General features: G+C 47.6%; 24 protein-coding genes across 24 annotated transcripts in view; 14 read left to right on the forward strand and 10 right to left on the reverse strand.

The window, feature by feature from the left end:
* B0H65DRAFT_434780 (uncharacterized protein) overlaps positions 1–3,000 on the forward strand; it is a gene marked incomplete at both ends in the record, with an annotated part of 3,111 nt that extends 111 nt beyond the window's left edge. Inside the window, 2 exons of the mRNA XM_062825153.1 lie at positions 1–1,117; positions 1,169–3,000. The exon at positions 1–1,117 is cut by the window's left edge and continues 111 nt beyond it. Of these exons, the coding sequence (XP_062677969.1) occupies positions 1–1,117; positions 1,169–3,000 (2,949 nt within the window). The remainder of the gene's footprint in view (positions 1,118–1,168) is intronic.
* A 2,598-nt stretch (positions 3,001–5,598) lies between these two features.
* On the reverse strand, positions 5,599–8,798 carry B0H65DRAFT_434915 (trypsin-like cysteine/serine peptidase domain-containing protein; the record flags this gene model as incomplete). Its single annotated transcript, XM_062825164.1, has 2 exons — positions 5,599–5,846; positions 5,963–8,798. 2 exons carry the CDS (start codon positions 8,796–8,798, stop codon positions 5,599–5,601), a joined length of 3,084 nt encoding a protein of 1,027 aa, XP_062677970.1.
* An 826-nt stretch (positions 8,799–9,624) lies between these two features.
* Positions 9,625–13,731, reverse strand: B0H65DRAFT_592430 (uncharacterized protein). Its single transcript, XM_062831125.1, has 6 exons — positions 13,065–13,731; positions 12,670–12,982; positions 12,300–12,608; positions 10,948–11,627; positions 10,744–10,890; positions 9,625–10,686 (listed from the first exon to the last, which is right to left on the reverse strand). Exons 1-6 carry the CDS (start codon positions 13,274–13,276, stop codon positions 9,921–9,923), a joined length of 2,427 nt encoding a protein of 808 aa, XP_062677971.1. The 5' UTR covers positions 13,277–13,731; the 3' UTR covers positions 9,625–9,920.
* A 942-nt stretch (positions 13,732–14,673) lies between these two features.
* Positions 14,674–15,006, forward strand: B0H65DRAFT_386408 (uncharacterized protein; the record flags this gene model as incomplete). The annotated part of the gene is made up of 1 exon (XM_062823713.1): positions 14,674–15,006. A coding segment is annotated over one exon (333 nt), but the record flags the coding sequence as incomplete, so codon positions are not given.
* Positions 15,007–16,057: 1,051 nt separating this feature from the next.
* B0H65DRAFT_552979 (mitochondrial K+-H+ exchange-related-domain-containing protein) lies at positions 16,058–17,249 on the reverse strand (the record flags this gene model as incomplete). The annotated part of the gene is made up of 2 exons (XM_062829933.1): positions 16,058–16,589; positions 16,675–17,249. The coding sequence occupies 2 exons, from the start codon at positions 17,247–17,249 to the stop codon at positions 16,058–16,060; spliced, it is 1,107 nt and encodes a 368-aa protein (XP_062677973.1).
* A 1,660-nt stretch (positions 17,250–18,909) lies between these two features.
* On the forward strand, positions 18,910–20,618 carry B0H65DRAFT_325369 (uncharacterized protein). The gene is made up of 2 exons (XM_062823459.1): positions 18,910–19,246; positions 19,314–20,618. Exons 1-2 carry the CDS (start codon positions 19,132–19,134, stop codon positions 20,408–20,410), a joined length of 1,212 nt encoding a protein of 403 aa, XP_062677974.1. The 5' UTR covers positions 18,910–19,131; the 3' UTR covers positions 20,411–20,618.
* Positions 20,619–21,507: 889 nt separating this feature from the next.
* B0H65DRAFT_325378 (Cullin) lies at positions 21,508–24,413 on the forward strand. Its single transcript, XM_062823460.1, has 6 exons — positions 21,508–21,805; positions 21,861–21,930; positions 21,991–22,007; positions 22,069–22,160; positions 22,210–24,101; positions 24,166–24,413. The coding sequence occupies exons 1-6, from the start codon at positions 21,744–21,746 to the stop codon at positions 24,352–24,354; spliced, it is 2,322 nt and encodes a 773-aa protein (XP_062677975.1). The 5' UTR covers positions 21,508–21,743; the 3' UTR covers positions 24,355–24,413.
* Positions 24,414–29,467: 5,054 nt separating this feature from the next.
* Positions 29,468–30,620, forward strand: B0H65DRAFT_479274 (uncharacterized protein). Its single transcript, XM_062827520.1, has one exon. The coding sequence runs from the start codon at positions 29,638–29,640 to the stop codon at positions 30,181–30,183; it is 546 nt and encodes a 181-aa protein (XP_062677976.1). The 5' UTR covers positions 29,468–29,637; the 3' UTR covers positions 30,184–30,620.
* B0H65DRAFT_325503 (putative G-protein alpha subunit) lies at positions 30,530–32,372 on the forward strand. The gene is made up of 6 exons (XM_062823461.1): positions 30,530–31,008; positions 31,076–31,424; positions 31,477–31,605; positions 31,663–31,792; positions 31,844–32,082; positions 32,140–32,372. Exons 1-6 carry the CDS (start codon positions 30,876–30,878, stop codon positions 32,237–32,239), a joined length of 1,080 nt encoding a protein of 359 aa, XP_062677977.1. The 5' UTR covers positions 30,530–30,875; the 3' UTR covers positions 32,240–32,372.
* Positions 32,373–33,626: 1,254 nt separating this feature from the next.
* B0H65DRAFT_533470 (uvs-2 protein) lies at positions 33,627–36,042 on the reverse strand. Its single transcript, XM_062828981.1, has 2 exons — positions 35,085–36,042; positions 33,627–35,027 (listed from the first exon to the last, which is right to left on the reverse strand). Exons 1-2 carry the CDS (start codon positions 35,629–35,631, stop codon positions 34,078–34,080), a joined length of 1,497 nt encoding a protein of 498 aa, XP_062677978.1. The 5' UTR covers positions 35,632–36,042; the 3' UTR covers positions 33,627–34,077.
* A 263-nt stretch (positions 36,043–36,305) lies between these two features.
* On the forward strand, positions 36,306–41,720 carry B0H65DRAFT_502641 (uncharacterized protein). The gene is made up of 3 exons (XM_062827858.1): positions 36,306–36,747; positions 36,801–36,891; positions 36,955–41,720. Exons 1-3 carry the CDS (start codon positions 36,569–36,571, stop codon positions 41,383–41,385), a joined length of 4,701 nt encoding a protein of 1,566 aa, XP_062677979.1. The 5' UTR covers positions 36,306–36,568; the 3' UTR covers positions 41,386–41,720.
* Positions 41,721–41,839: 119 nt separating this feature from the next.
* Positions 41,840–44,452, reverse strand: B0H65DRAFT_325530 (glycoside hydrolase/deacetylase). The gene is made up of 3 exons (XM_062823462.1): positions 44,225–44,452; positions 43,736–44,170; positions 41,840–43,687 (listed from the first exon to the last, which is right to left on the reverse strand). Exons 1-3 carry the CDS (start codon positions 44,367–44,369, stop codon positions 41,880–41,882), a joined length of 2,388 nt encoding a protein of 795 aa, XP_062677980.1. The 5' UTR covers positions 44,370–44,452; the 3' UTR covers positions 41,840–41,879.
* A 1,786-nt stretch (positions 44,453–46,238) lies between these two features.
* On the forward strand, positions 46,239–49,504 carry B0H65DRAFT_479283 (ER-golgi trafficking TRAPP I complex 85 kDa subunit-domain-containing protein). The gene has a single exon (XM_062827521.1). The coding sequence runs from the start codon at positions 46,561–46,563 to the stop codon at positions 49,270–49,272; it is 2,712 nt and encodes a 903-aa protein (XP_062677981.1). The 5' UTR covers positions 46,239–46,560; the 3' UTR covers positions 49,273–49,504.
* A 141-nt stretch (positions 49,505–49,645) lies between these two features.
* B0H65DRAFT_561267 (ribonuclease H2, subunit C) lies at positions 49,646–50,523 on the reverse strand (the record flags this gene model as incomplete). Its single annotated transcript, XM_062830168.1, has 2 exons — positions 50,116–50,523; positions 49,646–50,019 (listed from the first exon to the last, which is right to left on the reverse strand). Exons 1-2 carry the CDS (start codon positions 50,285–50,287, stop codon positions 49,646–49,648), a joined length of 546 nt encoding a protein of 181 aa, XP_062677982.1. The 5' UTR covers positions 50,288–50,523.
* Positions 50,524–77,658: 27,135 nt separating this feature from the next.
* Positions 77,659–80,800, forward strand: B0H65DRAFT_479285 (Mycolic acid cyclopropane synthetase-domain-containing protein). Its single transcript, XM_062827522.1, has 5 exons — positions 77,659–77,842; positions 78,760–78,841; positions 78,902–80,128; positions 80,177–80,432; positions 80,483–80,800. The coding sequence occupies exons 1-5, from the start codon at positions 77,791–77,793 to the stop codon at positions 80,591–80,593; spliced, it is 1,728 nt and encodes a 575-aa protein (XP_062677983.1). The 5' UTR covers positions 77,659–77,790; the 3' UTR covers positions 80,594–80,800.
* B0H65DRAFT_325594 (ribonuclease H-like domain-containing protein) lies at positions 80,657–82,637 on the reverse strand. The gene is made up of 2 exons (XM_062823465.1): positions 80,863–82,637; positions 80,657–80,800 (listed from the first exon to the last, which is right to left on the reverse strand). Exon 1 carries the CDS (start codon positions 82,239–82,241, stop codon positions 80,991–80,993), a length of 1,251 nt encoding a protein of 416 aa, XP_062677984.1. The 5' UTR covers positions 82,242–82,637; the 3' UTR covers positions 80,657–80,800; positions 80,863–80,990.
* B0H65DRAFT_325556 (histone acetyltransferase esa-1) lies at positions 82,636–84,560 on the forward strand. The gene is made up of 2 exons (XM_062823463.1): positions 82,636–82,966; positions 83,026–84,560. The coding sequence occupies exons 1-2, from the start codon at positions 82,887–82,889 to the stop codon at positions 84,467–84,469; spliced, it is 1,524 nt and encodes a 507-aa protein (XP_062677985.1). The 5' UTR covers positions 82,636–82,886; the 3' UTR covers positions 84,470–84,560.
* Positions 84,561–85,046: 486 nt separating this feature from the next.
* Positions 85,047–87,846, forward strand: B0H65DRAFT_479302 (pyridoxal phosphate-dependent transferase). The gene is made up of 2 exons (XM_062827523.1): positions 85,047–85,907; positions 86,251–87,846. The coding sequence occupies exons 1-2, from the start codon at positions 85,137–85,139 to the stop codon at positions 87,382–87,384; spliced, it is 1,905 nt and encodes a 634-aa protein (XP_062677986.1). The 5' UTR covers positions 85,047–85,136; the 3' UTR covers positions 87,385–87,846.
* A 1,664-nt stretch (positions 87,847–89,510) lies between these two features.
* On the reverse strand, positions 89,511–93,795 carry B0H65DRAFT_325694 (uncharacterized protein). Its single transcript, XM_062823466.1, has 3 exons — positions 93,314–93,795; positions 92,776–93,253; positions 89,511–92,718 (listed from the first exon to the last, which is right to left on the reverse strand). The coding sequence occupies exons 1-3, from the start codon at positions 93,380–93,382 to the stop codon at positions 89,531–89,533; spliced, it is 3,735 nt and encodes a 1,244-aa protein (XP_062677987.1). The 5' UTR covers positions 93,383–93,795; the 3' UTR covers positions 89,511–89,530.
* Positions 93,796–95,112: 1,317 nt separating this feature from the next.
* On the reverse strand, positions 95,113–96,163 carry B0H65DRAFT_325716 (mitochondrial F1-F0 ATP synthase subunit F of fungi-domain-containing protein). The gene is made up of 5 exons (XM_062823468.1): positions 95,998–96,163; positions 95,914–95,928; positions 95,396–95,546; positions 95,227–95,292; positions 95,113–95,143 (listed from the first exon to the last, which is right to left on the reverse strand). Exons 1-5 carry the CDS (start codon positions 96,043–96,045, stop codon positions 95,118–95,120), a joined length of 306 nt encoding a protein of 101 aa, XP_062677988.1. The 5' UTR covers positions 96,046–96,163; the 3' UTR covers positions 95,113–95,117.
* B0H65DRAFT_479319 (NADH-ubiquinone oxidoreductase 21 kDa subunit, mitochondrial) lies at positions 96,158–97,648 on the forward strand. Its single transcript, XM_062827524.1, has 3 exons — positions 96,158–96,831; positions 96,985–97,092; positions 97,153–97,648. Exons 1-3 carry the CDS (start codon positions 96,587–96,589, stop codon positions 97,457–97,459), a joined length of 660 nt encoding a protein of 219 aa, XP_062677989.1. The 5' UTR covers positions 96,158–96,586; the 3' UTR covers positions 97,460–97,648.
* A 618-nt stretch (positions 97,649–98,266) lies between these two features.
* Positions 98,267–99,884, reverse strand: B0H65DRAFT_325712 (CTLH/CRA C-terminal to lish motif domain-containing protein). The gene is made up of 3 exons (XM_062823467.1): positions 99,664–99,884; positions 99,265–99,460; positions 98,267–99,019 (listed from the first exon to the last, which is right to left on the reverse strand). Exons 1-3 carry the CDS (start codon positions 99,768–99,770, stop codon positions 98,576–98,578), a joined length of 747 nt encoding a protein of 248 aa, XP_062677990.1. The 5' UTR covers positions 99,771–99,884; the 3' UTR covers positions 98,267–98,575.
* A 1,162-nt stretch (positions 99,885–101,046) lies between these two features.
* Positions 101,047–104,706, forward strand: B0H65DRAFT_435246 (uncharacterized protein; the record flags this gene model as incomplete). The annotated part of the gene is made up of 4 exons (XM_062825186.1): positions 101,047–103,124; positions 103,763–103,775; positions 103,911–104,315; positions 104,494–104,706. The coding sequence occupies 4 exons, from the start codon at positions 101,047–101,049 to the stop codon at positions 104,704–104,706; spliced, it is 2,709 nt and encodes a 902-aa protein (XP_062677991.1).
* A 56-nt stretch (positions 104,707–104,762) lies between these two features.
* Positions 104,763–106,941, forward strand: B0H65DRAFT_512350 (uncharacterized protein; the record flags this gene model as incomplete). The annotated part of the gene is made up of 4 exons (XM_062828564.1): positions 104,763–105,008; positions 105,174–105,514; positions 105,589–105,986; positions 106,037–106,941. The coding sequence occupies 4 exons, from the start codon at positions 104,763–104,765 to the stop codon at positions 106,939–106,941; spliced, it is 1,890 nt and encodes a 629-aa protein (XP_062677992.1).
* Between the last annotated feature and the right edge of the window lie 2,683 nt (positions 106,942–109,624).

Raw genomic sequence — 109,624 nt, forward strand, 5'->3', positions numbered from 1 at the left:
CACCCGGATCGCAACCCAGGAAAAGAAGAGGAGGCCAAGGATAGGTTCATCCACATCCAAGCCGCACATGAGGTCCTTACCGACCCGTCCAACAAGGCCAAGTACGATGCCTACCGGAAACGAGGAGGAGCTGCTACGAGCAGGTACTCAACAGCCTCTGGCCACCGCGGAAACCCATACTCGAACGTCTCGGCCGATATGGCAGACAGATATGGCGCTCCTCCTACGCGACGAACCCCTCATATGCCGTCCCGTGCCGACCCAGGTCCGTCGGCACACGCACGCTACTCGTCTTGGGGGACAGGGACACCATCGTCCTCCTCATCTTCACGTCCAGTCCCACCAAAGACGGCATCTGCTGCCGACAACTTGCGCGCATGGGATGCTATGCGGTCAAGCACCAAGACAGGCCAGACATCTTCGTCAACGCCCAAGTCGTCGGGTTATGCGTCAGCACGAACGGAACGGACCGAACGGACCGAAAGTGCCAGGAGGGAGCCGCCTCCAGTACCACCACGGACCGCGGGGCAGGCTCGTCGTGCCGATGCTGCCTTTGGTACCACCAGACGGGCTGGCTATTCACCGGATTCCCCAGTGGGCGACGAGCCATCTGTGTCGAGACATAACTACACTTCCAGCGCCCACTACACGGCTACGACCAACATGTTTGAGGATACCGCCGCTAACATCAGGAAATCACGGCCGCAATCGTCCCCCACCCCGGTTGACCCTTTGAGCGAGAAGTTTAGTGAGACATACCTGGACAGCAGACAACGGACCCCATATGCCTCCCATATCGGCGAAAAGTTCAACCCCTTTGAAGGAGCCAACGTCAACAGAGCAAAGTCCATGAAAGACCCCTCCCGGCCCACCGAGGAATCCGAGGAAGAGGTGCCCCCTCCGCGCCCGTCGCGACAACGCAGCGCTAGTGTCGGTGAGTCCAACAGCTTCGGGAAGGCGGCCAACGGCGGGACCACATCCTCTGGAACCTCAAAAGCTGAGCCGCGAGCCAGCGCGCGATATTATGCCCAGGAAGCTGAACCCAGGTCAGCACCCAATACAGCAGCCAACCCGACGCCGCGTGCGTCCAGCTCGTCAATGAGAAGCAACCCGAATGGTATGTCAGCTTTGTCTGTATTTTAACGTACAGTGGCTAACGCTCCCACAGCTCAACCCGGTACCTCGGAATCAGCGCAGGAGGGCCCCAAAGTGTACGCTCCATCTCCTTTCTTTAAACCCGATGAATACTTCAAATCAACCTCCTCTTTCGGTCAACCCAGCAAGATTCGACCGCCGCATGTTTTCAGTCATGCCGGCGCGGGAAGTTACCGCGGAAGAGCTCATGAAGATACGGCAAATAACCGGAAGTCTCATGGCAGGGAAACTCCGAGTGGAGATCAGTCGACCTCCGGGGACATGTCTTCCTTTGAGAAGGATATGCACGACCAGCTGCAGCTTCTCCTGGGAAGGCGTAAGATGCATTCACGGAGACAGCATATAAAGCCGACCGACAACCCCCTCTCGCCTAGGAAGACCAACGTACACAACAGGGTCCAAAAGCAGCGAGCGACTAACAGCGTATACCCCAATAGTTTCACCGTCCCCGACGACGATGGATACACCCAGAAGCAACAGGCATCAGGCGACTTCACCCGGAGTGGCGTTCATAACATCAACGCCAGCTTTGTGGACCAGGAAAAGGTTGGTGCAGGATTTCAGTTTAACGCCGGTGGATCGACCACCATTCCCGGAGCTGACGCCTTTTCGCGCGCAAAGCAACGAGCACGCTCGGTTCCCCGCGGCCGCCAATCACCCCTCAAAAAAACTTATACGTCTTCCAACGAATCGGTCAGCGGCGCCACTCGTCCGCCGAGCGAGACGAACGATGCAGGTAAGAAGCCAAGTGCCTTTGACGCCGGTCAATGGCAAGCAGAATTCGGTCCGCATACCTTTGTTCCGCCTCCGACCGCCAAGAAATCATCGACTTCGCCTACGAGAAATGTGCGACCGATCCGTAAGCCGAGGCCGGTAAAGATGACTGCGGGCACTGCTGGCCTGGTTGATGAGGAGGAGACCAGCAGCAGCGATGGGAAGAGCAGGTCGAACTCGGCAGCTGGTGTCGATGAAAGCAATATCAATGGAGCGCCTAGCCCTATGGCCATGGATATCGACGATCCTCCCCCGCCACCTACTCCGGCACACGCTGTTCCTCCTGCTGCGCCGCCCCCGACTCCCGCTCATGGCATTCCCACACACCTGAACGTGAACGGGGCCAGCGCGCGCAATGTCAACTTGGAGCCATCCAAGCCTGAATGGCGCGCCGGCAGCCTCAACAACGGCGTCAAGACATCCAACGGCACCAGCTCTCGCCGCAGCAGCAGCGCTGCCAACACCACCCACCGGCCCATCCCCGTTGCCAACGCCGGCTCCGAGGACAGCGACCTCCGCCCCATTTTCGGGAACTTCGACGTCGATAAACTCGTCAACCCCGGCACAGGTCTCAACTCGTTTTCGGCGGACCTCAAGTCCAACCTCCCCTTCGAATCCAGGGCGTCGGCTAAACTCCCGCCCTTCGAGCGCGAAAAGATCAAGCCGAAGAACATCAACTTCCCCACCCCGCCCAAGGCGCCCAGCCCACCGGCCGCGCTGGCAACCCCTAGTCAGATGACCGCCTCGCAGTGGGTGCTGTACGCCGAACAGTTCAAGTTGTACATCCACCAGTTCAACACCTTCAACGCGCGCGTGGTCGATCACTTCGCCGCCCGCAAGATTAAGAACGAGCAAAAGGGCGCTGCGTGGGTCACCCAGCTGGGCGATAAGGAATTGTTGGAGTATCTGGCATGGATGGAGGAGGACAAGACGGTGATGCAGAAGTGGGCTCAAGCCAGGGAGGCACACGAGTTGAACGTGATGGAGTTCGCGAGGTGGAAGGAGAGGGTGAGGAGCGGTGGTGGTGCTGCTTCCGTGACGGCGGGAGATGGAACGGGAGGTGGGACGTGACTGTATGGCGGTGCCCGTTACAACCGCTTTAACAAGAGAATTGGTTTGGGTACGAGTGGTCGGATGACGAGTGAGGAGTGGGCCAAGGATTTTTGGAGTCAAGGGGTGAGGAAGGGGAGTTGGAGGGAGTGGAAGATGAGAATCGAGAATGAGGGGGAGGTGTTTTGGGTGCGGTATGGGGAGGTGATGAACAAAGTCACGAGCAGGGCTGTCGTGACCGCGATGGTTTATGAGGCTCTTCTCAGACTTGGATTGTTCAGTCAGATTGGCGAGACGGTGTTGAGTCTGATTATGGGGGCGGTGGTTGTGCTGGTTTCGGGGTCTGCGGCGTGGTTTTTATCCGAGTTTGTTGTGGATGACGATGAAAACGGAATCGAACTCTTGGACGAGGAACGAGAAGAGCACGACGACCATGAACAACAACGCCAGCACGAACACCAAGACGATGACGAATCATGGCAGGGGCTGAGTGACCGAGAGGAAGAAGATGCCGACGACGAAGATCAATCCGAACCAGAACCCGAGTTACCATCCTCGTCAGGATCATCAGAATCATCAGAATCATCATCCGAAGACTACGAAGAGCAACAACCCTACTACGAAGGCTCCGACTACGTCTACGAATACGAGTCCGATTACTCCGAATATCAACCGCGCCGACGACGATCACGTAGCCGAGCGCGAGGACGGAGCCAGAGCCATCAAGATGTGGACTTTGAAGTTGAATACCTATCCAGTCTCTCACTCGGTGAAGGCGAACCTGGCGGTGGTAGTGGTGGTGGACCGAGATACGGACAAGAGGGAGGAGAGGGGTATATCTCGAGTTGGTCGGGTTTTTCGGATTAGGTGTTCGGCTTTCCTTCTTCGGCTGCTGCCTACTTTACTGTTAGGCTTGGGATACCAGGCCTGAGATGAGGAAGGGGTGAAACCGTGAAAGGTGTTGTGGTTGAGAAGAGGACTGGAGGGAGGGCCTGGACCTGGACCTGGACCTGAGGGACACAAGACAGCTCAGGCAGGCATCGAAAGCATTGTGTATTTTTTCTTGATACCCGGATTGGAGGTTACGTTACGTATAGCTACGTAGGTATGGCACCACAGAAAGTATGTGGCTGGTTGGCCTTTGTTACCACACTACTCAACTTACATTGCTCTTTTCTTTTTCGGTAATGAGTGAACGGCTGGCTGAACGAATAACGGCTATAGACGAGACGGATGATCTTATGAATAGACATGGTATGATACTTCATAATTGTGTACAAACTGAGTCTGTCTGTTTGATCGAAAATGGAGAGAGAGAGAGAGCTTGAAGTAACCAAAAGCGCCCCGGACAAGATATTGATCACAGCACACCGCACAAATCATGGCTGACAGACAGCTGGAGAGGTAGTGAGTGAGTGACTGGGGTGGGTGAGTGAGTGAGTAACCTTATATGTCAAACTACATAGCTACCAAACAATTTACAAGACGAACGAATTCAACTCGGATCTTTCATGCGTCCTCGTATTGAAGTTATCAAGTCGGACTGATCTTGAATCAGCAGGACATCTTCACTTACAAAGTAATGAGCTCTAGAGCGGCCGCGACAGGTTGAGAGAGTTTATTTTCTTGTAAAACGCGTATACTAATTGGATGGACTACGTACTTATGTACTATGTACGTACTCTATGTACGACCACCAGTTTGTCCCATATAACATTAAGAACTTACGGTAGGTAACTCACTTCCCAGGCACTCTTTCTTTATGAACAACGAATATGCTTGCTCTCTTATGCCTACCTCTTCATGTTCACAAAAAGTGAAAGCGGAACGTCATTATTGATCTAGATAGCTGTTTCCTTGTTTGTTTACAGTCCAATACTGGTTTGTTTGTTTGTTAGCTCGCGACCTCTGGTCAATTTGTCCAGGCGTTTCAACAACAAGTTGATGTGTTTTCTTCGATAAGGGGGGGCTTGAAATTAGCATGAACACGTCAAATCAGATACTGGTAATCTGTTTTTGACTATTATTTATGCATTTTAACGTACCATTGCGGCGTTCAGGATGGGTTGGCATGTGTCTTACTCGGGGTACCGAGCTAACAAACAAACCAGCATTGGACTGTAACTTGATTCGTTATCTCCAAGCAATGTTTGCTCTGACGCTGATGATGTTTGCAAACGCTGTGTCTGATGATCAGACTTGCCCATGACCTGACCATGCCAATCCATGTCCTTGACTCCGTCATGAATCTTCAGCCCTTCTAACACCTGTATGCCATAAATTCATGCAATAAATATAGTTCACGCAATATCCGCTCTATTCTAGCTCACCGTCGTTTTTCGTCACCTTGTTTTTCATTATCCGGTTTTCCCATTCCATTTCTTTCCTTCATTGTCTCATCGTGTTTATTTTCCTTTATGACCAACACCGATGACAACCACATACACTCGTACTTTGGTATATATGTAAATCCCTCCTCCTCCTCGTTCCCTTTCTTTCTTCCGTCCTCTCACCGTCCCCCTCCCCCTCCCCATCTCTTTCAAGCACCTTCACCTCCACCACCTCCACCTCCACCTCCATCCCTCTATTAACCATCGCCCAAAACTATTTAAGTCGTACCTAACAACACCCATCCCCATCGACATCCATGCCGCCCTCGCCTCCATCTTCTCCCAGCGCCGCGACACCAACACCCTCATGTCCTTCGCCCTCAATCTTCTTGCCTCCCTCGTACGTGATTCTCCTCCATCCCGTCAGCAGCTCGGAAGGGTCCTTGATCAGCTCGGTGGTGGGGAAGTAGTGCTCGTTCTTCTTCATGGTGACGACCCAGGGGACCGAGTCGAAGGTCATGCATTTTAGGCGGAAGTCTGTTTATCACCCGTCAGTAAACATTGATAAGGGGGGGGAAATCGAGCGAAGCGAGCGACTGAAAAAAAGGGGGGGTTTGGGGGGTCTCCCCCAACACAAAAAGGAGAAAACTCACAAGTATTATCAGGAATCCCCACCACCGCCTCCAAGAAGCTCTTCAAATCAGGCGTGCGCTTGCCATTAACATGCGTGACAAAATTCGTCGGCGCGAGTCCATACTGATACGCCGGGCTTCCTCTAGTCCTGGCGCTCACATAGACCTCGCTGAAGAGCTTGCTGATCTGCTGCCTGACAGCAAGATGCGGCCTGTGCAGAATAGCGCCGCAGAAGGAAATGGCGTGGTCGGTCTCGGCGTCGTCAGCCGCGACGGTGGGTAGCTTAATGTGCAGCTCCTTGGTGTTGCGGACGATGACGGCGTCGAGGTGGTCGTGCGAGTACATGATGTCCAGCTCCGAGATCTTGGTGATGAGCTGGTTGTTGAGGGTGAGGAGGATGTCGCCTTCCTTGAGCGTGTCGCCTTCGGGCTCGTTGCGCTCGTAGGTGCGCTTGGTTACCAAGAAAAGCTGGTGGTGGGCCGTGTTGGCGAGGGAGACCTTCTGGATCCACTCCTCGGATACGCCCATGATACGGGCCTGCGACATCTGGATGGCGCGGAACTCACAGCTCAACAGGCGCAGCTTGGGGGTGATACCCTGCTGGAGTTGCGAGATGACGGGAAGCAAGGTGGGCGTGGCCAGGCCGAGGTGGTATTCCTCGTCGCGGTGGCTGCTGGGGTTGCGCTCGCCGAGGTAGGTGAGCCAGAGGGCCTGGACGGTGCCGTCTTGAGCGACGAGCACGCCGCTGCCGCACTGGCCCGAGAGGTTGGTGTCGACGGTGATGGCGTCAACATTGACAGCGCGGTATCGAGGCGCTCCGGAATTGGCGGGAATGGTGACGGCGAACATCTCGGTGACGGTGGTGGCAGTGTGGACAATGCGGCCAATGCGGTTGTATCCAATAAAGTAGGTGGACGCGCCTTGGCTGATCATCTCGCTGGACAGCTTGGCGGAACGAACGGGGGCGTCGACAAGCTTGGGGTCGTACTGGATGACGGCGTAGTTCTGGAGCGGGTGCAGGAAAACCACCTTGCCCTCGACGACGATGGAATCGGCGATGGTGATGGTAATGTCGCACAGGTCGTAGGGAACAATAGCCCGGGAAATAATCACCAGGCCCTTCTCAGCGTCGATAACCAAACCCATGCCCCATTTCCTGTTCTTAGGGAAACCATCCAGTTTGACGGGCATGGTGACGCTAACGTGGACGAAACTCTTGACGAGATCGGCGACGGCCGGATGAGAAGTGTTCTCAAGTTGGATGAAGGAAGCTTTCCTGGGAACAGGAGCGACGGCAGGAAGGGCATCGCCGAGGTCGGAAAAGTCCCAGAGACCCGTCTTGTCGTTTCTTACAGCCAGCTTCATCTTCTTGGCCCAGTGGCGGTCGATGTAGATAACGGTGGTGTGTAGTGTATGCATATCCCTCAGATGCTTGTACGTGATAACGACTCTAGACTTGTCGGGAATGCCCTTCATCACCTCGATGAAAGTGTCCAGGTCGGGGGTCTCCTTCTGATCGATGGATTGGATAATCCAGCCGTTCTCGTTGTTGTCGAACCGGAAAGATCCACCGGCCTCACAGACGTAGACACCCTTGCAGGTGACACCGTAAAGGCGGGCCTGCTGGTAGGAGAGGTTATGGAAACTACCGCCAGACACAGACACGAAGCGATCGGGCGTGATCTGGTGCAGGTCGCCAACCTCGATCTCAACCTCGACCTCCTCGCCGCCACGGAGAAGCATAAGCTTGACTGTCTGGCCGACGCTAGAATCGAGAATTTCCTCGAGAGGAATAAACTGGGTAAGAAGCTTGCCGTTGACCTTGATCAAGACATCACCCTCCTCAAGCTTCTTGTGAGAGGGACCCTCGGGAAGAATGATCTCGGCGACCAGCATGTTGGTCTCCTTGGGGAAAGCCTTGCGGACCTGAGCCTCCCAATCGGGGCTAAGGCCCAATCTGCGACACTCGTCAAAGGGCTTCAGCACAAACTGGCACTGGATATCGCCACGGGTGATGGGCTTGCCTTCCTGCAGACACTTGAGGGCCCGAAGCGGCCTATCGAGAGGAAGGAAGTAGTCGGTCGAGGCGCCATCGGCTCTGCCACCCGCCTGCAGGGCCACGGCGAAACCATCCTTGTTGACAACGGGAGAGCCCGAGGAACCACCGCTGGCGGCGGCGCTGGCCTGGTAGTAGCATGTGTTGAAATCGCTATAGCCGTCTCCGTACTCGGGAGCGTTGCGATCCAATCTGCTGATCACGCCAGACAAGATACTGAGCTTTTCTCCGGCATCGTTACCCACAACGCGAATCTCTATGCCGACACGGGCGAGGTCTGGTCGTAGCTGTAGGGCGGCGACGGGCATGTACTTGATGGCCTTGGGATCGAACTTGAGGATGCCGAAGTCGTGGACGGGATCGCGGTAGACGGGGTAGGCATCGACCTCTTCGTGGTTGTCGAAGATGCAGTATCCCCAAAAGGGACCGGAACCAACAACGTGACGGTTGGTCAGGATGTACCCCCTCTCGGCATCTACAACGAAACCGGTGGCCTCGCTTGTAAGGGCCGGGTCGGTATCGAAGGAGCAAGTCTGGCAGAATCGGATAGAGACAACATTTCTGACGACGTTCTCGATGGTAGCCTGCCACTCGGCTGTGTCGGCTCCGGGAGCGAGGGGCAAGACATGGTGGGAGTCCTCCTCGTAGTGGCCGTCGAAGTCTTGGGTAGGGGTGTTGTCGTCGGCAGAAGACATGTCGACATCGGCATTGGTTCGGTGGTGCTTGGCCAGGCGACCGTCTGAGGAGTGTTGGGGAGGCTCCTTGCGCTTGGAGCGAGCGGCGGGGCTTGTGCCGTTCATATTTGCGTAGCTGGAACTGAAGCTGTTTCCGGTTGTTTGACTAAAGGCGCGTGTTGCGGTAGAGGTGAAATGTCTGGCCGTTGAGGTGTCTTTTCTCGTTCGCGTGATCGAGGGGTGGAAGGGTTGTACTTGGTGGACACTGCAGGTAAGGACCGGAAATGTTTGTTGTTGAGACGACGTGGACGTGGACGTGGACGTGGACTGGAGACGCAATTGGTGGAGTAATAGAGGTAGTGCTGTCGAAGCAGTTGTCGTCTTTGGTGTCAAAGATGGTGGTGATAAAGTCGGGATGCGCAGAAGGCGTGGTGGCACTCTGTGGCGGGCAAACAACACTGGCCGCATTCAAAAGGTGTGCAGGAAATGTCGACTGATCTTCTTGTAATCGAAGGCCAGTCTGGTAGAGCGCAAGAGCGGCTTTCTCTTGTCGTCTTTTATCGTGGGTTTGGTGTTGCCCGTTGATTACTTGTAAAGAAGGAAAGAGAAGAAGTAAAGCTTGGACTCTTCCTGGAAAGAAGTCTCAAAGCCAAGAAAGAGACCACGCTCAATTGACTTCGTTTCATGCCAAGACTCGCGCTTGGCTGAGCTAATCAGGCTCGTCCCTGACAAAATTGATGAGACCCAGTTGGCCCGCACGACCCGCAAAAAGTACAGCGTAAGGTCTCATCAATTCTGTCTTGGGCGAGTCAGGTACGTAACCGCTGCCCCTGCCTGTAGCGGAGACCCCTACTTTTGGCATACGTGTTTATGGCTCTCTTCAGCCATATCAGCCTAGTGCTTTAGGACAAGGTCGTAACCCGCTATTGGTCCACTTAACCGAACATGTTGACTTGACGACATCACCACTTTATGTACAGCTTGAACCCTCAATATCTCACAGAGTAGTTCCCGTCCGCATGCCAGCATAATATCAATTTCGATGCATCTAGCCGTTTGCCAACCCAACGCTATCAAGGACATCTTGCAGCCTCTGTTACACAATCCCTTTGGATCCCTTTTGAACAACTTGAGAATGCAGGGGTCCGGATTCCGAATAGTCATGGCTGACCATTGTCTTTGTTTACACCATCTGTTCCTGACAACCTAACAACAACCCTGAAACATGCGTGGCTTTTGACATCTTGGTCAGCTTGCCGAGACATCCCGATTTCTCCTCCCTCTTCCACCGTCCTCCTCCTCTATGTCATCAACCGGTCCCTGCTCTCTCTCAATACGCAGCGGATCTAGCTCCTCTGCATCTCTGACCTCGCCCTCTTTACCATCATCTAGTTGCGGCTGAGCTTCTTGATGGGAACTGGAGCGGGTATACCGGTCAAGTGACTCGCACAAGCGATCCAACACCCATTCCGCTTCAGTAATGTCCGCCAGCAGAGGAGAGTCTTCACTCAACCAGTCCCATGTCATCAGTCCGTCATTTTCTACCTCCTCTTCTGTTTGGGTGAACTGTACCAGCTTGGCGAAGAGCTGCCATTCTTCGTATGAGTATCGCTTGCGAGGGGAGAAGCGGAGGTCATGCGCTATGGATTTGATGGTTTCGGCGAGCAGCGAGGGGAGGTCTTCTTCTTGCTCATTGGGACCCTCGAGTGACCTGGCTAGGTCTGTTGGCTGTTCGGTATTTGCGGCGGCTTGATCTGCGGACTCTTCCGCGTCTTGCTTTTGACGGATTACTCTTTTCAACCAGGGGTGTTTCTGCATGTGTTTGTCCAACACTTCACGTTTTGAAGTAGGCATGATGGTCCAATCTGCTACCTTGAATGCACCACGGTTGACGGCACTGACGATGGTGGACGACATCTCTTGGAAGAGGACGGTGACGATTGGTACGGCAATGAGAGACCAGACGATGAAAAACGGCTTGCCGATGTTGGACTTGGGAGTTATGTCGCCGTATCTGTTCTGGCGGTTAGTCTCGATCAATCTAAGCAGAGACAGAAAAAGAGATACAAACCCAATGGTAAGCAGCCAAACCCAGCAAAAGTACAGCGAGTCAAAGTACGATAGGTTGGATATTCGCGCTTCGGTGAGCATGAAGACGACGGCACCGAACCCCCAGAGGATAGTGAAGGCTAAGAAGGCCATGGCGAGGGCCCAGTATCTGTCGCCATGTCAGTGACCAATACTATGTAAGGGGGCCGGGAAGAGGTAATCTCACTGCTTCCACCGTTTTGTCTCGTCTTGGATCTGCCTCATGGCTTCGAACCGATCCCTATCTTCTTTCAAAAGCAACAGCTTCTGTCTTCTTTCTTTTCTCTTGTCTTGTGCTAAAGTTTTCTCGCCGCTACCTTCTTGAGGATTCCCCTCGACCCCTTTTCCCTTCTCATTCCCAAAGTCAAACTTCAGCATCTTCTGCCTAGCCTCCTCTTCTTTGGTTCTGTTCTGCCTCTCATTTTCTCCCACTTTTGCGTCAGCAGCCCCCTCGACCAAATGGCCCTCACTTGCACCATCAGGCACAGCCCGAGAATGCCGCCTAAAAGTGACCAACGTGCCCGCAACCTCCAATCGACCATACTGCGCCAGCGACGACCTTCTCGCACTGAACGCCCGCCTCCCTTCACTCTCCCCTCTTGCGTCGCTCGCCCCCCTCTTTGGCGGCAACCCCAGTTTTTCTCTCAGCTCGTTCTCGTTCGTCACGGACATGCCAACCGTCGACCTTCTCGAATGTTCCTGATGCCGCTTGATGATCTTGTCGGCCGAGATATTGGCGGCGAAGCGGCTGATGCTGGAGATGACGAGACCGAGGAACAGAAGACCGAAGGTTTGGAAAGGTACGAGGAAGGCCCTGCCTGCGGTTGTAGCGGGTGCAAAGTCGCCAAAGCCGATGGTTAAGATTGTCTTTTCACTGTCAGCGTTCAGAGAAACAGAACACGGAGACCCTCGAGAACTACGGAGTCGCCGCGCCGAAGCGCATCACTTCAAGCACAGCCCTGCTCAGTTCAGGAAGAAAGCAACTACCAAAAAAAAATGAAAACAATGAAAACCGGAAAAAAAAAAAAAAATTTGCTGGTGGTCATGATACCCCAAGATCATCATCCCTGAAAGGTATCCCCTCATGTTCGGTCACAGCTCGACCTCGTATGCCCAGGTGGAAGACAAGGTTATGACCATATAGATCATAGGGGGGCCTGAGCAGAATGTTGTGTCGAAAGCTGCCGCCACGGGAATCGAACCCGTTGCCTTTTGAGCGGGTCTAGGATAGGAGGTGTGCTGTGCGCAACACCACCTGCCGCTCGACCAACCAGCCGGTTTGTGTTGGGAACTGGGACTGGACAAAGGGGTTATATGGGGCGGGATGGGACGGAGGATAATGGTGCCTTGGTGCCTTGTGTGCTTTTGGGAGGAAGGTATGGGTGAAGGCCTGGGGGCAAACGTGCTTTCATCTGATGTTCGGATGTTGGGCCTGAGGCTCCCCTCGTACCGAACTTCGAGGTGACGAAGGAAAAGTGACGAGATCAAGAACGGGATTTGGCAATTGAGGTACATGGGAGAAGGCTGGAAAGGACTTACGACATCACAATAATACAATCCATCACAAAAGCCCCCAGGCCAGTCTTCCAACCAGGCAAAGACTGCCCCTCCGCCCGCCAACCACACGAAGAAAAGCATGGTCTGCAAGATCAGCGTCCTTTGGTCGTCGTCGAGGTCGAACTGTTGCGGGTAATACCCCCTCAGATATCCCAACATATTGATAGCCAACAGAACCGCCCCCAGAGCATAGAAGAATGCTGAAAAGATGGCATGGTAATACCCCTGGGAATATATCTCGGGCCAAACCGGCGGCGAATGGATATGCATTGCCAACAGAATCGCGACCAACTGCTTCTGTTAGCCACCTCCTTACCTCGTCTCGCTCATCCAATCAAAGAAGAAGACTCACAATGCCCGAACTAACCATCCACGCTCCCACCGCCGCCGGTATAGCAACCACATATCTCACCCTCCCCGTGAAATTCAGCAACAAAAAGAAATTACCCGCAAACCCACAGATAAGTGACACAATGTTGGCGTTGATCTCCCACTTCGGATCCGGGATACCGATCCCATTGTCATCTTTGCCCTCGGGTAAGATGCCGGAGTTGGGAAGAGTCACTTTCCAGGTGGTTACGAGAGAGGCGATGGATAGCACATGCGAGAGCGGACCGATGGTGGCGACAAGGAGAGGGATGGCGGTCGAGGCGGGCCACCATTTTCTGTGAGGGGTTAGAGGGGGTGTTAGTTGGGCTGGTATGGATGGGGAATAGGGTGAAAGAGGGGAAAGGGAGAGTGGATTACTGAGGCAGATTGTCATTTCGACCGCGGAGTTTGATGTGCCCGTTGAAGAGAGTTCGGATTCCATTGTTTGGTGGTGGCTCTTGGGAGGAAGAGGTCAGATTGGGCCGTGGCCTTGATTGGACGGGGTCGGAGAAGGTGAAGATTGATGTTGGGCGGTCCGAGTTTAGACGACCTCCTCTTCCAGCACCGGGCGGGGATGATTGTTGCCCCATGTTTGACTCGCTCGTGGTTGTGCGACTTCTAGGGTCCAATGTGAGGAGGGGATGCAGGGAAGACACTCCAAACGCAAGAGTCACAGTCGAAGCAGACTGGGCTTTTGGTCTTGGGAGCGACAAGATTAGGGAGTCAGGAAGGGAAGAGAACGAGATATACCTCCAGGATTATACGTATTCCATCGGAATGCTCGACAGGTCAGCATTGACTAAGTCGATGACGGCCAGTCTCAGCAACTTGCCATGATCGTCATCACCAACAACAGCGCGATTGTGTGGAGCGCTACAAGAGGTCTCAGTCCCGGAGGGCACTCGACATTTGGGACGCCATTTATGATCGCGAAGGAAAAAGTTGTGTCGTTACCCGGGACTTTTGGCATGGTCTTGGGTTTGTGGCATGTTGCCTTCGATCTTGCCATACCTCGAGTTGAAGCTTCCATTTCGCTTTCAGGCACCATGTCTCCCCAAGTTCCTTCCTAAACTAACCATCATAACTCGGTACCAAATCTGAAACGAGCAAAAATTTCCGGAAATATGTCTCTGATAGTTCCTTCCTCACTACCTCTCATCTCGGTCAACAACACTCATCTGACCAAGTCTCCCCCATCCAACCTCGGAGGTCCGCATACCGTAGATACTCGCGAATCATTTGCCAAATGCTACCCCTCTTTGAGCGCAGGGCATCTGGCAGAAATCTGCCAGAAATACGCCCCGTAAGCACGCATATACCAGCATATGTATCTGTCCAGTTAGTGAAAACCTCGAGGATATTGCCCACCACGTTAACTTACACACATTAAAATGCACAGGGCCCGGCCTTGTCCTGCCAGATTCCTGCACAGATCTGCCCTCTGTCCGGCGCGTTGGCCAGCACCTTCCGTCTTATTTCACCACTCCAGTCCCTGTCTTCATTCATGTCCGTGTTTCGAGATGTCGTCCTACTCGCCGAGCTCGCTTACCAAAAGTATCCGGATTCACATAAAAAGTCTACCAGCTGCAAACCTCAAAGGTTCCCTCGCTGCCCTTTGCCAAAACCTCGACCGATCAGCAACCAACCTTCAGTCCTGGATGCTGAAGAGTGACAGCATGACCAATAAACCATGATTCGACGCAATCTTGAGAAAATGTGTCGGCAACATGTCGGCGCCGCTAAGGGCACCAGTTGCCAACTGTCAACACTACATCGCTGCACATGAACGCGGCCGAAACCAGCTTCAAACTACCACTTGCATGTGCCAGTTGATTAACATAATTAGAGCAGTCAACCTGGTTCATATTCTGCTTTTCGCCTCAACTTTTTGTCTCTCTCTCTCTTCTCAACCCTCCATCAAACCACCCAATCCTATATCACAGTCATTGAAACAATAGAGGTCCTCTCTCCCAAACGACAACTCACAATGTCTTCCACACCACCCAGGCCGGCGGGATTCTACTATGACCCCTGGGGTTACATCCGACCACGTCGTTATTTTGACCACGAGGGCCGTCCCCTGCCCAAAAACACCAAGGAGACATCCTATGCTCCCATCCCATCGTGGTCACCGTCCAACCCTACTTTCACCAAACCACCACACCATCATCCAGCACTGGGGAGAAAGGAGCAGCATTCTTTGCGTTGGTGGTTGCTTCGGGAAAAGGCGAAAAAGGCATGCACCCACGCCATTCAGTTGGCCCACTTGGTAGAGCAGCTACAGAAGATGGTCAATATGCATTCCGCAAGTCAGCAGTCAACCAAATCGGTGGAGCCGCCCAAGGATCAACCAAGTGGCAATCGGCAGAGGGCGACGATGATGGTGAGGGAGTGGTTGGAACATGGGAGAGTGTTGGGGCCGGAAGAGGATGCGAATGGGACTGCTTCACCTCCAGAACCGCCGCGATGCCGAGGCCGAGGCCGGAGATTGAGATCGAGATCAACCTCGCCACCGGTGTGGAACTCATCACCTCCTCCAGACCTTCCGAAAACTCGAAAAGTAGAATTCAAGGTCGAGATCCATTTCCAGAAGGTTCAACGATTTGTTGTGTGGTGACCGTGGACGACGGAAGTAGACCACGGGAGGAGAAGGGTCTTGTCTTCCTTCCTTCCGCTTTTGTGAAAGGGGCGAAGCTCCGCCAGGCCGCGAATTGCGCCCGTTCCGTTCTTGTCGGCACACCCGAGCCCGACCGACCGAAGCTCCAAACGATCCATCCGCCATTGGAAATGGTGGGGCAGGCAGTTCGCACGCTGGGTCAGCCTGAACCCCACGGGCGGTGAGCAGGGTGACGGTGATGGGAGGACCAGGGCAGCATTGTAGGGGATAGTTTTGGTCAAGCTGGAGGGATTACTTAGTCGATGAGATGAGACTATGGAAGGATATGAAGCGGCGAGTCGTCGTTATCGCAGAGCATAGCGCATACTCCCAGGGTACAAACTGTTCTTAGGACTCTGTACTCGGAGGCTAGACACTATATGTCAAGGTTGGTTGTATATTGTTGTTCATCTTGTACATTGAAGCCTCTACGTGATGAGGACAGGAAAGAATAGTTGTAGTGGTATCAAATCTTGTCTTTTCGTGATCTTCTTGTTTATATAATCATCATCTTGTCCTCTAACCTTTGACTCCCTGCTTGCTCGCTCCAGTGGTGGCTCGCTCGCTCGCTCGCTAACAATGCTGTCATCATCCATCCTTCTATAGTCATACAAATGGTATACTTTCATCTCCCATCTCGCTTCATACATAATCATAGACGTCTTTCTCCAGCTGATATCATTCCCGATCCTTCATAACCCCCCAACACACCGGCTCAGTGCGCCTTCTCCTTCTCCTTCTTGGTATCATCCACCGTCGGCGCATTCACCCTAACCTCCGCCCCAATCTCCCTATTCTTCTTCTCCACCGCCGTCTCAACCTGCCAAATCGCTCTCTCCAACTCCACCTCCAGCTCCGGCACCTCCAGCAACTTAACCATCCTCTTGCCATTCTCCTGGCTCAGCAACAAAACTTCACCATCTTCCACCTCTCCTTCCTCCAGGACATGACCCATGTTCACCCCACCAGTCTTTTCCGTGGTATTGATGTTTCCATTAACCGCCTTGATAACCTTTACCGGATCCGGGTGCCTAACCGTTTCCGCTTCGGGGCCGGTGGTCGGCTCGGGAGTGAAAGGGAGCGGGAAGCGCTGGGTGGAGTAGATCTCGTCGAGGATGGGCGAGGGATGGAAGGATAGGAGGCGCGAGGGGTGTTGGAGGAGGTAGGATAGGTGTTTGCCGCCGGAGAGGGCGCGGTGGTGGGACCAGGCGCGGTAGCAGAGGTAGAAGAAGGGGAGGTTTGGGACTCTGTTGGTAGAAGGGGTGTTAGTAACTGTTCAGAGGAGAAAAGAATGGGAAAAGAGGAAAGGGTTGGGGTGGGAAAAGAACGTACAAAGGTAGGATACCAATAGGAATAGTAACCGGCATCCCCGCCACACACCACCAGAACAACTTCTTATGATGACCCTCCCTCTCCGTCGCAAGCTTGTGCAATATCCTCGGCACTCTCTCGGCAGTGATCAGTCCAGCTGGGTACACCACCTCTACTTTGCCGATATCCAGTTTCCCCCTCTTGCCTCCCTTCTCCGCTGATTCCATCTCAAAATTTCCCTGCGCCTGCGCCTGTTCCTGTAAGAAGGCCTCAAGCTGTCGTTGCCGCGCCTTCGTCAAAGGTGGCACACTCTTCAGCGCCCATTCTTCGTACGGCAGCTTCCTAAGCAAGTGGTTGCCGTAACCGACGACGGACTTTTGCCAGCCGGATTCCTTCTTCTCCCAGGACGCCCAGGTTAGGGCCGCTTTGGTTTGGATGTAATCGCCCCATGATTGTTTCTGTTTTGTTGTAGTAGATGTAGACGGAGACGAGGAGGAGCCGGGGATAATGGCGGCCGCTGAGGCAGATGGGGGTTGGAGCTTTTGGCAGTAGAGAAGGGTGCGCCGGGTGGAGATTGGGAGGAGGTAGAGGCGCATTTTGAAGGTGGTGGTGGCGCGTTACGGCGCGCGAGGTGGTGGTGAGAGAGGTGGTGGTCGAGTAGGTAGTCGGCGCGGAGTTGGTGATGGTTGTTTCGGTTTCGAAATATGCACAAAGACGGCGGGTTTTGTAGTTTGCGACTATGACTCTGTCGCCACCGCGTCGCAAGCGTCGCAATCGTGAGGCCTCTCTTTTCGGGCGCAGCAGCTTCGAAGGCAAATTGAAGGTAGAACTGGCTGTGAAGTGGGATCCAATGGCCGGGATATCGATGGATATAAAGTGATGCCTGGTCCCAACAAAAAACCGAGGGCGCTATAATGGTGAAACTTGCGATAGCGAACGGAAACAAATTGTGAGAAGAAGTTGGCGGCCTGCAAAAGTGCTTATCGTCATGTTCCTGGATTGGGTTACACTGGATTTCGGGGCTGTGATTTTTCGTTGGATGGTTGTGAAGCTAGCGCGGGAAAGAAACAGTGACGCAATGGAGGCCCGGCAGGCAGAATTTCAGGCCGGCGGGATGGGCCTAGGCTGCCTAGAACCCGACCCACCGGCCCGACAGCGAGAGGACGGCCCGTCCGAGTGTCAGGAATGTGATTCACCCGACCAACCTTATCGAAGTGTTAGGTTTGTTTTGTTGTTTCCTATTTGGTCAGTCTAAATGGGAGTTCCATATGTATATCGCAATGTCCCTGTTCAAGCTGGATCCCAGTCTCTTGCCGAGTGTCACACGGCAACGGTAACGGTCATCTCCAGACAATCGCTGCCCTTGGCTAAAGCTTCTATAAAAAAAAGGTAGCAAAGCCAAGGTCACTCTGATATTTCATGCATGAGGGTATTCCCAGATGCCTGCTGCTGCACGACACGTCGCCTCGGGCCCTCGGCAGATAACCGGGAAATGCCCTGGGAAACGGGAAACGGGCCCCTCCACCCCGGTTTTTGTCCCCTGAACCAGTGTCGTCATTGCTGTTCCTGAGCGGCTCGCTAGTGGGGCAGCAGGGAATAGCCAGGCAGTCCAGGCCGGCCGGTGTTTGTTAAGGGCGTCAAGGCCCCGTTAAGGCACTGGGCTCGTGCTTATGGCAACATGGAACCATCGGCTTCTGGGCGTCACCCCGTCACCTCCAGCAGCCGCCGGACCAGGGACAAGGGGGGGCAGCCCCTGGGAGGCAGGGAGACAGGGAGATTGGATCAGCTAACAAACCTGTAAAGAGACGTCGTTTCCCCAGCCATTTCCACCTCACCTTTTCAACAACTTTCCATTTCTTCTTCATCCGTGCTCTTCCTGTGCCCTTTTCCCATCTCGTTGGGACGATAAGGAAGGACGGGACCGCTCACCTCTTGTGCGATCGCATTGAGGTTGACGCCGCGACAACCTTAACACCCAACCCACGAGACCTGACTTCCAGTGTCCGAATGCCGACGCGTAGCCGACGCCTCTAGAGCTTCAATCTAACATCAATCGCTAAACCACACCGCTATGCACTGTCACTGGCACTGCCGCCTTCATCCAACGCCAACACATCGTCCTCCAGCTCCTCCTCGCCTATTAGAGTCCCCGTTACTCTCCAATAGCTGATAGTCATCGATTCTCTGCTCATCCGAGAGACGAACATCTTCTCGCCAATCCTCTGATGCGCGGCTGCTACTGCTGCTGCCGCTGCCCGAGCACTCCGATTACCTGAGTGCCCTGCTGTGGTGCAGTAACTTGACCCACTCCACTTCCCGTTGCTGTGACTACCTACAAGTACCTCTACGGCCGATCTCCCGAGCTACCGATTACAACGTCAACACTACTACGACTATCCATTACAACTGGAACATCCGAGAGCCCGTTTCAAGCCGCCGGCTCGGCAAACAACAAACAAAGTGGTGTCTAGTGCCAGCATGACGGCCGCGGATCCGTCTCCTCCACGCTCGAACCAGTCCACTCCTTCTCCCGATAACAACGATGGTGACACATTGCTTCCTCCTTTGCGTCCCAAGCCAAGGACGTTGCCTCGTATGACCACCTTTCTCACAATAATGAACCAGAATATATGTTCCGAATTCTAACTCGTGTCATCTAGCATGGATCGATTCGTATGAAGAGAGATATGGACAACCGCCCACCGGCCAGGCTGGAATCTTGAACCGACCACCCCCACGCACAGTACAGCCGCAACACAACAGCACGCCAGCCGAACCAAAAAGGGTATCAAAAGATGGATTTGTGTACGAACCAGACGGGCTGGAGCGGAGGAACGGTTCCAAGATCAAGTTACGACGGATTCTAAGACTCGGGGACGGCACGGAGCGCGGCCGAAAATGGGACCACCTCCGGACTGCCGAACCCGTCATTCTCCACCGGCATGCGCACTACACGTCCAACTCGCCCTGGTCCGACTTTATCCACTCGTCACAGTGGGGCCACATGCCGAATGAGCACTCGGAAGTGGTCGACTACCAAACACTCGAGAAGCTACAACCAAACTTGAATTTACCCGTGAACCTGCCCGTAGCCGATGACGCCAACAAGTCCCGTACCGGAAGGAGGTCGGCCTTGTACAAGCGACTATGGCAGCACGTCCTCCGCCATCCCTTGGTGCCCTTACTCTTCCGGTCCCTAGTCCTCATCACCTCCATCTGTGCCCTCGCCCTTGCCATTCGCATCTTCCGGCTCGAAGGCCAGCGGCGCTTTTACCAGCAAGATCTACAGAATCAGATTCTCGCTAAATTACGAGCACTGCATGCAGCCCCCAGTTCCGAAAAATACGTCGACCAAGAGCTTAACCTGATAAGACAGATCTCGCGCGGGTCGTCAGAACGGACCCAAGCGATAGTAGCGATTGTGGTGGACACCATAGCGATTCCTTACACGGGGTACATGCTCTGGGACGAATACACGGGTCGCCCATTGGGGCTCAGGCCGGTCACGCAAAAGAGCGGGTTGGTGCTGATGGATGTCTTTTTCATCGTGTTCAAGGCGGCCAGCACGGCGTTGGCGTTCGAGGTGCTGGTCTATCATAACAGTCAAGATCGCTTAAGGGACCATTTCAGCCAGGCACTGGCCGGGTTTCAGCTGGTCGGGCTGATGGGCTGGTTGACCAACTTTACGGTGAATGTGTTTAGGTTGATAGTGAAGCTGGGAGGCGGAGATGATTTGGAGAATCAGAGGGGGAGGTGATGACGGTTATCATGGGCGGTAAGAGGAAAAAAAGCTGGGGAGGTGAATAACGACAAACATCTCAAACTCGCATGGTGGCATACACGTTTCTGCCTCTTTTCTTGGTAGGGTTTTTGAATTAGCATATTAGCATAAAGCGATAGCGAATAGTCTTTTAATAAGTTGGCAATTGTCGGGGGTTGTGAGTAGTGTTGGTAACGGAATGTTGGTAATGTTGATATTAACAAGGAATACCTACTAGGAATAATGATGATGGTAATGTTTATTGCTCGATTATGGACTACAGGTAGGTATAGGAGACATAAAAGGGGGTACGGATAGTGAAATATTTAGGGAGATATCATGTTGCCTGCCGTGAGCTGACTGCGGAAAGATACATGCACTTAATCAAATGATGACCATAGAGGTAAGTGGTGTCATGATCTAACAACAACGGTTAACTGGGTTGTAAACGGCTTATCAGCTGCTCCGTTGTCATTGTCCTTCTTTCCCGTTCTTTGAACGCGTGAAGAACCCCATTCAGTTGTACATATGTGCTATTGTTCACCTTAAGGAAGGAACATGGCATATTATCAATATACTGTACGTACTTGTGCCAAATCTGTTAGCCGCCACTGTTAGTGACGGGCCGGGATGTGGATGGTCGCCCGTTCCCGCATCGCATCGTTTGAGGTTCCCCGCCACTTTGTGGTTTCCCCACAAATTTGCGGTTCGCCGTGGTCTTTCACTGGCGGGGCCCGGGACACTTGCTCTGGAGCCTAGCGCAGCTTGAGCCTGCCTGCCTGTCTGGGTGTCCGGGTCTGCTGTCAGTGTCAATCGATGCCTGCCACGCTGCAGCCTGAAAACCGTCCACGACGGCATCGCTCTATCATCGACCACGGCAGCAGCTTCGGGGGCAACCTGGAACTGGAAACTTTCACTCTTCAATTTCAGTTTTCATTACACCACACAATATCCGATTAACCCGTCTGCTCCGTCACGGTCCCCTCCCGCCACCATCCGCAATCTTTCTCCCAGCAACACCCACCGACGGTGACCCATCCAACCTTCCAGACCTTTGCGCGCCCCATCGCTCGGGACGAGGTTCTACTCCTCTGGCTGCCCTTCGTCACCGGTCGCAGCCAACGCGCTTCCAACCATAAGAACGACCGGTCGCTAAGATCAAACTCGTTCTTGCCCCCGACAGCCTCTGGACAGACACGACCTGGTCAGCTCTAGTTCTCTGACGGATTGCGCCCCTCGACGTCAACAGTTGGACTGCCAACATCGCATTCTTTCTTCGATTCCCGGCGAACTATCGCTCTTCAAACGACACACAAACAAACACACCAACATGCCTCCGATGATGGGGATGTACGGGCAGCAGCCTTCTGGCAGTGATGGTATCGACAGCACGTATGTTTTCGCTCTCTCGCTGTCCCCAACCGCCGTACTGACCCTTTGCCATCAGTTGGCCATACTTGCAGTCCAGCATCAACAAGATCATGATGAACCTCCAAGAAGGTCTCGACATGTCTAGTGTATGTTTGTTCCCCGCCCATCCGTCTACGTTAACTTCCGCTAACACACGCCGTTTGTAGTACATGGGAATCTACACGTTAGTTCGACTGATGCCGTATCTCTATACACCCTTCAACATGGTACTAACTGCGGCATAGGGCGGTTCACAACTTCTGCACATCGCAGAAGGCTAGCGGCGGTAGCAGCAGTCCGAGTAATCACCTTCCGGGAATAGGGGCGCAAAGGGGCGGTATGTTGTCTTCCCTGATTAGAAAGAGAACAGGACTAACATGTATCAGCACATCTGCTTGGTGAGGACCTGTATAAGAAGTTGGCTAATTACCTGACCGATCATCTTAAGGACCTGGTCGCCGAAGCGGAGGCTCACAAGGACGAGGCCTTGTTGGCCTTTTACATTCGCGAATGGCAACGCTACACCAACGCGGCCAAGTACATCCACCATCTCTTCAAGTACCTAAACCGACACTGGGTCAAGCGCGAGATGGACGAAGGGAAGAAGAACATCTACGACGTGTACACTCTCCACCTTGTCCAGTGGCGTGACGTGTTGTTCCAGGCTGTCTCTAAGAAAGTCATGGACGCCGTCCTCAAACTAGTGGAAAGGCAACGCCTCGGTGAAACCATCGAGTACACCCAGATCAAACAGGTGGTCGACAGCTTCGTCTCACTCGGCATGGATGAGGGCGACAATACCAAGACCACGCTGGAAGTGTACAGATACCACTTCGAAAAGCCATTCCTGGAGGCGACCAAGGTCTTCTACCAAAACGAAAGCAAACAATTTGTGGCCGAGAACAGCGTTGTCGAGTACATGAAGAAGGCCGAGGCTCGCCTGGCTGAGGAGGAGGAGCGCGTACGCATGTATCTTCATCCGGATATTGCCCTGCCTCTGAAGAAGGCTTGCAACCAGGCCCTCATCGCCGAGCACTCTACCCTGTTGCGTGACGAGTTCCAGGTACTGCTGGATAACAACCGAGAGGATGATATGCGGCGCATGTACAGCCTGTTGTCCCGTATTCCCGATGGTCTTGAGCCTCTGCGGACTCGTTTCGAGGCTCATGTTCGCAAGGCTGGTTTGGCGGCTGTCGCCAAGGTGGCTGCAGACGCCGACAAACTGGAACCCAAGGTCTACGTCGACGCTCTGCTGGAGATTCACACTCAGTACCAGGGGCTGGTTGAGCGCGCTTTCAACAAGGAGCCCGATTTCACAAGATCCTTAGATAATGCCTGCAAGGAATTCGTGAACAGGAACGAGGTCTGTAAATCGGGCTCCAACAAGTCGCCGGAATTGCTGGCCAAGTACACCGATGTGCTTCTCCGCAAGAGCAGCACCGGCGTGGAGGAGGCGGAGCTCGAGAACACGCTGACACAGATCATGACTGTGTTCAAGTACATCCAGGACAAGGATGTGTTCCAGAAGTTCTACTCACGTATGCTGGCGCGCCGCCTCGTACACAGCAACTCCAACTCGGACGACGCCGAGACCTCCATGATCTCCAAGCTCAAGGAGGCCTGCGGCTTCGAATATACTAACAAGTTGCAACGCATGTTCCAGGACATGCAGATCTCCAAGGACCTCAACGCAGGCTTCAAGGAGCACGTCGCCTCCCTCAACGTGGACGGCAAGCCGCTCGACTCGACGTACGCCATCCTCGGCACCGGTTTCTGGCCGCTCGTCCCCCCAAACACCAGCTTTGTTGCGCCCGCCGAGATCTCGGCCGACTGCGATCGGTTCACCCGCTTTTACAAGAACAAGCACGAAGGCCGCAAGCTTACTTGGCTGTGGCAGCTGTGCAAGGGCGACATCAAGGCCAACTACATGAAGGGTGCCAAGATGCCTTATATCTTCAATGTGTCGGCGTACCAGATGGCCATTCTGCTGCTCTTCAACGAGAAGGACCAGCACACGTACGAGGAGATTGCGAGCATCACTCAACTCAACGCGGATGTGCTCGATGGTGCTTTAGGCATATTGGTCAAGGCCAAGGTTCTTACCGCTGAGGGTGGAGAGGGTGGAAAGGTTGGACCGGGAGCGACGCTTTCGCTCAACTACGACTTCAAGAACAAGAAGTATCGGATTAATTTGAATGTGGGCATGAAGAGTGAGACTAAGCAAGAGGAGGCGGAGACGAACAAGACGATTGAGGAGGATCGGAAGTTGCTGTTGCAGGTAAGTTGCTCCTTTTCCACTAATATTATGCAAGAGGGATGGTTACTGACAAAGAGATAAATAGTCCGCCATCGTCCGTATCATGAAGGCCCGCAAGAAGATGAAGCACCAACAGTTGGTCTCTGAAACCATCAACCAGATTAGGGCCCGGTTTATGCCTAAGATCGGCGACATCAAGAAGTGCATCGAAATCTTGCTCGATAAGGAGTACCTGGAACGGTTGGAGGATGATGAGCTTGGGTATCTTGCTTAAGTGTGTATCTCTGCTCTGGTGGGGTGACCAACTACGAACGATAGAGTGGGAGAGTGCAAGGTTAGGTTATCAGCATAAGAGGAAAAGTTGAGAGCAAACAAATCAAAGAAGCGAGAGATCATAAATTAGTCATGATACAATCAGCGTGCCTTGTTTGTGGTGGGTTGGTATCAATGGGATTGACACAAGCGAGGGAGGGTGTCGGTTCGGAAGTCCGGAGGGTTAAGGTGAGGAGGGAACTTGAAGAATAGAGGATAGCAGAAAGGTACCTAGCAGAGAGAGAGGAAAAGAAGAGTTGATGACGAATACCATTCATAACACAACACATCACATACTATACCCGACCCGTCCTCGGCCCCTGGATATCGGTCGGGGGTTGTTCTTGATTTGATAGAGAGAGAGGTGATTCAGTTGCATGTGATTTGATAAAGTCAAGGTAAACCGAGAATATACACACTCAACAAAACATGGGAACATTCCCTATTAACATTAACGCATACCAACCACCCTTGGAAACTTACTATAATTCGTACACTAGTATTGTTGACTTCCATTGTTACCTATGTAGTCTGCCACCAACATGTATTAGCATAGCGAACTCGATTTTCCCCCATCATATATCTACCTCAGGTAGGTAGCTGAGAGCGAAAGCAGACCTATTGATGGAATGTCATCATCATATACATATATAGAATCCTTTAGTAGTGTAGTGGAAACTACGAGTTCTCTCGGTCCCAACCATCCATGGGCTTATATATGCCCGACCGTTGAAACCGTTGGGAATCGAAAGCCCGAACAACTTAACAAGGGGCGTCGGGACTGTGACCAGATCACGACGCACGCTTGTCGTATACATAGTACAGCGAGGAGGCGATCCTACTTACTGCCTGCTATCTATCTCCTGTCTGAGTACCTTGAAGCAATAAGCGAGAGATGTGTGTCATGTGATGTGTTGATGAAGGCCATGATGATCTACGATGGTGATATTGGAGTAAAGCTTGATTAGTAGTTGCAGGCGAGTCATTGTGCGTTTGGCACAGTGTATATAGTCTTTGGTCTCCTTGACCGTGTTAGATTTGTAGACCAGCGGTTATTGTTGGTCGGGTAGATGTGAGCCAGTGTGTAGTTGGCTCGGTAGATGGTAGCTTGGTCCACTGATGGGTTTTGGAGCATGGGTTAGCGAGAGTATCGTGGAGAAAAAGTTGGATGGTTGAAGTTTTGTGATAGGTGATCGAGTAGATGGGCATGAACTGTTACGCATTTTGGAATCTGTCGAGTGTCGAGAAATAAGTTCGGTGTAGTTTACTGTGTTGGTTGTCGAACGTTATAAGACTAACGTGCTTTGGCATCCTGATTTGGCTGTTAGTGGAGGAGTGAGAGCAGGCAGACAAGGGTCATACGAACCTTAACCAAGCATTTGGGACCGGATTACTGATCACTCATCAACAACCCTTGGCTCTTCCCTATTCTGTCTTTCCCCATCCATGACCAGTAACTGATCATTCCAGTAAACATTCACCGGCCAAGTAACAATGATGATACCGGTCTGGTTAAGCGTATCCAAGCAAATGTTAGCTTCTTCTTTGACCCTTGTTGGCCTCAAGTTCAAGGGGAGAGATTCCTGCTTAATCAAGATTTACGGACGTTGAGTTTGCAGACTATACCGTGTGAGCTGTAAGGATTTTGTTCGACCGTTAGTACACTAGTTTGTGACTGGAAATTCGTAAACCCCTGATTTAAACGTTTTCTGAAAAAAAAAAAAAAAAAAAAGTCGAGTTCAGTAGCCGTGTTAACCCCCAATAGCATGTCTAACGGCAGACATATGTGTGAAGTGTGACCTTGACTCGTTTCGTACGCCGAGCAATGACCATGCGTTCCGCAAAAAGAGCGGAATCGAACCGGATGAGAAAGCGAGAGAAAGGGCCGAGTGGCGCAACCGCCAACCGTGAACCGTCCAGAACCGCCAACGGCGCGTCTGTGTGGTGTGTGTGCCGCGTGTGTGTGACCACAAGCCATCGGAAAACAATCCGAACGCACAACTGCAGGGAGAGAAACGTTCTTGTCTGCCATACGGTGCGGTGTACCTAGGTAGGTATGGCTTCTGCCGGTCTTTGCTCGGAAGGGATTCCGGTTGATACCGGTTGAAAGATGCTCTTTGAGCAGTTGAATGATTTTTGACCAATATCTGAACAGAAACGATTAAGTCCCTTAGTGACTTGAAACTGTCGAGAGTCTCCGGAAATCTGGAAGAACTCGGTTTCGCCTGGCAGGGCGCGGAAGAGCGGAAGAGCGGAAGGGTACGTAGTTAATCTCCTCGGATAGTCTGAATGCAGTTAGACAGGCCAAGCAAGCAATCAGGGTCTTGATGCCTCGTTTTCCCGGACTTGGTGAAGAGACTCAGGGGGGGATATGCAAGGAACACCAGAGATGCCAGGAACCAAAAGCCAAAAAATTGACAAGTGATCGATTTTAGCTACACTGTAGCGTGACCAGTCTCAAGCCAGTCTAGCGTGTCCAGCTGTTTTTGTACAAATAGTTGAATGGAGTGTGTGATGTACTGTGACAGATGTACGAATAACGCACGATTGTTTTATGTTTGCAAGTAGGTATGTAAACGCAGAACAGCAGATCGTAAAACAGAACCGCTAAAAAGGGTTTTCCACTTTCTTCGTGAATTTGGTGAAGCCGACAGTTGGATGGGAGTCCAGACCACTTTCCGCAAATGGCCATGTTTGGTACATATAGAGATCGCCATTCAGTACCGTAGTGCAGTAAACGCCGGGGAAAACCACCTGGACCTTAACAATGGCATTATGAATCTGGGATCGTACGATGGAATCTCGGTCTGTTCTGACTTCTGTCTAGCTTGGGAGATCCCAAAGGTCCCCGTCCCCAGTCAAGAGAAGGTATTCGCTGAAGAGTTACGTACCCATCCAAAGCCCCTGGCTCATTCATCACCAAACATAATGCCCCCCTGCTATTAATACCCAGGTTGCCCTAGCTTTTAGATACCAAATGACGGAAGTTCCCCGGAGACACGTGGTGATAGCTTGGCTGTGTCGGGGGTCCTGGGGTCGGGGATCTGGTAGAGTTGGATGATGATCTAAGGGTCCCATGAGTGATGGGTTGTGATGAGTGAGATGGATGTCAGGCTGATGGGTATGATGGGTAGTGCATGTATTTGTCTGGATGGACATTCTGTTGAAAAAAGATCGCCATCACGATCTCCGAAGTTCGATGTCCCGGTAGTGTCGTTGGTGCTATTCTTGTCTGCATAAAGAGATGGGCAGGATGAGTGTTTGAGATGCTGAGCAGCCAGTGTTTGGTCTCATAATGTGCCCCCTTTGTCTCTGTTGAACATGTCTTGACAATGGAAACACGTGGAATGGTCACGGTAATTACAGGTTGGTGCGACAGTGAGTTGAGTGGCCGAGTACTGTGTTGCTGTTAATCCAAGATGTTTCCTCTTTTGAGAAAACGTTCGAATGCGACCTTGCGCGTACTCGGGACGTCTTGACTAATTAGTACTAGTCTAATACTACTATGAGACTAGACTGATACTAATCCCAACTCTGAATAGTGAGGGTGTCGATTATCCAGACGATATCTTGGCGCCAAGTCCTGCGTCTATCCCAAAGTCACTTTGGTTCGAGGCTTTCGCGGAAAGGTACATGAGTTCTTATCGTCTGGATAATCGTTTACGCCGATGTGAGAGGGCAATCAGGGGATTCCCCGGACAGTGGAAATGAGCAAGGTGGGAATACCCGCCAAAGTGAGGAGTCGAGGATGAGGACTGGTGAGGAGTGAGGAGGAAATCCGCCGAGTACACTACGGATGAGTTCCTGGGAAGAACAAGAGGAGTTCAGTAATCTCGAATGGATCCACTTTTCCTGGCTTTCAAAATGGTCTGCCCAGCCAACCCTTCCCTCAAAGAGCGGAGTGCACGGGCCATCTGAATCAACTCATGACTGATGTAAACATGGAAATCTTGACTCGGTTGAAGAGCAAAGGGTCTGAGAAGAACAGTGTATGACTGATGTGAGTTGACGACCGACAAGGTGCGGAAATGGTGGTTCGGGCAACTGGAGGAGGAAAGGAAGGGAAGGGAACTGGGGGCTGTCCGGAGAGTGGACGTTGCCCATCAGCTCCGTGACAAGCTTGACAAGGTCTTGGTTTCGTCCAATTTTGGCTTTTGATCGTTATCAAGATTGACAACTGTCGACAATCATTGCTTCTGCCTGCAAACTGTCAGCCGCCAAGGGAGTAAAAACAGCTATGATAGACGCCCGGTTTTCTTTTGATCCTTGTATCGATCTGCCAAGTGTTTGTAGAGATTGAGTTGAGACGCGAATGTCGTTATGGTCGTGTGTTGACAATGCTAGAGGTCTGAACTATCGGACTTTGAAGGGACAAGGCCTGTCTGACTGTCTGTTCTCTGGGCGGCGGCGTAGGGGGCAGGGTAAAGTTCATGATAACCCGGCGCATTTGCGAGACATAGACAAGACGGACAAGAACCGGCGCCCCCCTTTACTTTATGCCATCTTCCATGTCGCCTCGTGGCAGAGCTGAAGGACCCCTAAACGGACCCCAACCCACAGCCCACAGCTTATGATCTGGCGGGACTAAAGTAGACACTCTTGCGTGACCCAAGAATTGGATTCGGGTATCGATCAGGAATATCGTCGGGTCGTAGCTGAATAACCGTCATTGTCGTCGTCGGGGACCACAAGTTGTCACTTGTCAGTGTCATGGTTCGCGCTAAGGATTAATGGCAGTGGAGTGAGATCGGCGTGCTGGTGAAAGTGAGGAGCAACGACGGGACTGGTGGTTTTTATAACCGGTGGAGCTGACTCCCGAAGATGTGGCCCCTGCACTGCTCTTCGGTCGCTGACGTTCACTTTAGCGGCTCCTTCCAGACATTTTGCGCCTTTCCCCTCTTCACAGAAAGGTTTCATTCACCGCATTAGGTTTAGCGTGCCTTACGCTAGCTTCGGCTACCTCCAGGTAGCTCCTTCTCCCACTGTGTCTTTGCGGCACCTCGGAATTACGTCCAATAAGAGGTCTACCTTTTTCTCTCTCTTTCCAACTGAGCTTGGATTTGGACAAAAGTCCCAAACAGTGCTGTTTCATTCTATTAATTAGCCCTCTGCAGACGGCACTTTAAATGTCGGTGCGAACGCAGGTTGGACCCGAGTGGAGAGTGGATCCGTTGAGCACCAAACATTGTTCCCCATTGGCCCAATCGCCTCTTGGCCTCTTCAAGCCTGCCGCAGTTCCAACCAAATGACGGGATCCTTCCCAATCCAGTGTCTGTCGCTTTTGCTCACTGCCACTGACTGCCTCGTCTCAGCTTCCTTTTGCAGTGTCTTGAGTCTGTGTTTTCCCCTCTCCTCCGTTTTCCACTGCATCATCTCACAATTTTCCACTCCCAGCATCCACCTGCTTCGTCTGTACCCGGGCCGCGCGGGGACTCCCACATTCAAGCACTTCACTGCACATCAACGAGAAGGCGTCAAAGGTACCTTGCACTCTGCACTCTGCGACTTGAAAATCATCCAAACCCGACAGGCAAAAGTGTCATCGATCCTTTGGCATCATCAGCGACCTAGCAATCCACTATCGTATTCACGAGTCTTTGGATCTGCGCATTTTGACCGGAACCTAGGGGCTCGTTCTCGCACATACAGTAGCACGAACCCGGACGACGGACTTTACACTGGCCGGGCAACCTGGAACACTCGGGATACAGTGACCCCAGCACCCAGAGCGTCGTCAACCCCCGTTTTTTGTCTCGACCTGGGCATCCCGGGCCCCATCTCGCAAGATTAACCAAAGGTAGTGTACTGCCTGCCTGCCTGCCTGCCTTCACCTTTACCTTACCTTTAGCTTCCCGCCCATCAATCATTCCGACACCAACCAAACAACAACCCATCTCGCCCTTCAATCACTTTCCGTGTCTGTTTTCTTTGTCGTCGACCCTTCGAAACCGTTTACCAACGACGCGCGTGTACGCCAACCGACTGTCGGATTCGGCGACTGCCAGCTAAAGAGAGAACTGCCAACCAGAGAGGCGACCGGTAACGATTCACGATTCGCACCGCATCCACTCAAGACGTCACAACCAAACCCAACCACCCGTGGTCCCTGCGGTGTCGACCTGGAGAGCTTCCCATCAAATCAAGTCGCCAAAGTCACCATCCAACACCGCCCATCAATTGCGACAGTCGACCAAGTCATCTTGAACCCGCATTATTCTCGTCGCCCATTCTCGGTGATTCCAGCTACAGGCGATTGACGGACGACGACGAAATCTGCCCCTGGTCGACAATAGTGAAGGCCTAGGAAAGGTTGTCAGAGCGACGAAGCTGAACTGCACATCACATCAATATTCGCCGGAAAAAGTCGTCTTCATGGTTTTCTAGAACAAACCCGCGACCAGACGAGCATCCACTTATCCGCCAAGTCCAAGTTCCCGGCCATCATCGACTGCCTCATCTAGCCACCGCAGTCGAAAGGGATTTATGATCAAGATGGGCGCGTGCATGAGCACGAACGACGAGGAGACGGAGCAGAAGAAGAGGAGCCAGAAGATCGATCGCGACCTAGAGGAGGACTCCAAGAAGCTACGGAAAGAATGCAAGATTCTACTTCTCGGTGCGCATCCCTATTGCCCTTCTTTCCCTTCCCTTTTTCGTTTCTACTAACATGCTTGCGCGTACAGGCTCCGGCGAGAGCGGTAAATCGACCATTGTGAAGCAGATGAAGATCATACATCTCAAGGGCTATTCAGATGAGGAGCTCACAAACTACCGACCAACAGTCTACAAGAATCTGTTGGAATGCGCAAAGGCGGTTGTCAATGCTATGCACCAGTTCGATATTCAGCCGGCAGATCCGTCGTTACGGCCCTATGTCGAGTTTCTCCAAGAGTACAACATGGAGGGGTGTCCACCAGGACAGCCCATTGATCCCAAAGTCGGCACAGCTATCCAGGCAATATGGAACGATCCAGCAAAGGACCTACTCATGGAGAGGCAAACAGAGTTCTACCTTATGGACTCTGCAGAATAGTGCGTGTCCATTCATTGCCCTGAAAAATTCACGTTTGCTGACTTGGCGAAGTTTCTTCACCGAGGTCATGAGGATTGTTGCCGAAGACTATCGACCAAATGAAATGGATGTACTTCGCGCCAGAACAAAGACGACAGGTATCTACGAAACGAGATTCAAGATGGGGCAGCTCAGTATCCAGTAAGTGCCTGATGGAAATCTGTTACACTCGTGCCCTCAGCTCACACAATGATCTAGCATGTTTGATGTGGGCGGGCAACGTAGTGAACGCAAGAAGTGGATTCACTGCTTCGAGAACGTCACATCCATCATCTTCTGTGTTGCCTTGAGCGAGTACGACCAAGTGTTGCTCGAGGAGAGCAGTCAGGTATGTCCACCACGTCACCCCTGGTACAGAGATGGTGCTAACATGTAACAGAACCGCATGATGGAAAGTCTGCTGCTCTTCGATTCCGTCGTCAATTCACGGTGGTTTATGAGAACGAGTATCATCCTGTTTCTCAACAAGGTCGACATCTTCAAGCAGAAATTGGGGCGGTCACCTCTAGGGAACTACTTTCCGGATTATTCCGGTGGAAACGACGTCAACAAGGCTGCCAAGTACCTACTATGGCGGTTCAACCAGGTTAACAGGGCTCACCTTAACCTGTATCCTCAGTATGTCCTTTGTATCTTGTCCTGGTTTATGAGTTGTTATGCTAACATTCGTCACAGCTTGACACAAGCCACCGATACCTCCAACATCCGTCTCGTGTTTGCTGCCGTCAAGGAAACCATTCTCAACAACGCCCTTAAAGACTCTGGTATTCTATGATGAAAGACCTTTTCGCTCACGCATTTTCTTCCTTTTTCCATCTCTCTCTCTTGCAACAGCGTTCAGAATATTACCAAGTCTCCCTTCTTGCATGACTCGGCGTTAAAGGGGTGGTAGCTGTCTGGCTGGCCGGCTAGCAAAAGCACGGCGGTGACAGCAACGGAGGCGGCGGTTGTTGTTTCTATCATATTCCAGGTTCACGCGCGTTTGGAACGTTGCCAACCTGAGGTTTGCTTTGCTTCCAATCAGTTTTTCTTTTCATCAGCATGCATTCATCTGAGCGACAGGCAGCGCCATCAACCATACCATTCCAAACGGAACTTATTGTAATCTTGTTTACGCACCATTTGTTTTGCGCCGACGCAGAACAGCATAGGAGCACTTTTTCACGACGGCGACTGGATCGACTGAGCAGTCCTTGCTTTTTTTTGTACATTCCTTTTCAACCGCATCGCAAGGAAACGAAAACTAGGGGAGAGACATATATTGAAAATGTGTCGCTGTCACGGGAGAAGCTTGGAAGAAGGAAGATGGAAGTGAAAGGTCCTGTTCGCCTCCCAGTGAGGTTTCGATCCGACATTGCAATGCGGTCCAAGGTCCGAGGTCTATATGCAGAGGGGAGAGCAAAGAAGGGGAAGAAGAAGCCATGATGTTCACGAATTCGTTCTGTTGACGGCACCGAGAACGAGGAGATAAGGGCTGTCTATGTGGCTATCACAGGACATCTGATGAATTAGGATTGAACAACCAGGTACTTACCTTTTTATGAGTTGATTAAGTGGATAGATGCTGCATCTGAGACATACGAAACGCTGGCAGTTGGTACTTGGCATGTTGGCTCAGAACAGGGACCGACAGACGAATGGAGAGACAGACAGATAGACAATTAAGAAAGACAGTGATACGTCACGATAGTGGTACAGAACAGATAATACATGTCTTGTGTACCCGTGTACCTGCTGCGGTACCAACGGTGACAACAATACCACGCTTTTATGTTACTACCAAGTCGTCGTGGTAGTCGTGTGGTAGTTGACTTGATGAGGGTAAAAGGGTGGTAGTACCTCACAGGAAGGCCTCTTGTCCCGAGAAGGCCGCATGAAGCGAACACCAGCGACATCAACAATACACTGCACCAATCATGGGACAGGATAGGACGTTTGGAATAGTACACAGGTGAGGTATCCAACGGATCAGATTCTTCCACTGTTACGGCCCCGTCCACTACCTCCACTTCCGTGTATGTTCAGTTGCAACACAGGAGGCACGACAAGCTTGAAATCCGAACTCACGGATAATGAAGCCGTGCACAACGATTACTCCATAAGCTATGAGTTTGGAATTAATTAATACATACGGCCATAGATGGTGGAAAACTCGGGATCCCGTCCGCTCTCCCATAGATAAGCCACCAATCGCCTGACTAGTAGTTGGGTCGGTGACGACCAGCGAATCCCAGGTGCTGTATGTTTTTTTGCATTCTATTTTTTTGGCGCTTTTCTTTTGCTACAAACCCATATTGAATGACCTAGTACTTACTTTTCTCCTCATGAGTCTCTCGTGATATTTTTCTGTTTTTTGTTAGGTCATCAACCCCTCTTCTTGATCGCAACGACGAAAAGACTACCTGAGTGTGTTGTGATGATCGTATGCGAAAGAAGTTGTTGCCTTCATGACCTATGAAATATGTTGAGAAGAATAACGCATTCGTCGGTCGCTATACAATACGAAGCAGTTACGCAGCAATATCAGAAAAGAAAAGAAATGGTCTCATGATTATGTCCGGAGGCCTTACTAACTCATTTGGTTTTGTTCTCAGGTCCCTCGTTAACCTTGCTTTAAGCATCTCCAGCTATTGGTGGCTGCTGTTGTTGCTGCGGCGTCTCCCACTGTCCCTTTTCTGGTGTCCCAGGGATCACTTGTTCCCCCATCATGGCGGTATCCTCTGCTATAGCATCCCTTCCAGGAGCTTGCCCGTTGTGTTCTGTACCCGCGTCACGCCCCTGCTTATGCCGTGGTGGACTTGATGGCGGGACAATGTCCATCGGTGTCGGCGCCGCGCTACTTTCCACCTCTCTTCTCGCTGGCGTTGGAAGTTCAGCTGGCGTACTGTCTTCCTTCTCAGTCTCAGTTTCCTTCTCCTTCTCGCCCTCGCCCTCGCCCGTGTTTTCTCCCCCATCCCCATCCAAAGTCTGCCTCTTAATCCCCTTCCTAGCCTGCTTAATCAAATCCCCAAAACTCCCTCCATACCGATTCGCCCACGCTTTCCCATCGAACTCCTTGTCCTTGATCTGCGCCCCGGCAGCTTGCGCCCTCGCCATGAGACCGAGTCCCTGCTGCCCTCCTCCTGCTGCTGTGCCGGGGTTTCCTACCGTCCTCTCCCATTCGTCTAGATCGCGAAGTAACTCGGACCGCTTTTTGGGTCGCGAAGAATCGCAGTTGGCGTTCCAAAGCGTGATCCACTCCTTGTGTCGCTTCTCCAAAAGCTGCCGAGAACCGTGCGTGGAGAGACCGAGTTCGGAGAGTTTCTTGCGCAGGGCGGTGTCGCGGAGCATGGAGTAGGCTAGGGCGGGGAGGCGTTCGGGTGGTTTTTGGTTTTGCGTAGTGGTCTGAGAAGTGAGGCGGGTGTTGAAGGAGGAAAAGGTCGGTTGTTGTGGTGTTTGAGCTGGGGTTGGTCGTCGTTTGGATGCTGGTTGAGGAGAACCGGGGCAAGATGTGTCGAGGTGGCGGTCGACTTGCTGTTCTTTCATGCGGGTGAGGCAGATGGGGCAGGCTACTAGGCCGTCGTCTGGTGAGGGGTTAGTGATGGTGATGGAAGCGGGAGGGGGAGAGGAGGGAAACAAACCGGGTGGTTGGTCGACGTAATCTGGGTCGGCTGTGGGTGTGGTGTCTTCCTCCTCTTGTAGTATTGCCGCTGTTAACTCGGAAGCTCGGGTCTTTGTTGATCTAGTTGATCTTCTAGGCCTCTTGGTTTCTTGATCCTCCTCTTTCGCCCCTTCCATCTCCGTCGCCTTTCGTTTTGTGGGTGAACTGGGGCCAGCTAGGTCGGGAGGTGCTGCTTGAATGGTCGGTGGTGCCCTAGCAAACTCGAGAAGTGCTTTACGGGAATCTTTGAAGGCTTCTACGGCTTCGCGCAAAGCCCAATTGCCTCTGAGTTTGGATTCCTGGTCGGTAGCTCGACATAGCGGGCACTTGCTGTCAACGGACAGACATCTTCGTATGCACAATGAGCAGAAGGTGTGGTTGCAAGATGTGAGCATGGGAGAGTCGTAGAAGTCCTTGCATACATGGCAGCGGAAGGCTTGTTCGACGGGCATCAAGCATGCGAGGGGAGTGTCCAGCCAGTCGGTCGAGTCGGGGACGTTGAAGGCTTCATCGCCGAAGACTTCCATGATGGTACTCTAGAGTGTGGTGGTGCTCGTCGTTATCAATTGCTGAATATGGTGCTGAGGTAGAAGCGATGGTGAACCTGATTTGAACTATCCAATTTGTTGTTGGTGTTGATGGCTGCCTTCTGCCTGGAGGTAATGTAGAGACGGAAGATGTGAGACGCGATGTCTGCAAGTCGAACGTGCTGGTCGCGACTTTCTTTGAGTGGGACAATGCAGGTCAACGAAAAGAAGCCCCGACATTACACAGTATTTACAATGTCTGGCCGAGGGTCAGGACGAGACCGAAAAACGACGAGTGCATATAGACTCGGAATGGGTCATTGATGGATTGCTCATTCTCCTTGCTAGATATTCAAGTCCCACGTAAAGATCTGGAGTATTCTTCATTGTCATCTCCTGACTTTGTTTCTCTTTGTGGCCCTTTTGCGCAAACCTTTGATCTCCATGATGGTAATTTTGTTTAACACGATACTGTAATAACAGGACCTGCACGTGAACTGGCGACTGGAAGGCGTGCAGCGGGTGTTCTGGGGCCCTTCCAAGCGCAAAAGCGCTGCAACAGTGGGAGCAGAAGCCCCACCTCAGCTCCTCAGCCCAGACTATTCCGCTTTGGGCGTCAATCAAAACAAAGACTAAAGCGGATTGGTGGAGCCATGACTTCGACAAAGGCAACACAGAAACTCCATCTCCAATCCCTCGCATTTCACTTGCTTTGACTCCAGCAATCCCGTCATCCCTCCGACAACCGACCACCACCACCACATCGCCAGCCTCGTCGCCCACCTCCCTTTCCTTGATCAATTATACCAATGCTTTGAATATCTTGTTGCGATTCCTTTTTTCAATCATTGCTTGGAGTTTTTAGCTTTCCGCATCGCCCTTCCCCTCTCGAACCCGGTTTGTTGACTTTTGGCGCCAAAGTAAACAAACAGCAAAAATGGCAATGCGCAAGGCACCACGTCTGCCCGTCGGCTCGGCAGCATGGGTCGCAGAAGAGCGCGCATCTGCGGTCAAGGTCGCAGAAGAGGAAGTGGAAGAGTTCTCGTATGCTGCGCGCAATGAGATGGATTGGCTGAACGAGCACATGGAGGATATCTTTTCGGGCGAGAACCAAATGTGCGTGTCTTTGCGCGCGACGACCGATTTTTTGTCTCGCTGACCAGAAACAGGAACATCGCCGAAATCTTCAAAACACCAGCGCGACCACGAGGCAAGACGCCACGAACAATTCGCAAAGCACCAAATACCGAAGTTCGAGTGGTAAGCATCCAGACAGCGCCTTTCTGCGACGAGCGACAAAGGTTGATCTGTTCTAACCCACAGCAGCCCTTGGCCAGCATCTTCTCAGCCACTCCCCAAGGAACACCGAATCCCTTCGTTCTCGCCCCGCCCGCAAATAACTCGTCATGGACGCCCAAGATCAGGCCCGATACGCCTGAAGCGGATGCCGAAGCTGATGACGAAGCCGATGTCCCCAAGAATCCCACGACTCCCTCGACGCGCCGTGTGAGCCCCCGAAAATCATTTGTTGCCTCAGCTGCAAAGTCGCCAAGCCCAGTCAAGAGCATCGCCGCGCCATCACGACAACCGAGCCCAGTCAAGCCGAACAACACGCCTATGCGACCACCCGCGAGTCCAGCAAAGCCAGTCGCTGCTACCCCGTCGAAAGTCAGAAGCCCGATCAAACATCTCAATGGCTCCCCCCTGCCAATCCTTTCCAAGTCGCCTACCCCCGTCAAGGCCACCGATTCTGGATATTATGGCAGTCAGCAGCTGGATATTATGGATGTTGACGAGGTCGAGAAGGTCGCCGATGTCGATGTCGATATGGGAGAACCAGCGCACGAGCCGACGGTGGAATTCACTCAGCAGTCAACACAGGAGCCGTCACAACGACCATCGCAGGAGCCCACACAGGAGCAGACAGAGGATCTAATACGGCCGTCACAGGAGCTTAACCAGGAACCGACGCAGGAGGAACCAGAGCAGGAGATTGAGTCACAGGATCTTGGACTTCAACCAGCCCCCACTGAACCGGAGGAGCACGCCAGTCCCGTACCCCAGGAGACAGTCGAACTACCGGAAACGACCCAGCCTTCAAAAGAGACTGTTGAACCCACTATTCAATATCCTCATCTGCCCTCACCCGAGCTTGATGTTGCTAGGTCTAGTAGCCCAGTCCATATGCTCGTCCCGTCGCCCACCAAGTCTATCCATGCGCCTTCCCCGAAGAAGGCTGCCTCGCCGGTTAAGGCACTCTCGCCCCAAAAGCTTGCATCACCAGAAAAGCGTCTTTCCCCCGAGAAGAGGATTTCCCCGGACAAGATGGCGTCCCCTCAGAAGGCTCCTTCGCCAGAAAAGATTCCCTCCCCTGTGAAGACCATGGAGATCGAAGAGGAGGAATTGCCTGTGGATAGGGCTTCCCCGGAAAAAGCGGCTTCTCCGACAAAGACTGCGCCCCCTCTCGTCCTGTCACCCAAGAAGAAATCGCCGGAGAAGGCAACAGTTGTTGAGCAGCAACCTAAGACTCCGGCGCCCTTTGCACACCCCCAACCTGAAGAGGATAATGCGGACGACCAAGCGGACGACAAGGTGAACGATGACGCCAACTCATCCATGGAAGTCTCTAGCCCCATTAGCCCGGTTAAGCGCCTGAGCAGTCTGAACTTTGCATCGCTTCCCGCACGCGAACCGATGACCTCTAAGAAGAGCCTCGGTAATAGGATGTCGAGGACTAGCCATGTCGACGTAACGCGAACCTCATTCTACCATCGCCAGACTGGAGGAAAGAGTCTTGGCCATACTACCCGACAGGATTTCGATGATGACGACGATGAGATGGACATCGATGGTGATCACACTCAGGAACCCAGGACGGCTAAATCATACACTCAGCGATTGCAGGATCAGATCAGCATGTTGGGCAAGGGACAGGCAATGGGACCGAGACCATCGAAATCGATAGCTCACCTCTTGCCGGCACAACAACCTGCATCCACTTCACAGGCACCAACGACACAGCCCGTTCCGGAGCCCACCAAATCCTCACCCAAGAAGCCACCTGTGGTTACTCCAAGGGCATTTCCCACACCTGGAGCATTCCCGCTGGACGACGATGATGACTGGATTGGACCTCCTAGCAAGGGAGCGGATATGTCCACCCCCATGGTGTGGAACGCGCGCAAAGACACACGGCTAAGTCAGCCAATGGAAGGAATGAACCTCTTCGCAAGGGAGGCATCCCCGACCCTTGGAGAATCCTTCATGGAGAACAGGCACGACTCACCAAGTAAAGCGCCCGTCATCCAGGAACCACCTGCTACTTCTTCAGCACATATCAAATCGGCTTCTGTTCCCATGCTACCGAACTTGAACGAGCTTTCCGTGCCAAAGACCTCCAGCCCCAAGAAGGAGGCATCTGCGTCTACTTCCAACCTCCACAAAATGCCAGCGGACGAACCTGCTTCGCCCTTCAAGTCTCCCTCCAAGGTATTCCGCGAGAACACGTTGGAAAGGGTCAAGAACAAGTTTTCCTCCCTTATGAAATCATCCAAGGGATTTCTCCCGACTAGTGCACCTTCCAATGCGGAAGCAAAACTGACCGGGCTCTTCACAACTCCTTCAACTGCTCGACTGGAAGAACACCCCAGTTTATCCGAAGCTTCCTTCAAGACAGCCGATAATGTCGTCTATCCTGATCTATCTCACCATGTACAGCCCGAGGCTCCCGTAGCCGCCACCCCCATTCGACCGACGAGAAAAACCCGAGCGTCGACCGAGAGGGAAAGAAAGGAGGCCGAGGAAAGGGAGAAGGAAAAGAAGAGGGAAGAGAAGGAAGCCAAGCAATATGCCAAGCAGAACGAGAAATTTGAGAAGATGCGTGAGAAGGAGGCGGAAAAGGCCCGTCTCTTCCAACAAGAGCAAGAGAGACAGGCAGAGATGGAGAGACGCGCTGCTGAACAGAGGGAGCAGGAACAACAAAAGAAGGAACAGGAAAAGCTTACCAAGGCACGACCACAGTCCAAGCAGTTGTTCGAGACACCAGGACCTTCGAAATCGGCACCTAAGAGCCCCAAGAAAGCTACTCGGACTAGTCTTCGCAGAGGAGCCAAGCAGGGTGATGCCGAAAAGGAGGAAGCCGATGTCGATATGGGAGACGTTACTATCTCTACGAAGCCGCCTCAGTCTATTCCCCGGCCCCCGTCTGCTCAAGCGTCTCGTGGAACAGGCATCAAGCGACCTGTTAGGCCCACGAAGGAGGCATTGACGAGGGCCAAGCCCGCCCCGACTCGCATCCGCGTCAACACCACCAGCTCCCAACAGGGAGCATTCCACACTTCCACCAACAGTGTTCTCAGCACCACCAGCCAGGAGAGCCTAGGTCAGTCGCACGGAAGGCAGCAACTCGTGAGCAAGGCCAGCACGTCTTCGCTCACCAAGAAGCCTTCCCTTCAGAGTCTTAAGGGGTCTTATTCTTCGACTGTCGGGCGGCCCAAAGCCTTGGAGCTAGCGGCCAAGCAGAAGGAGCAAGAGGAGCGCGAGATCCAGCGCAGACGTGATCAGAAGGCGGAAAATGAGCGCAAGAGGGCTGAGATGAAGGAGGAAGAGCAGCGCAAGCAAGCTGCGGCAGCTAAGAAGGCCGCGATTGAGCAAGCTAAGCGGACTCGCGCACCTCCCCCGCCCCCAAGGTCCCAGCCTAATGGTCCTCCGGATCACTTGGCGGAGAGCAGGCAACCGTCGAGACCTAATTCTCGTCTTGGGTCGACGCTGCATGATAGTCGACCAGTTAATGCTGTTCTGGGGAAGGCGGCTTCGAAGCGTCCTTTGACGCAAGTTCAGGAGGCGCATCAGGACTCGAAGCGGATTCGGGTGTCTGAGGACTTTGATGCGGATATCGAGATGGCTGAGGGTAGCACCCAGCAGCAGAGGAGCATCAGGGGGGCGCCAGTCCGTCCTTCTGCTGTGAGACCTTCGGGGGTAAGACCTTCAGCGGCTGTTAGACAACCCTCGGTTGGGTTCAAGAAGGACTTGGCCACTACTACCACGAGCAAGTCGATTTTCGCCTCCAACTACAACAACGTCCCGCATGCTCCTCCCCCTCCATCGCGGACAGTCGACCTCTTCAAGAAGACAACAGTCAACCAAATCAAGACCGGCCACGCCCTGGACACCGCCCAATTCCAAAAGGGCAACCACATCCCCTTTGCCTCCAACCCCAACGGCGCCGGTCCTTCCACCGCTCAGGCCGGATCTTCCCGCCATCCGCTCCAAACCCCAGCGCGTCCGGGTGCTACTGCCGCCCGCGCACTGGCCCTCACCTCCGCCACCAAACCCACCCGCACCTCTCCCCGCCTCGCCGCCATCGCCGCCGGCGACTCCATCGAGCTCCCCGAGATCCAGACGGACGACGAAGACGGCGTCGACACGCCTCGCCCGTCCACCTCCAACCCCAACCTGCGGTCTTCCCTGAACGGTGGCAACTGGACCGACAGTCCCTACCTCAAAGCGCAGCTCTTGGCACAAGAGCAGCTCGATCCGATGGTCATTTTCGGACCCCCTGCGCCGCTCAACATGGAGGAGGTGTTTAGCAAGGACAAGAGCAGACATCATCGGTTCAGGGCCAGGACGAGCAGCGCGAATTGGGAAGGACAGGATCGGTTGACGGAGGAGGAGGTGTGTAGGGATCGCGAGGCGAGGGAGAGGATGAGGAAGGAGGGGGGGTGGAGTTGGGGGCTGGGGAGGACGTTAGGTTAGTGTTATGGAGTGTGACAGAGAGAAGGGTTGTATTGATATTGTTTTTGCACATTTTCACTGTTGGAGTTGGGATATGGGCTTCTTTGCCAGCAGCGTTAACTTCCGGATGAGAAGGCTGCGGTATCGGGAAGGAAAGGGTATAGCATCTTTTTAGGTTGAGAATAGGATGGTTCTCATGTTCATTCTGGAGGGTTGAATAACGGCTCTTTGCATAGATGTTAGGACTAGGGATCTGTATCATGGCATTCATGAAGGTCATTAGGCTTTACCAGGTTCAGGAAAAACTGGAGTTTAGCTTATGGTTAGAGTATGATCAATGAACCTTTTACACATTGATTCCATAACTGGATTTTGCGAAGTACAACCACCAATGTCATTACTACGCTAGGAAACAATCACATCCAAAGAAACAAGGAAACCATTCCCCCCCTCCCCCCTCCCTCCCTGCCCAACCCTACCTATTTACCTCCATGCTCCATCCAACCCCCTCCACACTACGTCAAAGGCGGCGCATTAGGATCCTCCATACACTGATCAACCCTCATCAACCGCTTCCCCGTCCCCTTGGCAAGCTTAATAAACTCCTCCAAATACCCCACCGTGCTCTCATACAAGTAATGCATCACCACCAGATTTCCCCCAGCTTTCAAATCCCTCTTGAACGCCTCCAACTGTTTTTCGGGGGTATCGCTCTCAGCCCACAACCAATCTTCCACATCGATACTCCACCCCACTATATGCGCGTTTTCATCACCCAAGTTTTCGACTAAGCGCTGACGCATCCTTGCCCCTTCTGTCCCAAACGGAGGACGGAAATAGGGGGATACCTTAGAGGAAGGGAAAGTCTGTCGCACAGCCCCAATGTCGTTGGTATATTCCCAGTCTATGTCGGCGATAGTCGGTAGTCCTTCCATTTTCGGGTGGGTGTACGAATGTAAAGCGATCTGGTGGCCCCTTGCCGCCATGTCGCGGTAGATTTTTGATAGGTTAGTGGACGGATCGAGCAAAGGCAAACCGACGGTGAAGAAAGTTACGGGGATCGAGGCGGCGGAAACGATGGACGCAACGCGCGCGGCGAGCTTAGGGTCGCCGTCGTCGATGGCGAAGGCGAAACTGTTCGGGCGCGTGCAGGCGAAGACTAATTTTCCCGAGGGGAGTTTGTGCGGGATGGAGACTCCGGAGGAGGAGGAGGGGACGGAGGAGACGATTTCGAGTGCGGAGATGGTGGTGGATTCGGAGGGGGAAAAAAAGCCGCGCAGGTTGAAGCCGATGGTGCGGGTTAGGTTGATGGCGAAGTGCGAGAGGGGGATGTAGATGTCGGACCCACCAAAGGAGTAGCGGGCGGCTTCGAGCGAGTCCCAGGTTTCGGGGTAGGGTTTGATGGACTCGTCGCATTGGGCGTTGTGTTGTTGGAGGGCGATCGAGAACTTGTTGCTCCCCCGATAGGCGACGTGCAGGTAGGCGGTGGAATAGGGGGTCAGGTCAAAGCATTTGGCGGCCAGCTGCGTGTTCCAGCCTAGGTCAGAATCGTTGGTGCGGATGGTGATGGAGTTCTTGCCAAAGGTGACCGTCATACCGTCGTCGCCGCCGTGCCACTGGCCGAGGCTGTTGGTGTCTTGGTTGGAGAAAGTGTCAATGACAAAGGGCTTTGCGTTGGAGGAAGGGGCGGGGACGGTCGGGGACGCGCCCGTGTTGGAGGGGGGCGGGAGGGTGGGGAGGATGTATTCGGATGCGGTGCTGCCGCAGTAGAAGGACATGGGCCCGAGGATCACGGCGGCGTTGAAGGACGAAAAGTAGATCATATCGAGCTTCGTCGTGTCAAGGCCGGTGAAGACGGAGAAGGGAAACCAGTAGAGGCGCTCGGTGCCGTCGAATGTCCATTTGAGCTGCGTGGACGTCATGGATATGGTCTTGCGGCCGGTGCTGGAGCCGCAGGTTGCAAAGTAGGACATTTGTACGGCAAAGGTGGTGCCGCGTGCGGCTCGGATGCGGAAGGAGATGCCGCCGTACTTATTGTTAGTGTTGAGGCAGCCGAATTGGCTGTAGAAGTAGGACTGTTGGTCCTTGGGGGTAAGCAGTACGCGGTGGTTACTGACCACGATGGAGGACATGGTGCCGTCATCGCTGGAGGCTTGATTCATGGCATTGTAGCCCAAGAAGGTCAGGCGGGATTGCGACTCCCAGTCGTCGATCAGCAAGTTCGAGCAGGCAGTAGCTGTCGGACTGGCGGATGTGGACCTGGTGGCCGTTGTGATAACGGAGCGAGTCGTGGAGGTTACTACGGAACGGGTTGTGGAAGAGGCTGAACTCGGTTAGTGGTGATCGCCAAAAAGGGGTAGGGAAGATATACGTGTAGTGGTAGGGGCAGTTGTGGTGGTCGGAGCAGCCACAGCCCCGCAAGTCAGCTTGATGTTGCCGATGGACCAGATGGAATTGGTCTTAGAGAACTCGGACCAGACCAGTCCAACAATAGCATCATAGTTGGGGTTGTTGTCGAAGCCCAATAGTGGCAGGTCGATGGTCTGCTGGCTTCCCGTCAAGCTGCTGATGACATTGTAGGAGCTCGTGTAGTTGGCTGTATCACTGGCGTTGCAACTCGCAGATGTCTGTAGCTCGAGTGCAACAGACCCTCCAGCTGGTCCCTCAAGAGTGAATTGGATTCCGCCATAACCGTTGGTGACGGCTTGTTGGCACGAGAAGGACTCGTAAAAGTACGACCCGCCATCTTTGGGAATGAACTGAACCTTGCCCGCAGCGGCAGCGATGGATGTCATAGATGCATCGTCTGTTTGTGTTAGTAAGGTAACTGTCTTTTGTTCTGCATGTGAGAGTGACTGACCTCCGTTAGGATAATTCAGATTGTTCGTTCCCTCAACCCATTTGGTAAAGTCGTCGATGATGAGGTCGGAGGTGCAGGCAGCGCTGACCGTGGTGATGGCCAACAGACCAGAAACCACGGTTGCAAGACGACGATCAAGCAACATGGCAGTCAATTCCCCGAAGACCGGTGCTAGATGGAGACACAGAAATCCAGTCTGGCGACACAGGCCATGACTGCGTGCAGTGAGTTATATGTGTTCTCGGATCTGATGGCCGAGAATATGGGCCAGTCCCTTCCAGGGGTAATCAACCACGAGAATGCAGGTATAGATTAAACAAATATCAACCGACTGGGGCGCGTGTAACTCGAGTTGCCATCGCTTCCGTGACCGTGGTATGAGATATCGCTAAGAGAAAAATAACCATATGGGATAGTGATGAAGATTACGCAAGCCCGGGGCCAACGCCCGAGGTAAATGAGAGTGCGGAGCGTAGGAAGGGATAAATCCCACGATGCAGTGTGCCGACTTGGCTGTTGTCCCCTGCGGTTCATGTGGCACTACTGCCCATGGTTAACCAGGAACTGGCAAGCTCGTGTATGCTATGTAACAATAGTAGATGAGCTGAACAGATTCCTGTTCTGCAAGTCTCAACTTGAGACCTGGATGTTGTGTTCGTTCCTGATACCGATAGTGTAGTGGAATCGGACATATTCGATCCGAAGCTCAAGCCACTCGACCTAAGAAGCATATTAGACCCGGAGCGCGTTTTCTAGCTTCGGTCGGTCGGTGACGAGGCCCGTAAGAAGGCTGGTGAAGGATGAGGTCCGATGCAAGGCCCGGTGAGCGGAAAGATACATGAGCACCCCAATGAAACGTGATTCGGGAACTGGTGAGATGAGATCCGAGTTGAGAAGTTTAGCCTCCAGAAACGTGAGGATCTAGTATGTCGGACGGGAAGAGGGTGGGATTCAATCCATATTCTGCGCGGCCGAGAGCAGAAAGGAAGAGTGATAAGGCGAGAAGAGGGCATTCTCATCTAATAAAGTGGGGAACTTTTTCGGCAGTCATCTTGAAGGAAGTTGATGAGGTTGATATTGAGGTGTTCTTGGCTTGCACATCCGATTCGCCAAGAAGCCGGGGTAGCTTTGCGGTGTTGGGGGCTGGCGGAGATCAGGTACCATGTCGGATCGAGCCTCTCTTGTGGATGTAACTCGTTTTTGTTCAAGAGTTAGGTAAGGCATCTTGACTCATGAAGGAGGTTGAAGAGAAGAGCCGCAAAGGAAACCGATGACGGTTTCTCAAGGGTTTATGTCGAACTCAACAAGTTACCCTCTCAAGGATGCACAACGTATCGACGTTGGCAAAGTGATGAGTCCATGGTATCGCAGTATTTTGATGTTGCTTTGACGTGTTGTTTGAAGCCAAGTGCGTCGTCAAGAAGTTTGCCGTGAACGCCGTCCACTGTGTCCTATAACATAGCAGTTAACGTTACCTTTGGCCAGGCTGGGCCACTGACACCATAGCAAACCGGAACATTCAGCCGAAATGGCTAATGGTGAGCCGTCTGTGAGTGTCTATGTCGCCATTGGAACGATCTATTTTCTGGAAGCATGGTCCCAACGGCGTCACCGTATCCCGCGAATCGGAGCATAGGTCAAGAGAGGGTATATGATTCTCGGTTGACTTGGCGATAAACGCCGGAGCGAACGTTCGTCAGCTCACTGGAGGTCGGTAGATATTATGAAGTCTTGTCTGTGGTAGAGTTGCGCTGTGAAGGTTAGCGACCTCAAAAGCCTATGTTGTTTGACCAAGTCAAGTCAGTCGTGAGTGGGGCTGTCATTGTTTACTTTGTTCAGGGGAAAGATGAAAGAGGATAAGTCCAAGATGAGAACGTCTTGGCCCTTGGGTGTCATCACAAGCCCCACGTGATGGCTTATTCTGGTATAAGAGGATAGGAAAATAAAGAAGCACAGACCGCGGGACGTCAGATGGCGGAGGACGCGGAGCCCCGAAGATTAACGTCGCTTCAGGGCCGCGGCGCCGGCTGACCTCACTGCCGTGTTTCCACCTTCCATCTTCCGCCGTCCAGCAGTCCACCCGCTGCCCCCCGAACGCCGTGACCTCGCTTGCGCCGATACCGTGCTCCACGCCGGAGACCGATAATACCCCGCTATCTATCCACTAGCTTACAGCGACACGCACTGCCCTTTGTCCCATCGCATCTTCAACTGGGCTTGTCGTCACAGCATCTGCATCGTAACAGTAATTACAACTACCGCGTATCGATACAGCAAGTTACTCTACAGCTGATTCATTGCTTGCGCGGACCCCGACATCTCCCCACGGCGTACTCATGCAGTCCGCCGACAATGCGCCCCCTAACGACCCCCTCGCGTCGCTGCCCATGGCCAACCCCACCATGAAGCCCCAACCCTCCAAGCAACGGGGACAGCCGCTTGTCCTCGACTCGCGTCCTCTCTCCCAGCCCGAAGCCCAGCCGACCACCCCTATCCGCGAACGACGAACGAATCCCTCGGCTGCCTCCCTTTTCAGGTCAACACTTACACCACCGGGCTCCCGCTCCGCGTCACCAGCACCCATGGGTTCCCCCGCCCGCAGCCTGACCGGCTCCGTCTTCGGTAGCGGCGGCTTCAAGCAATCTCTCCTCGACACCGCGGCCGCGGAGAACCCGGGGGATCCTCTCAATCTGATCCTCAAGAGCTTCGTCCCGCACATCGCTATCCACGACTCGGAAGATGTCGAACATCTGGTTAAGGAAAAGGGTTTCAAGGGCGGTCTGTTTGAGCTGCTCCGTCCGTTCGGAGAGCGCATCCAGGGGAGGGTTACTATTCGGGACAGCAACGGGGCATCACGCACGTGGGATGATTTTTCGGTCCGGTTTACAAAATTCGGGGAAGCTGTCGAGGATCCAGATACGCTACCAGATCCACGGTCACTAAGGGGACCTCCGCCGAACGGACAAGCAGCGGGACAATACAATATGCCTAGGAAAAAGACAAGCTTGGTTCAACAGGTGGAACAAGTGGTTGAGAAGCATTTGGGTTTCGCAGAGGAGGCAAGCATGGGGACAGCAACACCTACGACGCCCACGAGGCAAGGTCTCGATACAGACGCTACATCACCATATTATGCCCTCTACCTCCGGCGACTACTATCCGGCATTCCCATGGCGTCACACGAAACCTTCTCCCACCCGGTAGCATGCGTAATAGCCATCAGCTCCCGACACCCGGCCCCGATCGAAGCCCTCAGGCAACTCTACAGCGAAACCACACCCGCCGAGCAGCGGATACCACCATGGGTTGACGGCGATTTTCTGCGCTACTATGTACTGGTGCACGACGAAGAACGCAGCGACATCACCAAATCCATGCAGCTCTTCGACCAAATGAAGCGCCACTTCGGCTTACACTGCCACCTTCTCCGTATCCGCTCCTCCCAATCCGCCGAGACTGACGACGACAGCATCCCTCTCCCTCGCTCCGACTGGATGTCCGCCTCCGAAGAGCTCGCCGACATCGAACGGTCCGAACAGCTCCAAGACTCGTTCGACGACGACCCCCACCTCTTCAACCGGTACATCTTCGAGTCCGACGCCACCGCCATCCGCACCTTCATCCGCGAAATGGTCATCCAATCGATAATTCCGACCATGGAGCGCAACGTCTCGTTATGGAACGACCAAGTCGCCTCCCGGCGTCGCGGCATCAGCGGGCGGTTCATGTCCTTGTCCAAGCGCTTCACAGTCTTCGGCTCCTCCTCTTCCTCCTCGCGCAACTCCACCAGCAGTTCATCCAACGGCTTCGACACCCTGGGTTACTACCGTCCCGACACGCCCGAAGCCATCATGCGCCGGCTCGCCGACTTTGCCTTTATGCTGCGCGATTGGAAGCTGGCCATGTCCACTTACGACTTGCTGAGGACAGACTTCCAAAACGATAAAGCGTGGAAGTACCACGCTTCAGCAAACGAGATGGCCGCTTTGTCCCTGCTCATAATGCCGCAAAATATGTCCTCCAAGAACAGAGTAGAAATCATCAACCCCATGGTTGAACAGGCTCTTTACTCTTACCATACACGCTGCTCGTCTTTGTACGGGGCCGTCCGGTCCACCCTTCTCTCTCTCGAACTCCTTCGTCTACGAGGCGGCACAGGAATCGACGAATCCGTCCGCTGGGGCACGCGCCTCCTTGAAATGCGATTGTTCGGCCCCATCGGCGACGCCTTGCTCCGCGAACGGTTAGCAGTCTGCTACGCCTCCAAGCGCGGAACCGGCTCTCAGCTCTGGGGAAGCAGGAGACGCAAGTCAGCGATGTGGAGCGTCCTTGCCGCCCAGGCGTGGGTGAGCATGGGCAAATACTTGCAGGCGCAAAAGTGTCTGGCGGATGCTAGGAGGATGTACTCTCTGCTACCGAGCGAGTGGGGGGTACAAGGGTTCAACGGGGCGAGCGAGTTTCTCGCTGGGTTGAACGAGGCAGTGAGAGAGGGGTTGAGGGTTACGAGGGAGTATGCCGAGGCGTTGGAGGCTGAGGGGGGACATTCTCAGGGCGGTAATAGGGAAGGAGAGGAGGGAGAGGGGTTGGGATTGCAGTTCGACGAAAGCAGCAACCTCACGATCCGACCCAAGGCCGACCAGGCAGCTACCGGCACACAGGACAACGCGCAGACGGAAGTGGACGTGGACGTGGAGCAAGACGGGTTTAACGGACAGTCAACCTCTTCACAATTACCACCACAACCGCAAATACCCACACCCACCGCGTCTTCATCCTCCAGGTCGTCACCGGAAACAACACTGGATTCTGATGCCCAACAGCCGGAAGATAAGGACACAAGCACCTTCGAAAATGTTACCAGCGGTGGAAATAGTCCCACCCGACCGCGAAAAGCAAGCATGGCCGTCCGAACATCCAGGGTGCTATCAGCTGCGGACCTGGAGCCAGCGCCGCTGTCGCCGCTGTCGCCGTTGATGCCGGCTAGATTGGCGAGCGCGAGCGGGAGGGAGGAAAATAAGAGCAAAGAAGGGAAGGATGGGTTTGGTTAACAGGACATGAGACGAAGGAAGGATGTGAAAGTTAAAGGCGCGGCGGTTCTTTTGTAGAGATGGGAGACGGGGCAATGATGGGCAAACGGGGGGCATGGGAAGAATCAATAGACGGCATGGCAGCAGGCTTGTTTAGCAAAAGTGTGTATGAATAGTAATGAACGAATGGAATGGTGAACGGGTTAGAGTAATGAATGCCATGGTATGGGTGAATACGAGTCGTCACTTGTTGCTGCCTTGTCCGACTGGTACCAGTGTCTTGATTCTCACACAGTAAGTAGCCCCGTGAATAGCTCATGTAGTCTAGTCTACTCATCCGATTCTCTGGGTATCTATCTTCTTCACTCTCACAGCCCCTCCCCGCCCCTCTCCTCTAAAACGAATGCATCTTATTCGCAAACCCAATCCACTCCTCCACCCCCCTCACATACGCATCTCCCCCCGCATCAGCCAAACTCTCATGTCCCCAAACCACCACCTCCTCAAACTCCGCCTGGATCTCCATCCATCCTCCCACCTCTGGCTCCTGCCTGCTACTCTCCTCGGCCTCTAGGTCCACCACTTCTGGCTCGTTGTCGTTGTCCATCACGAATGACATCTCATGCGGTAACCTCGCTTCCTTCTTCTTCTCCTCCTCCCCTTCCTGTTTAGGGGCTTTCGAAGCCACAACACCCTTATACCCCTCCGGAAGAGGCAGCGTTTTGCCGTGCAACTTGCGGCCGCGGAAGTAAGAGACTTTTAGGCCATCTTTTTTTAGGAGGGTCAGTTTGACGGTTACTGGGAAGATAGGGGGGTAGGGAGGGAGTGGGAATGGGAATGAAGGAAGCTGAAAGACATATGTACCTTCTTCACGAGGATTCCAAAACGAGTCGGTAGGTTCTACGGGTCCGTCGTGGTGGATGCGGCAGGGGAGGAGGTTGGGTGTTGTTTTTGGGATGGGGGTTGAAGTGGTGCTGGAGGAGGTGGAGGAGGTGGAGGTGGAGGGGGTGAAAGCGAGGATTGGTTGTTGGGTCATTGTGTCTTGCTTGTTTCTTCTGTACTCTCTGTAGGAGATTGTTCAAGTGCAAAGAGGAATTAATGGCGTTTTCGTTGAGTAAATGAGGTTGATGGTGATGAGAAAGTCGAGTGTGAGTGAGTGAGACGCGAATGTCAAGTCGAAAACGCGTCGGAGGAGGATCAAATGCAGGGGACGCACGGATCACTTTAATTGCTTGCGTTCAGTGACGGGGAGATTCTTGGGCAGGTCTTTGCGAGTCCATTAAAGCAACTGTACAATCGGTCAGGGCGACTGTGTGGGGCCATACAGAATCGAAGACCGGACGAGCGAAGACCACCAAAAATTCCAAGCTTGGCATTGACTTTCCGCGCCCTCAACCATCACCAGAAGCTATCGTCTTGAGCTACGACAACGAGAGCTCAAAATAACCTTTCTCGAAGCGCTCAATTCACATTCACACGCGGGGGCCTCTCACCGGCCCCCTGCACCCCCGGAACTAATCCTAACACCTAACTCTAACCGCTAACCCTAGCCTAACCTGGGTTGCAGGAGCGAGGTGACTTATACCTCTTGACAGGCTTGGCCCCACACAGTCGCTCTGACCAGTTGTACAATCGCTTTAACGGGCTGGCTTTCCTGACTCAACTCGTGCCCTCGAATGGCCAAGACACCAGGTTCAACCAGCAACACCAGACCATCGATCGCGATGCAGTCTCTCATCAAAGAAGCAAGGGTCAAGTCTAGCGACGTGTTCAAACTCAGCGCCATCAAGATTCACATCGCGGGGTATTCAACATCCAAAACCCGACCGATCCCAAGGTAAGTTTCATTTCAGATGTCGAGTCATACCATCATCAACACAAACTCACATCATCAACACAATACAATTCAATACTGGTTTGTTTGTTAGTTTGGTTCTTCGATTATGGGTTGAACAGGAGAGTTTTGGAGCTCTTATTGGCCCTTGAAGAGAGGAACTGTCATCCGTTTGAAGCGACATGGGACAATGGCAAGGGCTTAGGACGCCACAGAAGCCTCTTATGGGTGTCCTATTATGCCTCTCTCCGTCCCCCTCAAGGCCTTTAAGACTGGAAAAAATCAGTTTTACTGCGTTTACCTCGTAGAAAGCCGAACGCTTTCCTATATTCAGTAAAGCTTTGGCTCTTTTGTACCACACTGACAAACAAACCAGGGCTGGATTGTATAATAAACACCAAACTAACTATGGCTTCCTATCGCACAGCCCCCCTCCCAACGCCTCCCTAAGCAACCCAAGTTCCAGAGCATATATTAGAAATCCCTGGTCCCTTTTAGAATAATAAAAGAAGAACATTGTAGAACATCCGCTCGGTCGTATTCTGAATAGCGTTCGAGACAAATTGCGTGACTCTAACGAAGCCGACGAGACGCATCGAGAATATATTACAGACCTTTTACTGGCGCTTCTCGATTCTCTCATAGAATATAAAATTTCCTTTCTCGACGGAAACGGTACGTAGCAGGACGTAGGATTCAGATTATTTGCCCTATGATGGGATGTTCGAAATAGGAAGATAATAAATCTCGACCTATTTCGCCCTCTCGTCTGCTATATTGTCGACAACTCCGACGATAACGCCGTTTGGGCTGCCGTCTTGAGCCTTTAGGATGCCTTAGCCCGCCGCACCTCCCCTCTTCCTACCACTATTCAACCTACGTTTAAAGGAACGCTTGTCGAAACTAGTTCGAATTGGCTCGCCGATAGTGTAATGCGCAAGAATATAGAAAGGGAATTATTTATGCAAATTAAAGACTATACTTTTCGCAACGTAGGGGGTTTTATAAATAAGTTCTTCAACTCTGAAAATTGGCGCGACGAGTAGAAAGCAATGCTGGAGAAGATTATAATAGAGTATAACAGAGCAGAATAGAAGGGCTTCCCGGCTACTCCTAATGAAAAACCAGTCTGGGATTGGCTTCGCTCCTTAGAAGAGCGCTTCCTATTGGCTGACACGCTATACAAACTCTATACTACTATATCTACCAACCGGTTTAGGAAACGGAAAGGTTAAATGGATATTTTTATATAAATGCTAACTACGGAAGCGACAACTACTACTTTTGAATATAAGCACGTTCTTATTGTCGAAGAGTATAAGAAATTATACGATCTAAGCAGGTTTAAGGGGGATTTCCTATAATTCGTCCGCTATATACGAAGTATTTTTATTAATTAGCTGACTCGTCGGTTCGTTTACGCTTTTTCCTTCTACGCTTTTAAAATGGGAGTTCTAGATCTTCGATCGGGCTAGGGCGTATAGTTTACATTCTGTCGACATTTACGAAAAGCCGGATATATTTACGCGCGCTTTGGTTGGTTATATTATAATAGATAATAATGCGATGGGCTTGGATACTTTTATTGAGCGAAAAGACTAATAACGCTATATTAAATTGAATGATATATATGGTAAGGAAATGAGAATTAGGCTAAATAAGGCTATATATAGGCTAAATGCTATTGTATATTGCGGAACTACTTATTATAAGTGTGAAAATAATACCGTCACTAAATTTGCTTGGGCATTGGGTAAACGGACGTCGGAGGTAGAGTTCCTAACGCTAGTAAAGCAGATGGGTGTTAAAGGGGTAGCTAGAATAGTAGCGCATTATTGAATTACTACCATTATAGAACTACGGAAGGAACTGCAGTTTCTAACGGCTTACCAGTTCTGTAACGACCTTCCATCAACCACAGTAAGCACTAATACATCAGGATCCAAGCGTAAGGCGACGCTCGACGCTACTACCAACACCGTATCCGGATCTACGCCTAGCGAGGACTTGTGGGAATAGAGAGTCTATTCCTACCTCGTCATCTTACCAGCCGGTTACATCATTAGCAAATTTACAGCGATCAAGCAACTGCTAGAATCGATGCAAGATGTGATCAAGGCGCACTAATCTCTCTACGTTACTGGCGACATTCTCTACCGCGATATCTCTCCAAACAATATCATTATTACGGACCCCGAAATCGCAGATAGCTTCAAGGGCATGCTGATCGACCTTGATATGGCGGCCAAGGTTCGAGATAGTGGAGGAGCGCGACAAATAACTGGCACAGTCCCGTTCATGGCGATTGAAGTATTGCGCAAGGTCGACCATATATACCGTTACGACCTCGAATCGTTCTTCTACGTCCTACTTTAGATGTGTGCGCGCCAATCATGGTATAACGGATTTTCCGCCGGCAAGGACGAGAAAGCACCTAAGTTTAGCTTTCTTCAACAATGGGACAATGCTGATTTCGAGATAATTGCTTGGAATAAGGAAACAGATATGTCGTCCGTATATATACTTGAACGGATCATGAGTCAATTCCCAAAGTCCTTGGACCCTGTTAAACCGCTCTGTCTCAGCATCAGGAAGATTCTTTTTCGTCCCGACAAAGAGGGAGGAATAGTCTTGGGAACCCCCGAAGGAAACCCGGACCAACTCTATAGGCCTATTATAGAAGCTTATGATGAGGCCATCGGCAAGCTGTAGGGATTACATAGTGTAGTGGGGGGAAGAAAGGCGATAGAAAGGGTGATTGATTTTGTTATTTTAGTTGTAGAAGGGAAAAAGGAACCAGACAAGAAGGGCACTAAGTGTAAGAAAGGACAGACATGGCAACCCAAACATGTCTGACTCGAGCACCAGGTCGGACTTGCTTACATGACCTGACATTTGGCAGGAACCACTGTAAGCCAGTCCAGGGACGACCTAGCCCAACGATGTGTTTAGGTCAGACTCGGAAGAGTCAGGTAGAGGTAGCCTCCGCTGCTGCTGCTGCTGCTGTTTCAGGAGCCGTGCGTTTAACCCTAACCCTGGATATGGTCCGCGTTTGGGGTCGTCGGTGACGAGAACTGGAGGGAGACACTCAATAATTACATGCTCAAGACCCGTCGCGTTGCTTCTCGCTGCTGGATGAGCGTAATACGAAAGACAGACAGATTGATATGAAGTCATTGTTGTCAAACTACGTGGTCAGAAAACAGCTATGTACAAGGAGGCAAAGGCACAACCAAGTCCACAACCCCAACCAACCCACAATGGATTACCACAGCATTCAGTTTTCTTCCCCACGACACCACCCCTCAGGCAGCCTTCGCAGTGAAAAAAAAGAACGAAGAAGTCAATCAGAGCTTGACCTGAGCTCAAATGAGCCACCAAAAATTATGGCCGGACCCCCGCCGAAGCAGAGATACATGACAGCAAACAACTCTCGCGATGTGCAATGGTCATTGAGTTGCCGCCGCCATACTACGCAGGGATATTGAGCTCCCGCGCAGTCAACCTAACAAATTATGAAGAGGAAAAGAAGAAAAGGAGTGGAAAAGGGAGAGGAGGGAGGGCGGTTATATAGACTTTGAGCTGGGCTGGGGACGCCGGGGACGGGCTGGGGAGGGGCAGTGGAAATGGGTTGGTGACGAGAACTCGAGAAGGAGGAGTTGGGGGAGAGGGAAAGAGAGAGCGGTTGTTGTCTCTTTTGAGGAGACTTTTGGCAAGTGGTCGGGCGTCATGGAGAGATACCGGGAAGTCTCGGTGCGCTGGAACACTCGGGTTGATGAGGTGCAGCCGAGTGGTTGTTTCTCGTTTCCCCGCCAAGCGCGATTTTGACGGCAAGCTCGACATCTCCCTCGACACATTTCCAGTTTGTGCTGAGAAATTGAGCAGGAGCACTCAGGCAAAACGGAAAGGAACTGATGCTTTAGGAAGGACGACTCGGTGGTTACCGTACTCGGAGTGTTTGATCCGGGTTCGTGCCAAATATCATGGCTACTCATGGTGTTAAGCCTCAGCCTCGTGGACTCACGTGAGCAGAGCCTTATCCGTGAGCCTTATTCGTGAGCCTTACTAGGTATTGGTATATAGTAGATAAGGGTGTTCTAAGGGTAGATAAGGTAAGCGGGTATAAAAGGAAGGTAGTCATATTGTAATCTATCTAGTCTAGTTGAATCTTATGGCTTCTCTCCCACTCTCTTTCTATATATTTTGACATCTCTTTCCATACATTTTGATAGGTTATAAGCCCGGCTCCCGCTAAGCGGCAGCAGAGTACCGATACTATGGTCTAAAAGCCACCAAACCGCTTTTAGCCTAGCGTATTAGCGCGATATTATATCCGATTAAACGGAACTTAATTTTAGCCCTGTATTCTAACCGGTTGGAATAAATAATAATAATATAACTATTTATCTCGTCCTCCCTTGCACTTAAAATAGTAAGTAAAATGCAAAACGGACGGAAAAAGATATTAAAAATAAGGTTTTTATCCCTTCATTCCAACGAATAGATTACTAATTTCGTCCTATATTAAAAATGGAAGTAAATAACGGTTCGGAAGTGGGTGAGGGTAGTAGCTGACGTAACTATCGATATAGATATTCCTAGTCTTAATTTGGGCGCTCTATCCAATTTCTAACTGCTATATGTATTATGAGATAAGACGAGTTCCCGCGGCTAGTTAGAACTATTGAACGTTTGTTAAGATATGGGAATTTTTGGAATTTTATAGATACCGATAGTGATAGTACGTTTGAGGCTACTGGGTCGCTATTACCAGTATTAGAGGAGTTTAAAGAAGAAATAACTAGTAAAATCGAAGCACTAAGTAATAGGGATATTTTCGGTACCGAAGCTAAATCCCTAAATACTACTAGTGCCCTAAATTTATAGATGTAAACGGATTCTTTATTCTAATTTACAATATTTTATTTCTATAATATTAATATTTTTACATATTTAATATATTAAATAAATAATTTTACTAACCCTATTAATATAATACTACGTATTAGAACTAATAATAACGATTGTAAGAATACTATTGAGGCTATCGCTTTTTAATTTGAAGGAGCTTTAATTCCGGATAAATTTAGCGAAGACGACGAATTTATTATAGGAGATAGCCCAGGTAGTACCGGAATAGGAAGGATTATATTCTCGGTAATTTTACGTATCGTCCTAATTATCATAGGATTTACTATTACTTTTAATTCGATTTCTTTTATTAATATTAATATTAATACTAATTTAAAATTAGATAGCAAAAATTTTTATTAGGTTTAGAATCGTTTCTAGTTGTTTATAATCAACGTTATAGGTAGTTACAATATTATAGAAATTTATTTTATTAAGGATAAGGTTTTTATCGATTCTTTGAAAGCTTAGAGAAATAAATAACGTCGGTGTATTAAAATTTTTTCTACGACTTTTGGCGAATTAGTTGAATGATTATTCGAAGGGGAGATAATTATAGTTAGTTTCTTTATTAAAGTTAAATAGGAATACTTAGACGAGGGTATTAGTATTTTACAATAAATTTAATAGGAGTAGGATAATTTAAAATTAATTAATTTCGATAATATTCGAATATTCGGTTAAAAGATTTCCTCCTTATAAGAAGAAGATATTATTATTAGCTCGGAGTATCAATTCCCCGAAAGCTAATTAATTTTGAAATTATTATAGGCGTTTAATTAAAAGTAGTATAGTGTTTAGAAGACGAATTTCTAGGCTATTTGTTATAGGATCTAGTAACATTAGTTTATAGTATGCATTCCGAGTTCTACCTAGCAAGCAGAACATCGTCCTATCTTTTAAGTTTGGCTTACTAGGCATATGCACCCTAGCCTGTTATACTATTTATAATAAGTAATTCCCTACCTTTTAAAATATATTGCGTTCGGCTAAAGAGGAATTTATACGTATTAGTGTTGAAGGTAATTATAATTTAGTAGCGATATTGTAATGGCATTTGCGGGATGCATCTGTCATTACAACTATATAAGACCACTTGAGCGACCGAATTGCCAGCTTTGGTTACTTGTACCCTTTTGCGGGGACACGGGCTGGTTAGTGTAGTGGTCTGCCACCCTCGTGACAGATATTAGTAAGGAAGTGGAATGTAATATTAACCCCGTTCGTTAACGACCTTCGTAATAAATTTTATATTTATTATAATAAGAAGTACTATAATAAAGAGGGTTGCTAGGATTTTTATTTAAAATTGAAAAAGGAATAGGATGCCCGCAAATAGAAAGGAAAGAGAGATAGAAACCTATTTTCGATTTTAATTCTAATTGTAATAACCCTAACTTAGACGGCTTTTATTATAATTGCGGGGTTTACAAATATTTCGTTCTCTATCTATAATTAGATAGAAGACGATCATTATATTTATTTTTAATAATATATTTTAGAATGGAATAAAAATACTTTGTTCGGTCTAAACGTTTTATTTCCTTAATTCAGGTTATGGTTAGTATACAATAACTATTCGAAGCGATTTTATTAATTTTAAATTATATAGCGGTACTATTTTTAGTATTAATAGTATAAAAATTCTTATAAAGGGTATTAGTATAGTAGAAAAGAAATATATTTTTAATAGTATAGTTACTATAATTCGATTTAATAACGTTCTCTTTACTCTAAACCTTAGTATTAATCTAATTTTTGTAACCTAATTCCTTAACCGTAGTACTCATATAATCCTATTTAAAAATTATTAGCGTATTGAGAAAGGGGGTATAGGTATTTAAATCACCCGTTTTAATAATTTATTCGTGTAATAATTAACCGATACAGTTTAGTAAATTTTAATATTATATTTAGTTAGGCTGAAAATAAGATTTTAGTACGAGTATATAGGTTATTTAGGAGAAGATAACTTCGCTAAAATGGAAAATATAGTCGACGGGATAAAAAATGCCTAGTAATATTATACTTACGAAGTATACGTTCGAAGCCGGATAAAAGAAATATTATATTGTAATAAATTTAAATAGGCCGAATATATATTAGACGTAATCTATATAAATATTTGCGGGCCATTTAATATTGTAGGGTATTGAAATAAACGTTATTAGATTACGCTAGTCGATAGGTATAGTAAACTTAGCGGCTTATTAGCTATTAGAAATAAGGTAAAAATTTGGCAATTTATTTAAGTATTCGTATAAATATTGGAAGTAAAGGAACTTTAAAGAAGAAAGTATCGTATTATTTATTTTAATAGTACTTAAAAATTTAATAATAAGGAGTTTAATAAGTGGGCCGCTAAGAGAGGTACGTAGATTGAGGGATCAATAACGGAGTAGTATTAGTTTAATAGTATAGCGGAGAGTTTAAATTTATACTTTTACGAGAAGTTACTACTTATTATAATTGGACGGAATATTCCAAAGGAATTTTAGTTAGAGGTCTTCGAAACGGTTAATTACTTTAAGAATAGAAGTTTCTATTTAATACTTAGTAAGACGCCTTACAAATTAATCTATAGATAAAGATTAGATATTAGTAATATTAAAGCTATTAGTATTATTATTTGGTATTTAGTTTTAGAAGTATAAAGGAAGAAGATAGACGAAAAAGTAGTTAAGTGCGTATTAATTAATTTTGAAGAATGTACGGTTTATAAATTCTTGATACTAAATAGTCGAGTTATTAGATTAAATAATATTTATTTTAAGACGGAAACGGTATTGGTTAGATATGGAATGAAAGATATAGCTATATAAATAACTCCGAGCTTGGACTGGCCTAGATCCGACGCTACGGCGCTAGATAAGGGTAGATAAGTGGGTTTCGGAGGTAGGTAAGTGGGTTAGTAGGGTAGACGACTTCGGACTCTAAATTAGGGTAGATAGTTAATTGGTTAGGGTAGGTTAGGGGGTAATAAGGGTAGATAGGGGTCTCCCGATTTATTTACCCCAGTTTTACTAATAATACAGTCCCCGCTTTATAAACAATAATATTAGGGATTTATTATTGGACGGATTGTGCTAATAGCTTAATAGTATATATTAAATAACCTTTCTTTAAGTATTTTAATAGCGATTAATGAATTAAAATATATATAAGTATATAAATATAAGCGTTAATTTTATTAAATTAGAATATTAAAGGTTATCCGGAATTGAAATATCTATTGATGGATAGAATTATTAACTACCTTTACCTAATTTAGTATTATATATTGTATACGGGAAGGTTAGATAAAGGTATGGAACTAATAATATTGAAGGAATTAAAGGAAAGCTTCTTCTAAGATAGATGGTTAGAAATTATAATTAATAAATATAAATTATTTATCGAAAATATTATATAGGAATTAGTTCTAATTACGCTATAAATATATATTCTATCTAGTAAGTGGGTCTATAAGTTTAAACGAGAGCTAAATAACGAAGTTATTAGACGTAAAGTTCGTTGGGTAGTTTATAGCTTTGAATAGATCGAAGGAGTAGACTATTTTAAAATATTCGCTTCAGTTATTAAGTTAATAAATTATAAAATCCTATTTACTATCGTTATAATTCTAGATTTTAAAATTGAATAAATGTATATTAAAATAGCCTTTTTATATAGGAATGTAGAAGAGACTATCTACGTAGAATAGCCTCTAAAGTTCGACGATAAAACTATACGAGTGTGTAAGTTGAATAAAGCGCTCTATAGATTAAAATAGGTATTTAGGGTTTGGTTTAATACTTTGATAATGGCGTTGAAAGAATTGGGCTATAATTTTATTATTATTAATTACAGAGTTTTTGTAAAAAGTAATATATTTATCGCTATTTATATAGATGACCTTCTAATCGTAGGTAAGAATAAGGTCGAAATTTAGAATTTAAAAGACGTATTGAGCGCTAAGTTCTAGATAATAAATTTGGGACCCTGTTACTACTATTTTAGTAGTTACATTATTCGAAATTATTAAAAAAAGATTATTTATTTTGATTAATAGGGGTACATTAATAAAGTCCTAGCCTAATTCGGTATAGTATCCTATATACTAATTAATACTCTAATAATAACCGACCGTTTGAAGAAGGCTAGTAATAATTAGGAAGCTAAGAAGGCTAGAGTAATAGTATACTAGTTATTTATGGGCTCTTTAATATATATTATATTTGGTATGAGACTAGATATTGCTTATACTATTTTTGTAATTGGTACGCCGCCAATCCTACTAAAGTATATTTCTGGGCATTTAAGAGGATTTTTAAGTATTTGAAGGGTACTTAGAATTTAGCGCTAATATTTTCCACAGAATTGAACTTTTTAGAGGGATATTTAAATTCGGATTGGGCTAGTAATTACGATATAAGGAAGTTGTTACAGGGCTAAATTACATACCCTGTGCCAGTCGTGCCATTAGCTAATACTACACTACAGCTCAACTGTAGCCATTGCCATAGCACTCTAAGCTTAGCCTTAGTAATAATTACGGGGTAGATCTACCTAGCTAAGTAGATCTCACCCGTACTCTATATTTACCCTAGCTACGCACACCTTTTTTACTTCCCTCGTATAATAACAAAGATCATACCTCATACCTAACGGTACTTACCCGGTAATAATTTATTATATCTACACATTTACGCTACGCGCGCACAACTATTATAAATATTGCGACGAACGTCTTTCTTAGCGATTTACTAGCATTCTAGTTTTCGGATCGCTCCCGACGTCCTTACGCATTGTAGGACGGGCGAGCCAATTTTTATAATAATACAGCTGTTTGATATTTAAAGTCATAAACGGATATTTTGACTATTATAATTATAGTTTAGGGTTAAGCGACGTCCTTAATTAAAAGTACGTTCATTTTACTTACCCTAAAGACGATAATAATACCGAATCGGTAGTTATCTATTATAATAAAGATACTGATACTAAGTCTATAATTATTAATTATTCCCTAAATTTCCTAAACGAACTACCTTTATCGATTAAGCTTTAATTCTCAAGATGGTTAATAATTACCTTATTCCCTAAGAATTAAACGCTTATAAAGCGAACGTCCTTTACCCCCTCAATTATTATTACTAAGGCTATAAATTTTATAATCCTAATTTTAACTCCTAAGGATTAAATAATCCCCCTTTAGCCGATAATAATAAAATAGTTACCGATAACGAAATAGCTTTAATAGTTTTATATATATACAGCAGTAATATTATACGTTCTTATATTTAATCCTTCTTATATAATATATTATTAATTAACGACTTTATTACCCTATACCCGGTTATATTTCGCTAGTATACTAACTATATTATCCAATTACTAACCTTTATTATTATAATTAATACTATCGCCGAAGCTTTTATACCTCTAAGGAACGCTACTATTAAAAAAATTTATATAAGGAAACGGAGGATTATATTAATAAATAGTCTTAAAGGAATCTCTAAAACGAAATTATCTAATAGAAATCTAAAGTTACGAAATAGTTCGATAAGTATAAACATAAAGAGTAATTATATATAAATTATAATAAGGAAATATTTAATATAATTAATAATAATAGAATTATAAAAGTTTAAATACTTTTTTTTATAAACCTAGGTACTTTATTTATAAAATTAGGTCGCGGAACTATAAATTAATAATAACGGCCTTACGGCTTTATTTAAAAATAATAGTATTAATATCCCTACTAGCTTCGGCCTTAATAACAGTAATCCTAGCAGTAGTAGAAGTCCTAGTAAAAGCGGCGGCGGCGGCGGAGGCCCCGGTAATTATAATTACAGCTCTCCTTCTAAACCCCTAATACTAATTCTAACTATAAATTATAACGGCGGTCGCCGTCGTATAGTATCCGACCTTAAAGTTTTCGACGCCTCCGGTAAAATTCCTAAGGAACGTAATAACGCCTAGTCGATTTAATATACGAAAATTCATTTATATTAGAATATAAACGAGTAGGCATACTCTACGGAACGTACTAAATTCTTCTTTATTTATACCCACTTAAATAAAATATTTATAATTAATATTAAAAAGGGTATAAAATTTATTATAGTAAATAAAGACCCCGAAACGTAGCCTTAGAAAACGGACGAAGAATTTATTAAATATTTTAATACTTATTGTAATATTATAAACATGAAATTAAACGCCGAATAAACTCTCTACTAATTCTAATAGAAATCTAACTTCTAAAACTTCGAGGATAAATTTATTTCCTATACCGACCGCTATAATATAAATAATTTAATAACGGTCTTTTTAATTAAAAAGAAGGTTAATGATTAATTCTAGGATTCAATTAATTATTAAATTAACCTTCCGGCTAATAACGATTTCTAAGGCTAAATTTTATTCCTACGTAGCCTTACTCGCAATTACGAGGAGGCTACCTTCGAAAAGAAACTTTCCAATCCTTTCAGTTATCGTAATAATTCTAGCTCTAATAACGACGGCTCTAACTCTAGTAATGGCGGCTCTAGCGGCGGCGGTAATAAAACCGTCTTATAGGGCGGTAATATTATAGATTTAAATTAATTCGAAATTATTATGTACCGTATTATGCATTTTAATATTTGAAAACGTCGCTATGATAACGACGAATGCGAAAAATACGGTAAGTAAGGCTATAAATAGAAGATTTACTAATAGTTCGTAAATTTAAGTAATAGTAAAGGACTTATCGCTAGTACTAAAATTACCCGTCCTAATAATAATAATAAGAAGTCCAGTAATAATAAAAAGCCTGGTTAAAGCAGTTACGGTAACTGCAGCGATAACATTAATATAATCGATAGCGGCGGCGGTAGTAAAGTTACCTCCGAAACTAATAATACTGGTACGGGAAATACGGCGCCTCCGTTATAAATCGTTAACGGAGGCTACCGCTTAAGGAAAATATAAGAAAGGAAGAGTTGGAAGGATAATTACTAGAATTAAACTATAGAAAATTAAATTAAGATAATTCTTTATTAATTAATTCAATTATAATTAAGTTAGAAAAATCTATCCTTCTTTTTAATTACTTTTATTATAGTAAGCCCAAAGTATATTATTTAATATTAGTTAGAAGTGATTATACGGTCAAAGTCTTTATTAACGTTAATTTTCTTAAATAAAATAATTTACTAATTTATAAGTTAGAACGGTTACGGCCGTTGAGGTTAGCGGATAGCAATATTAATACTTATATTACCGATTATATACGGTTAATTATAAAGATTGGCGTTTATAGCGAAGATATCGACATATTGATATTTATATTATTATTAAAAAACCCGGTTATCCTAAAACTACCCTAACTATAATAATACAACCCTTCTACAAATTAGAGAATAGGAAAATACAAATTTAATAGGAAATGCAGGGGTAAATACCTTCCTAAAGATATATTTAATTTGTAAATAAAAGTATTTAAAATTTTATATAGGGATGTTATACAGGTTGTTAAAGAAGAAGTCGTTAAAAAGGAAGTTGTTTAAAAAGTAATTAATAAGAAAGGAGAAATAGGATCGGCGTTAATAGCGGCGCCGCCTTTTTTAAATAACGGACCGGGTTTCGAAAATATACCAGCGGCGCTGGAGCCCGAAGTTAAACTATTATTAAAATTAAAATCAAACTCGGTTCGCCTAGTGATACTAAGACTAGGCCCGGAGTATTTCCGGGAACTTCTACTACTTTCCTAGACTAAACGTACAATTTAATATAGGAGGGTTCAATTACGGGAAAGAATTGCAAAGAGGGTAAATATAAATATAGACCCTAAGTAGCTATAGCCTACAAACTTACTAGAAGGAAATTAAATAATAATATTACTTTACAACCCAACACTATCCTAAACGGCTAAACCTAAAATTAAATTAATACTTTATAAAATAATTAATAAGCAATACTTACCTATTGTAGACCTAACGAAAAAGCCCCTAATACTACTATTCGTAAGGCCTATCGACGTTAGTGGAATCCCTATTAATATAAACGATATCGTAGAATTCAACGCTACAAACTTCAATTTTATAGTCCGTATAGAACAATTAGAAGCGATTATTATAAGTAAAGTTAAGATCGAGGAAGCGATTAAGTAAATAGTAACGGAAATAAAGGATAAGGGTAAGGAAAAATCGGGAAATAAGAAGTTGGAAGTTACAAATCAGATATATAAGAATATTTGTGAGGGTAATAGAGCTAGATACAAGGACAAATTTATAAATTACTTTTTAAGAATCTTAAAGGGTAATATAAGCGAAATTATATTAAGGATTATAGAGGAAAACGTTGAAAAATTCTACGAAAAAGCGGACAGACCTCTGGCTACCAAAGAATAAATTAGAATAAAGATACTAATATATTATTATAAATATTAGAGGATAGTTAACCCTAGCAACGCTAAAGTTATACCCTAATATAAATACTACAATGATAAGATCGAATTAATCCTAGGAGCCGAGCTGCCTAATATTTATTTATAACCATTCTCCCCCCTAAAATTAGAGGTTATTAAGAAATAGCTAAATAAAAATATTAAATAGGGTTTTATTAAGCCATCGTAATTACTAACGGCTTCCCCAATCTTATTAGTTAAAAGGCCGAGCGGTAATATCTATATTTATATAGACTATAGAGGTATTAATAATACAATTTTGAAAATACAATACCCTCTTTCCTTAATTAAAGAGACTTTAAACGCTATTTATAAAGTTAAAATCTTTAGTAAATTCGATATTATTATAACTTTTAATTGTATACGAATTTATAAAGGCTATAAATGGCTAATAATCTTTATAATACGGTTTGGGCTATATAAATTTTAGTTTATCCTTTTAGTCTATAAAATACTCTAATAATATTCTAGAACTTTATGAACGATATTCTCTACGACGCCTTAAATAAATTCGTTACTACTTACTTCGATAATATCCTAATCTATTCCGACAATGAGGAGGAATATATTAAGTATATATTAAATATTCTAGAGCGCTTCGAAAGATCAAGGTTACAAATTAATATTAATAAATACGCATTTTATACGATTAGGACAAAATATTTATGCCTAATTATTACGCTAGAAAATACCGAAATAAATATAGATAAAATTAAGGTGGTAATTATATAGGAGGTTCTATAATTAAAGAAGGCGCTATAATCTTTCTTAAATTTTACTAATTTGTACCGTCGGTTCATCAAGAATTTTTCGAATATAGCGAAACCTTTTTACGAACTTACTAAGAAGACGGCGGATTAGTACTAGGATATCGAATATTAAAAGGCCTTTAATAAGCTCAAAATTACTTTTATGATAATATTAGTCCTAAAGATTTATAATTAGAGTAAGAAGATGGTAGTAGAGATAAATATGTCGAATTGGGCTTCTAGAGGAACCCTCTCTTAATAAGGAGACGACGGAATTCTCTATCTAATAGCATATTTCTTAATAAAGCATATTGTAATAGAATATAACTATAATATTTACGATAAAGAATTATTAGCGATCGTAAAAGCGTTAGAGGAGTAGTCTCCAGAATTCGAGGGGGCCTAAAAGGAGGTAGAAATTATTAGAAATCACAAAAACCTCAAAATATTTGTAACTACGAAACAACTTATACCCCGGTATATAAAGTAGTTAGAATTCCTTAGCCGTTTCAACTTTCGAATTATCTACCGGCAAGGCCCAAAAAACATTAAACCCGATACGTTGAGCCGAAAACTAGAAGATAAGTCATAGGACGCTAATAACGAACGGTTAATAGTAAGAAAGAGACTGTTAATCGATCCAAATCGTTTCGATCCAACTTTCTTCGAAGAGGAGGATATAGTTACTTATATATACTTAGGAGCTATAAAGGAAATCTACTATATAAGCTACGCTATAAATCTATACAATCAGGAATTGGATTTTTGGGATCTTAACCTCTACGAACTCGATATTACAAAGTCTACAAACAACCTCATCGACGATAATTACACCAAATCCAACATAATATAAGAAATAATCTCTTACCTATAGAAAGACGGCTAAAAGGGTTAAACTCTAGAAATTAAGAAGAAATTTAAGATCGCTTTCGTAAAATATTTAACTAAATAGGGCCATATATATTAGAGAAAGGATATAAAGAAAAGGGTACTTATTAATCCCAACGACAAAAATACCCAATTATATTTTATTTATAAAATCCACACAGCGAAACCAAGTAGTCATCCGGGTCGTAAAAGAATATATAAAACCTTTAACAAATTCTACTACTAACTAAAAATATACTAATTAATTAAAGAATTCTATAAAGTATATTTAACCTACATAAAGATAAAGTCTTTAAAGCATTTACCCGCCGGCTTTTTAAAGCTTTTCTCTATACTATTCAAATCGTAGTCCGAAATCTTAATCGACTACATTACCCCTATAATACCGTATATACGCCAGAGCAAAACTTACAAGCACGTAGTGGTCGTTATTAACCGCCTTACTAAAATAAAATATTATATCCTAATAAAAACCTTAGAGACAAAGGAACTCGTTAAAAAGTTTATTAAAAAGATTTATAATATTTAAAGCCTTCCAGACAACATTATTTCAGATAGAGGCTCGCAATTTATCTCAATACTCTAAAGAACTTTATACAAATAATTAAATATTATAATAAAACTATCTTCGGCTTTCTATTTACAAACTAATAATTTAAAAAAAGGATTAACGTTAAAATAGAATAATATCTCCGCCTCTATATTAATTAGGCCTAAAATAATTAAGCGGACTAATTACCTCTAGCCAAATTTACTTACAATAATATAATATTAAAAACTATAAATATTAGCCCGTTCTATACTAACTACAAATTTTACCTTCGGATAGGTACTAAGCTAATTAAACCGTACCCCCCTAACTTATTGGAAGCGTAGAAGAAGGAATTCTTTAAAACTTCGGAAGAAACCAATCGCTTTCAAACTATTTTAGACGGGGTAATAGCCTTATTAAAATAAGCATAAGATTAGTACCAAGTAAACGCGAATAGAAATCGCAACGACATACTTAAATATTAAATTAATAATAGAATTTTATTAAATACTAAGAACCTCGCTATAGGAAGACTTCAAATAAAATTGGTCCCTAAGTAGAAAGGACTATTTACAATTATTGAGGCGGACTTTTACTAAATAAAGCTAAAATTCCCTAAGAATATAAAGGTCAACCTAGTATTCCATATATCTATAATCAAACTCTAGGAAATAGCCGGACTACCCGGCCAATATAAAATCGAAGATAATATCTATACAAATAAAGGCCGGGTAATAACTAGAACTGATAATTGTGATAATGATAAATAGTAGGAATGGGAATTCGAAAATATTATAGGATATAGTAAAGTAAATAACGGCCGCTAATAGTATTATATTAAATAGAAGGATATCAATAAACCTAATTAACAATTAGTTAAAGACTTAGAAGGCTACAACGACGCTATTTAGAAGTTCTATAACGCTAACCCCGATATACTACTACTACCAGCCTAAGTCAAAAGAAGAAGGGGGCAATTAAAGAAGAAGTTAATATAGACTCAAAATAATCCCAAGATACTAGAATTAATATAATAATTAGAGGCACTACCGGTTCGACGAAGTATAAGACTAAATAAAAAGTAAAATATTAATAAGAATTTTAATAAAAAATATTCAGAACTTATAGCGCGAACCCTACCCTAAGTCTCTAGAGAACGAGTCTCCTAAACCTACTCCGAAGGATAGCTCGAGACTTACCTATACTATAATCTCTTTACCTTACTATATTATAGGACTTTTATAAGCAAGTCTCCCCAAATCGGTCTCCCTAATTTGGATAAAATTGTATAGTATCTATAAGAGGTTAGCGTAGACGGGACTAAGCGGTTACGGTTACATTCACGAGTACAAGGTAAAAGAAGAAGAAAAATTATTATAGATACGATTCAAATATACGATATTTACTTATACTAATAGCGGCGCTTTAAGCGTCCTCGTACACCGCTATACTATAGGGCCCTCATAGTACCCCCTTACGGGCGCTGGTAATAGGAGAGACAAATTATTGGGTCTATATACGACGATTAGTACGTTTTGGAGGTGTAGGAGAGTTTATAAATATAATAATAAATATTTCGGTAGAAGGGTCACATTTGGTGATGTTTTGGCTAGTGTTCTGCCCTTAAATAGGTATTCTAACACTAAGTAGTTGCCCGTCTTAGTATATACGCTAAGGGATTTTATCGGAATTTGATTGGGTGTATCTCCTGGGTGACCGGGAAGGCTTACTTTGAAGGATTCAAAGGCAAAACCATATATTTAGTTAGCGATTTCGTAGATGGGGACTTCTTTTGAGAGGGGGTAATATTATAGGGCTAAATTATATACCTTGTGTTAGTTGTGGTATTAGCCAATACTGCACTGCGGCTCAACTGTAGCTATTGCTATAGTACTCTAGGCTTAGCCTTAGTAGCGGTTACGGGGTAGATCCACCTAGCTAGGTAGATCTCACCCGTACCTTATATCTGCCCTAGCTACGCACACCTTTTTTACTTCCCTCGTACAATAACAAAGATCATACTTCATACCTAACGGTACCTACCCCGTGATAGAAGTTAACGTTTGGATTTGTATTCAATTTTAGAAGCAGTATTATTAGTTAGAGTTTTAAGAAATAATAAACTGTAGTTTTATCTTCGATAGAAGTAGAGTATATAGGATAAATATTTGTAATTAAGGAAATTGTTTGGTTAAAAAGATTATATACGGAATTTAGCTTTGATTTTAAGAGGAAAGGTAATAATAATAAGGTAATTATTATTTATTATAATAATAATAGTGCTATATTATTTGTTAAAAACCCGATATAATATTAAAGGACGAAGTATATCGATATTTAATATTATTTTGTATAGGAAAAGGTTGAAGAGGTTGTTGTTAAGTTTATTTATGTGTTAATAAAGGAATAGGTAATTAATAAATTATTTAAACCGCTTGCTAAAGATTAGTTTTTACGTTTTAGGAATAATTTTAGCCTTGTTAATAAGAGTAAGGTGTTTGGAAGCTTCGAGGTGGAATAATACGCGGGTACGGACTTGCCTAACGTACGTGAATTGGATTTCGGTAATAATAATAACGAAAATTGAAGTACGGCAGATATAGAGTAAGGGGGAGTTTTAATATTAATTGTGTCTATTAAGGGGGAGTGCTAAATATTATAGCTATTTATAATATTAAGCCTTAGCCTCGTGGATTTATATCAGGATTGTAGAGGAAAGTAGGTTAAGGTGCCTACAGATAGCGCAAATACGTAGGAGATGTCAAGGTAGGGGGAGGACTAAAAATATATTAATAATTAACTTCGATAATTCTAGAGGCGAATTCGACCGACTATTTGTATCGTTGTAAACTCTATTTTATAGTAGCTAAGTCTACGACGGTTCCGAACCGTTCCGACGCTATATTACAGCGCTATACTATACGGATATCGGCGCCCCTTAATACTAGTATAAATCCAACGCCTAATAGGTCCTTAGCGATTTAATATAACCTCCCCTTTCCTAAGTTTCTATTTTAGAAATTTATAGATACCCTACGTCGGTAGTTTCCCTATCGGTATTCCTCTACTACTATTCTTCCGTAATTTACTTCTATAGTTGAATATATTATCGCTAAAACGCTGCCCTCTCTGGCTCTTTTTACCTCTATACTAATACTATCTCGCTATTCGATGCCCGTTAATTCCGTTTCCCTGCCGGCCTCGACCACCTCTTATTTACTATCCGTTATTTCCCTATCTTCTACCGGCTGCCGTCATAGGCTTAAATTAACCGCCCTTTATCTTATTATATTTTACCGTTTTAAGCTTAAATTAACTACCCTCCGCCTTATTATATTTTACCTCCCCGTTGCCGTTTTAACGCTTATTAGCCGTCTTTTCGTCTTAAATTATCCCCTCTACCTTTTTTTTATTCTTTTCTACCGCCTTTTTCTACTACCTTTCTTACTTTCTATCGTTTTAAATTAATTTATATAAAAGCTTTTCAATAACGCTTATACTTTCGTACTTTAGTTATTTACCCCGATTCTACCCTATTTTATATTTTTAATTCTAATTATAAGAACCCTTCCTCCCTCCCCTCTTTTCCTCCTCCTCTTGTTTCTCTTTCCTTCATATACGCTTATATATTTATTTATACTATAATTATAGCTGTTTTCCTAAGCCCTACCGACCGGTATACCCTTTATAATCTAACCCTCCTTATTAAGCCCGACCGCCCTTAATTTTAATAAACGCTTTTCTTTTCCGCTTTATATTTTCTATATTAATTATTTCATAATTCTATCTACAATTTACTTTATATTATCTCTTCTTAAGAGGTTACGAACGCCTTTACGAATTTATTCCTTAACAATACCGGCGCTATTATAATTTTAACTATAAACTATTTTATTTATACTTAATAAAGTCTATTAAATTCCTATTCCTTTTGTATTAACATTAATATTAATAAAATTATGCTTTTAAATAATAATATATATTTAACGTATTTTAAAATTCTAAATTAGCGCCTTTATAATTTCTTTCCAATCTTCTATAATTGCGTAATTATATTTTAAAAAAATATAATCGCTATTTATACGGGAAATATAAATAATATCGCGCCTACCCTCGTTATTACCTTCCGCAATTCTATTAACGCTTTAATAATTAAAATATATATCTTTTACGAATACTTTTATATTTTTCTTTTAATACTCTCTAAGTTTTATAGCCGCCGCTTTAACAAATAAATAGGACGCTACGACTTTCGCTATTTTATTAATAATTACCCTACCGGTTAAATTACCCTTATTACTATTCTTACTTTCGACGGTGAATAATTCAACGCTATAATTCCCGCTCTCCTAATAATTCCCACTACCCCTATAGATATAATTAATTTAACTAATATCCTCTACATTATATATTTGGTATATATTAATATCCGCTATTTATTGCCCGCTAAAGTGTCTCTTCAACCCTATAGTAGGAATACGCTAATATTAGCGGTTAATAATATAATAATAAATAAGGGTAAAATTTAAATTTGGATTTTTTATTAATAGGCGCGGCGGTCGCGCGTAAAAATTTAACTTTTAAGAAAATAGGTTCAATTCCTATATTAACGTATAATTTAGATTCAAATTCGAAGATTAAATTAAGCGGTTATTATAATACTTAACCTTCTATTTCTATAATTTTCTAGTTTTACTTTTATTAATAATATCATCATTTAGGAGAAAGAATATTATTTTAATAAATAATTAATAATTAAATACCGGCGCACTACTACATTTTCCAGTTTATTATCCTCTATAATTCCTTAATTAGTTCTTCTTCCTTCTACTTATACGCCGTCGCCCGCCTTCTTAATATAATTCCCCTAATTTTAATCCAATATATTAAATACTTTATACATTATAATTATTTAATATTCTAAATATATTATAATTACTAATATTCTATAATTACTAATATATTATAATCATTAATTGCATCAAATTCTTCTTATTAACCTATTCAATTTATTCTTATTAATTTCATTACCGGGCCCCCTTTGGCCTTCCTCCTTTATAATTCTCTCGCTTTATATTTCTTTAATAATTCTAGGCAATTCAAATCCTTTTACAATATTTATTCGTTACTATTATCCGAATACCCTTTTTATTTTACTTAATACTACCGGTTCGCTCCCAACCCTCGATACTTTACAATCGTTTCTACTTTATACTATACGAAATCGTCCTCAACGTCTATTATTTTTCTTTGTAGCGCTATTACTTTAGAATCGCTATAATACGGTTTTAATAAAACGATAGGGAATACTGGGTAAATATAATAATATTCCGGAAGGTTAAGACGGTAGGCTATCTTTTTATCGTTAACGACTTTAATAATTTAAAAAGGCCCTAAGAATTTATTTACTAATTTAATATTAAATTTCCGTTATTTAATATTCTTCGTATTAAAGGGAACCTAATTACCGACTTCGAATTCTTTAGGTTTATATAATTTATTATACTATTTCGCGTAACCTTTATTAATTTTCTGTAAAATTTGAATAATAGTAATTCGTCTTTTAATTAATTCTATAATCCTCTCAGTAATCACTATAAGGAATATATTTTTACAACCCCAATTTAAATTAACTAAATTACGTAAGTAATAGTTATAGAGTAATTCGGACGGGAATTTACTAATAGTAGTATAAAAACAATTATTATGAATTTATTATATTATTATTAATTTTTCAGCCTAATTTATTTATTTTAGGTTATAGAAGATCTATAAATATAATTCTAAGTTTAAATTTTATCGCTCCGTCTATCCGTCCGTTTACGGATATTAAGCGGTACTTAAACGGCGTCAAATATTTAATAATTTACAATAGGTTTTCTAAAAATTATTTATAAAAAGGCTCCTTTTATCAGATATAATAGAATTTAGGAGCCTGAACGGCCAGAATACAACTTATTAAAATAAGTATATAAATTACTATATAGTAATTATCTTCTACGTTAGGATATAAAATACGAATTTAGTAAAGTAATTGATAAGAATTAAAATAGTATTATAAATTCGATTAAATATAGGGTCGTAAAAATTAAGTAAGCTTATAATAAAATTGTAAGAAATATTTTATTATAATACTATTAAAATAAGTAGCAATATAAGGAATTTATATAATTTATAATTCTAAAATTTAGCTTTCTAATATATTAGATATTTACGAACGTAATCTTCTACGTTGGCGGCGATAGTAAATTAATAATAGTATTAATTAATCTTTTTAAACGTTTTCTATTATTCTAAATTTTTAATTGTAATATTATTATAATAAATATAAAGGAATTCCGACTGTATACTTTCCGGTATATAAATTTAATAGTAATAATATAATATTCTATTTTCTTTTATCTTTTAATTTTCTATTCTCCGACCTCTCTTTAATTCTTTCTATACTTCCTCCGATATAAAAGGATCTAATTTCGACGCTTCCAATAATTATCAATTTAATAAAAGAAATTGCTTATCTTCCTTTTATACCTTTACAATTATTATATATATTTTTATACAATTAATAATAATTTCGTTTACCCCTCCTCTACGATTTGCGGCAACTTCGTCCACAAACTATATTCTCTTCTTCGGTACCCCTTCGTCTTTATTTTAACCTATATATTCCCTAAATGATTCATTATTTTCATTAATACTACGCTTTTTATATTCCCCTTCTTAATTATTATTTTCTTAATCCGATTTCTAAACCAATTTGTTTTCTCTACTATCCTTATACTATTCTCTCTTTTCCGCTATTACTTTCTACGTTTCCTAACCGATTAATAATACCCTCTTTATATTATTATTTAATATAACCCTATTTCGTATTACTTTTCCCTTCTCTTCGTTTTTCTCGATAATTTATATTAAAGGATAATCTTTTTTAATTATTTTAATAACTTTATATAATTATAACTTCCGTAATAACCCGTCCGCCGGATTAAACTTCCTTACCTAATATTTAATACTAAAATTATACACCGCTAATTCTAACGCCTACCGATATTATTATACGATAACCCTATCCTTATTTTTGAAATATTAAAAATTTAAATAATTTATAATAATAAAGAAAAGTTTATTAATATATAATAAATATTAGTTCTATACCTTTAGCGCGCTTATAATCGCTAATAATTCGCCGTTGTTAACGCTATAGCGCGTCTCCTCCGGGGACTTTTTATAAGAAAAGAACGTAATAGGGTACTAACGCATTTTATATAATTACGTTAATATTATACTAATCGCAAAATCGGACGTATTTATTTCTATTCGGATCGGTAAAGAAGGATTAAACTATTATAATATTAATACTTTTTAAAATAACCGCTTTAATTCCTCGAACGCTACTCTAACCGGCTCCAATAATTCGAATAATTTTGGTTTCTTTTCCTTTAATAAATCTATTAACGGAACTATAATTTTAAAATAAAATATTACAAATTGTCGATAGAATCTTATAAACCCTGAGAAAATTTAAATATTGTAAATACTTTTTAAGGCTTCTTAATCTATAATCGTTATAACCTTTTCTAAATCTATCAAAATACTTTTGAGCGAGACTACGTAATTTAAAAACGATACCCTCTTAGTATAGAATTCGTACTTATTTAAATTAATATATAAATTATATTCGTATAAACGTTAGAGAATTTCTTTAATACATTTATAATAATTTTCTTTATTCTTATTATAAATTTTAATATTATCGAGGTAAGTGATATAATAGTATTAATTGAAATTATTAATATATTATTAATATATATTTAAAAAATAATAAGAATATTAAATAATTTTGTTGGTATAATTAAAAGTTTATAATATTTATACTTCGTACGAAATACTATCTTTTCTTTATTTCCCTACTTAATCCGAATATAATAATATACGTCCTTTAAATTTAATTTTATAAAAATTCTCGCCGATAATAACTAATCCAAAATCTTTTAAATAAAAAGTAACGTTATATAATTCTTCTTCGTTACTTTATTAAACGTATAGTAATTGATATATAATTTTCATTTACTTGCTTTCTTTGGAATAAAAATAATAGGAGCCCCTACTAAGCTAATAAACGGACGAATTTATCCTTTATATAACGCTTCTGCTAATTACTCCCAAAGTACTTCTAATTCTTTAATATTAAATATATAAATAAGGCCCTAAAAATAAATTCTCCTTCAATTAAATTAATACAATATTCTAAATAATCGTATTATAGTAAGAATATAGCTGACGCTTCGAATATTTATTAAAATTCTTTATATTTTAGAAGGATTATTAGTTTAACGGCGGCCGTTTCCTCCTCTTCGAATTCGGCGACGGGCAGTTTCAAGGATATTAATTTTAATAAAGGTTCTAACGGCGGGTAAATTCTATTTGACGTAATTCTAAAATTTTTAAAAGGTATATCCGGAGATATATCAATAAGTATAAGAATAAGTATATTAAAAAAAGTATCGGGGAAATCTAGAATATTCAGTAAGGTTAAAAATTCTATACGTAAGGATAGGAGAATTTCAAAAGGGATAATCGAATATAATAGGGGATTAAAATTATTAAAAGACTTTAATATTTCTTTCAGGTCCAATATAAGGATTAAATCTTAATATAAGCCGTAACAAAATATTATAATTTTATAAATATCTTTAATCAGCTCTTTATTCGTTTCCAAATCTTATATTTCAATCCGAAACCGGAACCTCTTCTAACGCTAATCGATCTTAAAATTATATTCGTATAATTAAAAATAACCGAAAATAACATCCACGCTAAAGGAATCAATAATTATAAATATAATCCTTTTCTTCCGCTTAATATTGTAGGAATTACACAGTCTAATAAAATAGATAATCGAATTACGTACGGGAATAGGTTAAATAAAGAAATTAATAAAATAATACTTTATAAATTCTATTTTAATATCTAACGAAAGCAAATACCTTCTAATAAAATTTAGCTCCGCACCGGAATTTATTAAACTATAAATTTTCCGCTAATCTCTATATATTCTTACTAATAGTTTTATATTTAAATATAATTACAATATACCCGCGCTTCCCTAAATTAAAGTAATCGCAATCCTTATCAGTACTACCGGTTTAATATTCGTACCTTAAATTAAAATACTATAAAAATTAAAGTATTGATACAATATATAACTTAGCTTACCGTAATTATAATAAATATATTTAATATAGGAAAACGCCGAATATTTAGGTTTACCATATTTATAGTAAATACTATACAATTTTATTGCCCGGTATTAACCGTACGTATATCTAAATTAATTATAATAATAATAAATAATATTAGGGTTAATAGAGACTATAGGGAGAGGACGAGAAAAATCAATAAAATTCGGAATAAATATAGGAATAAAAATAGGAATAGAAATAAAAAGGGAAAAATAAAAAAATAAATAGGGACGCGGTACGTAAAGGCGTTAACGCTATATTATCAACTCTAAAGTTTCTAAACTTTTTAATCATTCTATATATATTACTACTTTAATTAACATATTAATACCGTTCGCTAATAAAACGCCGCTATATAAATAAGGCCGTAAACGGTTAATCTATTATAAGACGCGCGAACATTCTAATTATTTAAAAAATAAATTAAATTCTTTAATATAAAAATGGTTGTAAAACGCGCGAACGGTCTCGGTAGCGTCTTACTATATATATATTTAAAATTAGTAAGGGCGGAACGCTCAATAATCCAAATATTACTATTATATTCTTTTTCTAAAAAATATATATAAAATTTTCTAAGTAGGAATATTACAAATAGGGTTATAATCGATCTTCTTTTTAAGAGTTATAATATATTTAATTTATACGTTCTTAAAGTTACTTTCAATATAATTAATAGCAAAGGAAAGGGGTGTCCGGGGGTATTCGAAATAATAATTATTAATATCGAAAATAAAATTACGTAATTAAGAAGAATTTTCACTAATAAATTTAGAAATATTAAATTTGGGGCGATATTTAAATAAAATAATAAATTGGATTGGTTAAGTAAATATAGCAATAATAAGCGCTATAACTTAAAGAGCGATAATAAGAATAGGGAGGGTTAAAAAGTACGCTTAATTATAAAAAGAATAATTTTAATAATAGAATCCGAAAGGAATAGGAGGGTAATTACCAAATTAATTTTATTCTAATAAATTTATAAAACTATTCTAATTATAAAGAAATATATAAAATAAAAAATAAATTAAAAGTAATTTAATAACCGCTATATAGGATTCGAAGAATCTTTATTTTCATATTATAATATCGTTCTTTAAATAATAGAAGAGGTTACACGAAACGTGCGAAGGGGTAAAGGAGCAGTCGCTATCCGAATTATCGTCGTTCATCTCTTTAATAATCAGTTAACAATATTAAAACGAAGGAGGAAGCTATTATTAAAGGCTATTATTAATTATAATAAAAGGGGTAATAAACAATTCTTATATACTAGAAATAAAAGGAAGGATTTTTTTCGGCAATCTAAGAAACGGATCGTCCGCTACGTATTTATATCCTATCAATAACAGCTCAATTCCCGTAGGAAGAGCTATCAACGTATTAGGATCATAGAAAAAGGTAGGTTAAGGTACTTACGGATAGCGTAAGTACATAGGAGACGTTAAAATAGGAAGAAGACAAAAAATATATTAATAACTAACCCTAATAATTCTAGAGGCGAATTCGACCGGCCATTTATATTATTATAAACTCTATCCTATAGTAACTAAGTCCGCGACGGCTCCAAACCGTTCCAACGCCACACTACGGCACTATACTATACGGACATCGGCGCCCCTCGGTACTAGCACGGGTCCAACGCCTAATAGGTCCCTAGCGACTTAACAACTTACGTGAGCAGAGCCTCATCCGTGAGCCTTATTCGTAAGCCTTACTAGGTACTGGTATATAGTAGACAAGGGTGTTCCAAGGGTAGACAAGGCAAGTGGGCATAAAAGGAAGGTAGTTACATTATAGTCTATCTAATCTAATTGAATCTTATGGCTTCTCTCCCACTTTCTTTCCATACATTTTGACATCTCTTTCCATACATTTTGACAGTTCGCCAGGTAAGTCGGATCATCGGACAGGCCTCGGCGGGCCGCGCTTCGACACACATGACACTCCTCAAAAGAACGAGGAAGGAAGCACCAATACAAGATGTGGAAGGTATGGTGAGGATTCAGTACGGTATTGTGGGAAACAGTCACTGCAGCGAGCGGCCGCGATCAGTGTCGCAAATCTCACCATGCTGTACTGTGCCCCGGGATCTGTCCAATCTCAATGTTTGGTTCCAGAGGCATCAGCATACAGAACAAAATCTACCACGGAGGTTCCAAGTACCCGGACGTTCTGTCAGTAATGCCTCTTCGGGTTTCATGTGAGGCGGCGCGTGATTGGTATCGTCAGGTACCTGCCGCATCTGAGGGAGGTCGCTCTTGCGGTTTCAAGTTGCTCACAAGTCACCCCTCGCGCCCTCGGCCATAAAAGGCTTGCCGCAATCGCACCTGCTCCGAGCGAAGTGGAAGCCATGCGGTCTCCCCAATCCATACAATTACCTTTCAAACGTGCCTTCCTTATCCGCACAAGAAAATTTTCTCAAAGAAATAAGCTCAAGTCTAGCTAGACCTTGGTTGGAGGTCCTCACCGCCGAAACAGAACAACGAGGATTCCGGGGGGCGACGAGATTGCCGATTGCATCCAATCTTTGCCAGGCGCTACAAATATTGGATATTTCGACAGCACTTTTCAACACTTCACTTGACCATTTCCCACCCTATAGTACGGCCTTGTTCATGCCCCTACCGTAGTGATTCCCGTCTACGGCCTCATCTTTGCGAGCCGACTCAGCTCCTCCTATTGCCTGCCGTTGGTCGCGCTCTATTGTTGACCCGCCAACTCGACCTGACACTCTTTCATCCCAATTCTTTCAAACCTTGACCGTTGACCCCTGAAACCTGGACCGCCCCCTTTTCTACTCAATACCTGCGCAAATTCACGCGACAGACACAATAGCGCGTCTGCTATTCACTCGGCCTTGAAGCCTTCGATCTGACCAAAGACCGCAACCTTTTCTGGTGACTCAGATCAGCTCCCGGCGCTTCTTCCTCGATACAAATATCTGCCAACTCCCGACCTCACGTCTCCCAAGAAACAGGATCCCGAAGAGTAGGCACTTCCTCCCCTTCTCTCACTAACGACCACTGACCTTTTCTGACCCTTTTCCAGATACGAGTGGAACCAACCCTTCGCAGTCCACAAGCGCATCTATCGTCAATTAAATCACGAAAAAGGAGAAAGCCTCATGAATCATTTCGCAAGAGTCGTGGTCGACCTGGAATCCGGAGGGATGCATCCTAAACAATATCTTCTGAACATTGCAGAATCCCTCACCGAGATGGCCTACCGCGGCACTTCGCACCTGCGCCACAAGCTAGGTAGCCTTACATGGGGTCCCGCCGTCCAGTTCGCCAAGACCATGGCCCAAACCACGTTCGCTTCCCTCCAAGTTGGCACACTGCTTCTCGTTGACCAAGTGTCCGCGGAGAGTTTTGTGTACGGCGACACACTCGGCGTTGGGTCTGACGAGCTCGGCAACTTTGTCCTCTGCCGCCGCCACACTGGCGAATTCGAGGACGAGCGCAAGGCCACCGATCTCCCTGATGTGGAGTTGGTTGTGAAGGACGACGCGTTCTGGTTGCGACTGCTTCTGTTCACGGACATGGGTTTCGCGGAGTCGTACATGCTAGGCGAGTTCGAGTGTGACGATCTGACGTCTTTCTTCCAGATGTTCATCTTGAACCGTGAACAGCTGAACAACGGCACGACTTGGTTCTCTGGATTCTTTTCCCACGTTGCCGGTCTCGCTCGCTTGGCAAATACCATGGAGAACGCTCGTCTGAACATCATAAGACATTACGACATCAGCAACGATATGTTTGCTGCTTTTCTGTCGCCAGATATGATGTATTCGTGCCCAATTTGGAAGCACTCGATCAATAGTGACACCAAGCAGGAGGAGAGTCCGAGGCACGCTCAGATGAGAAAGATCAAGTATTTCATTGAAGCAGCCAAGATCAAGCCAACCGACCATGTCCTGGAAATTGGAACCGGCTGGGGCACCATGGCCATTGAAGCCGTGCGCAGGACAGGCTGCCGCGTCACGACTATAACGTTGTCACGGGAGCAAAAGAACTTCGCTGAGAAGAGGATTCGGGCAGCGGGCTTTTCGGACAAGATTGCAGTGTGTCTGTTGGACTACCGAATGCTGCCTTATCAGAAGGTTACCTACGACAAGATCATATCTTGCGAAATGATCGAGGCTGTGGGCGAGAAGTTTCTGGCCACGTTTTTCTCGCGCATTGACAAGCTGCTGAAGAAGGACGGAGGGATTGCCGTGTTCCAGTGCATCACCATGCCGGAGGGACGACACAAAGGCTATTCGAGGCGTGAAGAGTAAGTCGTCGGTGTCTTGTAGGGTGTAACGTCAGCTAACGTCTGTAGCTTCATTAACCACTACATCTTTCCCGGAGGATACCTCCCATCCGTCACGCAGTTGATCAACCACATCACGACCGAGTCCAACGGAACGCTCATTGTCGAAAAGATCAAGAACATCGGCCCACATTATGTCAAGACGCTGAGGCTGTGGAGGGAGGCCTTTATGGACAAGTTTGACAGCAAGATCATGCCGGCTTTGATGGAGGAGCATCCTAATATGACGGAGAAGGACATTGAAGTGTTTCAGAGGAAGTGGGAGGTGAGTTGTTCTTCCGGTTGTTGGAGGTGACGAAACTGACACATGCCCAGTACTACTTTGCGTATAGTGAAGCCGGTTTCCTGACCAAGACGTTGGGAGATGTGATTATCACAGTTGGCAGGGAGGGTGCGCTTGAGCTGATGGAGGGTATTCCGTTGTGATCGTTACTGAGGATCGTAGTGCTGATGATCTCGCCCACATCTCCACGTACGGCGAAGCAATATGGTTATCGTGACCAGTAGGGAAAAGGACGATGGATGGTGGAATGATGAGGGACAGGAATCGGTTGCAGATCGGGTAGAAACCAGCATATAGACCATGGTATGGCGTCTCATGGGTTTCCATAAAAGAGGGTTACTAGAATTTTCCTGCTGGTTGTTCAGTCAATGAAGAAAAAAAGCCGAATGTAGCACAAATGGGGTATACCTACACGCAAAAGTTCGGGGAGATGCAAACGAGATATCCAGCCCTTTGAACCCATAAACCTATAGACTCCTTTCTGCTCATCCTTGCTTTTTCCGAGACTCTTTCCCTCTCAAAACCTGTCCGATATTCTCTTCACTTCTTGCCCTTCTTCTTTCCGCCACCACTACCACCTTTCCCACCTTTCTTCCCCTGCCCCTCCTCGTACCGATTGCTATTCTCCATATCAAACCCATGCTTCTCCTTCCTAAACAACAACATGGCCACCCGCGCATCCTCCACGCTACTATGCTGTCCCGTCTGAATCTCCACCCCCAACACCTCCTTCGCCAGCACCCTCAAACTCGGCTTCGGCCCATGTCCATACTTTTTAAACCCACTATACTTGGCCGTATCCCTAACATCCCGATGCGGATGCTCCAACCCCAACACCTCCAAATCATGCTTGACGTCATGACCAACTAGTATCCTGCCCTTCAACAACGCGGCAACAGTAGCCTGCACAGAAGCAAATGACCTGGCAAACGCCATGTGCCGCTTGGAGATCCCCGAAACGTGCGTCCGCCAGTCGGTAACGAAGGCAGTCGGTTTCACGTACGAGTCGTAGATTTGGTGTCCGTGGAAATCGACGAGTGAACAACGGGCGAGAACGGAGACGAGACCCGAGGGGCCGGTGCCGACCATTTCGCAGTCTATTGCTAGGTATTTGCCTAGTGTGTTTTCCTTGGTTGCGCGGAGGATTAGGGCGAGGTCGGCGGTGGTGGCGCTGGTGGTTGTGGTGCCGTTGGAGAGGGGGAGGGTGAGGTCCGAGGGGAGGTCGGAGGGGAGGGGGAGGCCGTTGCTGCTGCTGGTGGGGGTGGGGGTTTGGTTGCCGGGGAGGGTCAGGGTGAGGCCGGCGTTGGGGACCGCGGGGGGCAGCGTGGAGAGTAAAGGGATGTGGGACGAGGAGGAGCGGAGACCGAGGTTGTAAGCTTCGGCGAGGGATTCAGAGGAGATGCCTTCTTCGGAGGCCCAGAGGTGGAGGGAGGGGAGGTTGGTGTGCGGGGAGTCGGAGGTTATGGGCTGGGAGTTGGCTGCTCCCATTTTGGACTTTGAGTCTGGGTTTGTTGTTGGTTTGCTGGATTGAGATTTGGGAGTGAGGGTCTTTCTGGGTGGTTGAGACTGAGACTGAGACTGAGACTGGGTCTTTTGCTTCTTTGACAGGGCGTTGGATCGTTCAATCTCCGCCCTCTCCTCGGCCTTGCGCTTCAAGGTCTCGGAGGAGATGGACTTCTTGGAAGTTGCTTGCTTGAAAGCAGCTTCTTGGCTGATGGGGGCTGACTTGGTTGGTGGGGCCTTGAGCTTTTCTTGCAACTTCTTCCAGTTTGATGAGAGTTCCGGGGCCATGGTTGACAGGAGGGCCTGCCTTGGTGGTTTTGGTGGTGAAGTCTCGAGAGTGAGGGTGAGGACTGGGGACAAGTGAGGGGTCACTGTCGATGATGGTCGCTTGTGTTACGTCCGATTGGGGAGGATAGAAATTGACGGTCGAGGTTCTTTGGTGGAATCCAATTGGCACTGATTTCCGTTTTGAGTGAAAGTAAACAGTAGGGAAAGATAAGAAGATTTCCAGATGGTGATAACTTTTTATGAATGTGAAAGTGGATGTTGACATGGGCCCCACTTGGTGTTCTTGAAAATTCAACTGGGGAAATCGGTTCCTGGCGATTGACAGGGTAGACAAGCTGAGGCATGCAGGGGTCTGTCATTCCCCGCTGAAATGCACCATGGCGTTCACAATGCCGGTGCGCGATGGAGCCTTCTACGTCTTTCTACACGTGGGCTCGCCACCGAGCGACCCCTCCAAAGGTTTGGAAAGCGTCCACTGAAAAGAGTCGCTAAACATCACCAAAACACGTCAAAACAAACATCGCGCGTCGCCCGTTAAATTTATCGCATTCAATTGCCCACAGTCAACATCCATCAGTTCTCGTCGCAAAACATCGCAGGTCATCGATCGGATCATATACATTTGGAGAAGACAAGGTCGCCATCATGAGTCGCCCAGGTGGCGATGCCACTGTCGGCTCCGACGAGAAGCGACAGAAGGGCAAGGCGACGCCTGATACCATCAAGTATGTTCCCGTCGTCACTGTCATCGCCGAGAACCAGCTACTAACACCCCACACCACAGAATGGGATGCATTGCCATGGTAATGAAAGAAGGCCAACTACGACGAGCAGAGATCCTCAGTATCAAAGACACCAAATCCGGCCGTCAATTCTACTGCAACTTTGACAACTTCAACAAGCGTCTCGACGAATGGGTGCCAGCCGCCAGAATCGATTTCGAGCAAGACGTCGAGTGGCCCAACCCGGACAAGGACAAGCAGAAGGACGCCAAGACCAAGAAAACCTCGACCGTGTCTAAGAAACAGCCGTCCAAGAAGAGCAACCAGAAGAAGGCCAGCAAGAGGGAGCAGTCAGTCGCATCGGACGGGCAGACACCACACCCATGGACCGAGTTCGTCGAAGGCCAACCAGGGAAGAACAACAGGCAAAGGGCACAGACGGAAGATGGAACGGACGCTAATGCCAGTTTGGAGGTTGGTGGTGATAAGGGAGTCAAGAGGAGGGCGGACGAGATGGACATGGACGAGGACGAGATTCCAGCCGACGCCGCTAAGAAACAACGTCAGCCGTCTTTTTCTAGGGAACAAGAGATTGAGAAGTTGCGAACATCCGGCTCCATGACGCAGAATCCCACAGAGGTCTCGCGTATCCGAAATATCTCCAAGGTGGAATTCGGCCACTACGTCCTCTTCCCGTGGTACTTCTCGCCCTACCCGGAGGTCTTCGGCCAAGAAGACTGCATCTATATCTGCGAGTTCTGCCTCTCCTACTACGGCGAGCTCAAGTCCTTCGTCCGGCACCGACAAAAGTGCACTTTAACCCACCCACCCGGAAACGAAATCTATCGAGACGACTACGTCTCCTTCTTCGAGATCGACGGGCGACGTCAGCGCACCTGGTGTCGCAACCTCTGTCTGCTCTCCAAGATGTTCCTCGACCACAAAACGCTCTACTACGACGTCGACCCGTTTTTGTTCTACGTCATGACCACCCGCGACGACAGGGGGTGTCACATCATCGGCTACTTCTCCAAAGAAAAAGAGTCTACCGACGGTTACAACGTCGCCTGTATCTTGACCCTCCCGCAGTATCAGCGCAAGGGATACGGTCGCCTGCTGATCCAATTCTCCTACGAACTGTCCAAAATCGAAGGCAAACTCGGCTCGCCCGAGAAGCCCCTATCCGATCTGGGTCTGCTTTCGTACAGACAGTACTGGTCAGAGAACATCATCGATATCCTGCTCGGATACAACGAGCGAAAGGAACCTTGTACGATTGAGAATATCGCTGTCGCGCTGGCGATGACGACGCAGGATGTGGAACATACCCTGCAAGCGCTCAAGATGCAGGTGTATCATAAGGGCGAACATAAGATTGTTGTGCCGGACAAGCTGATTAAGCAGAGGGAGAAGAGCAAGGCGAAACAGAAGAGGTTGATTGATCCGGAGAGGATCCAGTGGAAGCCACCGGTTTTCACGGCGCTTAATCGGACTTGGGGGTGGTAGTTGCTGTTTGGATGTGTGGATGTCTGGGTGTCTGGCTGTCGGATATCTGGGTTATTTTCGCTGTAAGTTATGAGAACAAAATTGCATGGGTAGCGAGCGGGTTGATTATGATGATTAGTACGGCGTTGGTGTTTGTTTTGGACGGCACTTGGGAAAAGGGGCTTACAGGGGTTAATGGTCCATGATATGCATCACTATAACGACCATAACATCAGAATCGGTTACTATTTCACCAGTGATTGGGAATATAATTGCTAGGGTAGAGAAGCAGAGTGTAGTCATAATCTCTACTCATGATCAGCTAAAAAGCCTGTTTGATATAGCACAAAATCTTGATCAAAGTTTAGCTTAAGCCCACCGACTTTCCTTCACTCAACCAATCCATCAGACGTGGGTTTAGACAGCGATTCCAAACCTATTGACTTTTCCCCGATCTTACAGACCGCTTTCGCAGATCTGAATCTTGTGATATGGTTATGTCGGCTAGTCGGATGCACCATCGGAGATCCGAGTGGGTCTCTCCCGTCCAGCCCCGCACCTCCGGCCGGCCGGCCCCGCGGTGGAGAAGGCCCTGGTCTTGACAACCAAGATTCTCCGCAAAACGACATCATCTACGACGGCGATCACGACGGCGATCACGACGGACAGATGGGTTGATATAAACTGAATGGTTTCACCGCGGCATATGAGATTCACCCGCCTTTTCAGCAAAGCTATGGTCCCAAAACCACCACCAACCTTACCCAGGTTCAACTCGTCTCACCAACTCAACATTCCAACTACATCCTCACTCCAAGTCAACATCAACACATCAACAACAACCATCGCCAACATGTCCTCCTCCACAACCGCCTCAACACCCCCCGCCCTCTCCGACCCCGACGTCCCAACCCCTCTCGCCCAACCCGGAGAAAAGAAACAAATCAATCTCCTCCGCGGCTGGCCCTCCCCCCACCTGCTGCCCCCTTCCAACCTCCTCAACGCATCCCACACCCTCCTCTCCTCGCCCGACGAAACCCAATCCAAATTCAACTTCAACGTCCCCGCCCTCCAATACGGTCCCGACCCAGGCTACCAACCCCTCCGCCACTCCCTCGCCGCCTGGTTGACACAAAACTACCACGCCAACGAGACCTACCCGCCCCATGGCTTTCCCACGTTGACGACGGCCGAACAGATCTGCGTCACGGGCGGGGCGAGCCAGAACCTGGCGAATGTCCTCCAGGGATTCACGGATCCGGCGTATACCAGGGCCGTGTGGGCGGTTAGTCCGTGCTATTTTTTGGCGGTGCCGATCTTTGAGGATGCCGGGTTTGCGGTGGGGAATGGCAAGTTGAAGGGCGTGAGGGAGGCGGAGGACGGGGAGGGGGTGGATTTGGAGGAGCTTGAGAGGGGGATTAGGGAGGTGGAGGGGGGGAAGGAGTGGCCGGAGAAGCCGGTAAGTTTGTTTTCCTGGTGGATTTGTGGTGGTGGTGGTGAAGGAGGGTGAGGGTGGTGGTGGAACAGTGATGAAAGCAGCGGGTAATGAGAAAATGAGGAAGTGAGAGTGGACGAGATTGTGAAGCAGAGGGAAGATATGGAGTAAGCGTGAAGGAGATCGAGAAAGGGGGACTAGAAACCTTCTTCTCGGATTTCCTACCTTTACTGCTCTACCTTGCTCCTCGCCCCCAAAACTCTCTCAGTCCGACTCTCACTTCCACTTCCAATCCCAACTCCCACTCCCACCTCCCCTAATCACCACCCCTTCTACCATCACCAGAACAATAACTAACAACCCCCAGGTCTACAAAACCCCCGGCCCCCACCGTAAATGCTACAAACACATCATCTACCTCGTCGCCACCTCCGCCAACCCCTCCGGCATCACCACCTCCCTCTCCCGCCGGCACGCCCTCGTCCAACTAGCTCGCAAATACGACGCCCTAATCATCTCCGACGACGTCTACGACTTCCTGCAATGGCCCGTCCTCCCCTCCCCCACCACCCAGTCCTCAAAACACCTCCCCCTAACCACCACCCTCCTGCCCCGCCTCTCAGACATCGACATCTCCCTCGGGCCCTCCCCCCACGACTTGGCTCTTTCAGCGCATTACACCCGCGCTCCCCGCTCCCCCCCTTCCCTTTCCTCCAAGGGTAGTCCTAACGGAACCACGCCCAACGGAAACGGCCAACACCACAACGACGACATGGCAGATGACCACCAACAAGACAAGCAATCCCTCCACCCGGACCACACCATTCAAGACCTCCACTTCGGCCACGCCGTCTCCAACGGCTCCTTCTCCAAGCTTTTATCTCCCGGTCTAAGAACGGGGTGGACGCACTCCACGCCTGCCTTTGCTTACGGCCTCGCCCAAACGGGGAGCACCAGATCAGGCGGCGCACCGTCGCAGTACTGCGCTGCGCTTGTTCACGAGATTCTCAGTTCCGGAGCGCTGGAGAAGCATTTGACGAGCGTAGTCCGCCCCGGGCTGCAGAAGCGGCACGCGTTGATGTTGGAGACGGTCAAGAAGGAGTTGGTGGGGCCGTTGGGGGTTAAAGTCCTTGAGGACAATCGTACGGGAGCTGAGTGTAAATCAGAACAGCCGGCGCTGTTTGGGGGGTACTTTTTGTGGTTGGAACTACCTGAGACGGTACCGTTCACGGCGAAGGAGGTGGCGGAGCGGGCGCTGGAGGAGGAAAGGTTGGTGGTTAGTCCGGGGGAGAACGCGGAGGTTAGTGGGGAGGGAGCGGAGGGGCAGGTCGGGATTAGGTTCCCGAGACACTTGAGGGTGTGCTTTGCTTGGGAGGAGGAGGAGGATTTGGTGGAGGGTGTTGAGCGCCTGGGGAGGGTTTTGAGGAAGATGGTGGAGGAGGCGAAGGAGGGAGGGGGGGTGAAGAAGGTTGGTGGGGAGGGGTTGAAGGCGTTTAAGTGAGGGACTGTGGGTTTGATTGTAGTTTGTTATGTCGAATTGGGAATTGTCAACCAATTTGAATGTGTTTCAATCAACTCTGAATTCCGGCCCCGACGTCAGTCGTACGAGGACATACGTTCCACCCACCATCGGAATGACTGAAACTGACGTTTCCGACCGAGCAAACTGGCTTCGTCATATGACGTCCATATGGGTATGGTTGAAAGAAGAAGTCTTGAGAAGATTTTGGAATATTCGGACTCAGATTCCGAGCTCCACGACTGACTGTCGTACGAGAACAACCAGACTACCAGTTGGAATGATTGAAAAATGGCGATCCAAACGGTACCAACGGTTTCGTCATATGACGACCCAAAAAGCCTATGAAGAGGGCTTCCTTCCCTTGAAGGAAAGGAAAATCAGAAAGTAGAAAAGTTACCTTATTCATTGCTATCTCTACCAATATACTATACTACCTTTCCACACATACCACATACCACATACCATTCTCTCTGCTCGTCTTTGGCTGCTGCTCTACACAGTCATACCAACCAACCAATGCCTGCCAACGCCTACCAAGCCTCATTTTTCTCTAAACGCTAAGTTAAATCTCAATTCCGTCTGATCCCTGATCAAGACAATAGACATCCGTTTCGGGTTGCACTTGAGCCGTTAGGGATTAGACGGGTGCATTGAATTCCTGAGAAAAGATATGATGAAGCCTATTCTTCTTTAGGTTGAATCGCGAAAACGTTTTTTTTTTTCTTGGAACAACTAAAAGGCAATGGGATTCATTTTTCTACAGATGCAAGCCAGGGCTCAGTAGTTATCGTGGCACATTCAATTACGCTACGAGGAAACTTCAATACCATGGTATGTCTTGATCGTGAGGGTTCGTGACACTCAGGCCAGTCTGACGCCTGGGTACAGACCAGACCGGGAACGAACAGATGAGATTGAGAATCTACTTAGACAAATTCGAACTGTACTAACTAGTAGCAGTTATGCGCTTGCATATCTGCTTGACCAACCCATTCCATGTAAAGAAGAACAAAGAAATTACATGTCAAGAAGAACAAGAAATTCCATGTCAAAAAGAACAAGAAAACTATTTCTTGAACTTGACAATAGAGCTAGGCTGGTTTGTAAAAGAAAAGAAAAAAAAGCCATAAAAGCAACAACCGCCAGTCCCCGCATCTTGTATTCGACACAGTTCCTTAGCGGGTAAAGTGAGCAATGAGACGGAGCAACCTTAACCTTTTCCTTGATAATAGAGCCCCTTACACCCATGAGTCCATGGTATCCCCCACAACGCCTACGAGAAACTTGAACAACCGTGAAGAAAAGAACGGACAGAATTGTATCAGATTGCCTGCTTTCATTTTTTGTCGCACACGCGATGTGCATATGCACTAAGCTAGCACCATGTAGTTTCCCATCAACGCACGAAATAAGTTGAAGGTTTCTCATTCCCGTCTCTTCGTTCGGTTCGTTCTCAAACAAAAATCCTGTGTGAATTGTGAAACCCATTTTCATCGTAGGTTTTTGTCGTTCCGTTCGTATCGTGTGATTGTATTAACTCTTGCGCTTCTCGCCGCTCTCCCTTGTGGTTGGTAGGTAGTGAAGTGGCGGAAGCCGCTTTTGAAGCTCGTTCGCTGACTGCAGTAAAGCATAGGTACTGAGCTTCCCTTCCTCTCTTTCATCTTGCTACCCTTTCTGCCTCTCCGTGTTACTGTCACCCTGGTTAGCTGTTGTAGCTCCTTCCACCTGCGTTCAAGCCGTGCTGGCTTCTCTTCCTCCTCCATTTTGTTTGTAACTCCCATGTTTACTACTTCCTCAGAGAAGCTTTTTGCTCCTCACATGCTTTGGCTGATTCCAAAAATTCGATCTGTAACCGATTTTGAGCGTAAGCCTAGTCCTGTTGATAATACCATGCCGACCAGCTGCCAGACCGGGATGAGATATGCGCTCACAACGTAGCCGTTCTCGCTTTCTTGCTCTTCGGACTAGCCAGAGAAACAGACAGCTGCCTCGCCAGTTTCTGGATATTATCCGCCGAAGGATTCTTCTCCTTCAGACAGGTATTCGAGCCGGCCTCCTGATCCGCAAACCCAGAATCACCTGCTGACATTCGCGATTTCTTCCTCGTAAGCAACCGGACCCCATTCTAGGAAGTCTGAATAGCGGTTGGCGCACTCCTCGACCAGGCACTATCCCTCCCCCTGTATCCACCTCTGCCCCTAGTCTGCTGGTGTGACCCATTAGGTCCGGTAGGAGGACCGGTAGATCCCTGGTCATTCGGGGAAGAAGCGTCCCTACCGCTGCCGCGACCTCCAGGCATGCCGCGCTGGCTGTGCGGGGCTGTGGGATGACGGCCGCCACGCGGTGCACCGCCGCCACGACGGGGGTTGCTGCGTGTCCTGCTGAAAGGGATGGTCACGGCGGTGACGAAGGGCGGATGTCGGTCGGTCCCGGGGAAGGCAATGCGAATGACGCTGCCGATTCCGTTCGAGCTGGTGTCGATGCGGATAGGCTCGGCGCTGGTCGTTAGGGGGAAGAACTTCCGATGAAGAGGCTTGGGTGCCAGTGCGGGTGTAGGCGACCAGGCCATCTCCGGAAGCTCAGTAGGAATCCGGACCGTAGGCAAGGAACCCATCTCCTGCTCCTCAAAGCAATCCTCATCCATGTCTTTCGTTGTAGCAGACGCTTCGGCGATCATAGCGGCGGTAAGCGACACCGTAACAGACGCCTCCGGGTGCTCATAGGCAGCGCGGCTCGTCGAGTCAACTCCCGGAGCTGGCTTCTGTTGCGGGTGGGACGGCTTGCGCGCGCCGAGAAGGTTATCAATCCGAGCTTGCCACGGGCTACCCGGGTTAGATGCTGGTGCACGCTCCTCGCCCTTATACGCGACTGTGTTAGCCCACGAGAAGGACGGGCCTTGCGGCTTAGAAGCCTCAGGAAGTTGTACCTTTGGTTCCTCTCTCGCCTGAGAGGGAGGTGGTAGGCGAACCTGGGGCCTAGGTGTAGGAATGCAAACATTGGGGTGCTTGACATCGCCGTCAAAAGCGGGGTGCCCAGTTGTCTCTGTATCCGGAGGAGGGGGTGAGGGAGAGTGAGGACGCTGGTATTCCGCAGCAGCGATGCTCTGTTGGCGGCTAGGGAAGAACCTAGATGAGGTCCGCGGTGCTGCACCGGCATTACCGAGTATAGATGTATTCGCGGCCGGGGGTTGTGTCGGCTGAGAAGCCTGAGTGGCAACCCAAGGGTTCTCCTTCCCAACCCGGACGGTTTGTCGGGGGCCAGCCTCGATTCTCATACCGTTTTCGTCAAGCTTGGTCGGACGCCAAACATCCTTGACAGCAGGCTGGATGTCCTCTACCGTGAGGCCCTTCTCAGCCCGGCGGCGATCCTGCTCAGCAAATCTGTCCTTGAGCATGGCCTCGAAAGCCTCGTCGTTGAGACGCGCAGCACTGACCCATTGGTTCGCCTTGGCTTGTCGTTCACTTGCAGACAGAGTGCCAGTAGGTGCGTTGGAGTGATTAGGCGGGGCAATCGGCGGCAGCCGAGCGGGAGCACCGTCGGGGAACAGATTGGTCTTGGAGCCCATGGTGTTCCGGCTTGGAGGTGCAATCGGACCGGGTCCAGGCTTGTTCGAGACCCGAGGGGGTGATGTGCCTAGGTCCGGGTTGAAGGTGCCGTTTCCTAGAGTACGGTTATTGGTAGGAGGACCCCAGACGTTCTTGGTTGAGGTCTGCGAGCCCCAAGTAGCTGTGTATCGCCCTTGTTGCTTAGCGCTGCTAGACCAAAGGGGCTGTTGGGTATTGCTTCCGTGAGGTTGACGGTTTTCGAGGGGCTCAGAATCCGGCAGAATTTGTGGAGGGACTCCGTTCGGTTGCTGTTCAACTTTTTCGGGGTGAGTGGTAGTGGGTGTCTTGACCTCGGCCTGCTCGGTGGCCTTTTGTTCGTCAGTTGTGCCTGTCTGGGGTGCACCTTCCGTTGTAGAAGCGGGATGCTCCTTCGCTGCAGCCTTCTTGGCACTGTTAGATTCTGGGGCAGGGCCCAGCGCCTGCAACTTGAGCCGGATACGCTCCTCGCGAGCTGCCTTCTCGCGCTCTTCTTCTTCCATGCGCCGTTTCCTGGCAGCCTCGACCTTCTCACGCATCAACCTCTTCTGAAGCTCAATTTCTTGGTCCGTGACCAAAGGTACTTGTTCCTGAACAGGCGGCGGACCAACTGGGGGCACCCCAACCATATCGGGAGCGTGATGATGCGGCACCGGTGCTGCGTGACCCACGGCTGGAGAAACCCGCGGTGGCCAACCCTGGTTGTGCGGGTGAGGATGATGGGGACCGTGCTGTAAGCCAGAAGGCGAGAAATTCCTCGGTGACCCAGGGCCATCACTACCGGCTGTCATCGATTCACGTCTAGCATTGAGAATCTCAGGGGGATGCAATGGCTGCTCGAAGCCCTTGGCACGATTCAAGAAGCCGCTGCTAACACCACTAACATTGGACGAGGCGCGCCTACGGCCGTATGGCACATGTTGGTCGCTAGTCCTATGTGTTTGGAATGCGGCAGAAGGTTCGGCCGGGCCGTGGTGATCGTTGTGGGCAGGGCGTTGCAAGACAGAAGGCTGTCTGCCGTACTGCGGCTCTGGGCGCATCGATCCGCGGCGCTCCTGAACAGGCTCGTAGCGTCCAGAATGTGAATTATATAGTTCTCTGTTGCCACCACCACCAGGCCCGTCTCTCCATGGTCCTCTGCTGAAATCATCCGCGGCAATTTCCTTCGGTCCCGCAGGAGGAAAGCCGGCATATTGAGTCGGCCCATCTCTCGGGGGATATCTCGGTGCATGGTGACTCGGAGGCGGCGGTTCAACGACCATAGGAGACACTTTTTCGACCTTTGGTATCGGTGCCCAGGGTGACTTGACAGGCGCCGGCGGGGGAGGAGGTTTTGCTACGAGGGTGGGCTTCTCGGCGGCACCCTTGAGAACAAGACCCTTTCCAGACCCCAGAACTCCAGGCTTAATGACAGACGCGTGGCCTGGGGCAGGTGATTTCGGTTTTTCTGCAGCCACAGTTTCCTTGACGACTTCGACAGGTTTTGGAACGGGTTCCGGTTCGGGCGCTGGCACGGGGGGTGCCGGGGGATGCTCTTCGGTATGTGGGATAGCAATCTTAGTGCCATCCTTCCATGTGATGGTCTCCGGCGCCCAATCTTCGTCGTCATCGTCAATGTCGGCCCAATTCGCCTGACCTTTGGTATCTTCGGGTTGGAGACGGGTCGCCATGTGAATTCCGTATTTCTTTAGTTCCTCGTCGGTATACTTTTTCGGCTCGGGAGGTGGGACAGCTGCCTGCTTGTTAGCTATCCACAAGTCCGTATCGTCTGGCATGGAGATATGCTCACGTCTATTCTTATTCCACACGGCATTTGGATCTGGCGCACTACCCGTTTTGCCATTAGCGCCGATGGCAGATTTGACAGCCCCGCTTCCCGTCTTTGCGATGAGCCTGGGCCGAGGTGTCAGACTTCCATGGGTAGAGCTGAGAGTCGTTGTCGCCGCGGGCTTCTCAGCGACCTTGGCAGGGGCGGCCGGTGTAGTGGCCTTTGTAGTGAGAAATTTTTGGTTGACATTGATGGCCTTGAAGGCAATGGGCTTCTTGACAGTCGAAGAAGAACTGCGGGGCTTGTCGTCCTTGCTTTTCGCGGCTTCATTGTCTGATCCTCCGCTAACACTGACTTCGGCTGAGGTTACCACTTCATTCGCGATGTCGGATATGTGCTTGTTCTCAATCTCTTCCGTAGCAGGGGTGGCACTTTCGCCTTGTACTTGCGACTGGTCGAGTGGAGCATTCTGCGCGTCCGGGGCATCGATCTTGATAGTCTGACGAGAGGGTGAGCGGGTCAGTGAACAGCAATGCTGGGAGAGCAGTGGGCTACTCACAGGCTCGGCCTCGGAAGTTACGTGTGTTGCATCATCAGATCGGTCCTTTGCTACCTCAGCAGCCATCATACGCTGTGAGATTTCGGGTATTGGTCGGTACGACGAGGGGGTACTGTGATCGCAAGGGCTCGCGTAATGCGCCGGGGTATCTCGAGACTAAAGAAAGACGTGTGGTTTCGTTTGTCGTGGGGTAAGTCGATGGTAGACTGTTTGGGTGAAGATTCCGTCAGTATTGCTGCTGAATATGTGCTGGATATTGCAGTGAGACAAAAGAGCGCGCGCCGAATATGCGATGCGACTTTTTGCGCAACAAGATGGCTGACCAGACAGAGCTGAGACGAAGGTGAAGGAAGGGTGCGGGGGAGAGGAAGAGCGAGGGAAGAAAGAACAGGCAGGCAAGGTCGAGGTGAAGTGCAAGAAGGGGCCAGTAAACCTGGGAAACTTGATCAGGTAGAAGGTGCGGGTTCAGGTAGATCCCAGGTTGCAGGCGTGGTGTAGGAGGCAGGTACGTACCCCTCCCTGATGTCGTTTTGGGGACAGAAAGCAGTCGAGGGTTTCTATTACAATGCGATGTTGAGCCTCTGAGGTCGAGTTGTCGTGTCGATGGAGAGGGAAAGGAAAAAGGTAAGGAGAGGGGGGTGAGGAAGGGAAACGACAACGGACGTTGTGGTTGTTGTGAGGGTGAGGTGAGGTGAGGGTCAGGCAGAGTTTCGGTAGGGAAGGAGTGACGGGATGGGGGGGACTTGAAGGTCAGTCGGGTCTCGACATTGTCGTCCTCTTTTTTTGAGCCTGCAGCAGGGGACTCGACCAAACAGCACTGACTGGCTGTTGTCACCTGTTACTGTCAAGATGACTGACTGCCTTCTCTGGTGACTCTATCTGGTCAACAAACAGATAAGACTACTCACCTTGAAAGTACCTAGAATTATTCACAGTCTCTCCGTTTGTATGACTGGGGAGGGGTGACTGCGACTGCGACTGCGACTGCGACTGAGAGAGTGGAAAGTTGAGGTGCCGTCGAAAGGTCACTGCAGAGAGCTGTTGTTCAGGTGCCACCCATGCTTTCAGTTGTTTCCGGCCTAGCCTGCGCAGACCCGGCCGGCCACCCCACCCCAGCGACCCGCGCCAAAGTGAGCTTGGACCTCTTCTCCAGACTGCAGTGCACGGACATCATCAAACGGCAAGGCTACAAGCGAGAACCAGGGGTCCTTCTCACATCAACAACAGCCACACGCCTCGTCGACGTCCATGCGTCATGGAAAGCTCGTGAGCATGACATATCCGTGAGACACAAGTTGCCATTGCCATATCAGTGGCGTTGGACTATTTAACATAGCCCATGGTGATTAATATTCCAGTCATAGATGTTTTGGCAACCCCCTCCTTTTGAGATCAAATTCTGTAGTGCAAGTCGAATAACTGACCGAAACTGACAAGCTCAAGACTCTGTATATCCCCCCGGTTTCTTTCTCTTTCATCTGCATGTATCAGAGCAGGATCCTGGATAGGGTCTTGGCCTGTCTGATTCAAGCCTGCTCCAGCTTCCACGTGGATGATCTCCCGGCTGACTCTCCATACTTCCATCTCCTTATCCTTCACGTTGGTAGCTTCAACCCAAACGGCTGAATGTGGTTCGTTTCATACGAGTCCTCGTTTGGCATCACATCTTCAGACATCCGGTTTGGTGGAGGTGCCTAGGGGAACCACTCCATCTATTGGATAGCACTTATATACACGGCTGATTTCTTTAATTGTTCATCGCCAAGTAGGGAAAAGGGATATCTCATCAACATGTTCCGCCCGCTTAGTGAGCGTGGTTCTTGTGGTGGCCTATTTGTCACACGTTAGCTTCAGTCTCTGACCCCCTTAATCTTTGCCAGCGCAAAGATGCCAGTTATGATAGGAGCACTTACGGAGGTGGAAGTAGTAGTTCTGGGCATAACCGACGATCAGGAGACCGACAATGGCGTGAACGATGGCTGTTTTCCTCCATGTCAGCATTTCCCCTGCTCTGCCATATTCCCCACAGAATTCCCTTCTCGTAGAGTTTCTGCTGGTATCTCGGGTCCAAGGGTGACGTACGCTTAGCGCTAGGGTTCTTGCCAAAGTGCTTGGCCTGGTACTTGCCCCAGAAGCCGGAAGCCTTGATCTCGGGAGCGGGACCGCGGGGAAGCTTCTCGTAGAAGGAGACGACGCGCTTCATGGCGACAGCATCGGGGGCACCGCCAATGGCCTGAATTTTGGGTTGTCGAGTTAGCCACTGGACCTCCTGGTTCTGTATCGCCCAATCGCATCATTATGTTCCTTCTGCATTCCCCCTTTCTGCTGGTCCTGCTCCGTTGCTGTTGTTTTTCGTCATGGCCCTGCTGGATTCCTCCATTTCGTAGTTCTCCGTATCACCCGGGTCGAAGTTTTGCTGTGCCCGCATCGTTGTCGCCTTCTCCCATCGTGCAGCATCCATTGCCATATGTCCCAATCTTCCTTGCTCTTTCTTCCAACCCATCACCCCTCGCAGGAGTTGTCGCAGTTCGCAGCCCAATCCATCTCGTCTATCGCATCATGTCTCGTCGGAATCGCAGCTGCATCAAAATCGAACGTACCTTGGGAGAGGCGACCTAGCACACAACTGCTGTCAGCAACCAACGTCACCACTTTTCACACAGCTCCGGAACAACAAAACTCACCTTGGGGGGGATAAGTGTAGAGAGCGCACGGCGGGTGACGAAGCTCATTTTGGCGGTCGGTGGTGGTTCAGCACTTGCACAGGTGTTGTTCCGGGTTGGCGATGTTGTCACGGATTTGAGCTGTTAAAACGCAAGGACCTTCTTTTGGCGAACTTGAACCGGGCTGCCGTCTCTGCGCGGCGGAGGGGGAGCACGGGCCACTCACTCATTCCTCTCTGTCTGCAGTGGCAGCTGCTGCTGCTGTCGGCAAGAAAGGTTCTTGCGCGGTTGTTTCCGGGTGGCCAATTGGAGGGGAGATGGTGGGGGTTGGGCTTGGCATTGACGGCTTCGACTTGGAGAGCCTCAGCACAGCGTCAACGACAGCAACAGCAGCGGAAGCCAAGGTGGTCAGTGCTTCTCCCCGACTTGCTTGACTGAAGACTGGCTGGGATATCGTCAGTTCGTCACAATCAATTGCGGCTCCTCTTTTCGCGGCGGGAATTGGACGACAAGCTCCCCGAATCCACCGTGTACTCCTCTCCGACTCCATCGATACGGTCGACGGTATAACTGATAAACCCACGATATCGAAACCGAACTCATTCCCACCATGTCTGCACTACGAATTACCACCGCCTCGGCAGCGCGCATGTTGCGCACGAATGCGATCCCCAGAGCGTCTGTCATCGGCCCGGGTGCTCAGTTTCGAGCAGTCAGCAGCGGCACCCCCAACGACTCCGTCCAGTCTGCGGAATCCGCCCGCGTGCCCGAGAAGCTCGCAAAGGAGGACTCGCCCATGAACACGCCCAAGCGGAACTCGCCCGATTACGATGTTCCCATTGATATAGCCACTTCGTATGCGCCCCCGCCGGTGTTATAAACCATTATGAATCAACTACATCTACACACTTCAATAAACAAGATACGAAACCGATACGGTCATCATGTAACGTCCAGTATGGGTTCAGAGAGCTGCACTGTTCTGACGATTTGCTTCTTCAAATGCAGCACCTGGACCCCAGTCCCCAAGCACATCCAAAATGGTTCCGAGGAAGGCATCCTCCCGGCCGCCGTCGTCTCTGGCGCCCCCATGGAACTCCAGGCCCGCACCGTCCGGTTAGCCTCCCTCCCCCCTCCTATATCCCCTCCCCCATCCCTCACTAACACCCCGAGCAGCATCTTCCTCCCCTCCAAACCCGCCACCCAATCCTCCAACAGCCGCGTCCTCTGGCGCATGGACTGGGACGTTCTCGAAAAGGGCCACCGCTGGGAGAACCAGCTGATGGGCTGGCAATCGTCGGGCGACTATATGCAGGGCACGCACCTGACGTTCCGGACCAAGGAGGAAGCCATTCATTTCGCGGAGAAGCAAGGGTACGAGTATTTCGTGCAGGAGCCGAACCAGCGCCACTTTACGCCCAAGGCGTACGCGAACAACTTTTTGTATAGCCCCGGCAAGTTGAAGATTGTTAGGACTAAGTAAGGGGTTGGTCTGACGAAAGGGGGAAGGGGGGAGAGATGGGCATGGCATGGCACGGCATGGCACGGCATGGCTACAAGGAGCTGGCAGACAGTTTACTTTGGCCCGGTGCTGGTGCTGGTGCTGGTGCTCTGCGGAAGGGGACGAGGGGATGCGGGAAAAGAGGGATCACTGGACCTCTGAAGGTGGTGGAAATTTGCTACAGGTACCAACAAGAAAGAGGGAAGAACGGAAAACCTCTAAGGCTCTCACTGAGACGGACAAGTAACAGGTAACAGACAGATACTGTTCGTTCTGTAAATATGGGAGACACGGAACCATAGAATGAACCTAGAGCATTCGTTTTGCACACAATACATACCTTCGCACCTCTGTTGTGCTTTCTGTGTCTTGCTGTCTCAAGTGTCATGTTAACGTGTTGCTGTCCCATAACTCTGGTGATGTCCGTCGTGTTCGTTACAGCACACGAATAGAGATTCTCTACACCCAGATCCACGACCATACACAAGTCGAGCACTTCCCGTCTTTAGAACCTCACCCTTCCCCCGTATTGTCCAACACTTTGATTACCTTAAGTCTCGGGCTGCAAGACGTTGCTGATCTCTTCTGGATATCCGTGTTTTCTTGGTGATCCTGTTCCGCTCCATACTAGCTGCCCTTTGGCCAACTTGTTGCTCTAGCTCCAACCCATCTTCTGGACCTACTCGGTCCCTGGACATTTCTGTTTTACGATATGTTTCTCCTATGATCTTCATGAATCCTCGTCCCAACGCAATCACAACACCAGAATAAGAACGAATGTTGACCGTCAAAACATGATTGTATTTGTGTCAATAGAGCACAAAGTGCTGTAAACCCCTCTTCGGATAATAATAGCGCGAGGAACCAACCGCTGGCAATACTTTATGCCCCAATAGAAACCCAAGGCGTCATGTTCTACCGCCTGTCCCAACGCCTGCAACATGCTTCAAATCGTTGAACCTCCAATCATAATGATAAACGCCACCACTCCGGTATAAAAATAAAACAATAAAAAAAAAGAAGAAAAAAGGCAACCCCATCATTGCCAGCTACTGCTCTCCGTAACGCTCAGCCCGAGAAAGCCTCTGACGCAGGTTCCTAACTCGTAACCATGGGTTCATGCCCATTATCGTCTCCATTGTTGAGACCCAGTTCGATACGGTCAGGCAGGTTTCGCTTCTTAGACCGGCAAGATGCCTCAGCCCAGGCACGCATGCGAACAAGTTGACGGATGGCAGCTTCACGCCGCTCCGTGTGTCGTTGCAGGACTACCTCGTTCACTTGAGCTGCCGTGTTACGGCGCAGGTCAGAGTGGAGGAGCGCGGCCAGGTCGGGCTGGAGCTTGTCAGGCGGGAAGATGAGCAAGGCCATCGTCTTCTCGAGCTCCTTCAGGAACTGCTCGTTAGAGGCAGCGCGAGGAGCGAGCTTCTCCTGGGCAAAGTTGATTGCTGCTGTGGGATCATATCCTTTGGCGTTGCGGATGAGCTCAATAAGCTGCAACCGAAGCAGGGAGAAGTGCAGGTGAGGGTCACTGTCCAGGATCTGAGCAACTTTGTTAGTCAAGGTCCGTCGCAAAATTTGGAGGCATGACAGCAAAGTTGATGTTGGTTGAGAAATCATAAAGAAGTGGTTGGTTCTCATCAAAGAGCCCGAAGGCTAGCCCAAAGGTCAACCCGAAGGCCAACCCAAAGGTTTACCCGAAGGCTTATGCGTGGTGCATGATTGAAACTCGTGTTCTAATCATCTCAAGGGAGGAGTGGGTGTAGAGAGTAGAGGGGTGAACCTACACCAGGATCGAGTTCATTCAGGTCAGAGATGGCCTTCTGAATGTTTCCAACATGGATGGCGTGCTGGATCTCCTGACGAGCATTGATGGTAGGGTCTTCCTGCTTGGGCTTCAAGTTTGCCTCTTTCTGGAACTTCTCGGCGGCCTTGGGATATCCCTCCATCATCAGGTAGTCGAGGATCAGAGCATTGATGTCACTGTGATGCTGTTAGCCACTGTCCAATACCAAACAACGTGTAATGGTGGTTTCGATGACAAGTCAAAGGGTACAGCAAAGTTCAGGGTTTTTCGAGATTAGATGCAGAGTTTCTCCTCATGGATATCAGAGAGATTCCCATTAAATGCGATCATCATATTGCTGGGTGCAGTGTTGGGGAGGCAAGAGAAGGATGAAGCTTACCTCTTTGGCGACTTGACGTCGGCCACCCTCGTTTCAAAAGCATGTTTGGAGGGAGTTGCAGTCGAAGTTGAGGAAGTCTGTGATTGTATGCGGCGGTGAATGTCCATGATTGGTGATTGCCGATGGCGTTGGCTGTTGGTGATGGTGGTGCGAGATATCAAAAGAGGCTCAAACCAGCCGGCCCGTGGGAGCAGTGAAGCAGACGGGTATCGACGACCGGAAGTGGTAGAAGTACGAAGAGCGATGTGGATTGGGGATAAGTGAGCCGAACGCCTCCTGGTGGATGATGAGCCAGAACGCTTCAGTTGCTACTGAAACTGCCGCATCGGTTTTCTTTCACGTGTGCCAGCACACTGATGAAGTCACCGAATGCCGCACGCGCGAGCGGTGGAGGGGGGTGGACCGAAACCGGAAGCCCGGTTGTGGTTGGAAGAGATAGAAATAGAAGAGAAGAAAATTGGGATGACGCAGACTTTCGGCGTAGAAATAGTTTTTTTGCAGATGGAGGGGGACGAGAAGAGATTGCGGATATTGACGTGGAGTGAGTGGGAGCCGGCAGACGGCAGAATTGAACCAACGGAAGAGGATCAAGATTTGTGTCCGAGCTTCCTTCCACTTTGGCGGGGCAGCACGCAGCGCTCTTGTACCCTGGAGCTTCAACTCGTCACTGCCATTGGTCACTTGCTTTGTGGCGCGCATGGACGAATCAACCGCGGGCGCCTTCTCCAAATCTCAGCCACAGCAAGGCGGGTTGCATGCTGCACGAGAATGATTGGCTCGATAAGCAAGAGCTGGACAAGAGGGGACAGCCTTGTCTTGTGCCAGCGGTACGTACCAACGGTACGAGAGCCTCTTCTAGGTAAGTAGCCTTCACTGCCAGACATGACGGGACCAAGATCCTCGGGCATAGTTCAGCTCTGCGAACCATGCAGCCGAATTGACTTTAAATCCATCTTCACGAGTCACCGCCGTCCCGTTGACGAAGCCCAAGATCCAACATGCAACTGCTTTGACGCACTCAATGCCCGGGCGAGGCATGGCTGGCCAACCCCCGGCGACCCGACAGCGACGACGTGTGCCTTTTGCGCTTTCTATCAAGAGTGTCAGATCCGCTCCAAGGACATTGCGTATATGAAAGGCCAGGATCGAATGGGCGTCTCCCTGAAGAGTTTCCACTCCTTGAAGGGCTTTCGACTGCGACATGTCGATGAAAAGGAGAAAGACTCTACTTCGTCTTCAAGAGATAATGTGCAGGATGTTTTGGCACTGCAAATCGTTGGTGTCCGAATGCCTGCACGGTTGGATACCCAGAGTGTTGGACATGCTATTTTGCGTCTTGTCGACGACCATGACCATGACCACTCGTCTTCTTCGCTGACGACAATGTTGACAAGAGCTAGAGAGACGGGTGGCGGGATACTGGCTAGAAAGCTCTTTCCCGACAAGGTTAACTACCGCCTCATTGGGGAGTGGCTGCAACTTTGCCGGTCCGGACATGTACGGTGCGACTCTCGCGAGGCCGACGAGGGTGATGGTGGTGTAGGAACCGGCCAGATCCCCGGGTTCCAAGTCATCGACTGCACCACGGGAAACATTGTGTCTTTTGCCTCCCTTTCCGGCGGTACCTCCTGTGGAGAGCAGTCACAGACACCAGAATACGTCACCCTCAGCTATGTTTGGGGCCAAGGTCCCTTTGAAGGACCAGTCAAAATCAAGCCCCCTCCCGGCTCTGGCATCAGGCAACAACAACGGCTATCCCTCCCAGACTCCCTACCCCTAACCATCAGCGACACGATCCAAGTCGTCCAGCGCCTCGGGTACAGATACCTCTGGATCGACCGGTACTGCATCCCGCAGGACGACCTGCCAGCCAAGCAGATCCAGATCGAGAACATGGGCCGGATCTACTCCCGCTCCGTGTTAACCATCATTGCCGCCGCTGGCGAGGGACCCGAGTATGGGCTGCCGGGGGTGAGCGAGCGTCGGAGGGCTGAACAGCTTACTGTTCAAGTTGATGCTGCCCAACATGAAGGGAAAGGGATCTCCCTGGTGTTATACGAAAGGCCGAGAGCCGCCATCACGAACTCAAAGTGGCATACCCGCGGCTGGACGTACCAGGAGGGACTCCTGTCTAGGCGGAGGCTGGTGTTTACGGACCAGATGGTGTATTTTCAGTGTTATGAGATGCATGGGGACGAGGTTTTGTCGTTGCCGATTCCTGATGGACCTAGCGGTGGGCATGTCTCTGATGATGTCAAGGACAAGGACAAGTTTGACGAGATCCGCTGCCTCTCCCTTGACGACCAAGAGTCCAACTTTGGCTTCATCTTCCCCCGTCGAATGACGGATTGGTCCAACCCCGACACCGTCTGGGATCGGATCAAGGAATTTTGCCAGAGAGAGCTTTCGTTTGATGCCGACACTCTCGATGCTGTTGCTGGTATCTTTGGCATGTACACAGCGGAGAACCCAAGCAAACACCAAGGGGACGGGACCTCCTTCTTTTACGGCATGCCCATTGCTCCTTTCCAGCCGGAGCGGAATGAATCAAACCAACAAAGGTTGTGGACTTGTGAGTTGCGGACTTTTTGGGAAACATATGAGAACAACGTGCCCGGGAACAACACAGATCCGATCCCAAAACTGGAAGTGGAGGAGGTGGATGTAAAGACTAGTCTCACCTACAAACTAGTCGAAAGCCTCCTCTGGACCGATTCCTGGTACCACGTACTCAAGCCCGACAAAATACAACAGCTGTCACAGCAGTTCCGGAGACCGGTATTCCCCAGCTGGACGTGGGCGGGTTGGAAGACGTGTATAGTCGAGCGCGACAGATTGTTTTCCAAAATGTTCGATAGCCGCACCAAGATTCATGTAGAGTACGAGCTTGAAGCTGCCTCCCCAGCCTCTTCGAGCCCAGGCCTCACACACGCACACGCACAAAAGGCAACAAAATGGAGGCGACTAGACTGGGAGCGAGAGAACGAAGAGATCCTGGAGCTGGCACGAAATGGGGCTTACAAGATCCCGGCACGTCTGGTTATCAGGGGAACCGTGCTGGATATGAGGCTCAAGTGGCGCGGTGGCGAGGAGAACAACGAGGAGTTGTGGTGGAGGAAGGTTGGGAAGTGGACGGTTACGTGGCCGGAGTTTATGGAAGGGAAGGAGATTGATGTTCCGAGGGGATTGTTGGATGATACCTCGGAACCTGGAGGCCGTATTAGCAAGGGAGAAGAGGAGGTACAGGCTCTCGCCCTGATACTAGCAGGACGGGCCTATTCGGGCGAGGCGAACGGGTCTCTATTGGCGTTGATGTTGAGGCCCGTGACGAGGATGTTGAATGGACGATCGGAAACGATGTATGAACGTGTACACAAGATGGATTTGTATGTGAGGAAGGAGGAGTACAAAGCTGAGTGGACACCGCTGGCTGGGTTGTTCAGGGAGATGGAGGTGAGATTGTGTTGAGTTGTGTTGCGAAAGGAACTGAAAGTGTCCCATCTCGGAGTCTTTTTGCCTTTGCGCTTGTTCTTTCCGACTGACTACCCACGGATTTGGGGTCCTGGCGGTGCGGCCGCTTGACACAGGTTCGGATACGCGAACGTACCTAAGGCGCCGCACACACCCTTCAGTCCACCGGCTGCTCGGCCTTGTTTGCTGATGTTGAGGATTGGTGAATAGGTAGGCAAGTAAGCTCGGAGTGTTTCCACATCTGCTAATGTTGGGATTACAAGGTATTATGCTGACCGGAGTGTAGGTTCCTTCAATGCCAACGTTGACACTCTTGCACATCCTTCCCAGTGTCTGAAGTTCAGCGAAAACAACATGAGATACTGTGTGTGATGCGGGCTCCTCACACGGGATTGTGTAAGGTAGGTACGTATGGTTCGGATTTTGCAACCTTATCTCCGGTAGCAAGCCTGTGATGTCTTCTTTCTTTGCAGTTATACCTCACTGAGCCCTCTTCCCCGCCCTTTGTTTGGGCTTCCGTACCCTAAGAATCAATATTGCCTATAACAAGGTATCTCCCTCCGTTTGAAGACGTACCGCCCTTTTCATTGCATCTGGTTCACCTTATCTCAAACTTGAACCTCTCAAGCATCTCTACAAAAGTTTCCTACCTAGCTAGGTACCGTTCAACCATGTCTCATTCCGGAAAGATAGTTGTCTTGATCACCGGTAAGAGAGACCATTTGGCTACCTCGATTGAGCACCCCAAGTGAGAACAACGAGACTAAAACCCCCAGGCAGGCGCAAACCAGGGCATCGGCTATGAGACGGCCAAGAATCTGGTCCAATCCTCAGCCGATTACCATGTCATTCTCGGCAGCCGCGACAGCAGCAAGGGTGAGGCAGCGGCTCAGGCGCTGCAACAAGCCGACGGCGTAAAGGCAAAGGGCACCGCCTCCTCGGTATCTCTAGACGTGACGGACGAGGCGTCCATCGCAGCCGCAGCCGAGCGTGTCGCAGCCGATTTCGGCAGACTCGACGTGCTGGTGAACAACGCAGGCATCATCTCGACGGCCAGCCCGCCCACGGCCCAGGCGCTCCGGCGCGTCCTCGAGACCAACGTGGTCGGCGCTCTGGCCGTGACCGAGGCGTTTCTCGACCTGCTGCGCAAGGCGGAGCACAAGCCGCCGCGCTTGGTCTTTGTCAGTTCAAGCATGGGATCCATCACTCACGCGGCGGACCCGGCCTCTCCGTACTACAACCCGCACGGTACCGAGTATCGTACTAGCAAGGCGGCGTTGAATATGCTCATGACTATGGTCAGTTTTCTTTCCTGCTCAGAGTCCCAGTGACGGGCGATTAACCTTTCCTCTCGCGTAGTACTCTGCCAGACTCAAGCCGGAAGGGTTTCTCGTCATTGGTGCGGATCCCGGACTCTGCGCCACCAACTTCACGGGTGATGCTGCGTCGCTGAGGAACAGAGGGGCGGTAGAACCGGCTGACGGAGGGGACCGAGTGGCTGCAGTCATAAAGGGTGAGAAGGATGCCGATGCTGGAAGGGTCATTGGTGTGTACGGGGTTAGTCCATGGTAGAATCGGTCCATGTTCCCCCCTCCCGTGCAACTCATCTTTCCCCTTTTCGGCGGGTAATGCCTACATCGATTGCTGCAAATAACACGTATTGTGTCACCCACCTATTCGAGCCATCTTCGGTAACTCATTATGATACTCGTTTCGATTCGACCACCTACCATCCCACCCCTTGCCACGCGACTGCGATCGAAACTCCCTTGAATATCGGGCAGTTGGAACCTGGGCAGTCTGTTCTCATCCACTCGGCAGCTGGTGGTGTCGGCCACGCAGCTATTCAGCTTTGCCAAAGCATTGGAGCCAAGGTTTGTGATGACATCTTTTCCACTGTTGTTTTCCATATTGCCGGCCAGGTGGTGTAAAAAATAGCCCGGACACGCTTACAACAAACCACACCCAGAAAGTGTTCGGACTATTTTCACACCACCTGACGGCTGAAGGGCGGATCGGTGCTAATCAAAGATGTGCAGATTTTTGCCACGGTGGGTAATCAGGCCAAGGTCGATTATCTAGTGCAGACCTTTGGCATTCCGAGGAACCACATATTCCACTCTCGGGACGAGTCCTTTGCGGTCGGCCTCCTGCGCGAGACAGGCGGCCACGGCGTCGACATGGTCCTGAACTCGGTGGCGGGCGAGCTCTTGCACGCTTCTTGGGACTGTGTTGCCGAGTTTGGCAAGATGATTGAGCTTGGAAAGAGAGACATTGGTGAAAATGGCAAGCTCGGGATACGGAACTTCTTGGAGAGTAGGTCGTATAGCGCTGTGGATCTGACACACCTCGCTCAAAAACGGCCACGACGTGCACAAGCGTAAGTGCCCTTGCCGACCAGAAGGCTAATTCATACCTTGGGGTGTACAGAGGCTAACTCGCAACATCTGACAGACTCCTTAAGCAGTGTGTGGACTTGTACGAAGCCAACATGATTGGGCCCATACACCCCATCCAAGCATTTGAGGCAGGGGCTGTCCAAGATGCCTTTGGGATGGTGCAGGACAGCAGCCATATCGGCAAGGTGGTTGTGCGCATGCCAACGGATAGCTCTGAACTCGTCAGCTCTGCCCGAGCCACAGAGGTCCGTCTCAAGAGCGACGCGTCGTACCTGCTGACTGGTGGCCTCGGCGGGCTGGGCAAAGCGATCTCGACATGGCTCGTGGAGCGGGGAGCAAGGTCCTTGGTGTTCCTGTCCCGTAGCGCAGGCCAGAAAGCGGAGGATGCGGCCTTTATTCGGGAGCTGGAGGCATGTGGTTGCTCTGTGGTCACGGTGGCCGGCCATGTCGAGAGTATGTTGCATGTTAGGCGAGCAGTCGCGCAGGCGCCGCACGCCGTCAAGGGATCATCCACCTGGCCATGGTTCTCCGTGACTCGGCCATGGCGACCATGGGGCATGGCGACTGGGTGGTAGCGAACAGCCCCAAGGTAACGGGTGCGTGGAACTTGCACGAGGCGCTTCAAGAGGAAGACGCCGACTTTTTTGCTATGGCTTCATCGCTGGTGACGGTGGTGGAGCAGCCCGGGCAGGGAAACTACAGCGCGGCCAACACCTTTCTCGAGGCCTTTGCCCAGTACCGGCGCATGCTGTCGCTGCCGGCTTCGGTGCTCAACATCTGCCCCATTAACGGCATCGGGTTTGTGGCCGAGAATGCGTTCGCGCGCAAGAACATGAAGGCACAGGGGCTCTGGTTCGTGGGCGAGGCGGAGCTGCTTGACTTTTTGGAGCTAGCCATCAGGCTGTCCCCGTCAACCTCTGGCTGTTCGGCCTGTGGCTGGACAAGCACCGGTCAGCTCGTCATGGGACTGCGCGGGGAGGGCAATCTGAACTCGACCGACTCGAGGACCAACTGGCGACGCGACCGACGCATGGGCTTCTACCACAACGTGCGAGAGGAGAGTACCACCAAATCATCTTCTTCGTCATCGGCCGAGCTGGTCGCCTTCCTCAAGGCGGCGGCTGACAATGTCGACGTGCTGGACGAACCCGGCAGCTCGGCGTACCTGGCGCGCGAGGTTGGGCGCAAGACGTTCAGCCTGATGCTCAAGACGGAGGAGGACCTGGACCTGACCCTCACGCTGCATCAGATTGGGTTGGATTTGCTGATGGCCATCGAGTTGCGTCGCTGGTTGAAGCAAGCATTTGGCTTGGACATGAGTGTGCTGGAGATTATGGCCCAGGGCACGCTCGAGGCTTTTGGATCCGTCATTGCAAAGGCGCTGAAGGAGAGGTTTAGAGGTGCCTAAAACATGTAGACGGTCCGAGTATGAGTGTACTTGTAGATAGCGTCATCGCCCCGCGGAGAGGTGCCAAGGTACCGCTTTTACCCAGTCGTAAGAGATTTACTCCCCAGACTACCACCAGAACCTAACCTTCTTATAGTATGGTTAGCTCCCTTCTGTAAGCCTCCTGCAAGCCAAAGTAGGCACGTTAACGTAGCTATACAAGGGGTGCACAGGGGTACCTAGTTCCTTGGCAAAAGAGGGGGTTCTGGAGACCGCCAACCTTCTAATTTCTATTGATTTCATCGTTTTATCCTTTTTACACATTAACTAATAATACTAGCCATAAAAACAACGATATTTTCAATTCTTCCCTATAAAACTATACCTCGTATTAACCTTAGGACTATCGATATTGTTTATACGTAAATGGCTATACAATCTACATTACTAACTAAATTTAATTTCGTTTTATAAACGTAACAAAAGACTTTGAAAATACTAGAATTTTTACTGTTAATAACAAATATAATATTATTTACCAGCAACCTTCCTCCCCTAGGTTTATATACGTTACTAATTTATTCCTTAAAAATGATAACTATCATTTTAGCTAGATCCGAGAGCAGTAGAAGGATATTATTAAAGAGTAAATTTTGAATGAGAATTATTTAGTTAAATGCTTTATAAAATCGAGAGGGAGGCGATAGCGAAATTACAATATACAGGGTATTGAGAGAAAGTAGTAAGAAGGCAAAGTATTTATATAGGTAGAAGAGTTTATCGTTATTAAAAATAAAAACGAAGATTAAAAATAAAGACGAGGATTAATACTGGTAATAATATTAATCGATTAGAATTGGCGCTATTAAACTTCCCTCTTTATTTTTAATCATTAATTCTATATTATTTACCCCCGATTTAGCTATAATAAGAGCCTCTTCGTTAACCGCAATAAATTTAGCGATAAATTCGAACTTTTTAAGCTTATTAAAACTAAAGATCCATCGTTATTTATAGAAGGCCTTTAATTAAATTATATTAAAATCGGTGTAATTTATACCTAGTTCGTTAAGGGTAATTTCCGTATTTAGTTCGATATAATTATTAATAATTTCGGCGTTAATAGTTTGCTAAAAGTCTAAAACGTTAATATCCCGTTAATTAATCCCTTTAATTTTTATTTTCTAATTTTCTAAACCGTCGGGGTATATAGAAATACTATAATCGACAAAGGACTTAACTACTAAGTTTGAATTTTCTAATTTAAAATAATTAATTACCTATATAATAATATATATAAATATAATCCTCTTCCTGCCAGGAGTCTATTTTTCGACGTATTATTCGTATTTATCAAAGAGGTATATTTTAATAAATTTATTAATGTAGGTATCGAAGGGTTATAGTAGGGGTATAAAACTGCTAAGGATTAGCGTTCAATTAATACTATATTTATCAAGGGTATCGAAGACCTCCTTTATTTTATAAAAGCCGGCTATATTTAAAGCTAATAATACTTTATTATTATTATTACCTACCTCTTTATATAATTTCTTATTAATCTATTTAACTATTAATTTTTTATTATTATAAACCGTTTTATTAAATCCGGCCGTTACGCCTTTATTATATCAATCAGTTTTATTTAAATAAATAAAGGAAGTTAATAATAAAATAGAAAGGATAAGTTAAATAAAAGAAAGTAAAACTTCCGCTTTATTCCTTTTATCTTTCCTTTTTTTCTATAATTAAGTAGGGAATATACTATCTACCCGCCTCTACTTATATTATAACCTATTTGCCCGCAGGTAGTAAGTAGAAGATACGGTACTAATTTATCCTTCTATCGGGTTAAAGATTTATTCTAAATTAATAATTATATTAATTATAGGGAAAAAGAAAAAAAAAAGGAAAAAAAAATGGAAGGGGAATCCTTAAGTTTATAATATATAATATTACGTTTATTTACCCGCCTTAACTCAGATTATTACTTATTTACCCGTAAGCAATAGGATTAATACAGTATTAATACCTTCTATCGGTTTTAATTTTATACGTAACTTATAGTTTAGAGGTATAATCTAAAGGGTAGAGGAAGGAGATAAATATAAATAAAAGGGTATAAAAAGAAAGGATTAAAATATTATAAGATATTCCAGGCAGGTGCCTGAATGCCCTACTCTGTCTTAGCACATACTCTATTGAGCGTAGAACTACTCTATCGAACAGGATATATTATATAAGAATACTCTTCCTATCAACCTCCGTTAAAATTAATTATATTATTAATTTATATTATATTAACCTAATGTCTACTTTACTTATACTCTATAAAATCGTATGCGAAGTCCTAGGTTAAGGCTCTCAATAATGCTTATCTTTAGCTTCTTTTAATAAGATTGTCGTTAACCGTTATGTATTATTACTCTGTTTAGTAACTAGTTATTTACTCTATTATTTTGTATTAGTATTATTTGTAAAGTATCGCTTCGTATAATAAGTAGTACCTATAACTTAGTTTTAAACTAATTTTATTATTTTTTCTATCTTTTTTCGTTTCTTCCTTTCGTAAAGAAGGAGGTTCTATCTTCTTTTCGTTAGTTTTAATAATAATTTATTAGATTTATTGCCATTTATTAAATTTACTCTCTTAAATTAAGTATTTGCCTATCCTGCTCAATTTTGAACACCCTTTCTTTATAAC

Source organism: Neurospora tetraspora (genome assembly GCF_033439725.1).
Source record: "Neurospora tetraspora strain CBS 560.94 chromosome Unknown B0H65scaffold_8, whole genome shotgun sequence".
Classification (NCBI taxonomy): Eukaryota; Fungi; Ascomycota; class Sordariomycetes; order Sordariales; family Sordariaceae; genus Neurospora; species Neurospora tetraspora.

Excerpts from the sequence above, each read along its gene's own strand:
- B0H65DRAFT_592430 (XM_062831125.1), bottom strand. The coding sequence starts at position 13,276 with ATGGGGCAACAATCATCCCCGCCCGGTGCTGGAAGAGGAGGTCGTCTA. Across the intron at positions 12,983-13,064 it reads CGAAATGACAATCTGCCTCA|AAAATGGTGGCCCGCCTCGA; the intron begins GTAATCCACTCT and ends AACCCCTCACAG. Across the intron at positions 10,687-10,743 it reads GTTTGGCTGCTTACCATTGG|ATACGGCGACATAACTCCCA; the intron begins GTTTGTATCTCT and ends CCGCCAGAACAG.
- B0H65DRAFT_325369 (XM_062823459.1), top strand. The coding sequence starts at position 19,132 with ATGACGGCCGCGGATCCGTCTCCTCCACGCTCGAACCAGTCCACTCCT. Across the intron at positions 19,247-19,313 it reads CAAGCCAAGGACGTTGCCTC|CATGGATCGATTCGTATGAA; the intron begins GTATGACCACCT and ends CGTGTCATCTAG.
- B0H65DRAFT_325378 (XM_062823460.1), top strand. The coding sequence starts at position 21,744 with ATGCCTCCGATGATGGGGATGTACGGGCAGCAGCCTTCTGGCAGTGAT. Across the intron at positions 21,806-21,860 it reads AGTGATGGTATCGACAGCAC|TTGGCCATACTTGCAGTCCA; the intron begins GTATGTTTTCGC and ends CTTTGCCATCAG. Across the intron at positions 22,161-22,209 it reads AATAGGGGCGCAAAGGGGCG|CACATCTGCTTGGTGAGGAC; the intron begins GTATGTTGTCTT and ends AACATGTATCAG.
- B0H65DRAFT_479274 (XM_062827520.1), top strand. The coding sequence starts at position 29,638 with ATGACGGGATCCTTCCCAATCCAGTGTCTGTCGCTTTTGCTCACTGCC.
- B0H65DRAFT_325503 (XM_062823461.1), top strand. The coding sequence starts at position 30,876 with ATGATCAAGATGGGCGCGTGCATGAGCACGAACGACGAGGAGACGGAG. Across the intron at positions 31,009-31,075 it reads ATGCAAGATTCTACTTCTCG|GCTCCGGCGAGAGCGGTAAA; the intron begins GTGCGCATCCCT and ends TTGCGCGTACAG. Across the intron at positions 31,425-31,476 it reads CTTATGGACTCTGCAGAATA|TTTCTTCACCGAGGTCATGA; the intron begins GTGCGTGTCCAT and ends GACTTGGCGAAG.
- B0H65DRAFT_533470 (XM_062828981.1), bottom strand. The coding sequence starts at position 35,631 with ATGGAAGTCTTCGGCGATGAAGCCTTCAACGTCCCCGACTCGACCGAC. Across the intron at positions 35,028-35,084 it reads TTACGTCGACCAACCACCCG|ACGACGGCCTAGTAGCCTGC; the intron begins GTTTGTTTCCCT and ends ACCCCTCACCAG.
- B0H65DRAFT_502641 (XM_062827858.1), top strand. The coding sequence starts at position 36,569 with ATGGCAATGCGCAAGGCACCACGTCTGCCCGTCGGCTCGGCAGCATGG. Across the intron at positions 36,748-36,800 it reads TTTTCGGGCGAGAACCAAAT|GAACATCGCCGAAATCTTCA; the intron begins GTGCGTGTCTTT and ends GACCAGAAACAG. Across the intron at positions 36,892-36,954 it reads CAAATACCGAAGTTCGAGTG|CAGCCCTTGGCCAGCATCTT; the intron begins GTAAGCATCCAG and ends TCTAACCCACAG.
- B0H65DRAFT_325530 (XM_062823462.1), bottom strand. The coding sequence starts at position 44,369 with ATGTTGCTTGATCGTCGTCTTGCAACCGTGGTTTCTGGTCTGTTGGCC. Across the intron at positions 44,171-44,224 it reads TCTGAATTATCCTAACGGAG|ACGATGCATCTATGACATCC; the intron begins GTCAGTCACTCT and ends TAACACAAACAG. Across the intron at positions 43,688-43,735 it reads AACTGCCCCTACCACTACAC|CCTCTTCCACAACCCGTTCC; the intron begins GTATATCTTCCC and ends AACCGAGTTCAG.
- B0H65DRAFT_479283 (XM_062827521.1), top strand. The coding sequence starts at position 46,561 with ATGCAGTCCGCCGACAATGCGCCCCCTAACGACCCCCTCGCGTCGCTG.
- B0H65DRAFT_479285 (XM_062827522.1), top strand. The coding sequence starts at position 77,791 with ATGACACTCCTCAAAAGAACGAGGAAGGAAGCACCAATACAAGATGTG. Across the intron at positions 77,843-78,759 it reads ACCAATACAAGATGTGGAAG|ATCAGCTCCCGGCGCTTCTT; the intron begins GTATGGTGAGGA and ends CTGGTGACTCAG. Across the intron at positions 80,129-80,176 it reads GGCTATTCGAGGCGTGAAGA|CTTCATTAACCACTACATCT; the intron begins GTAAGTCGTCGG and ends TAACGTCTGTAG.
- B0H65DRAFT_325594 (XM_062823465.1), bottom strand. The coding sequence starts at position 82,241 with ATGGCCCCGGAACTCTCATCAAACTGGAAGAAGTTGCAAGAAAAGCTC.
- B0H65DRAFT_325556 (XM_062823463.1), top strand. The coding sequence starts at position 82,887 with ATGAGTCGCCCAGGTGGCGATGCCACTGTCGGCTCCGACGAGAAGCGA. Across the intron at positions 82,967-83,025 it reads GCGACGCCTGATACCATCAA|AATGGGATGCATTGCCATGG; the intron begins GTATGTTCCCGT and ends CCCACACCACAG.
- B0H65DRAFT_479302 (XM_062827523.1), top strand. The coding sequence starts at position 85,137 with ATGGTTTCACCGCGGCATATGAGATTCACCCGCCTTTTCAGCAAAGCT. Across the intron at positions 85,908-86,250 it reads AGGAGTGGCCGGAGAAGCCG|GTCTACAAAACCCCCGGCCC; the intron begins GTAAGTTTGTTT and ends AACAACCCCCAG.
- B0H65DRAFT_325694 (XM_062823466.1), bottom strand. The coding sequence starts at position 93,382 with ATGATGGCTGCTGAGGTAGCAAAGGACCGATCTGATGATGCAACACAC. Across the intron at positions 93,254-93,313 it reads TAACTTCCGAGGCCGAGCCT|ACTATCAAGATCGATGCCCC; the intron begins GTGAGTAGCCCA and ends CCCTCTCGTCAG. Across the intron at positions 92,719-92,775 it reads CGTGTGGAATAAGAATAGAC|CTGTCCCACCTCCCGAGCCG; the intron begins GTGAGCATATCT and ends ACAAGCAGGCAG.
- B0H65DRAFT_325716 (XM_062823468.1), bottom strand. The coding sequence starts at position 96,045 with ATGAGCTTCGTCACCCGCCGTGCGCTCTCTACACTTATCCCCCCCAAG. Across the intron at positions 95,293-95,395 it reads CAAGAACCCTAGCGCTAAGC|CCATCGTTCACGCCATTGTC; the intron begins GTACGTCACCCT and ends GGAGGAAAACAG. Across the intron at positions 95,144-95,226 it reads GAACTACTACTTCCACCTCC|GCCACCACAAGAACCACGCT; the intron begins GTAAGTGCTCCT and ends TGTGACAAATAG.
- B0H65DRAFT_479319 (XM_062827524.1), top strand. The coding sequence starts at position 96,587 with ATGTCTGCACTACGAATTACCACCGCCTCGGCAGCGCGCATGTTGCGC. Across the intron at positions 96,832-96,984 it reads CCCATTGATATAGCCACTTC|CACCTGGACCCCAGTCCCCA; the intron begins GTATGCGCCCCC and ends CTTCAAATGCAG. Across the intron at positions 97,093-97,152 it reads CTCCAGGCCCGCACCGTCCG|CATCTTCCTCCCCTCCAAAC; the intron begins GTTAGCCTCCCT and ends CACCCCGAGCAG.
- B0H65DRAFT_325712 (XM_062823467.1), bottom strand. The coding sequence starts at position 99,770 with ATGGACATTCACCGCCGCATACAATCACAGACTTCCTCAACTTCGACT. Across the intron at positions 99,461-99,663 it reads GACGTCAAGTCGCCAAAGAG|TGACATCAATGCTCTGATCC; the intron begins GTAAGCTTCATC and ends ACAGCATCACAG. Across the intron at positions 99,020-99,264 it reads TGAATGAACTCGATCCTGGT|ATCCTGGACAGTGACCCTCA; the intron begins GTAGGTTCACCC and ends AAAGTTGCTCAG.